The sequence below is a fragment of the Rhinolophus sinicus genome, linkage group LG04, assembly GCF_036562045.2.
Source record: "Rhinolophus sinicus isolate RSC01 linkage group LG04, ASM3656204v1, whole genome shotgun sequence".
Taxonomy (NCBI): Eukaryota; Metazoa; Chordata; class Mammalia; order Chiroptera; family Rhinolophidae; genus Rhinolophus; species Rhinolophus sinicus.
The window spans coordinates 84712972-84857150 of NC_133754.1; the positions used below are offsets into that span (position 1 = coordinate 84712972).

Sequence of the window (144179 nt, forward strand, 5' to 3'; positions counted from 1 at the left end):
TAAACCTGGTGAATTGAGGATAGGGCTGGTTCCCATCCTCTTCCCCTTATGCTCTCTTTTTTGAGTTTACTGTCAAGTTTGGACAATTCGGGCCTTCTCTGCTAGCCGCTAGGGGACCTCAGTAACCCAGATGGTGAGCTCAAAGGAAGGACCTAATGTCGAACTGTTGCTACCCCTCAACCTTTCCAATTACATTATGCAGAGGCAGCCCCCAATCCAGACGGCCGCACCCTACAAATAGGCGGTGCCCTAGTGGATCATTCTTGGCAAAGGAAGCCAGCTGCAAATTTGGCCTTGCCTTCAATTCCGGTTTTTCAGGGCCTCAATGGAGGGAGAGTATTTGATTGAATTTTCTTACATACTTTGCCCAAATCCTTGGAATCTTCTGGGCTATCCTGCCTGATTGTTTCTTTGAATGGCATAGTTTGCTTCATTTTGGTCTTTTTTAAAAATTTGACTTGAAGCAGGCTCAGAATCCTACAGCGCCAATGTCCCTGACACATACTTGTAGGTCAAAAAAATTAAAAATATATGTTAAAAGGTGTTTATAGCTTCCTACCATGCCTTTGTAGGTATCAATTTACTGAACTGTAGAGTACTGGGAAATATTTGTCGTGTTTCCAGTCTTCAATTATCACAAGCTATTCTGTAATGAATAACCTTATATAACCGAGTTTGCATCTGTCCAAGTATATCTATAGGAGGAATTTCTAGAAAAGAGATCACAGCGTCAGCAGTTAAATGCATTTATAATTTTGAGACACACTGCCAAATTTGCCCTCCATGAGTACTGTATCAAGCTACTTGGTGGCCCCTTTAATTTATAGATAAGGAAATTGAGGCACAGATTACCCAACTGATTTGCCCAAGGCCCTATCGCCCAAGACCAGGGCTAGAGCTTCAATTTCTTGCTCTCCTATCAATAATCTTCTCAACGCACAGATGGAAAATTATAAATATTCTGTAATCCCAGCATAGAGATAACCACTATAAAACTTTGTGATGTGCTCCCAGTCAATCCTACAGATTTAGTCATTTTAGTTAGATGAACTCTACTGAAGTTTCGATTTAAAAGATTTAAAAAGCAAACACAAAAAGGTTATGGTGATAGTAAGATAATGAAAAGAAAGATTACAAAAGAAGTGGGGTTTTTTTAAGTAAAAAATGTAAATAAACATTTTCTCTCTCTTTGAAGCATGCCAAAGTATCTAGGTTGGCACTACCATAGTTCTGCTTTAAAGAAAAAGTTTCATTTCTTTTCTCCTTTAGTATTTTTTGTGATGGCTGTTTCCTTTGAAAACTTTTTCTAATGATTATCAATTATTAGTTGGTGCATGTGTCCAGACTGAGAAGAAAAATTTTTCGTGTCAGGTTAGGACAATTAGAATGAAAAAGGAAATTTATTCTCACAGAGCCCCTCTCACCAATATGGTGTTCTTTGCTCTGCCTGGTTTTCAGAGTAATTATTGCATCATCCTTGACAGGAAGACTGAGAGATGGTTACCTTTGATCAATTCCCAGGCAGAAACTTCTACATTTACCCCTCACCATCAACACACCGATTTCTGGTTTAAATTCTTACTCATAAAAATAGGTAATTTAAGGAATTCTTAAATGAGTAAGTGAAAAGCCTGGATGCTTTTTTTTCCGGTCATGACACTGAGCATCATACTTCACATTCCCTTTCCCCAACAACTGTCCATTTCAATATTTTGTCTGAATTATTAACAGGTAGTACTATCAACCTAAAACAGCCTTTCTTCAGTTTGCACATAGAAAATAATAATCTGAAAAAATACAGTTTTGGGTTCTTAAACCAATGTCCTGAAAGCTGGCAGATTAAGTAGTACCATAGTTAATATCTAATATCAGAAGTAGGCATTCATTTTTCTTGAGAGATAATATCCTTTGGATTTTGTTGTTCATTCAACAAATATTTATAAAGTGCCTACTATGTACATGCCAGATGCTGAACATCTTAGAATACATTGCTTTGATAGCAAACTCCTTGAGGTTATAAACGGTTGATTTTATTTTCCTTTATATGATATTTGATGTCAAAGTTAAGACTATGTCGTTCTTAAATAATTGGCAATGAACACTAACAATATTTTTTTGGAGGAATTACACACAAAGTATTTCATGGATACAAGGACTGCTAAAGCAGGAAAAAAACTGAAATATTATTATCAGCAGCGTTTTGAAGAAAAATAATAAGATGAGGTAGAGAAACTAAATAAATGCACCATCCACAGGGAGTATGAACTCTGGCCACCAAACCTTGGAGTTGGGATAATCTTGCCTGAAATGGATAAAAGACCCAGGCTACATCAGATTATTTGTCTATCACATATAAAAATGGTGCTTCCTAATCTGTAACGAAGGAGAAGGATTGGGCAAGTCATGAACCAGATATTCCATATTTTCAACTCTGTTATGAATAGCCGATGTTTCTCAGCTTCGATAACCTCTGTTCCTTCACTTGAAGTGTTAGTGAAAGACTACTTGTGGATTTCTATAGGAATTCTTAAATGTATTTGTAGATAATCTAAATAACCAACAATAGAGAATGGCTAAATAAATAATGGCATATCTGTAAGGTAGAATCTTATGTAGTCATTTAAAATAAAGTGGACAAAACATTTGTAATGACATTACAACAATGCTGGTGATACAGTATTTAAAAAGTTGTAAGGTATTACTGTCCGCTCAAAGCGTTTGCTGTGGTTTTATCTGGGGAATGAATTTATAGGCGATCATTATTGGTCTAACACAAACTTTCATTTTACAGGTAAGAAAACAGAGACACTGAAAAGTTAAGTGACTTGCCCAGGGCTGTACAGTTGGTGAAGTGCTGAGACCAGAATTTGGACCTCCTAGCATTCAGACCAAATCTTTTGCCTTCTGTTGCATTGCTTTTCACATTACCTTTTCTAACGAGGTTTTCAGAATTTTTGATGAAATCCAACCTATCTTAAACACTAGGGCTTTAACTCTCTGAGACAGTAAAATAACTCTTAAACCCCAAACTGTATACACATTACAATTAAAATATTTTTCTAACATTAAGGACTCAGAATTGCCACAAAATTAATGGATGGCACATGAAATCCCAAATTCTTTGAATGTCATGAATCTGAATTTTGCATTCATGCTTGAAACACAATGTGTTTTCACTATTTTATTTCTGTTTCATGTCATATTAAAGTTCTTAACATGCTTCCAAACGGGGGGGTGAGGGGGAGCATATGTATTAAATAAGAAAATGCTGCCATGTAGAACACAGATGGTAGTACATTTTTGGCAGAAAGGAAGTTTAACAAGGCATTTTACTTATTTACTTGGAAAACTAATATGTATGAATGTTCAAGTTAAGCAGTAAGAATTGATTCCTGTTTTACAATAATCAGTTTTTTCAAATCAAATCACCCTATTTCCATAACATTATAGTAGGGAAACAGAGTCAAATGTGATTGTAAACAAATCACTTAGAGAGCCCATGACAGTAATGAAAGAATGAAGGAAGAAGAAACTGCTAGCATTTTATAGTAACCATGTTGCTTGTCATTTGTTGATAAAAATCAATAACAAGATGTAATGAGTGTGTAGTTAGAGTACATGTGTTCTTAATATGATACGGATAGTCACTGGCTGTGTCAGTTATGGTATAAAAACAGGAGGTAAGAGTTTATCAAATTTCAGATTTGGCTGACTCACAGGGCCCACCCATATGCAAAGTCTGCTGTGCCAGAGAGTAAACACAGACAAATGGTGAGTATTTCTCCAATATATCAGGTTTCTATTTTGTGGTAAATACAGCCTTTAAACACACACTGAAATATTCTATATTCTAAGGTTTAACATTTAAAAATGGGATTTCTAATGAGCTGATCTCTGATACCGTGCTGGAGGAAAACCTGATATCTCTCCTATCTTTAACTAACTTTGTGTTTGAACACAAACTGAAAACAGAACATTTGACAGCTGTATATATTGCAAGCCTGCATACTGGAAGATTCCAACCTGGAAAACCTCCTCTTTCCACAATCCAAGACTAAGTTGGTGAGATCTCCTCCTCCATTTTCCAAATTACTATATCATATGTAACAACATGATATATAAATTGATAAATAGAAGTATATCTCTCTTGTTTCAAAATGTCTGCAGTTCTAAACCATAAATCATTTTTATATCCAGAATCAGAATATACACATAAAAATTATTTTCTTTATGCCCAGTGTTAATTAAAATGACTGGGTTTTTTTCAACAGTCAGTATAAACTAAGCACTTATAGCTATTATCTAAATCAGTCCTTAAAACCACCCAAAAATGTAGGAGTTATTATGATTCACATTTAACCGAAATTGAAACTGAGGTACAAAGAACTAAGAAACTTACCTAAGGTCTTATTTTAGAAGTTATCTAAGTATAATCATCATGAACCTACCATTATCAAAATCTAGAGCTCATGTCCTGTTTAATATTATACTTTTGCCTCCATAAAATGTTGGGATTTTTCTAGAGCACTTTTCTAGAAATTAACCAGACATAATTTGATTCAATTTTTTTCCCAGAAAATTGATATTTGGGCTTTTTTGGGGGGATGGGGAGTGGGATCATTGTCAGCCATCAGCTCTGCCTGAAACCTGTTCTGTTTATGTTAATGAAAGAAGCCCAGGGATAGAACATAAATAACAATAATAATGCTGATGTTTGCATTTGTATGATGTGGGGGGTTTCAAGCCATTAGCACTTCTGGCTTATTTGCACAGGCAGCCTCAGATTGTATGTGGTGAGAGCAACCTGCCCTTCCAGAATGGTTGGCTTACCTGGAACTCTTTCCAAAATTCTCCTTATCCTGATTGAAGGCACATCCAATCAAGCCCTACAGCTATATGGAGCTCTATCCCCACCGAAGAAAGTGATTAGCATTGGATTTTTATCCAAAAAAGCCTTTCCTCATCTGAGTTTAAGAAGCTTGGAGTTAGATTAGAACAAATGAGTAGATTTTACAGTTCTCCTGGGGTGGGGAGAGGTCCTTACTTATTTCAATACTTTGACTCCAGCTCTATTGCTGAACCTGCTGGGGATTGGTCGAAGCTATAAGGTTTACTTTCATGAAACAATAAACAAAATTAAAAGCAAAACAAACAAAATCCTTGTGCTCCTGTCCATTTTGAATTCGAAAGTGCCCCCTCCAGCGCCACATGAGCATAAAATATCAGAAATATTTTTAAAGCATCTTTAGGAAAACTTACTCTGGGAATGGGGTGGGATCTTATCTCAATGCCCCCCGTTTTCATAAAAAGCATGAATAAAACATCCTTCAGCTAAGGGTTTAGGCAGTGTTCTCCGTCTTCAGCCTCACATCCCAGAGAAGTATAGGCAGCCTCGCTAAACCACAGACTAGAAGCCAGTATTAGTCAGAAGAGCTTATCTTTGGCTCCTTTCCTTTCAGCCAGGAACAGTTGAAATTGCCAATGAATCACAAAAGGAAAATCACTCTTTGGTGTTTTCCCATATCCAGGAGATGTTCTAGTTTTTGTTTTTTGCATTTTTCTATCTGCAACACTTTATTAGATAATTTTGTCTAATGCAATAACATTTATTTAAACAGAAATGTGGAAAACAAAACCACAGTCTTTCACCAATTGTCTCTGAAGTTATAAAAGAATCTCTTCTGTTTTACCATCTATAAGTTAATATTTATGTAGAGCATATGTAAATGTTATGCCTACATTTATGTGTTATCTGTTATACTTTGAAGATGAAGCTCCTGAGGAGATATCCTAGATTTAACGACCCATTGAATATGAGCCAATGCACCCAATTGAGGTGAGAGGCAGCAGATGTCGAAGGTTAATGCCAACTTTTGTGTGATAACCAAGTAAAATCAATTAATCATCCATATATATTCTCTTCCTTAATAGCTGTAAATTTGATACTTAATTTGATTTTTCACTGTACATTGTAGACAGCCGTATTAGAAGCCTGGCAAGGCCTGGGGAAGGAAAGCGGAGAAAAGAGCAGAATGCCTCCACTTGGATGTGAAAGCACATCCCGTTTTGTCCCTCACTTGTCTTCAGCCAAGACTTGTGTGAATAGAAAGTGGTGGAAATACGGTGGTTCTCTGACGGATCATGGTATCCATTTTAACGAGTATGCCATGATGTGGGTCCTACCTGCAAAATATGATAAAGTGAAATCACCAATGGATCTTGCAAGAAAAGCAGAAAATCAACAAAGCACAATCAACTAGAAGCTCTTTTATTCCCTAAGCAGTGTTCAATTTAGTCTACATTTTGAATTTTCTCTTGCTATGACTTCCCACCTACATCCCTCAAAGAGGTTTTGTAAGGATTAAAATAATGTCTTAAAGTGGTTTGAAACAGGATGAAATGTTTGTTCTTTGACATTGGTACAACTTCGTGGGTAGGTTTTTGTTACAATATGAATTACTTTAACTTAGGTAAATACCTGATTTCTAAATCACTGATATTTGTTCAAAATCCTAATATGGCTCCTTCCTGCTCGAGTATTGTGCACATTAGTTGCTAAAGTCCAACGGATTCTTTGTGAATTCAGAAAGAATGTGTATAACATGCACTGAATGTCATACCAAGAATTTAGGAAAAGTCTCAAATCTCAGGGATTTTTACTACATGCCCTACAGCTGAATTTTAAAAGAAAAACATGGAAATGACTTGAGAATTCTGAACCTTTGACTCACCCTTTTATGTGGTCTGATATACCAAAACTTTGATGTAAAGGATTTTAAAATGCTCTTATAGGGGGTGGCCGGTTAGCTCTGTTGGTTAGAGCACGGTGCTAATAACACCAAGTTTGCTGGTTCCATCTGCATGGGCCAGTGTGAGCTGCGCCCTCCTTAAAAAAAAAAAAAAAAAAAAAAAAAGCTCTTATTCTTGATAGTCTCAGCAGGCAATTAAAAAGCAGTTAAAAATAAAGTTAGGTGACTCATTTTGGGAGTTTAGCTGATGATGGTACTGGCAGCTTCAACTTAACAGATAATGTTATCATAGAAAGCAGCACAACTTTAACAATAGAGCAAATTTCTCTAAAATAGTTGCAAAAGAGAATCGATAGAATGTATTCTTTGGTTTTCTGGCATTCTTCTTTTGGGTGAAATTCTTAAAAACTAAACCCACTTAGACACCCCATGTTTTATAAGCGTTAGATGTTGCCTCTAAGAAACATAAAAACTAGAGACAAGTGACTTTTTCATGAAGAGAAAACAAAAAGTCCTATAAAATTAACTGTCTTATAAAAAAAAAGAAAAAAACATACAGAACAATAATAACAACAATAGTATACTACTTAAGGGGAGTTGGAATATAATGACTTCAAAGTCCCAGATCTTTTTTTCTAGGTTTGATTATTTTATGACTATTTAAATACTTACTTAGGAAGGAGGCAATAGCTTAATTTTAATGTTCACTGTTAAAATTAAAAAGGATTCATGTCTGTTCATGTAGATAAATTATTTCTAACCAGAAATACCACCTGTATTATCAGATTCTACAGTTATTTCTAGATTAGTTATTCTTGGCAATTGTACTATAAAACCACGTGTCAGTTTGTGTGTGTGTGTGGGTTGTGTGTGTGTGTGTGTGTACATACATATGCGCACACGCCCTCATGTTCCTATTTATATACACTAGGATTCTGTTAAAAGATCATAAATTCACTTATTTTCACAGTCCATTTAAAATGTACAACAAATTTAGTCACTAATAAATAAAAATTGATGAGACCATGAAATCCTCTTAAATTAGAAATCAGGAGGACCTGAAATTAAAAAAACAAAAACAAAAACAAAAGAAGTTGTTAAAGTTACACAGTCAAGGTAAGAATTTGTAATGTAAATGTTAGCAAGAAACATTTGAAAGTGTGAACATTTTTCATTCACAAGGACCTTCTTAGCTGCCTTTGCTGATAAATTCTTGAACTGGTCATAACGGAAAAATTATTTTTAAATGGATCATGATGGAGACATTTTTTTAAACTTTTATTTATTTTAAGTGTGTTTTTCCAAGACCCATCAGGTCCAAGTCCAATAGTAGTCCTAGTCTTTTCCCCCAACAGCTCACAGTGGCCCAGGAAGGGATCGAACTGGCAACCCTGGTGTTATGAGCATTGCACTCTAACCAACTGAGCTAACCAGCCACCCCATGGAGAAATTTTTAAAGTGATCATAATGGATAAAGTATTATACTTTCTCTTATTTTCCAGAGAGATTCACAGGTCCTTCTAGAGTTGATCCCAGGGGGACCACATCAGGGTTCCTGAAATGGCTCTCAGCCCACACTTCCCTCCACTGCCTCTTTACCACTTTCCCTCTTCTCTTAGCCATCTGAGAACAACAGCGGGAGAGAGAAACTAGGGGAAAATGATAAACCATAATATCTTGCTCAATTTAAAATCCTGAGTGTACTTTGGTGCCTGTACTTACTCACGGTCGGGTGATGGCACTGCCACTACCACTACCCACCAGTGATAAGACTGCGCCCACGCTCTGAGCTTCTCCCTTTAAATGGCACCTGCTGTGTTCTTTCCCTGATGTTAGTGCATCTAGAGTTTTTTTGTTGTTGTTTGAGGGACCTGACTTTATGGACTGACTTGTGTTCTCCTCACCCCCCACCACATTTATATATTGAAGCCCCTAGAACCTCAGAATGTGACTGTATTTAGAAATAGGGTCTTTAAAGATGCGATTAAGTTAAAATGGGGCTGTTAGGGTGGGCCCTGATCCAATCTGACTGGTGTCCTTATAAGAAATTTATACACAGAGATAACAAGGGTGAGAGCAAGCGCCCAGAAGAAAGATGGTGTGAGGACACAGCGAGAAGGTGGCCATCTGAAAGGAGGCCTCAGAAAAAAAACAATCCTGTCGCCACCTTGATCTTGGACTTCTAGCTTCCACAACTATGAGACCATCAGTTTCTGTTGTTTAAGCCATCTCGACTGCGGTATTTTGTTAGGGCAGCCCTGGCAAACTAATCCACTGACTAAATGATCGGTTATGTTTTTTCAAAGGTTAGGTTAGATTTTTAACATTCCATTGAGGAACTAAATGGCCCTAACCCAGAAAGGCAGTTAAGTAAATAAAGCACTAATTTGAGAGCCAAAGTATCAACCAAATCCATCTGCTCATGCATGGTTGATGAACAAGCAGCATGGTCATGATTAGAGGAAAACATGTATCCAGTACTTACTATGGGTTGACTATAGTTCTAAGCACTGTTACTACACACACTTATTTCATCTTCACAAAACCCTGTGGAGGAGGGTTTTTTTTACAACGGATTCCTTGTGAATTCAGAAAGGAAATGGGGGCACAGGGTGGTTGAGTCACTTAGCTAGCAAATGTAGGAACTGGGATGCCAACACAGGCAGTCTGGTCCAGAGTCTGTGCTCTTAGCCAGTAATACGTGGCTTCTTTAGTTACTAGATCTCACACTTACTACCCCTCCTTCACCAACCCAACACACAGTAGTGCAACTGGTGAGAAGAGCACGTTATTGCCCCAGGCAGTTTCTTATCTGAATAATAGGAATGATAATGCCTACCTGTTGTGTGTGGGTCAACTGGGATAATTACATAATGGAGCTTGCCGGTGGCATTGGCCCCAGGCGATGCAGCATATTTACAGGACCTGGGATTACTTTTTAAGATAGTCAGAGGGGTCTCTGCTGACTGGGAATCCACCATCCACTATGGCCTTAGTTCCATGGAGGCCTTAATCTCCCCTTCCAGTGGGGCTTATATCTGTAGTGCCTGAGGGCTCAACCAGGCCCATCCACAAGGTCCATCACCCCTTGCCCTCAGTAAACCATCCTGTGGACAAGTAAGAATGGGAGGGAAAAAGAGACCCCACTCGCCTTCCCTTGCCCCTTGAGTTCTCTCCCACCTTCCAAAGGCTTTTGGAGAGCCCTTAGAGACATCACATTTAGGAAAAGCAGAATCTATGGATAAAAAAGATTTGTGAAGGGGGCTCATTGAAAGAAGGCAGGCAAGCACAGAACTGATCCTAAGGCGCTCCCCTGTGGGAGCCAGCAGAACCCATGTGGAGCCCTCCCCACACCCAGCAACCCAAAGTGCATTCGAGCTCCCCACCTGTCGTGGTCCACATGGCTATAAAGGATCCAAATGCCAGACCAGCCTTCCCTGGAGCTGGCCTCAGCTATGCCAGTGTTGGATCCAGTCCACCCAGACTGTAGACACTGGTCTTCCCCATAACCTCTGTGGCTTCCTCCCAGGCCTCCTACAGCTTGGGCCTTTTGGAATCACAATTGATAATGTGAGTTGTCATTCAGTGACCTCTATCTCTGAGACTTGGTCTCAGTAGCATTGTCCATGCCTTTTGCCACACACCTGTTTGGGTTGATGGCAGTATTTAATGAATCCCCTTCCTAGTCTTTTCCCCCCATGGTTTTATTGAAAAATAATTGATATACATCACTATAGAAGTTTAAGGCATACAGTATGATGGTTTGATTTACCTATATTATGAAATGATTACCACAATAGGTTCAGCTAAAATCTATCTTCTCAAATAGATACAATAAAAAGAAAAGCAGGAAGAAAAGAACCCTTTTCCTCATCTTGATATTAACACAGGCCTCTGAATGGGGAGAGAAACACTCTTTTGAGAACCTGCTTTTGAAATCGGCACTCCCCACATACACTCGCATTCCATTCAGCTCACATTACTGCAGCTGCTCCCATGTCTGGATCTAAACCTGTCTCATCTCATGTCCGGTGCAGCTGAATTACCTTGCAGAGAGAGCTTTCAGCATCTTGGCAGGGGCAGAGCACCAAGCCACTAGAGACTAGCTGGGCTGGGCTCTGTACTTGATATAAATCGTAACATATTCAGAGCCATAGGAACTTTTTTCCTGTGCTGAGTTTCTTTCCATACTACTAAAATTTGCAAAACAAATGGCAAAAAATGCCACAGGCCAGGCTAAATTCAGTGCATGCTCTCTAGGTGTGCGCCATCACCGAACGGAAATGCATGGGTTTGCTTTTCCCCTCTCTCTCATGGAAATAAACAATCAAAGAAACAGGGCACTCACTTTTTTAGGACCAGATGTTCATTTACCTCACGGTGTTGGTTGTCTCTGCCAGTAGAGAGCAGGGCTGCTGAGAAGTCCAGTCTTCCCAGGTATATGTGGCACTGACAGCCGAGAACGTCATATGCTCCAGCCACACCTCAAGTGGACGGCTCAATGGTCCATGCCCGAACTATCATCATTCTGAAAGCTGTTACAACCTAGGATTTTAAAATGATATATTCTAAACCATCCGAGTGTATAGCAGACCACGTGCAATTGAGTTTTGCCAATGGGATCCCCATTCATAATTATCCACAGTGGTTATGAGGTGTCAGAGAGCTAACATGAAGTTTTATGTCCATGAAACGTTCATTAATACTAAACATCTTAAAACATAGTTGTCACGCTGGTTTTTATACAGAAAATGTTTCTCTCTCTGCAAACTTAGTCATGGTAATTTGTTAGCTTTGATCTTCTAATTGAACTGTGTTTCTTCCCCCTTGCCAGGGTCCTTCATCGTTTTCTGATTAATGTTAAGGGGCAAGAAAAACGTTTTACCAAAAATTCCTTTTTCACCGCTAAGTACTTTTAATAACATTTAAAAGCAATGTTTTAGTGCCCCCTACTGGTATGCGACATTAATAGTCCATTTGTAAAAGAGGTTCACTTTTTAGAGAATAAACTCAGAGAAAAGTAAAAAAAAAACAGCCTTTGATGAACCTTTTAAAAGGTGTTTAATTTTTATAATATCTTAAAAGTAATGAATACTCCACCATTTTCATTATTGTTCATTATATATGCATATTTTAACATTAAACATCTTGACTTCTTGACATCTTTTATTCTATTATTTAGTTTTGGTGGAAGAAAAACTTTATGTTACATTTTGGGAAACTGGATCATTTTTACTTAATAAGTAAATATACTTATAAACACAGAATTTTTTTTAGATCTTTATACCGTCTCTGCAGTGTCTTTTTTATTAGTCTATAAATAGAATCTTTGTTTCACTTGAGAAAAGGGGAGGAAGTAGGCTTTGGGAATAGATGGATCTTTAAAGGAATTTCATGAACAGTGATAATAATTACAGAAGTGGATTGATGAATAGCTGTTATGATGAAACCCAGAATCTCTCTAATAATAGACAAATACTCCATGCCATGTGAGAGACTAGTAGATGAAAGGACCACTAACATGGGCAGGAACAGAAGCAAAGAGTTGAGGTGGGGGGAAAGAGGTGGAACTAGAATGATTATTAATTAAATATAGAGAAAGATTTTTGTTCCTGATGAAGCAAGTGCTACTTTAGACAGTAAAATAATTTTGCAATATTGATTTGCACACGGAAACCATTTTTCTCCATTGTATTTGGGTAGACTATACTGGGTAAAAAAGGACCCCATGTGGCCTAGAACTTCCCTTAGCCAGAACTAAGGGAAGAAAATGTAAGCGAGCGTCCAAGCACACTCCACAGCCAGCTGGAGTCTGATCTGCAATGAGAGTTCCCAGGGCCCCTTGCGGAAGACACACTGAGCTCACCCATTGAGAGGGTTCTGCTTCAGTCAGTGAGGGGTGAGCCTGTTTTTGTACAGCCAGAGGGACACTAGAGATAGATTCATGTCAAAACCAGGCCAAGTGAAATCATTTCACTTAGAATTTTGGGCCAGATTTGAAAGATTAACTCTGACAATGAAAAATACTCTCAAAGTGTTCCTCATGAGGGACAAATCTTCCCAGGAAATTTAAATTGCCTGAAATACTCTTCTATTCGTTCCTCAAATATCTTCTAAGCTGTTTTCAATCTTTTTCTTTGACTCGTGCTTTTTTCCCCCTTATCTTAATTGTACTTTTACGATCTATTGGAGGAGAAGCATTGAAGTTACATTTGTCATATAATTTTTATTTCTGTCACTTATTTCTACCTCTTGCTTTTAAAATCTGAGAATTGAACATTTCATCAAGGCATATACTTAAAATGTTCAAAACTTGGGAATGTCAGTGTGTTCTGCCAAAAATTTTAATTCTAGGTATTTTAGCTTCAATTTTAATAACTGCCATTATTAGTCATAGTGTAGGGAAAAAAGCTGCCTTAACTGACAGTTCTTCTAAAACCAAATGTACCCATTATAATTTTGCAGGAACTAGACAACTTGAAAACCTGTGCCCCAGGGTTTATTTCTCAGAAGGTCAGAAGCACGTGATAAATTTGACTCAACTTTACGTCTTAGCTCATGCTCTAGGGGGAGAGAAGGGACGGGACTTTTTTTTTTAATAAGAAAGCTTTTCTTTTTTTAAAGGAGAGCACCACTCACAGTAGCCCATGTGGGGATCAAACCGGCAACCTTGGTGTTATTAGCACCACACTCTAACCAACCGAGCTAACTGGCTACCCCCTAAGCAAGCTTATTAAAATGTGAGTCATTCTTACAAAGGAGCTCATATTCATCTGCATGCCATAGTTTGACGAAAATACCTACCTGCAAGAAAGAATAAAAATCCATGATCACCTATAAACACATTATGGCTTATGCAGTCATGAATGGGGATGGAAGGACTCCTTGTTTTAAAGCAAGCACAACCTCTACAAGGTAGGAAAAGTTAGAAACCCTGATGTAAGAAGCAGTTGCCCTGATTCTCTTTATGCTGAGTTCTACCACTGACTTAGAGAAAACCCAGGATCTTGTAGTTGTTCAACGAGAAACTCATTGAACCTTGCTTATACGATGTTGACGGCTACAGTAGAGATGTATGAATAGGAGCTAATGTTTAGTTCATGCCTATTATGTGCCAGGCACTGTTCTAAGAACTCGATTTGTATTACACAACACATCAGAACAAGCGTACAGGGTAGCGACAAATTTTACAAATGAGGGAACTACGGCAGAGAGGCAGTAAATAATTTACGCACAGTGACACAGCTTGTCTTGGAGCCAGGCTTCCTGGGTTGGTGACCTAAGTGTAGTGTGCTGACTGACGCTGTGCCACACTGCCCTGTGGGAGCAAGGGGGGAGGCCAAGGCCAGCTCTGCAGGGAGCAGCCAACTGCTTAGTGGTGTCTTTGGGGGATGGAAGGGGAGTTTCCCAATGAAGGAAGCTGGTGGTGCTCCAAACAGGAGGAACAACACATGGAAAGGTACAAAGGTATAAAATTTGACATATAACCAATGCAGGGCTATGGAAGACTTTCGGGGTGGGGGTGGGGGGTTAAAGAGAAGATTATTCACACTTTTAAAAAAAGATCACTGGAGAAATTGTGTGATCTATTTTGGGCTCTTTTAGTTGTACATATAGTATAAGCAAATTTATCCTCATTGTTCTTGGGGAAGACAGGGAAGTGATGCTTCAGGAGGAGATGCAAATTCTCCTGCTAGTCTCTTCTGGTAGGGCTATGCTCCAGTAAATTATGTTTCCATTACGGGAGTCCTTCCTCCCCGAATCCGGATTTAGCCTGCTCTGTGCTGATAGCCTGTAGGATGATCTTACATCCTGAGTGTGCTGAGCAGGTGTTTGCAAGGATGGTGGGGACTGAGAGAGAAATCTGGGGGTTTGATTCTTTCTCCACCAGGGCTGGGTGCAAGACTGGGAAAGGGTGCTGGGCAAGCTGAGTGTATGTGGGGCTGAGCTTCAGTGTCCTCCAAGTGGGGGGACTCAAGAAGACGGAACTGTTTACACAAGGTGATATGTAGGTGATGTATTACAGAATTGTACACTTGAAATCTATGTAACTTTACTAACCATTGTCACCCCAATAAACATTAAAGAAAAAAAAGAATACAAGAAAGCTGACCTGAAATGAGGAAGATCTTTTAGGACAAGAAAGTAGGTGGAGATTTTCATGTATTGTGATAGCTTAAGAAAATCTTATCATTCTGTTATATTTTCATCAAACATTTATTGAATTTTAACTTTGCTACCATGTTTCCCCGAAAATAAGACTGGGTCTTATACCGTACTTCCCTGAAAATAAGACCTGGTCTTATATTGATTTTTGCTCCAAAAGACGCATTAGGGTGTATTTTCAGGGGATGTCTTATGTTTTCATGTACAACAATCTACCTTTATTCAAATACAGTCAGGTCATCTTCTGGAACATCGTCATAACGTACTAAATGTATCCGTCTGGCTGTCGATCTTAACTGGGGCTTATTTGGGGGGTACATCTTATTTTCGGGGAAACACGGTAGCCAGCATACTAGATATTGAAAATGAACAAGACAGATTTTAGGAACTTTGCAGAAAATAAAAATAAAAAAGAAGCAAGTTCTTAGCTCTACTCTTCATGCCACTGATTTGGTAGTTATGGGTGAAGCCAAGAAGCATCTACGTATTGCTTATTGGAAACTCTGCCATAGGTGATGGGTGGAAACACCAAAGAATTTAAGAAGAAAAAACAAAGGATGATGAGAAAAGCATACCACGACTCAATTTCTCTTAAAAATATGTATGCTCAGTGTGTCTTTCAGGTAGACATAGCATTTTCCACCCACTTCTAGATGACACTGACCTGCCCACAGTCCCTGCTCAGGGAAGCTGCCCTGCACTGGTTGAGGTAGGGTTGATCACAAATGGACAAGAAGGATCAGAGAATCTGATCCGAAGGCAGCCCATCCACACAGGACTCTGAAGTGGCCTAAAAGGATGGTTCTGGCCAATAGGGATTAAGATCATTACTGAGGCAGCCAGACTGGCTCCTTCCAAGGTTAAGTATACAAGTTCGAGACCAAGTTGGTTCGTTGGTAGGGAGAGGAGCCAGGGCAGCTGCACTGAGGGCAGGCAGGCCATGATAACCAGAGAGAGAAGATGGATTGGCAGAAAGGCAGAGTTTTGGCAATTCTGCATCTGATTAAATATTTTATTGAGCTCTTTTCAAATTATTAGTCTAATTGATTCACATTAGATACTGTCACTTCTCATTCAGGCTTTCATCTTCTTCAGGCACTTTCTCTTCACTTTGCACTCCAGAGTGGCTGACCTATTCCCTAAGTTTTACGTCTAATGGGTCCTCTATAAATGTTAAATTTAGAAAACACAAAACTCTACTTCTCAAAAGCTTTTTGGCCAACAGGAAATTCAGATTTAATAAACAGTAGCATTCTTGTTTGAAGAGTTAAGATGATTAACTATTGTATCACTTAGCATTATGTTTGGATGTTAATTGTAGTTCTTTATCTATTGACTGCCTGCCATGTAAGATGCTCAATGCTCTGCTCACTCTTTTATCTCATTTACTCCTCACAGCAAACTTGTGTAACAAGTATGATCATACCTATTTTACAGATGAGGGAAGTGAAACTCAACAACAATGAATGATTTGCTTGAAGTCTCTCAGATAGGCTGTGGGGAAGTTAAGGCTGTGAAATCAATATATCCGGTGATTTTTCTGTCAAATCTGACTTCAGTTTAAATTGTTCCATCCACAGCTTTCAAAAAGTCAGCCTAGTATGCTAATTAATGTGCACCCCACCCATCTTCCACAATAGCTAATTAGACCAGGAGAGGGCACCTCACCCAAAGGGACAATTCATAGTGTGACCAGGGGCTTATGACGAGGATTAATACAAAGACTCTGCCCAAACTGAGACAAGATGGGTCAATTCGATTTTATCTTTCTCAATAATGTAAACTAAGAGACAAAGATATTAATGTAAACTAATGGTGGATCTTTGAGCTAAGAGATTGTAATATAGGATTGAGAAGCCACAGTAAATGCAACATGAGCAAAGAGAGAAGCAGCAATGAAAGCAATTAGACTTTCTGCTCTGGTCCCTTTGGGCCAAGGAGCATTTAATTTCCTGGCTCTGAAGTCCAAGAGAAGAATGTTTGTTGTATCCTTAAATTCTCTCTCTTTCTCTCTCACTTTATCTGTACATTGAGTAGATACAGATATAGGTATCTATTGCTTTATATGTAGTGGATGTGAATAGATGATAGATAGATAGATAGATAGATAGATAGATAGATAGATAGATAGATAGATAGACAGACTAATGTAAGAAGACAGTAGAACAGACTAGAAATAGCTCCAAACATCCTCCGAGTGGGGCAGTAACATTCCATAATGAGTTTAAATAAAATTTTAAGAAAATGCCCTGAGATTTCCAAATATCACCAGCAGTAAAATGGAGAGAGAGGAAGAGAGAGCGAGAGAGACAGAGATAGAAAGAGATGGATGATAGATGGTTAAGTAATTTTCCAAAAGCCCAGAACACAGTATCAGAACCAGACATCACGATTCAGATTGCTTTACAAGTAAACCCTCGAAAAATCAACCCATGTCCCCAAAATTCATATATGGATTTGGAGGAGCATCAAGTGTTTAATCTACACAGCACCAAACACAAAACAGTCACTCAATAAGTACATGTGGGACAATTGGAAGGCTACTGTTGAAGATCGTCAAGAAGATGTGACGCTGATTGACCTGCAGGCTGAACCCAGGCAATTGCAGGCTCCTGCCCACCCCCCTCCCCCCACCGTCCTTGGAATATACTTTCTGCCCACTGTTGCCACACTAGGAACTACTTCAAGGACACAACCTAGAGGGAGTTATGTGTTGTTTAGACCATCTGCACTCTATATGAGCGTGAACACCATGAAGACCTCTGTATAAATTCCTAAGGTTCTGGCAGCAGGTACAGAGATTTGTTCATCAGTAGCCGCCCCTGACAAGTCTCATAAGTAAGTAAGTTTCTTTGCTTAGTAAACCTGCCACTGACCAATCTGCAGTGACCTGCCTCTTTCTTTGGTTTCACCTTGCCTTTCATGTATGGGAGCCAGTTTCAGATTTCACCAGGGGAACTCCCTAGGTTTCAAAGCAACAGACACCCTAATCAGGTTGGGTTCAAATTGACTGACCTCTGATTAGCACTGTCTTATAACTAATCGTTGGTATACCTGTCTTTCACGCCAGACTGAAGCTGTTACAACTAGGAATCATAACTTACCCACCTTTCTCTCCCACAGTGGATTTGTAAATAGCAGGGAGTATCCTGAACATAGTAAAGATGAAAATCAGTGGAAAGTGATGACAGACATAAGTAGTTGAATTAACTGGTAGCACTGTCTGCTAACGCACAGGTCCCCTGGCTCCTGGCTGTATTTCAGAATCACCTTGGGGAGGCAGGATTGTTAGAACTTCAGATTCCGAAGACTCACCTCCATCACTGGAAGAGCAGCATTTGTAGTTCTCTCAAACTCCGTAAGTGGCTCCAATATGCCTGCCTGAGGCAGATTTTCAAGACCTGGGTTTACAGAACCAACCCTTATAGCAGTGTTTCTCGTACTTGCCAGGTATGAGAATCACCTGAGTAGATCTGTTAACTACTACCTGAGTAGATTTGTCCCTGCCTTGGAGACTCTAATTGGAAAGTCTGGAGAGGGTCCCAGGGATCTGTTGTTAACAGGCAACCCAGATGATTCTTATAACCAGTCAGGGTTACTAAAAGAAGGCCAATTGAATCCAGTCCCCATGCTGAAGGCTAGATTCCCACTTAAGTTTTGTGGTTGGTTGTTACGCAGCATATTATAGCAAGAGCTAACCAATACTCCCTTTCTCAAAAAGCTGTTGGAGGATGTGCTTCACCAAAAGATGAAGTAAACTAAGAAGGAAGATGTGGGCTACAAGAAAAAAGCATACCTAATGTCTCCTTCCCAAAGAGACAGGTCTCCTTAGGAAGATGAAAAGAGAGGTCCCAGGTGGGTAGCTCCTCGCCCTATGCAGAGGGCAACCAGTCCAGAGCAGGTGAAAAGCTCCCAGGTGAGATTTCGGCAGGAAGGTGGAGTTGATAGCACCGGATACATCTCAATACTTTGAAAGGAGAGATTTAGACATTCATTCAGAAAGTTTTAATTTAATCCCTCTGTTGGCAGTACAGTGTCTCTTACCATTTCCTGGTATCTTCCAGTCCAAATCTTCTGTTTTACCTTTTCTGGAACAAATCCCTAGTCCTTTGCCAGGGTAGGGTAGGTGATATAGGCATCTACCTGCTTCTTAAACAGATTTTCAATCAATCTATTTTACCTACCCTCTTCTACCCTCACTTCCAGATAAATCTGGTGTAGTCAATTACAGGTGATGGTGGGGTGGGGATGCTGTAGTATGAAACAGGTTTGTCCCATTTTTTGGGTCTGTTCACTCCTATCACTCACCCATTGCCTATACAGCCTCCAAAATTTTCATCTTTTCTCAAATTATCTCCAACTTTATGTTCTTATGCCTTTAAAAAAAATACCTTCACTGTCATTTTAGTGAGGTTTCAGGAAGTAAGGTAGGTGACACGTATTCAATATTCAATCTGTTATGTAGACAGCCTCTCTGGTATAGATTGCAATTACGACAATTGACATGACAATTGACAATTATGGCAATTATAAAAAATATGAATTATACTTCAAAATTTTTTACTATGGAAAGTTTCAACTATATAGAAAATATAGAGAATGTTAATTACACCCCCCCCCCATATTACACATCACTCAGTTTCAACAATTCCCACCTCAATGTCAAGCTTGTTTCATCCATATCCCTACCTATTTGCCCCTCCTCCTGGATTATTTTGAAGCAAATCCCAGACATCATATCATTTCTTTGTAAATCAATAATGAATTTGAAATGCTTCTGTAACTACCACTTAGAGGGGACTTCAAATGCTAACTAATCCCGCTCTAGGGTGTGGGTGCCTAATTAGGGTATGCAACTGGAAGAGCCTGTAGGCTGTAGATTAAAGTTAATTTATACACACATACATCGCATTGTTAATCCTAAAGTATTTTAAAGTAAATCATTATACAAACCAACACTGGAATTCAAAGATCTAGGAGAGCTAACAGGTTTTGTCGTCTCACTAGCAGAAGCTAAGAGACAGAGCACTCAAAGTTGCTGGTTGCATTTTGCTCTTGGGAAAACAGAAGAGATATTGAGAAAAGGAGGTAATTTCTGGAGAAAGATGGAAAACTCAAGATAATGTTGGACACACAAGAAGAAACATAGATGATTTTGTTAATACATGATTAAGGCTCAGAGAGAAGTCAGTTTGGGTATTCATATTTAATAATAGTTCTTATGGAAATAAGAATTGAAAACATGAGCACAAGACTGGAAAGAGATCAAAATGGCCTGAATTGGGGGACAGGGAGAGGAAAAAGTGACACCTGTTTGACAGAAAGGGAGTTGGGCTGTGGCGCTTGCAACTACATTACAATCCTTCATCATAGAGTGTGTGGTATAAATATTTGTACGTGCTATGCTCCAGGGGCAGGGTTCTGAACCACTGTGCCAGGAGCTCCTTTGGCCATCCAGAGAAACCTGTGGACTCCCTCTCAGAATAATGTCTTTAAATACATACAGTAAAATGTATAGGATTATAAAGGAAGCCAATTATTTTGATGCAGTTATCAAAATATTTTTAAAACATAATATAAAAAGATTTACTCTTTTATTGACACATTGAATAACAGGATCTAGTAGCAGTTCTAGTAATTACTGTAATTTTGAAGTAGTGATGAGCGTAAATTATATTTTGAGATATTTGTAAGAGTTCTAACATGATATGAAAATAGCTGTGACTTCTATGGGTGACAAAGTCATAGTACTGCTAATATTACTTTTATTGTGATTTTCATAATTGAAGGAAATGCTAATTTTCAGTTAGAGGAGAGTGGAAATAAGGAATTAATTTTTTTCCTATCTATGTTCACAGAAACTTCCCCACCCCCAACTCTATTCACAGACGCATCTCCTCCCGAATGAGGCCCAGGACCCCAGGTTAAGACCCTGTTCCAGAGGTAATCAGTGGAATTATTTCATTTATTCAACAGCTATTGATTGAATGTCCATCTGTGCTAGAGATGGAGATAAAAGAGAAATAAGCTGCAAGGACTTCATCGTGAAGGTGGGGAAACTGACACACAACTAGATGGTGGGTGAAATGACAGAGGAAAGCCCAGTGTTTAAGGAGGGGCAGAGGAGGCCTCTGGAAGCACTTATGCGTGAGATAAGTAAATGACTTGAGGTCAAACTGAACTTGGATCCCAGTCTGTGGTCCACATTGGAGGAACGGAGGGCTGAACTGTGCAGAACCTCATGATAGGCAGTGTCCTCTGCACAAAGCCCAACATGCCTGTCAAGGCTCTGCATGATCCATCCCCACCTCCTGCTCGGGTTCCGTCTTGAGCTACTCTCCCTATCACTCTCTCTTAATCTTTAACACATCTTTCCTGCCTCAAGCTAGAGCTATAGCTTCTTCTTAGATGTCCTCTCCTCACTCCCAACAGGCACACACATACCATGTGTGTATACAAACACACTTCACATGCATTATTCCTATGCATCCTTTAGTGCACAACTTAAACATCACTTCTTCTAGGAAGACTTCCAGGACTCCCCCCAGACGGCATGATATAGTCAAAGTACTTAACTAGCCCTCTCTTGATGGACTTCTAAGTTGTCTGAATTTTTTCATTAGTACCAGAAATGCAGCCTCTCTCTCTCTCTCTCTCTCTCTCTCTCTGTCATACACACACACACACACACACTTTTTATACTTATACGAGCATCTCTGATAGATCCATTTCTAGAAGTAAAATTGCTCAGACAAATGTAAATTTAACATTTCAGTCGATACTAGCAATTGCTCTCAAAAAGGTGCTGTAGACGACCGGCTTTCTCACACTCTTAGCAATATTGGATATTACCAATCTTCTCAATGTTTGTTAACATTCTCATAAGATGGCAGCAATCTTATTTCTAACTTTGCAGATCTTTGATTATCAATGAGACTGAATATTTTATCATTCTATTATTTAAAATATAACATATAATTAGTCTGATATTATAGATAGAAGGATATGAGACTGAAAAGAGAACATTAATATTCCTGATTGCCATGGGGATATGAAAGACATTTTGGGGAATATAATCAATAATGTTGTAAAGATTTTGTAGGGTATTCGATGGACACTTGTCTTATTAGGGCGACCACTTCATGGATGGTGTAGATGCCTGACCACTGCACTGTACACCTGAAGCTGAAGCTGAATAATAATGAATGTGAACTGTAATTTTATCTATATCTATATCTACATCTACTCACAAGAAGTGGAGTACAGCATTAGGAATAGAGACAGTAGAAATGTAACGGCTGTTTGCGATGTAGTAGATTGGGGGAGGGACGTTATCACTTTGTGAGGGATATAAATCATAAATGTCTAACTATTACATTGTTTTGTACACCTGAAACTAATAAAAAATAAATTAAAAAAAGACACTACAGCAAAAAATTTTAATTCCTTTAAATAAAGTTTCATGCAAAGCAAAAAAAAAATAATAATAATAATAAAGGAACATTTTAGGAAGGAAAAGCACTTTTCCAGCTTTGATATAATCTGGCATTCATGCCTAAAGCACATCTTGGAGCAAATCGAACATTTTAAACTATTTAAAGCTAACCCATATATATTTTGTTGTTTTGCTTCAAAATTATTACTGAAAATACTGCATGATCCTATGTTGGTAATTTTTCTGACACATAAGCTTTACAACCACCAAAGAATTCTCTTTCACTTAGTGTGCACGTCTTGGTTCCTATGGGTTATTCTCCAGGAAGAGAAACCAGGGCTCCTTAGAGAAGTGATTGATTACAGGACAGGGACAGGGACAAAATGAGCCTAGAGCATCTTGCGTTACAGGATAACAAGGAAGTCCTCTAAAAAGACCAGGGCATGTCAAAAGGACACAAGAGCCAATCTGAGGAAGCCCCCAAAGGCTAATGCTGGAACAACTTGAACAACAAAATAAATGATAGTATTAGATTATAACCCATAGAACAAATTTAATATCCATAGTCCATACTGATACAAATGAGTAATTGAATAAATAAATGTAGGGGAGAATGAGGTAACTCTGCCTTATAGAAGAATTCTAATTAATAAGTGTAGAGGAATAAGGAAAATACAAAATCCCCATTAGAACATTACAGTAATAATTGCTGTCTGCAAGTCCACCGATGGATGCTACAATCAGTGGGCAAAAGTTTGAGGAGAAAAATGATGTCAGCACAGTCTCAAATTATTTCTTCAAGTTATTTATCATTACAAAGGGAAAACCAATAATTTACCCCTGATATGAAATAATGAGAAGGGCACTTCCTCTCTGTGGTATTCTTCCCCAAACCTGTAACCTCAGCCAAGAATTAGAAAAACATTGGACAAACCCAAACGGAGGGACATTGTACAAAGTAGCTTACCTGTACCCCTCAAAAGAGTCCATGAAAGATGAGGAAAAACTGAGGAACTGGCACCGATTGGAGGAGACTAAGGAGACAGAAACTAAATGCAGTGTGGGATCTTGGGTCATAGCCTGGAACACAGAAAGGACATTAGGGAGGGAAATGGTGAAACGCAAATAAGGTCTCTAGTTTAACTGATAGTATTGTATCAATGTCAATTTTCTGATTTTGATCATTGAACTACAGTTATGTAAGTTGTTAACATTAGCGGAAGCTGGGTGAAGGGTATACGTAAACTTCCACTATATTTGCAACTTTCTGTAAATGTAAAATTATTTCAAAAGTAAGATAAAAAACATTAATTAAAAATAAGAATAAGCTTCATCTGAAGTACAATTTTAATAGTACGTGTTAAAAACCACATCCTCCTCGTCAAAGCTTTGCGGAAGATTTGACTTTTATTCAGAATTTCCCCCTAATACTGGACTGCTTTTCATCTAAACCGTGTGCTTTTACAAAATGCTGAAATGTTTTAAAAAACAATTTACCTTCTATTTCTCTTCTTTCACCTTGTGAGTTTATGGAATTCATTGTTGTTCATTCAGAAAATAATTCTTACCTGCTTAAGCTACTGATGGATGTAAAAGAGAAATGCAATATAGTGGGAAGGGTCCCTGGCCTGAGGTCTGAGGTTCTCGTCTCAACTCTGCCGTTAATGAGCTGTAAAACCACAGGCAACATACTTGGGCTTCAAGTTTCCACACTTGTAAAATGAGAGAGTTAGAAAAAGGTATTTGTCTTTCTCAGTTTGGGAATTCTATGCGTCATGCTTCCTACTTCCTGCCTCCTATTAGCTTGCCCTTCACCTCCAAGTTAGGCTAACAGCTGTGGTAGAGAAGTGACCAAAGACTGTATGTGCCAGTTTATAGCTGAATATGTCAATACCTTAATTAACCACGCTTAATATCTCAGAAAGTTTAATAAAGATCTTAATCTCATTTAACTCTCTTGATTTTACACAGCAATGGATAGCAGTGAGCTATTTCACAAGGTGAAATTCAATCCATCTACATCAGATACTTCATTTTAGGATAACATTTCAAACTCCCTTCCCATGTAAGCATTTTTGAGCAGCCAGAAGTACCTGTGTTTCCCTGAAAATAAGACTGGGTCTTATATTAAGTTTTGCTCCAAAAGATGCATTACGGCTTATGTTCAGGGGATGTCATCCTGAAAAATCATGCTGGCGCTTATTTTCCGGTGAGGTCTTATTTTCAGGGAAACACGGTATGGCACACCCAACTCCTTTTCTTCCTTTTTTCCCCTGGTCCCTCTTGGTGACGGTGTAGGGAATGGAGATACACTCAAAGTCAGATCTCAGCGGCCTACCTAAATCACCAACCCCTGGATTATTACAAGCTGACCTAGAGTCTAGAGGAACAATTTTCCTTATGCCCGTAATGACCCTGGAAAAATGACTTCTCCCTTGCCATCCCATTTGGAAAATTCTTTTTTCATTGTGACATTTGCTCCACTAAGCTTTCTGGTTTTAATTTACCCTCCTCAATCAGTCCCAAATAACCCTACTGAGCCCTCAGAAAGTCTTTGGTTGCATTGTTATTCCACTCTTTAAACTCTTTAATGATTTTTCATCTAAACATTAACTGTCACTCCAAAGTTCCTATGTTTGTGGTCATCCCATGAGTACACCTCACTGAACCCAAATGAAGAAATTCCTATTCCCTTTACTCCCGATTATCCATATAATTGTTCCTAAAATCCATTCCTGAGGGGTACTGGAAATGTATTCAATTCATGTAAATGGGAAGAACTCCTACCTTAAAGGATGTTCCAAAATTCAATGAGATAATATACATGACGCACACAGCACCAGGCCAGCCGCTGAGAAGGACCCTGTCAGTAGTGGCTTTGAGGACGTCAACCATGTTGAAGATGAGGGTAATCACCTGTGGACTAGAATGAACAAAACGATCCCCACGACTGACCTCAGCCACTGAATATCTTTATTATACACGTGGTCTGGACTTTATCGTACTAAAACAATACTGTTGTGGTAAGCTATATAGAACCTAAGATTTCACTATTTTAAGTGTCCAGTTCAGTGGCATTAAGTACATTGACATTGTCGTACAACAATCACCACTATTCATCCCCAGAAGTTTTCATCTTGCCAAATAGAAACTCCGTACCATTAAATAATAACTCCCCCTTCCCTCCTCCCCTCCGCCCTGGCAGCCACCATTCTACTTTCCATCTCTATTAATTTCACTGTTCCAGGTACATCATGTAAGTGAAATCATACAATATGTGTCCTTTCGTGATTGGCTTACCTCACTTAAGCATAATATCCTTAGGTGTCAGAACTTCCTTCTTCTTAAGGCTAAATAATATTTCATTGACGTATGTACCACATTTTGTTTCTGCTTTTATCCACTGATAGATGTTTGGGTTGTTTCCACCTTTTGGCTGTTGTGACTTGATCATATGTTACATTCTGCAGCCATTTATACCTTTATTTTCAGACATACTAACTTTTATCACGCTAATATACTGAATTCCAGGAAGAGAATTAATAAAATAATTTTTATTTTTGGCCATTTACTCATTTTTTGGCAGCCACAGACTGGGATTTCTAATTCTGTGCCATGATAAGTAAGCCATTTGCCTTTTTTTCTGTTTCCTTTTCCTAAAGAGAAAAAAACAGTATTTTCCTAAATTATGATCATGTCAGTTTAATCTATTTTTATAAGTGATAAGGAGAGCAGACAAAAGAATAACATAAGAACTGGGTATTTAGCTTAAAAAGTCTGAGGAAAGGCAATAAATAGTGTGCCTCTTTATCTAATTTTTCATCTAAACATTAACTATCCCCAAGGTCTGAACCATTTAAAAGAGTACGGCATATAGAGACCAGGATATCATTTTTATTATGAACAGAGCTGATTTTGGAGAATGCAGCTTATCTCTCTTTGTGGGCAGAGGATCCTCCTAATTCTGCACCCCAGAATTAGGCAGATCCCCCCAACCCTTCCCAGACAGTGCCGGCTTGGGACAGCTCTCTCGCAGGAAGGTAACGACTCCAGCTGACACATGCTGATTAAATGCTTCTCTTTCATACCCTCAACCCATTTCTCTCCCTTGGCACTCGTCACACTGGATAGCAATGACATCTTTAACTTTCTCTTTTCCCTGAGCATTTGTCCAGTCTTCTACTCACTCACCAGTTTTACTGAGCACCTATTTGGGGCCTTGCAAGGTGCTAGGTCTTGAGCACGAGGCTTCACAGAAGTGACAGAAGCAGACATAACCTCCGCCCTTAAGGAAATCAGGATAGGGAAAAATTGTAGAGGAAACAGAGGAGCTGTGTTAGACAGGAGGAAGGGAGGAACTACTTAGCAAAGCAAGAAGAGAAGGCTTTTCTGGGGAAGTGACATTTCAGGTGACACCCCAAGGCCAGGGTGTACATCACCTGTGCATTTACACTCAGGTGTCTCGTGAGGCCTCGCTCACAGCAGAGCTCAGGACATGCTTGACAAATGTGTGAAGGAGTGATCAGTGTGAAAACGCTTTACATGCTATAAAAGTAGTGCACAAGTGTCAGTCATTATCATTTGTTTTTGCTGTGGGAAGATCTATTTTTACTGAGGTGGACCACAGAGAAAAACATTCGTTAAGGGCAAATGCTCATTTGGACAGAGCTGGGCTCCTTCTCCATAGGAGTGAGCGTAAGCTGTCACGTATAGCATTGAGCCCAGAGCCATCAAAGGGCAAACCCTCCTATCCCAACCTCTGCCTTTCCCCATTTCCGCCTACGAAAGCAAGGGTCCACTACATACTGATGAAAATACTGATGAAATGACTGTCTATGGATATTGGAGGATGAGGAATATATGTCATAAAAATTAAATATTCCATTTCACCGATGGGAGGTAATGGTAACTAGATCTGAAACTGTACAAGGAGCAAGCTGCCATTTCCAAGTAAACGTTGAGTTGTGAAAAAAATGACTCATTCTGTGTCCTTTCTGACACTGGGGGTCTGGGAAGGAGAACAGAGAAAGAAACCTGACGTCATTTTCGAAGCACATATGTAGTATGTGCCAGCCACTGTAGTATTCACCGCCTCTTTCAGTCCTAATGCCTACAAATCCAGTGAGATGGGAATTATAATCATCATTTACAAAGGAGGAAATAGGCTGAGAGGTTGTCATGTTCTCACAATCACAACTCATGGTAACACAGGGATTTGAATCAAAGTTTCTGACTCCAAAGCAGAGAAGACAGGAGGGAAAAATACAGGAAGGGCACTGTAGAGTTGTCAACAGTTCAGGAGCGGGCAAGTGAAAAAATTAAAATAAAAGAAGGTCAGAGCATTTGGCTTCCTGGCCCTCTGAACTGTTCAATAAATAGCACAGCATGCAAAGCTAACGATTTATTTTAGACTGGCTGTTGCGTTTCATTTTAAAAGCAAGACAGGAACGGTCGGTTGGCTCAGTTGGTTAGGGCGTGGTGCTCATAACACCAATGTTGCTGGTTCGATTCCCACACAGGCCAGTGAGCTGTGCCCTCCACAACTAGATTGAAAACAACGACTTGACTTGGAGCTGATGGGTCCAGAAAAAACACACGGTTCCCCAATATTCCTCAATAAAAATTTTTTTAAAAATTTAAATTAAAAAAAAAAGTCAAGACAGAAACATTCCATTTGTCAGAATTAAAATTGGTAAAGGTAAATCACCATCAGATACATGAAATGCTCCCTCTTAGGGGTCCTATTCCTGATACCATCTCTGTTTTCTAAATTCTGTACTACATTCAAGAGGAGCACCCATATTTCATTCTTCATAAAGATGCTGCTGAGATCTTAGAAAATATTAGTCCTTCTTTTCTTTTACAGTTAACAAGATTTTTTAAAAGCAGCTCTAAGTCACAGCATATTCCAGCAGCTGTTTGCTTTTCCTAATATAAGCTATTTCCCTCCTCTGCCACCATCACTAATATTTTAGTTCAAGGAGATATTAAAAGGCACAGTTAATCATGCTGTGTTCAGAAACTGCTTAGTCCTGGAATTAATATGTTTTACAAAGCAGGTTTTCTTCAACCCCTTAAGATTTGGTTACTTAGAATGAAATCTTCCTAATTTAATAGTCAATCTGATTATTATACATAAATGTATGTACCCTTTTTCCATGTAACAATATGTCAATAAAGGTAGACCTACAGCATAAAAAAAAAAAATAGTCAATCTGCATACATGTATAAAAGCATGGGTTTTAAAAGCAACCTTAAGATTAAGAGGGTTTTGTTGTCTTTATTTGCATAATTTAAAGCTGATTACTCAAGCAAGTTTTAGAGCAATTTTAAAAATAGTAACAAGGCAAGAATCTAAGGCTAATACATTCTTTACAATCAAGCGTGTAACTGGCCAAATAAAGAATGTTTTTGACAAGGTCTCAACTGTGGAGGTATCACCATCTTTCAAAACTATGGCTAACTGCATATCTTCTAGTTATATACACATTTCTGTTCATGTTAAAAAATATTATGAAATGTTGTTACATACAAAGGAATATCTGTAATATAATTTTTTAAAGCATAATAAAATGGCCCCTGTGAACCTACCATGCAACTTGAGAAACAGAATGTCAGTAGGGCTGAAGCTCCGTTTCCCTCTCAACCCCATCGCCTCTCTCCCCTGCCTCCCTGAAACGCAGCATTCCCATGCTTTTCTTTATAATCACATTTATTGCTCTATGCAATATATTCAAAATTTGGTTTTTGAACTTTGTATATAAATGGTATAATATTCCATGCATTTTTCTGCAACTTATTTTTCACTGAACATTGTTTCTGAAATTCATCTATGTTGATGTGTATAGTTCTATTTGAATCATTTTCATTTCTGTATAGTGTTCCAATGCATGAATAAACCACAATTTATTTATCAGCTCTCCAAGTGATGGGTACTTTCTCCCATGATTTTTCACTACTTTGAACTTTTTTGTACATGTCTCCCAGCACCTATCTGCAAGGGTTTCTTTCGGTATATGCTCCAAGAGCAGAACTGAATGTTCATAAGGTTATGTGTGTGTGTGTGTGTGTGTGTGTGTGTGTGTGTGTGTGTGTATATATATATATATATATATATATATATATATATATATATATATATATATAGTGCCAAAAATGTATACATATTTTAAGAAAGGAAAACTGTATTAAAATTGTAATACTCAATATATACCAATAACAAAAGATGAATACAAGTCACGTTTGACTTCTGCAATTACAAGAGGTGCTCAAAGTGGTTACCATCAGCATCCAGACACTTCTGATTATGGCAAACTACTTCTTGAGCAACGCTGACCAAAGTGTCCACCTATATACATTTTTTGGCACCCTCGGTATACTTATATAAATATATTATATATACACAATCATATGTTTATATTATATAGTTATATATAAATATTAAAATATGTAATTGTTTCATGTATCTGTATATACATGTCATCTGTATATAATATATATTATAAACATGTAATTATGAAAGTTGTTGCCATTTTATACTCCCACCAACAACGGATAAGTGATATTGCCTAACTTTTAATTTTCTCCTATCTTAAGAGTGTTCAAATGTTATCTCAATATGTTCTTAATTTGCATTTCCCTGCCATTCTTTTATAAAGTCATCAGCCATTTATAATTTTCTTCTATGGGATTCCTGTTTATGTCATTTCTCCCATATTCTTTTTGGTTGTTTGTTTTCTTCTACTTGATTTTTAGGAGTTCTTTATATATTCTATATACTAATCATTTGGCGATTATATGTGGACATTTACCTTTTCTGTGTTTCATGCTTGTATTTTCACTCTTGGTGCTGTCTTTTTTGATTAAAAGTTCTAAATTTTAACATAGTCATACTTATTAATCTTTTCCTTAGTGATTGTGTTTTTGATTTCTTAAATCTTTGCCTACATCAGAGCCATATTCTTATGTATTTTTGTTTTAAGTGTTTTAAATTTTATCTTTCTCATGTAAGTTTTAAATCCAACTGAATTGGATATTTTATACAGTGTGTATTAGAAAACCTAGTTTTTTTTCCTTCATAGAAATAACCAATTATGCCAACATTTATTGAATATCCAGTCTTTTCCCATTGAGCTGCTAAGCCAACTTTGTCTTGTATCAAGTTTCCATATACTAATGTGTTTATTTCTGTGTTCCCTATTCTGTTCCATCAATCTATTTAACTATTTCTATGTGCAATATCCTGCTGTCTACTTATTATAGCTTTAAAATAAATCTTGATATCTTGCAAGTGAAGGCAACTTCCTTACCTCATTTTTTCTTCTTTTTCTACAGTATTTTGACTCTTGTTGGGTTCTTTGTTTTCCTTTACGATTTTACCATAAATTTGTGAAGTTCCATGAAAAATCTGTTGGCACGTTGAATGAAACTGCATTAAACCTATAGATAAATTTTGGAAACAATTAGTATCTTTATGATATTGAGTCTTGTTATCCACGAACTTCTTATTCATTTATTTGAATATTTTTTATTACTTACTATGTTTCATTAATTTTAAAACATTTTCTTCATTAAATTCTTACATATTTTTCATTAAGATTGTATCCACTTATATTTTTTGATGCCACTATAAATGGTATCTTTGAAATTATATTTTATTGGTTTGTTGCTGGTATAGAAATGCAACTGCAAACTTGCTAAATTCTCCTATTAATTCTTGAAATGTATAGATTTTTTTTTTCTACATAGACTCTTTAATAATGAGAGTTCTTTCTATCTGTATTAGTTATCTATTGGTGCCTAACAAACTACCTCAAACTTAGTGGCTTAAAACAACATAACACTTATCATCTCCCAGTTTCTATGGGTCACTAAGGTGGGTACCCTGCTCAGGGTCTCACAAGGCTGAAATCAAGGTGTCAGCTGGGCTGTGGTAATTTTTAGAGCTTATGGTCCTCTTCCAAGATCACATGGTCCTTGGTAGAAATCAGTTAATTGAAGCCATAGAACTGAGGTCCCCATTTTGTTGCTGGCCATCTGCTGGGGGTTGCCCTCAGTTCCTAGCAGCCCCACAGTTCCTTTCCACATGGCCCATTCACAAGACTTCTCACAACATGGCAGTTGAATACTCACCCCATCGGCTACCAAGGAGGCTCTCATAGGGTAATGTAATCACAAGACTAAGTCCATCACTTTTGCCCAAAACATAACCCAACCAAGGGAGTGACTACAACCCACTTTTGCCATATTTTATTTGCTAGAAGCAAGTCTCAGTTTCTACCCACACTCAAAGAGAGGATGTGATTCATTGGAGATTACCTTAGTGTGAATTTTCAATCCCAACAGCTTTTATAATTCTTTTTCTTGAAATATTGCACAGGCTAGGCTCCCAGTGTAATGCTGAAAATAAATTGTCTTATCATCTTAAAGGAAATGACTTAATGATTCACCATAAAGGAACATGTTTGCTATAGGTTTTTGTCAATGTCATTTATTAGGTTAAAGAAATTCTATTCGAAGTTTTCTAGTATTGTATTAATTTAGTTTTTTTATTACTTTCAGGTGTATAAAACATAGTGATTAGACATTTATATATAATACCTCACCAAGTGGTAACCCCAATAAGTCTATTATCTATCTCTGTGGTTATTACAATATTAACTCTATTCCCTATGCAATAATATATATCCCATGACTTTTTTTTTAATTGTAGTTGACATTCAATATTGTTTTATATTAGTTTCAGGTATACAGTTTAGTGGTTAGACATTTATATTATTTATTAAGTGATCCCCCTGATAACTCTAGTACCCATCTGACACTATAATTTTTACAGCATTATTGACTATATACCTCATTCTGTACTTTACATCCCCAACTCTTTCATAAAAACTACCAAATTGTACTTCTTAATCCCCTTACCTTTCTGACCCAGCCCCCCAGCTCCTCTCCTATGTAGTAAAACATGAATTTGTTCTCAGTATCTACGAGTGTTTCTGTTTTGTTCGTTTTGTATTTTTTTAAATTATAAATGACTTGAATTTCATCAAACTTTTTTGTCTGCGTGCTTTGATTTTTCCCCATCGTTTAACCACTCTTGCCTTCCTAAAATAAACTCAACTTGATTATGATATCTTTTCTTTCCTATTCATTGCTGAATTTATTTTACTATTTTGTTTTGGGTTTTTCAAATGTGTGTTCATGATTGAGATTTTACTTTTGTTATTCTAGTCTCTTGAAATTGAGTTGGAGTTTGTTCCCTTTTTTTCTATACTTTGGAATAATTTGTGTAAGATTAAATTTGCTTTCTGAACGTTTAGCACTCTCCTGAGAAATGGTCTGGGCTTGTTGCTTTCTTTCTGGGGAGATTTTAAAAATAGAAATCACTTTCTTTAATGATTATTTTCTTTTCTCCCTTTCACTGATTTTAAAAGCAGTTTTTAGGAATTTGCTCATTTCCTAAGTTTTCAAATTTGTTGCCATGAAGTTGTTCATAATAACCTTTATAAAAATCTTTAATCTTTGCAGCATCTATAGTTATCTCCATTTTTAGTACTAAGGTCTTTTCTCCACTTGAAAAAAATTAAAAAAAATCCTTGACAAGATTTATTAGTCATTTAAGAACCAGTGTTTGACTTTGTGGACCCTCTCTACTGTTTATTAATTTCATCTTTTATCTTAGTTTTCATTTTTTTCTCATTCATTTTCTAATATCTTAACATAGTAAGCTTACCTTATTAAATATCAATTTTTTAAATGTTATTTTCCTCTAATAATCTTCATCCTGTTTTATTCAGTGTGCAGTTTTGAAAAATTGTTTTCTTTGACCCATGATTAAGAAGTTTCTTAATTTCCGAACACATGGGGTCTTTCTACCTAATTTTCAGTTATTAGCCTCTAACTTCATTGTAGTATAATCAGAAACATGTTCTGAGTTCTGCTGAAGTTTGTTCAGATTTGTGCTTTTTGGCTAATTTTGTAATCAATTTTTATAAATGTGTATGTTTGAAAAGAATGTATTTGAAGTTATTCAGATGAAATAAAAATGTCTATTCGGTCAAATTGTTCATTAGGTATAACAAAGTTTCTAATTTGTTTGCTTGACTCATCAATTATGTTAAATATCTCACTACAATGATAGATTTTTTTTTTTTTTGGCATTTCTGTAAATTTTTGCTTTGTATATTTTGAATCCATGTTATTTGGTCCATGCCAGTTTAGAATTGCTATATTTTCCTGACAATTTTTTTTTTTATTTCTAATAATGCCTTTCAGACTTTTTTTCTGATTTCTTTTGATTCACATTTATCTGATATATTTTTTCCCTTTTACTTTCAACCTTTTGCTATTCTCATTTTAGTTGTGCTCTGGAAAATAGCCTATTATTTTCCAGAGCACAACTAATTCTAAATAATAATAATAATAATAATAATAATAATAATGTCTTATAGGATTAAAATACATTTTAATGATTAAATTATTAATGATTAATTGATTAAAATACATTTAATCAATCCTATAAGACATTATTATTATTTATTGTTATTATTATTTAGAATTACTTACATATATATCACCTTCTTTGTTTTTTCTTCTTGTATTTCAGACCTTAAATTTGGGATTTCTTTTTTGACTGAAGTACACCTTTAGGAGTTTAATGATCTACTGGTAGCCAACTACTTTTGTTTATCTGACAAATGTATTTAGCCCTTATTTTTGAAAGATATTTTGTATTCTGTCGCCCTCTCCCACTAGTACGGCATGAGAAAAAATAACCAAATGAAGGCAAGAAAGAATAGAAAGGGTACACAAAAACTGTATTAGAAATAAATCCAAATATATCAGTAACTATAAGTATAAATGAACTAAATACTCAAATTAAAATAGAAAATTTTAAGTGTTCCAATGTACCTCAAAAGAATGCATTTTGCTGTCTTGGGGTGCAATTTTTACACATGACCAAGAGATCATTTTTTAACTGTGAATTGATGTTTCATAAATTGTAAAAAATTCTCATCCATTATTCAAAGATAACCTCTGACGCATTTCTTCTCTCCTTCTGAAAATCTGTACAAATGTTACTTTCTTACACTAATTTTTACCTGTTTCATATTTTTCCTCTTTGCTTCACTCTGCTTGCTTCATGTGGATAATTTCTTTAGATCTATTTTTCAGTGTCTAATCTGTTGTTAAACTCCTTCACTAAAGTTTAATTTTTCTTTAGATATGTTTGGACACTTCTAAAGTGTCTTGCTCTAGTTAGTCTAAGTTACACATATTTTATATTCTGAATATGATAAGCCCAATATTTAAAGACTCTGCAAATCTCAATCTGTTGTGTGAATTCATGGTGCTTTGTTTTCTTGTGTGTCTTGTAACTTGAAGCCTGGATTTATGGTAGGGTTCTGTTTGCTTGTGATGGGCCTGAAATGCTACTAGCCTAGCGCCACTGTAAACTAAATTCATATTTTGAGGTGTTTTTTTTTATAAAATTCTCAATCCTTTGTGTGAATTTGAATCACAATGTCTAGCACCATAGTAGAAAATAAATAGTACTAAGTTTGACATTAAGATCTAAAGTACAAGAAGAAATTAGAATAAGCCCTTTATTTCTACAAGGTTACTGCTCCACAGTGATGCAGACTTAGGCAAGGGTAGTTAACTTAGTGTGAAATATACAAAAATATAAATATGTATATATAAAAAAAATATGTGTGTGTATACATATTCTATGCATCTAAATCTGTCTATAAATCATCTCAACTGTTATAGCCCTCTGATGTCATGATATATGGATGATACTTGTATTTCAAAGAATAGTCACTGAATGAAAAGAAAAAGGTTAGAGGAAGTTGTTTTAAACTTATTACTAATTCTAAGATAGTCATTTTTAAAAGAATTACTAGTTGAATCTATAAATGCTGATAATTTTTTATGCAAAAATATTTTCTCAGTTACCATTATGTATTTTAAATAATCTGACATTTATGCCATTCAAACCAGATGCAATAGTTAACACAATATAGGAAAAACCTCTACTAAAATATTTTATTTAGTTATAATACCAATCTCCAACAACTTGAAATAAAATTTCCATTGTCTTCAGTTGAACTTTATGCCACTTTGTTTCAGAATGTCCTGTTTTTCATTAAAATAATTTCTAAACCACTCAATGTGTTCCACTTTCTGTTTAACACTCAGATATGGGTTTTTGGAAAGGCCACAGGTCACTAGCTCCATGAAGTGGCGAACTGGTCCTTGCTTTGGAAAATCCTCCAGGTATTTATCCAGAAATACATGTTCATGAAATTCTGAACCATCATCATCAAAACCTAGGAAGCGAGACAAAATATGTTACATTATAATTTTGAATGTAAAACCTACATCCTAAAATTAACATTAATGAGGTAATATATTATTACAATTAAAAGCATTAACTTTGAAATCAGACCTAGGTTTGCCTACCAATTTAATAACTGTGTGACTACACAAACTAACTTCTCTGAGCATCAGTTTCCCCAGGCATAAAATGAAGATTAAAACAGCCCCTTATTCATGGAGATTTTGTAAAGATTAAATAAACACAAAGATTTTAAAGCTATTTTACAATGTTTAGCATACTGTAAATGTTGAAAGCATTGCAGCAATTACTGCTAATAAATATTTTAATATCTAAAGCAACCACTAAGTGAACTACATAAGCTATACGAAAAAATTACATAAATAAAGCAAGATGGAATCCTAAAATATTCAACCTATAGGAAGCCAAGAAAAGACAGAGGAATGAGAAACACAGAAAATGAACAGAAAACAAATAATAAAACAGGAGACTTAAGTTCTAATAAATTAATAATTACTTTACATGTAAATGGTCTAAATCCACCAATCAAAAGACAGAGATTGGCAGAATGGCTATAAAACACAATCCAACTATATGCTATCTACAAGAAACTCACTTCAAACACAACATAGGTAGGTTGAATGCAAAAGAATGGAGAAAAATATATTTTGTTAACATTAATTATTTTAAAATAGAAAGTATGACTGGTTGGTTATACGAATGTCAGATAAAGTTGACTCTAGAACAACAAAAATTACTAAGGAGAAAGAGAAACATTATATAATAAAAGGATAAATACACCAAGAAGACTTAGCATCTGAAGTACATATGCACCAGACATTAGTTTCTAAATACATGAAAGCAAAACTAGTAGAAATAAAGAAGAAATAGAAAAATCCACAATTATAGTTGGGTATTTTAATATCCCACTGTCAGCAATTGAAAGAATCACCAGGTAGAAAATTAGCAAAGATGCAGAACTGAACAACCAAGACCAAACTAATGTCTTTAGAACACTCTACCAAACGATGGCAGAATATTCTTTTCAAGCTCCCATGAAACATTCACCTAGCTAAACGATATCTTGGGTCACAAAACAAATTTCAACACATATAAAATAACTGAAATAATACACAATATATTCTTTGATCATAATGGAATCAAACTAGAAATAAGTAACAAGAAGACAACAGGAAAATCTTCAAACAGTTGGAAATTAATATCATATAAGTAATTCATCGGTCATAGAGGAAATCTCAAAGGAAATTTTAAAAAACACAGAATTGAATGAAAATTAAAACACAACAAAACAAAATTTGTGGGACACAGCTAAAACACTGCTGAGCAGGAAATACACAGCACTAAATGCATACATAGAAAGAGGGAAAGTCTCAAATAAATAATCTAAGCTCTCATCTTAAGAACCTAGTAAAAGAAGAGTAAAATAATCCCAAAGCAAGCAAAAGAAAGGAAATAAAGATAATATCAGGAATCAATAAAATTGAAAATAAAGAAATGAAACCAATACCTGGTTTTCCAGAAAAACATCAGTAGAACTGCTAAATCTTTAGCAAGTTTGATAAAGAAAAAAGGACAGAAGGCACCAACTATTGATACCAATATTAGGAATGAAAAAGGGGTTATCATTATAAATCCTGAAATCATTAAAGGAATAGTAAAGGAACACTACAAACAACTGTACACTCACAAATTCAACAAATTGAAAGATATAGACAACTTAAAAAAAAAAAAATCCATTCAACTACCAAAACCCAGCAAAAATAACATAAATAGTCTTACAACTGTTAAAGAAAAAAATGTGTAATTTAAAAGCTCTCAAAAAAGAAATCCCTAAACCCAGATCACTTCACTTGAGAATTTCATTAAACATTTAAAGAAAATTTAACACCAATTTTACACAATCTCTTCAAAACTATCTTTTCCAAAAGTTCCTAACTCGTTTTATGAAGCCTAACTGATTTCACTTAGCATTAAAAAAAAAAAAGAGAGAGAATGGAAGGGAGAGAGAGAATACAAACCAATATCTCTCATTAATTTAGAGGCAAAAACTTAATTATTCAAGGAATGCAAGGCTAGTTCAATATTTGAAAATCAATGTGATCCACCACATCAATAGGTTAAAGAAGAAAATCACATGATCCAATACTCATTTTGATAAAAACTCTCACCTCACTTCATCTCATCACACAGGCATTGTATTATCTCACATCATAAGAAAGGTGAGTCCAGTACGACAAGACATTTTGAGAGAGATAAACCACATTCACATACTTTTTTTTTTTTATTAAAGATTTTATTGGGGAAGGGGAACAGGACTTTATTGGGGGAACAGCGTGTTCTTCAGGACTTTTTTCCAAGTCAAGTTGTTGTCCTTTCAGTCTTAGTTGTGGAGGGCGCAGCTCAGCTCCAGGTCCAGTTGCCGTTTTCTAGTTGCAGGGGGCACAGCCCACCATCCCTTGCGGGAGTCAAACCGGCATCCTTGTGGTTGAGAGGACGCGCTCCAACCAACTGAGCCATCCGGGAGCTCAGCGGCAGCTCAGCTCAAGGTGCAGTGTTCAATCTTAGTTGCAGGGGGCAGAGCCCACCATCCCTTGCGGGACTCGAGGAATTGAACTGGCAACCTTTGTGGTTAAGAGCCCACTGGCCCATTTGGGAATCGAACCGGCAGCCTTTGGAGTTAGGAGCATGGAGCTCCAACCGCCTGAGCCACCGGGCCGGCCCCATACATAACTTTTATTACAGTATATTGTTATGACTGTTCTATTTTATTATTGTTGTTAATCTCTCACTGTGCCTAATTTATAAATTAAATGTTATCATAGTTATGTATAGGAAAAAATGTATACATAGGGGTCAGTACTATTTGTGCCTTTAGGCATCCACTGGGGGTCTTGAAACGTATCTCCCACAGATAAGGGGGGACTACTGTACCACTGAAATTAGGAGTGGAGATGAGGGACAAAAAACAGAGGATTAAGTAAAATTGGTTTAGGGAATAGCTAGCTCTCCCACATCCCATCTTCCACCTGTACCTCTACAGGACTACACCATGCATTTTCAAAGAAGATGGGCAGTTTACTTTTTGGAGAAAGTAAAATGGAAAAAGAACTAAGTCACTGAATTGATAAGGAGGGAATTAAGTGAAAGTCTGCATGATGAATGGTGAAACCACCTCTCCCCCAATCCTTTGCCCCCACATAGTTCTCAGAGCACAGCCAAGACTAAAACCTCAAGTGAGGGGGTTGGAAGATTTCTCACAGGAGAAAGTCAGTTAAAAGAACTATAAATATGGAGCTGTGATGGTCTCCAAATTGGCTCCTTTCAAATTCCTCTGAAATGAAGGCAATCAGCTGACAAGTTCCGCCCATGCACACAAATCCAATAAACAGCTTTTTATGTCTTACTCTAAAGTATGAATAAGCATCCAAAGAAGAACAGATGTTTTAGGAAAGCCTCTAACATAGGTGACAAACACCTTGGCAGAAACGAATACCCACCTATCAAAATCCATTTTCCCTTTATATCATAGTAGAAGAATTGAAAATCTGTATGTATCTGCTCAGCAACATTACATTTTCCTGCCCCCTTTGGGTTAGGCGTGGCCACATGACTAATTTTTCACCAGTGGAATATGAACAGAAATGACGTGTGACATTATCACAGCAGAGCCTTTAAGACAGTGGAATTGCTTACACTACACCCTCTTTCCCACTTCTTGTAGCCTGAGCACAATGTTCCTGTGACTCATCTGTAATCACACACACGAGGAAGACACCCTATGGGAGGGAAGATAAATAAAATGGAATAACTTAGATCCTTGGATAACTAAGTGCAGCATGGCTGCTTACTGATCTCAAAATTGAACTTTATATCAAATTTCTATTCTGTTGAACCAAGGCATATATGGAATCTCAATGAAAGAGCACCTAGTGTTAACCAAATAGAAACTGAAATAAAAAGAAACTTTGAGGAAACGAAAAGAATGTGGGTAGCAGAAAAAAAAAAATACTAAGAATAACAGCAACAATTTTTAAAGAGTTCTACCTTTAGAACTCTAGAAGTTAAAAACATGACAGCAGAAACAAAAAACCCAAGAGAAAGGTTGTAAGATAAAGTTGAGGAATGTTTCCAGACCATAGAACAAAAAGAGAAAGGGAAGAGACATTGGGAGGCCTAAATTATCAAATAAAAAAGAAAATTTCTCCACAACTGAAAAATAAAGTTCCCAGACTAAAGGACCCAATGGTGCCTAGAACCATTATTTTAAACAAATCAAATCCATTACCAAGGATCATTATTCTGAAACTTACAAATATTATAGTCATACTAGCATAAACAATTAATACCAATCTAACAAAAATTGTGATACATCTATATTGAAAGGATGAGGGGAAGACAGACACACACACACACACACACACACACACACACACTAGATAGTATCTAAAATAGATAACAGAATTAAGCATATAATTTAGAAATGTAAATAATAAAATAAAGCCAACATTTTAAAAAAGGTTGGCTTTGAGAATAGGTGACAAAATGAATTGCTTTATAGGGGCGGCTGGATGGCTCAGTTGGTTAGAGCACAAGCTCTGAATAGCAGGGTTGCCAGTTCGATTCCCACATGGGCCAGTGAGCTGTGCCCTCCACAACTAGATTGCAGACAGTGAGCTGCTGCTCAGCTGCCGGATGACTCAATGGTTAGAGAGCAAGCTCTTAACAACAAGGGTGCCAGTTCAATTCCCGCATGGGATGGTGGGCTGCGCCCCCTGCAACTAAGATTGAGAACAGCGACTGGACTTGGAGCTGAGCTGTGACCTCCACAACTAGACTGAATGACAATTACTTGGAGCCGATGGGCCCTGGAGAAACACTGTTCCCCAATATTCCCCAATTTAAAAAAAAGAAATTGCTTTATATTATAAGCTTGATATTAAACTATAAAATTATTATGACTCAAAAAATCAAATTAATTTTGATTAATTTGAGAGAGATTGGGAGACAATATTTCCAATTACATAACAGATGAAGGATTAATTCATAATGTATAAAATTCCTACAAACTGATAAACCCAAAAGAAAAAGTCACAACACAAATACAAAATAGCCAATAAACATACAAAAAGATGCAATCTGGTTAGCAATCAGGGAAACGCAAATAAAAACATCAGTGATGTCACTTTTGGCCCTGAAATTTGAAAGATTAATAAATATTCAGCATTAGGTAAAGTGTGGAGAAGTAAGATTTTCATATAGTTGGTTGGAGGGTCAGTGGGCTATCTTTTTAGAAGAGAATGTATCAATATTTATTGCAATTTAATATATACCTATTGTCTGACCCTTCTGGGAATTAAAAGTACTCAGATATGTACAGAAGGCCATATATAAAAGGATTCATTACAACTCCATCCATCAACAGGAAAATGGTAAAATATTTACAGTGCGTTCATACAATGGCATACTATAGAACTATTAAATAAATATAAAATAGTTGTATTTTATAAAACTATTGATCTCTGTCTACTGACACCTGTAACTGAGAATTACTCTGGGAGAGAGCATTTCTAAAACACCCTTAACTTGGTGACATATATCTCCAAGAAAGTATATACTCATTTTAAGAAAGGAAAGAACTGTATTAAAATTATGCTGATGGTAGCCACTTTGAGCATCTCTTGTAATTGCATAAGTCAAACGTGACTTGTATTCATCTTTTGTTATCAGCATATATTATTACAATTTTAATACAGTTTTTTCCTTTCTTAAAATGTGTACACATTTTTTTGGCACCCTCTGTATACGGCTAATGGATATTCAAGAGCAAGATTCTGTTAACTGGGTAATGGCAAAAATATGGTTAAATTTAAAGTTAAAAATCAAAGCTAAAATAAAAATGACTTTATTATCAAACCAACATATGAAAAAATCTACACACTATGATCCAACGTACTACAAAACCTAAGTGGGAACTATTCTACCTAACAGCTCTTATAAATCTCTGTGCTGGCAAAGCACAGCAGATTTTTTAAAAATCCTTAAAAAAAAAAAAAAGAAAAAGAAAAACCTGAGAAGAAACCTATTTATTGGTAGAGAGAGATGACATTTTATTAATCTAAATTTAAATATAATATAAAAAAATGCTATTGAAATGTTGAGACTCCACGTTTTAATGCCAGTCTCTCCGAATAATCAGAAGGTCCTAAACTGTATTCAAAGGAGAAAGTTTCCCCAGTTCTTTTCCTGTTTTTCAGTCAGATAACAATTGTCTTAAGGAGGTGGAAATGAGATACCACCCTTTCTGACACCGAAGCATCAATAATATGTACAGTGTATATGGATACTTGTCACATTTATCTCCACAACCTGACCAAAAAACATGTTTGTTTGTTTGTTTGTTTTTCTTTTTTAGAAATTAAACTTTCTCAAAAACCAGGTCAAGTTTAAAATAAATTCCTTTGGAGCTTGTGTACTCAAGATTTTGATAAAGTGAAGCATTTTACTGCTGATGATAATGTACAGCCAATTCATGCTTTTCTATTATCCTATTTGGTTGTTCCCAGAAAACATATAATATCCTTGCTGATATTTTAAGATTTTAAAATGTTATAGTATAGAACAGAAAATATTTACAGCAAATCCCCTTGCAATTCTGTTGTTGTAGGAACAGGGATGATGATGGTGATGATGTTTTACTTGTATAATCTTACTTGTTTCTAAGAAGAATCCCAAAAAATAAGTCCTATTATTATTCCCATTTTGCAGATGGGGGAAGCGAGGCTTGGAGAGATTAAGTTCATAACTCACACAGGAACTTGAACTCCTAACCACTACACTTCACTGTCTCTCCTAAATAAAGTCATGTGTTATTGTACCTCAATACTGGGTTTTAAAACCATGTGTTTAAACATGAAGACTTGGAACACCCAAGTTTCATTAAATAATGAAATCTTCCCTTAATATCACATATTGTATTTTGCTAGTTTTTCACTCCATTTAAAATTCTGTGATCATACAGGAGGGGGAAGGAACCAATATTTATTCATATGTATTACATGCCAAGAACTGTGCTGAGCAACCCAATAACTTTATCTTATTTAATTCTTATATTCTTCCAATGAGGTATCTTTAATTTTACAAATGAGAAAACTAAGGATCAAGAGATTAAATAATTTCCTCAAAGGCAAATGGTTTATAATTGACACAGCTGGGATCTATATTCTGGTTGGCATAACTAAAAGTCCCTGGGTTTTAAAAATTTTTTTAACTTTACCCTGATACTTTAGAGTATAGAAATCACAAAACTTTAAGAAATACACATGTTGTATAATAGATGAAATACAGCATGCTATATTACTGCATATACCACATAAATATACAAAATGTTAAGATTTGTTAAAGGATGTGTAAGCCTCTAAAGTTTACAAATATACAAAATAAATAAATAAATATACAAAATGTTAAGATTTGTTAAAGGATGTGTAAGCCTCTAAAGTTTTCCTATATAAAGCAATACTTTATGAAAATATAAGACTACATATAAACTTCCATCCTACTTATTAATCCAAACACATGACAGGTTATCAAAAATTAAGATATTACAGTGACAGAATACTACAAAGGTTAAAATACGGACTATATTTCCCCAAGACTTATTGAGTTATTTGCTACTTCTAGCTCGTCTTACCATAAAAGTACAGGTATCTTTTCTAATTAAAAATATATCAATAAAATTTAATGAAAACGTCTACCTCATGACAAGACGGGTGCCATAAAAATAAACAGCACAGTAATACTCTTTTCCTTTTGATTGAGGAAGAAGTAACAACTCCAGAAAAATCTCCATAAAAGTAGATAATATTTTACTACCAGTTCAAAGAATCTAGGTATGCAGCCAGACTTCCAAAGAATTTCAAAGCCTCCTGACATTTTTGCTTTGAGTGGCTTCGAGTACGAGAAACTTGCAGCTCATTAATGAAATGGTTTTATGAATAACAGATACTAGCATAAGATTTTAAGAGTTGTAATGTTCGCCAAGATTGAAGTATAATCTCATACCCAATATTCAGTGTATTGGACTTACCAGGTAATCTGCTTAGCAACTGTCACAGAAATTCATGAGGCATTTGTGCCATATAATTTTACTTCTTCATTTTCCTACGAAATACCTAGCATTAAGTGAAATTCTAACATTCTTTTAAAAAACACTGTCAGATTTCTTTTAGGACACAACAAAGATGTTTCCACAAAGTTTTAAAATTCATGTCAATATCTAGACTCTATAACTGAACATCTGCCAGATTTAATCTCAATCACTGAATTTCATAAACCACTAAAGTTAGGACCTACCTGCTTCGTTGTTAATTGGGAACTCCCACAGTATCCCCTCTTTCGTCAATTGGATCATCTCTTCAAAACCATTCTGAAAGGGCTGTTCATTCATTGCTGCTAACTGCTTAGCAAATTCCACATCCCAAAGTGAAGGTGCTGTTTCTGTATAATAAAGACATTTCAAATAAGCACAAGCAATGTCAACCATCTTTCTTTTTAAAAATGTTATAATCAATTCTGAATTGGTAATACTTTTCAGACCATGAAGCTCATAATTAAACAGTATACAATGAAAGGTCAGTCTGATAACTAAAACAGAAACAAAAATGATATATAAAGACTACAACCACAGCAATTGCAAGCCTTAACCTTTACTGCAATGCTAGGTAATCAACCCTTAAAGTCTCACTGCCTCTGCTACTGGAAAGGAAAAAAGAAATGTGTATTTTGTTTAAGGATATTTTTATGAATATGAATAATTTTATACAACATGAGACTTTGATCTTTAAAGTCCATCCTGTTTATCTTTATTGTTAGTCTGTCAAGGGAAGTCACAGATGTACTACTAATAAAAACCAAAGAAAAATTAACGTGATGATAATAATAATAATAATAATAATAATATTCATGGATACTGAGCTAAACGCTTTTTGTGCATTAGTTCATTTAATCTTCACAACCAATGTAACGAGTAAAGTAATATGGTGTTAGCTGATAACCACCGTCATATTACGTTTCAATCACTTACTTATTTTAGAAATTTAAGACATCTTTCAAGAATGAGTCATATTCCCACTAGTCACTGCTGGTGAGCATGTAAAATGGTACAACCACTTTGGAAAACAGTTTCTTAAAAAGTTAAGAATACACGTATCATACGACAATTTCACTCCTAGATATTTACCCAGAAGAAAACATATGTCCATACAAAGACTTGCACGCGGAAGTTCACTTATGACACGCCTACCCACACACTGACTGCTGGGTATTAAGCATGCTGGCCTAGGACAGCTGACACAGAGCAAAGATCGCAGCAGTTATGCTTAGTAGCCACATACAGAGGAATCATTATAGTAAAATGACTTAATTATCAGGCGTACAATTTTAAACTTCATTCAGTGAACCACCGAGGTCTTTTCCATGATGATCATCACCAACATCATCGTTATTATTGTTGTTAAAGCTGCACCTATTTATTGACTGTCCATGTTTCAGGCACTGTGCCTGACACTTTAATTAAATTACCTCATTTAATCCTTGAAATGTGCGGATTAGTCCCATTTTATAGGCGGGGAAAGGGAAACTCAGAGAGGTTAGTATGGCAGAATCTGAAGATGAACAATCCAGATACCCACGACCAAACCTCTTCCCATTACGGTATACTGCCTCTCAGTTCTAGATTACTCCAGGATACGCAGTAGGGTCTGTGACCACATCCTTCAGCAGTAGTAAGAACTGAGCAGGGAGCAAAATATGGAAATCTTGGGACAGAAGAACTCATTCAGTCAGTCAATAAATATGTGTTAAGGAAAAAACCTCTATAAGTCTGATAAATACCCTCCCTGAATGCCTTTCTTCCAACCTCCTAAGCAATCACTAAATCACTTCGGTGAGTTACTTCTATAAATGCTATCGCCTCTTCTACATAGGAAGCTGCCTTAGGACAGAAACCAGTTTATCTTTCTGCAACAGTACAAAGGTGCACTGCAAATAGTAGGAGATCATTAATGTTCTACCCCAAATTAGTAGCCAATCTATAGCTCTGGATTCATGCAGCTGGTAGTCAGTCTTTACCTCCTACTGTCTCATAGAATGCAACATTTTAAGAGGAAAATCTTAAACCAAGACTAGCAAGGTGAACAACTACATTCATAAAGCAGGATCCAGGCCAACGACAGAGTGGAGCATTAAAATACCTGATTATTATGCAATCAAACATTAAGGATGTTTTTGAAAGATGGAATGTTTCTACACCTGAGAAATAGTGTTGTTCTTTTCTTAACAAACCTGTTTCAGGTGACTCTTCAGTAACTGCCTTGGGATCAAAAATGTTAAGTCTCTTTCCTTTGAATATATTTTTCCTAAAATTTAAAGGGAAAAAACAATTTATTTAATGAGTAGTTTTATCTCTTTGTCAATAAAAAAAATGTTTATGAGAAGAAAATTTTATGTGAAATATTCAGTGTAGAAATTTAAAATAATTCCACTGACCCACACCAGACATTTTAACTAAATTGCCATGTGTTTAGGACTGATTACTAAAAGCAGGAACAAATGCACTTGAATGTTTACATCATAATACAACAAAGCAGTTAAAGCAGTCGAAGTTCCAAAATACCTAAGTGAAAAGATTAGCTTCATCTGCCATAATTTTTATTTGATCCATCTTAATGTTTAGAAAACTCAATGTTATGGGAATCTAATTTAGCATATCAAAATACGCTAAAGTAGAAGTTGTTAGGAATGAATCCAGGACTGCCAGACAAGACGCAGAAGTAGGTAGATGCTGTGCTCTCCTCCTGAGGCCACATCAAAATGAAAACTACATTACAGAACAACTACCCTTGAGAACCACCTGAAGACTAACAGAGCTCCTATAACTAAGGATATAAAGAAGCAGCCACTTAAAGACTGCTGGGAGGGGCAGATATGTGAAATAGGGTGGCCCCACACCCATCTGTGAAGGTGAAGAATCAGCAGGGATATCTCGGTTGTGGAGGTCCCCCATTAAGAGCAAGGGGTCCCTGCCTCACACCAGGCTCCCCAGCCCAAGACTACCAGAGCTGTGAAGGAGTCCCCACAACATCTGGCTATGAAAATCAGCAGGGATTCTGTCTGGGCAAGACAGAGGACGGTTGGAGTCCCCAGCGTTCCTCTTAAAGGGCCATTGCACAGACTTACTTGTTGATGGGCTCACTGGCTCTGAGTTCCTAGGGGGCGACAGCTTGAAAAACACCAGGGGCATATAGGGAGGAACTGAATTCTCTGGCTTCAGGACGGAGGGACACCTTTGGCTGAGACAAAAGTGCTGGCCAGTGCCATTGTTCCTTTGTTGAGCTCTCTCCCCACCCAGCCTGCAGGCACAGGTGGAGGACAAATCTGAGTCTCCATCAAACTTGCCTACCCTGGTGATTCCCTGAGAACTCACCCCGCCCCCCCAATTCCCACACAGAACCAAACCTTTTTCAGCGGCTGTAACTCACAAAGGCTGGCTGCAGCTCATGCTTCAGACTTTCCTAAAATCTCTCAAAGGTCCATAAACCCCAAACAAGCAGCAACTGGCCTTGGCGTGCCCTGTATCTATTGTTAAGTAGCTCCCAGCCCAGCACAGGTGGCAGCTGGCCCCAGTTTACAGCATAGCCTCTACCAAGTGCCTCCATGCCCAGAACATCAACTACAGATCACTTTGTAGCTCCTACCATGTGACCCCAGGCCAGGCACCGGCAGCAGCTGAGCTGTGCCTGCACTGAAGCCCCTCCCAAGAGGCCCCAGAACCAGCACACTTGGTGGCTGGCTTTGATCACACTAGAGCACCACCCAATTAGCTCCACAAATGACACACCCAAAGGGTGGACTCAGCAGACACCAGAGCCCTGCTAAAGCCAATCCCACTTCATGGGGTCAGCCCCACACTACAGCTCATCTCCTGGAGTCACAGCCAGTCCTCACAGCCAGTTAGCCAGAGGGTCAATCCCACCCACTGAGATGCCAACAGAAATCAAGGCTCAACTACAGCAGGAGTGAATATACAACCCCCACAAGGGACACCCCTGGGAGCACCTGGCTCAGGTGAACAGGGAGACCGTGCCACTGGGCCCCACAGGAAACTACTACAGAAGGCCATTCGGCAAGACTGGGAAACATAGCAGCCCTACCTAGTACATAGAAACTAACACAGGGAGGCAGCCAGAATGAGTAAACAAAGAAACATGTCCCAAATGAAAGAACAGAAGAAAACTCCACAAAAAAAACTAAACCAAATGGAGGCAAACAATCTTCCATATAGAGTTTAAAACACTGGTTATAAGGATGCTCAACGAAGTTAGGGAAAGAACTGATGAACTCAGTGAGAACATATACAAAGTGATAGAAACCATAAAAAAGAACCAGTCAGAAAGAATAGAATAACCAAAAAGAATACATTAGATGGAATCGACAGCAAATTACATGAAGCAGAGGATCAAATCAGTGATATGGAAGAGAATGTAGTGGAAATCACCCAATTGGAGCAGCAAAAAGAAATTTTTTAAAAAGTGAGAATAGTTAAGGGACCTCTGGGACAACATCAAGCATAACAATATTCGCATCATAGGGGTACCAGAAGGAGGAGAAAGGATTGCAAACCTACTTGAACAAATAACAACTGAAAACCTCCTTAATCTGGCAAAGGAAATAGACATACAAGTCCAGGAAGCGCAGAGTCCCAAATAAGATAAACCCAAAGACGCCCACACACATACAAAAAAAACCAAAAAAACATTTCAAGTCAACATTTCCTCTTAGGTTAAGGGCAGAAAACACTGCATGTTTAATTACGAATTATAAAAGATTGCACAGATAAATGAAAACATTCCCACTTGTAAAGCAATCATTCTGTAATTTTAAAATAATGATTAACTTTCTTTACATAACTATTTTTAATGAAATTAATGTCAGAGAGTTAATACCATGTTTCCCCGAAAATAAGATCTAACCGGAAAATAAGCCCTAGCATGGTTTTTCAGGATGACATCCCCTGAACATAAGCTCTAATGCATCTTTTGGAGCAAAACTTAATATAACACCTGGTCTTATTTTCAGGGAAACACGGTAGGAAACTTTTCCCTGTACATTTCAATCAACTGCTTTATACTTCAATTCACATTCATACTTCAGTATATTTATTGGCAGATGGAGGGTTAGTTTGTAAAATAATTTTGAATTGTTTTCTGGATCAAATTACTTTCTCTACTAAATTAAACTAACTGAAAAATACAAATACCACATTAAAATTAGATAAAGTGATCTCACATCACGTTTTCCTCTAGCAGGTTCCCAAATATTTGTAAACAAGGCAGTTATGCTCCAGAACTATCCTCAGTGCCTTGCATTCTTCTCCCCAGCTGGCAGTCCTTCAACTTTGCATCGGATGGACAGGATGATGGATTAAAGTAACCCACAGTAAACAGAGAAGGATTCAACAAAGCATGGGATTCTGAAAGCAGAAAGTACTAAAGAGGAAGGGAAGGGAACAGATTTGCTGTGAATCTACAACACAGTTTACGCATGTTTCTTTCCTATTCTTCAAGAAAGCCATTTAAGCGAGGCTTCACTGTCAGCATTTTATAGACAGGGAAGCAGACTGACGGGGCTCTGAAAGTCCCCAGTCAGAGCATTAGTAGGTGTTTCAGTGCCAAGATTCTGAGGCAGGCCAGTGTGACTCCAAAGCCAGTTCTCTGTGACTCACACCTTTCTGTCTCTAACTGAAGAAACCAGTCCAGGCCTGGATTGTGTCAGGTTGTTCCAAGTCAGCGCAGAGTGAACAGCTTGGTATCTTACTATTGCTTCTCCTAGTTCTAGAGTCCTTTCGTCAGCTTTGTAACACTGTCTTTATATGCACATAAACCCCTTTCCTACTTTTTTAGCTACGATATAATATAGCATTCTGATGTAGTTGTATGGAATCATCTTAAAGAAGTTTGATTCAAAGAAGACTGAATTTAAACATTCTGGAGGAATCTTAAGTAAAACTCTAAACACACATTCTACTTTATTCAATAACATGTCATAGCTATGAAATCACGTAAAATTAGTAATTCAAATAATCTTCCAAAGTCACTGTAACCTCTTAAACTTCCTTTGTTAACTGCTGACCATCTTTTCCAACCTTCCTGTACAAATCAGTAATTTAATACCCGGAAAGTGCTAACTCAAACTGCTGAAATTATACTTAAAATCCATAAAATATACATAAAAAGTACTCCACTTGTGAGCACATCTGCTATAAATTGAGCTGGTTTTTGTCAGACCATGCTATGGTAAGTACCTGGTTCCCCACCCCCAACTATCACTTTATGGACTTGAAAGAGAAAGAACAGAAACTTTATGTAAATACAGACAGATTTCTATTATAAAATAACTATGTAAGGCATGGCTTAGCATTTTTAAGAACTGCAAATTGATAAACTCAAATTGCCACAAATAATCTACCACTTTAAGGTAGTCTAATGGATCTTTCTTTCTTTGATGATGGGTTATTTCTCTAAGGTACATAGAAAATGATTATATAGAGATGTAGAGGGTATACAAATATACATTGTTAGGCACATATCAGAATGAAAAATAATGCTTCTCACAAAATATTCATTCGTTCAGGATTCAGTCAGCTCCACTCACTCGAAATCAGGAGACTTCTATTCACCATGTAAAGGTGAGGCAGCACCCATTTTGATTTATGGTATAGAAAAGTGTAGGAATGCCAAACTTATTTCCCTAAGAAATGGTCCATGGAGCGTAAGGAGACACATATAAATGCATCCATAATGCTCAGATACCTATCAGCAATAGTATGCACAGCAATAAAGTGAATCTACTCATACAGTTAAACAAACATAACAAACAAAACCAAATAGACTGCAAAGCTTTCATACCTTTTTCTAAGATCAACGGTCTTCTCCTGGTCAACGAAATTGTCAGATCCTTCATCAAACTGAATCTGATGAACTGGTCTTGTACTCACTCTAGCTGTGGCAGATCTGGCAACTTTCATATCTGATATTATGTTACTGAAACTGAAATAAGAAAAAGTCAAGTATAGTACACATTTTTGCTATAGAATAGTAATCTTTTCTTAAAAATATAATTCATATCACTTAATTTTTATTTCACTTTAACATAACAACATAAGTTACGTTTAAATAAAAGATTATATGTCACATACTAACTTTCATATTCCACAGACCACTAAGATTTATGTTACCTTCTGTCTTTTAAAGATGTTCTTCAGAAATGTTCATTTAAAACATAAATTAAAAGTGTCACTTATGAAAAATCATCATCATCTAGAGCAGTCGATATATAATGAATATTTGTATACTTATTAGATTAAAAAACTGAAGTTGAAATTCAGCCATATTTATTCGTTGCCCTGCATTTGTTCAAATACAAATAAAATGAGTAATCTGACTGACAGTCCACTCATCTGTATTTTTCTTTTAACTTCCTGAGATAAATCTTACATGCATGCTCATTGAGAGCTACTCATTTAGATCTCTCTCCAAAACAAAGCAGCGCCACCCCTCGCTACATTTCAGCAGCAAGTGACAGAACGTGGCATAAAGTAATGAGAAATGAGGGGAGAAGTGGAAAGATGTCAGCAAAAACTTAAGAATAAAAGGGAAAACAGGAGGAAAAACAGGCTTGAATATTATCATACTATGCATAAAAGCAGAAAATTATTTAACTGAAACAAATTAGTCTTCTCAGAAAACTGTCTTATTCTGTTAATTTACTTGTCTATTGTCAATAACATTACTGAATTTATCACTTCTTTTTCGGGGACAAGAAACCATAACTTCTCAAAAGAAATATTTAACTATTTAATGGATCTTTTAAAAACTGCAATCTTACTTAAGACATGAGTGGTTTTTTTTTAAATCAAAATGCTAATATTTCATTTATGAGGCATATGTTATATATGAGCATATTATGTATATTACTAGCCAGTTACATGAAAACAGCCTATTTTGAGATGTTAGCATTATTGACATACTATTTGATTCACTAACCTAATTTTACGTCTTTCTCCATCTTTCTGTGCCCTTGAGTCTTCCTCGTGCTTCCGGAGTTGCCTGAGCAACTCCGACTTGGTTGTCTGCTTGTCAAAAGGGAGAGAATCTGCAACAGCAGATGCAGCAGCCACCAACTCAGGATTCAGAGACTCACTTCTGAAAAAGAAAATGGAAAAAACAAATGAGAAAGAAAAAAGAGGCATTACTTATCATGCAACTAGTTAGTGGAAAGTAAAATTATTTTTTTGGAAAAAACATTTGCTGTTCAAAAAAGTATTCAATTTCTGACAAAATGAAGAATTCTTAAATATTAGGTATCAGTTTTATATAAACTTAAATATCAAAGGTTAAAGTTAATGGATACTTGCTGAAGCACAATACTCAGAACAATATATTAAGGTAGAGGGGTAAAGGATCAGCCTTAAAAATTATAAATTAGTGGTTTTTAAATTAGATGCCATTTTATTTCAAAAACAATATATATTACAAGCAAATATAAAAGTGGCTAAACCTATTCATAGAAGCTTTATTCATAATAGCCTAAAACTGAAAACAACCCAAGTGTCTATCATTAAGAGAATAAACAAATTGTGATATATCCATACAATAAAATAGTACTCAGTTCACATCACAACATGAAAAACTGAATGAAATAAGTTGGATAAAAAAATTTATATGCTGTATGACTCCATTTATATCAAGTTCTAGAACAGGCAAAATTAATCTATGGTGAAAAAGATCAAAATAGTGGTTGCCTCAGGACAGAAAGCTACTGCCAGGGAAGATGAAAATGGGAAATGCTCTGAATCTTGCTAACTGCCTACGTTACCTGGGAAGATCCATTTGTCAAAATCCTACAACTAAGATTTATACATTTCAGTGTATGTAAATTTTACCTGAAAAAAAGAAAAAAGCACCCATAAATCATCATCATCAAGTCGATGTAAAGCGGGTGAAGGTACTGATGATAAAAGAATGGCAAAATGAGGATGAATATTGAAGCTGGGTAACAGGTATAAAGGGGTTCATTACACGATTTTATTTTGTTTTAAATTTTTCATAAGAAAAAGCTAAAAAACATAAAGCTACTCTTCAGTAAATTATAAGTTAATAGAAAAACATGCCAGACATAAAAACAATTTACATTTTTTAACTCACTGAGAATTGCCATCTCAATAAGTGGGATCCAAATTAATGTTTTACTATACCTGGCCTTCTATATTATGATCTGTTGCCTAATATGCAAATTAAAGTTCCCAAATCCCTGAAGTTGTTGGATAAAGATTTTAAGGACTTTACTTACTAAGATATGGGGGATCTAAAATCGATTGGAATGGAAGAAAAATAGAAAAAAGGAAATATAACAATTAAAAAGAAATGTACTACTTTCAACTGTTACTCGTGAATAAGGCTTAAACTGTATCTCAAATCACTGCATTTCTTTTATAAACTTCTTGTGAAGTTCATTTTCAAATTTTAATATATATATTTGATCAGAGTATGCAAAGAATATAGATAAGTATTCATTTTCTAGAACGATGCATTTTATGACAATGGTGTTTTTTGGGTTTTTTAAAATATTTTTTATTAAGTATGTTTTTCCTGGACCCATCAGCTCCAAGTCAAGTAGTTATGTCCATCTAGGAGGGTGCAGCTCACAGTGGCCCATGTGGGGATCGAACCGGCAACCCCGCTGTTAAGAGCGCTGGGCTCTAACCATCTGAGCTAACGGGCCACTCCGACAGTGGTGCTCTTTATGGTCATAACTCCTGTGTTTATAATTTGAAATGTTCTAATTAATAAAAATGGTCGGGGAGTCTCTGTCATCAAAATAAGATAATTTTTACATACAGGGACCTTTTTACACAGATTTTAACAAGACGATGAGAACTTGTTAAAATATCCTTTAACAATCTATTCTATCCTATAAGTGAGACTATTTCATGAATATATACTTTTCTACATTATACCATTCTGGGCTTCTGAATTTCTTTAAAATGAACTGTGTGACAAACAATTTCAGAAAAGGAACTCTGATGAAGTAAAATATATTAATATTACATGTCTCAGTTTGATTTTTTGTGTGGTTACTATTAGGTTTATATAAAAGCAATTTTCACATATACAGTAGTCCTTTTACTTCTGACTGCACCTTATCTCCATTCACCTATTGCAAGTTCAGTCCATTACCCCCTCCCCTTTATGCTTTTTGTTTATTTATTTTAAAATTTTATTTATTATCTTCAGTTACAGTTGGCATTCAATATTATTTTATATTAGTTTCAGGTGTACAGCATAGTGATTAGACATTTATATAATTTATGCAGTGATTCCAATTAGTCTAGTACCTACCTGGCACTATACATAGTTGTTGCTCTCCTTTCATGTTTTTATTGTCACAAATTATCCCTTTTTATGTGAGTCAAGTTCATATCCAACTTGCAGTAGATTGTCTACTTTTTAAAAATGTTTTTACCTCCTTTAACCTTTATGCTATTTTTAAGTGATTAATCTCCTATTCTGAACAAGGGTTGCAATTTCCTGCTTCTGTCTGTCTGTCATCATACTGTTTCATATCCTTCTGCATTTTGTTCAGGTAGAGCACCCTTCAGTATTTCCTGTAATGCAGGTCTTGTGGTGATAAATTCCCTCAGTTTATGCATATTTAGAAAAACCTTTATTTCTTATTCATATCTAAAGGATAACTTTGCTGGATAAATTATTGTTGATTGGTGATTTCTCTCTGTCAATAATTTGATTGATTCTACTCTTTCGTAGCTTGTAGGGTTTCTGCTGAAAAATCTGATAATCTAATAGGATTTCTTTTGTAGGCTACTGTCTTCTTTTCCCTGGCTGCCTTGTGAATTCTTTGTCATGAATTTTTCAGTTTTAATATAATGTGCCTTGAAGAAAGCCTTTTGGATTGAGATAGGTATTTTGTTAGCTTCTTAGATTGGAGGATCCAGTTCTCTCCATAGGTATGGGAAGTTCTCATCAATTATTTGTTTAAATAGGTTCTCTGTTTCCTTCTCCCTCTCTTCTTCTGGTATACCTATTATTTTTTTATGGAACACTTCACAAATTTACATGTCATCCTTGCACAGGGGCCATTCTAATCTTCTCTGTGTCATTACAACACTAGTATATGTGCTGCCAAAGCAAGCACTACCCATTATTCTTATATTGTTCTTTCTGATGGAGTTAGGTAGTTCTTGTAGCGTTCTTTCATTTTCTTTTACCCTCCAATCTTTTCTCTTGTTTTGAGTCATTTCTAGATTTCTATCTTTGACACCACTAATTCTTTCCTCCGTCTGGTCTACTCTATTTCCTAAGCTAGCTAGTTCATTCTTCATCTCTTTTGTTGAGTTCTTCAGCTCTAGAATTTGTTTGGTTCTTTTTTATAGTTTCAGTTTCTTTGGTAAAGTACTCCTTTTGTTTGTTGATTTTATTTTTAAATTACTTAAACTGCCTTTCTGAGTTTTCTTGTACCCTGTTAAGTTTTTCCAGAAAGGGCAATCTTGAATTCTGTCATTTAAATCACATATTTCCATGCCTTTAAGTTTTCTGGAGACTTTTCATTTTCTTTTTGACCTGTCCTGTTTGTTACCTTTGTTATTCATCATTTTGAGTTATTTCTTTGTCACTATTTTAAAAGGTTGATCGTAGGTCTTTGTTTTTCAGTAGATGGCGTTGAAGCACAAGGTTTTATTTTCTCTTAACTTGCCCTACTGGGGCTTCTGGGGTCTCTGTGGGGCTGTGTCGCCTTGACAGTGGAAAATGCCCCTCATTTCCTGGGGCGATAGGCATCCCCTCTGTGACCAGGTCACCTCTCTCTCAGGGTTTCACCCCCTTGGGAAGTATGGTGGGCAATGGAGCTCTAGGCCTAGGAGATCCCAGTGCTGCCTTCTGCAACTAGATCTGCCAGCAGTGCTATCCTATCTGAGGTGTCCCAGGTACACTGGGCTTTGCTGTGATGGATGAAAGTGGGATGGGCAGAGAGAGGCCGGTTCGAGCGTTTGAGGCCTTGTTTGCTTCCCTGTAATGGCAGCTGCCAGACTTCACCTGCCACACCTTTGTGTTCCGTCTCTGCCCCTGTCACTGGGTTTAGCCACAGTATGTGCTGGCTATTCCAGCAGGAATGCTGATTCTAGCCCACTGCTCCTTAGGGCTACAGAGTATGTGTGCTGTAACCCAATTCCTCCCCTGCTTCTCAGTCCTCAAGAGCTGCAGTAGCCCAGGCTGCATCTGTGGCACCTGTCTCTGTCCTTTTCCCTTCCCTCCTCCTCTGTTCACTTGGATACGCCCACCTACAGATGTTTCAATTCGAGGACCTCTCAGATGTGTTTGTGTGTTGAGCAGGGAATCCTTTGTTGAATTACAGTTGTCCAATTTGTTGTAACTTCAAGGGGAGAGACTTGGAGGACCTTTCATGCTGCCATGCTGCTGACATCACCAAAAGATAGATTTTCAAAAACTCAAAACAAGTGTACCTCATTCACCAATCAGGACCACTTTGAACATAGGACCACTGATAGAAGTTATTCTTTGAATATAGGACCACTGATAAAAGTTCCAAGATAGATAGATAGATAGATAGATAGATAGATAGATATATATATATATATATTATATATATCTCACACATTTTCCATTTTCCAAAATTTCCAATTTTGGTTTAAGTGGCAACATGGAGCAAGAACTTAAAAATGCTTACAAAGCAATCTGAGTGCAGAATTTTCCTAAATTTTTATGCTTGTCTCATTCATACTTAATTGGAAAGCAATTTCAAAAATTACATTTACTGAATCTTTGCATAGCATTCAATTCATTTTAACCTTTCTATAATGGTTAATTAAATTGTATAACTATAATAAAAAGCACAATGGGTTATAAACAGTCTAGGAGCTAAAAAACTCACTCCAGATAAGTATTTATATACGTATGTGTGTTTACTAACTATTCTATACACATATATAATTTTTTTACTTTACTTTTTTTCGAGGAGGAGGAGGAAGAGGGGGAGGTACCTATTATGGGCACTCACTGTTTGAATTAGCTTATTCTCTACCACCCAAGTATGCTTTCCAGAGGTATTTTTGATACAATGTGATGCAATGTAGAAAACAAGAGATTCCTTAAAAATTCAGGAAATAATACACAAATTAAGTCATTCTAGGACATAGGAATCTACCTTCCCTGCATATTCTGCTACGAAATCACTGATGGGGATCTGGAAGCCACATACAAGTACATTATTACTCGAATCAATGACGTCATCAATGTAAGACATTAACTATCTCTAAGACAAAATACTGCCATTTATACTATAACACAAATGCTAAAATTTCACTGATTGCACTTAAAATCAGTGAAATATAATACTCTTGACAAGCACAAGCAATTACAATATTTTGAGGAAACCACCTAAGCTCAGAGCATTGATAACTACTGGTCTCAAAGGAAGTTATATTAAACAGTTACAACCAATATGCTAAAATTCCATGCTTGGTGGAATTTTTAAGACGGAAATTTCATATAAACAAGTCCTTCAGAGACATGAGGCTACCTTCAAATTAGGATGTAAACTATTTGTTAATTAACAGCTTAAAGAGGTAACTAAATGGCAGTTAATAATATTGATGAATATGTAAGAGAACGTATAGAATTTATTAGATTTCTACTCTTTTCCTCTTTCTAGATTATATACAGATATCCCATCTTATTTAAATATATAATAACAGCATTTCTCAAGTAATTACTAGAGTCTGTTTACAAACTGACATTTAGCCCCCATTAATTCAGAATCTCTCATGTATTCTAACGAAAAAAAATTTTTAATTTAAATTTTTAAATTAAACAATTCTGTCAGAGTGTGCAGAGCTGTGATCCAAGTCTAGGTCACACTTATTATCTGACTACCCACCCCACCTCCTGCACTGTCACTCAGAAGTCTCTTAAGAGTCTACAAGTTTGCTACAGGTTTGTCTAGCCTTCAGAAAATTCACCAAAAGTGAACAACAGATAAAATCCACAGAGATAAAACAGACTGAACAGTGATCATTAGATGATGTAAAATTAGTAAATTAGATGTAATCATATATAATAATGATTGTTTTACTTTAAAAAGCTTCACTTTACAAAAGGTTTTAGCATAGGTTTCACATATCCGGCTTCTAAAAGTACTTAAGATGATCTGTTTGCAGATATTTATAGCTTCTCTAGAACACAGTTTTCATGTCTCTGTTTTATAAATAAATGAATATATTATATAAATAAAAATCTATGAATCCATTTGGCTCCTTGACACACTGGTAATAGTAAATCAATAAGTATTATCTACCACCTATTCTGTTAGATACTGTACTAAATCCTGGAAGAGAAACAAGGAGGCACACGGGTCCTCTGAAGAGGTACCTGTCTCTTTAGCAGGGCAGATAAATCAAACAAGCAGAGAATTGTATAAAAGAGTGTTTTTAACGTTAGTGACAATAGCGGAAAAGATAGAGATATAAAGGTTTTACCAGACTAACTTCGCAGTATTCAGATGATACTCGATACATAGAGACACAGGGACAGGAGGGTTAGAGAAAGCTTTGTAGAGCAAGAGTTGTTGCTTGGTTTAGAAGGCAGATAAATGTTGAAAGGCAAGAGAGAATGTATTTATCAGGCTCAAACAAAAGTCTAGAGGAAGATGTATTTAGGGAAGAGTAAGTGGTGTAATTTGAATTTGAAGAAACATTTGCAAATGGACTAAAGATTTAAAAAAACATTTTTTTTCTAAAAGAAAAAGCTTACTAGAGTTTCAAATATTACTTTCAAAGAACCACATTCAAATTGCAATTCAATTTACCTCTTCTTTGGGGCATCTTCTGTAGGTTTTTGAAGACTGCCAGCTGTAGCCTCCAAACTTTTAAGTGGTCTTCTGCTGGGCGGCTTTGTGGTTTGTACACTTACTGTGCTTACTTCAACCTTCATGCCCTTAATGATATTTAACAAGTCTTTTTTCGTATTCTCCTTTTCACTGTCTTGGCTCTCTGGCTCCTTGGAAATCTCATGGGTTGGAACAGACTGCCCATCTTTTTTGCAACAGATCACTCTGTTAGTACCAAAATATCTTTGGATATTACCTTTTGTCCTGGAAAGATGTATTAAAGAAAAAAATGAAAAACATAATGTAAAATAATAAAGCAAGGATTCAAAAAACTGTTTCTATGGGTTTAAAAATTTTTTTTAATTCAAGCCTTTCCCTTTTGCTTTTTAATTGCGGTGTAGTTGACATACAGCATTATATTAGTTTCAGGTATACAACATAATGATCAGATATTTGTATATATTACGAAACGATCACCACAATAGGTCTAGTACTTTTTATTACTAGTGTTAACCATAATGACGGCAATTTAGCATTTATTGAACATATACTATGTGCCCAGTCTTATACAACATATTTTTGGTAAATTTTCTCATACCTACGTCAACTGGACAAGCTAGGTATCATCCTCATTTTGCAGATAAGAAAACTGGATTTCAGGGAAGTGAAATAACTTACCCAAGATCATGAAGCTCACAGCTCACTAAAGCCTAAGACATACTGGTGCGCCACAAAATGGGTTACAGGTATGCTCAGATATTGTCACCTAGTCTGTGGGGTGGCTAGGGGAGGCCTGGAATTGCTGGTGTTCCCATCTGTAGCCTCCCTCCATTCACGTCAGGGTTTGGTATAAATAACATTTTCTGTGTGTTCCATGACATTAAAGAAAAGGTTGCAAACCACTGACATGATGAATAAATTTCAATTTATTATTCTCAAACTCAAATCTGAATGACAGCCAAGTCCTTGCTCTTAATATGATATAATACCTCTTTTAAAAGTCATAATTAAATGACAAAAATGAAAAAAACTTCTATCTAAAAAAGGTTACTTTCTTTTAAAAACAATTCTGGGTGTGTTATTCTAATCTGGTCAACTTTCTCATTGAGCTATGTGCCATTTAACCAATCAGCATTTATAAGCTAAGCTAAAATGGAACAGAAAAAAAAGAATATTTTGATATTTGACATTAAAGAACGTTAAAAACTAATGAATGTGTTAGTTTCAGTAAAACGTTATACTGTATAAAAAGTCATTCATTAAATATAGTGGTATCTACTCTATGTTGGGCACTAGACGAGGCATTAACGATATATTAGTAAATAAGAATTGTACTGTTCCTATCTTTATGAAGCGAACAGTATAGAGCACTGTTTCCCAAACTTTAAAATGCAAAAGAATTACCTAAGCACTTGTTAAAACAGATTCTTTGGTCCCACCAAGAAATTGTGATTCAGTAGCTTTGGGGAGGGATTCAAGAGTTTGCATTTCTAACAAGTTCCCAAGTAATGCTGATGGTGCCTGTCAGAGGACCACATTTGAGTAGCTATGTTATGTACAAGGTGTGATCAAACAATACGGTGAATGTTTAAATAAAAAAAAATTATTACAGTGAAAGACATATTGCCTTTAATCCCCCTCAAAGTACTCCCCCTTGCTTCTAACACAGTTATCCCACCATTCTTGCTACTTTCTGAAGCAGTTCTGAAAGTTCTCTTTCGTGTCTTTAGTTGTGCTGTCATGGCTGCCTCGATGTCCTGAATCGATTCAAAACATTTACCTTTCATGGTCATTTTGACTTTGGGGAAGAGCCAGAAGTCACATGGTGCCAGATCTGGTGAATAAGTTGGATGAGGACACACCGCAATGTTTTTATTTGACAGAAATTGCCAAAAAAAGCAATGTGTGACATGGAGCTTTCCATTTGCGATCACAAAACACCGTGAATGCTGCTGCTGAGCACCATCCCACGGAAAGGCAGGGATCTTCAATATGGGAAGCGGCACATCAAACCTCAGTAATGGTGTGTGACAATTTTCAAATTGTTCAGTGCAGTCAGCGGGGTGTGAACTACAGTCAAGAGAAGGTGTGTTTTAAAGTGTGCCATAAATCATCCTCCATCATGACAACGTTCAGTGTCACACATGGCTTCCGGTATACAGACATTTCTGTCAAATAAAAATATTATGGTGTGTCCTCATCCACCTTATCCACCCCATCTGGCACCGTGCAACTTCTGGCTCTTCCTCAAAGTCAGAATGATCAGGACATTGAGGCAGCCACGACAGCACAACTAAAGATACTCACAGAAGAGGACTTCCAGAACTGCTTCAGAAAGTGACAAGAACGATGGGATAAGTGTGTTCGAAGCAAGGAGGAGTATTTCCAGGGGGATTAATGGCAATGTGTCTTTTACTATAATAATTTTTTTTTATTTAAAAATTCACCATATTGTTTGATCACACCTCGTATGCTATTTAAATCCTTATAGGACAGGTTTTGTTTTTCCTATTTTACTGAAAAAACTGCTGCTCAAAGAGGTGAAGTTAATGGTTCCTAACCTTTAGAGAGCATATGAATCACCTAGGGAACTTATTTAAAAATGTAAAACTTAGATTCCTGAGATTCTTAGTTGATAAGTTTAGAATGGTGTCCAAGGATGCATTTAACTAGGTGATTCTGATGCAGCTGATCTCAAGACCCTGCATCAGATCCTGGGTTAAATACTCTATCTAGTTCTGAAAGCTAGCAAATAGCAGTATACCAGGTTAGGGACTCTTTAACGAAAAAGAAAATGGCTATCTCAAAAAATGCTGAAACAAACTATTTGATCTGCTTATAAAAATGTCAGAGGCTAAAACATCAGGCAGTTAAAAATTAGAATAAAAAACCCATCGCATAACTAGTATCCTCTTAAAGAGTACAAAGGACCCTCATTACTCAACTTACAAAAATGCTCTAATTATTATTTCACATGTGAAAGGTATAACAGAAAGGTGGCAATTAGGAGAATGAATCTCACATATAACCTGTACTTCCATGTTTCCTTTCAAGACTACTATAGTACCACAGAAAGTGTATTTATACCAGGAAAATCATGTATAGGAAGTAACTCCATAACACTATGATAATAAAACGCTAGCCCTGACCTTTGATCGGAGCTTGTTTCCAATGAGAGCACTTCATCATCACTTCAAATGCAACACATGCAAAACCATATTCAAGTGCTCTACTCTCAGACTCACCCTTCAGTATTGAATGGGCCTCTTACCATAAATAGATATTTTTGTATTCTAAAAACTATGACATATTTGAAAAGCTGCTCCTCATTCTTCTGTTAACATTAACAGTACCCTAATCCGTCAAGGCAACCAGCTGGGATCTTTGTTCTGACTATCCTACCCTTATCTCATTATATGTCATATCGTATCAATTCTACCTGTGCAATTTTTCTCCTCCATCCAGCTACTTCTTCCCATCCCCACTGCTACCAACCTGCCTCAGTGCTGTACTTACCACAGTGGCCCCAAATCGTACTGCATGGAATACATGCAGAATTAAGTCTTCATAATCACGAGAGTTCTCAGAGAATAAATACCAACACCAAGTATGCTGCAAGTCCTTTTCTTGCCTGGCTAATTCCAATCCTTGGTCTGCCTTCAGATTTTATCAGACTTCTTTTCGAGAAAGGATACTGCGAAAGTCTCCTTCAATGGTTAAGTGCCCCTATTTGCTCACCCAGCAATTATTTGTTCATAGAGCATTCTGTGCTACCTATACTGTCTCAGCTATTACTCCAGCTGAATTGCTTACTTGGTGTAACTATAAGCTTCGTGAAGGCAGGACTGTCTTATTCGGGGCTTAGGTAACACCACTGCTAGCACTTAACACACTGTAAGCACTTTCAATAATGAGCTAAAGAATAGATGGAGACAGGAATGAGACCATCACAGTCTTGCGAGACAAACAAAACAACAAAAAAGAACAACAACAACAACAACAAAAACAGCTTTGCTTCTGGAGCCTGGATAAAATGAGGGAGAAGCAATAAGAAAGACGAGGCGCGGTATCGCAGAAAGAGCACAGGACAGCAGGCCAGGCACGTAAACTTAGCTCCGTTTCCCACGGACACTATGACCTTGGGCAAGTCATTTTATCTTTCTGGAATTTCCGTTTCCTCAGATTTAAAGCGATGGCTTCTCACATCGACTCCAGGAGGCCGGAGAATGACCACTGCACGTACGGGAGTGGGTACAGGGGTTGCCTGAAGACCTGCGTGGCCAGGAGCGCGGAATGAAATGCGGTACCTGAGCGATCCGTGCGCAGCACCGCGGGGCACAATCGCAGCCGCCGACGCCTCTGGGCCTCCAGAACACAAAGGGAGGCGGGAAAGGGGGCGAAAAGGTAGGATCGCCGAGACTCTTGGGAACATTGCCGGAAAACAAACTAAACGGCGAACCGGCACACCGTGTGGGCTGCCAAACACATTCCCCGCCTCTCTCTTCCGTTCCTCAGCCTGTCGCGTCCCGCGCCCTTCGCGTTCCGGGGGACAACAGGGGCCGGTAACTGTGTTCCGGCCTCGCCCGCGGCTCCACCCTCCCCGCGATTCTGGTCCCAGAGGTGGAGTCGGAGCTGGAGTTCAGAGAGGGTGCGCTGGTTGAGGCAGGAGAGCCGGGAGAATGGAGGGAATGCTCAACTGTGCAAACACGGTAGATGGGGCCAGTAAGACGAGGCAGAGGACCGACCCCACAGGGCGGTGTTTTGGGGAGAAGATCCAAAGCGTTCAGCATATTCTCAAAATGACCCGTGACCGCCAAGGAGGTTAAAAAAAATCCCCATAGGACATCCTGCCCGATAAATTGGTATTTATTTTCAGTCTCTGTTCTTGATGTAAAGACATGAGACATACATGTTTTATTTTCTGAAATGGCTTTAGAGATTAAAAAATAAAAAGATGTAAGAGAAAGATTTGGCTTTTCCCTGTCACTCATGAAGGCAGTGAACGGTGGCCCAGAAGAGACGGGGTTCTCAAACATGGAACGCATGAGCATAAACCCTGCAAGAAATGCCGGCTAATGGGTCACATGCGAACATTTAGCTTAGAATTCCGTACGGGTAGTTGAATGTTGGCATCAACATTTCCCCTGCCGTTTCAAGTCAAAATCAAGATTGGTGGTAAATTTTTTGTGATGCTGAAAACACAGCTTACATTGAGCAGATCTTGCTAAGACCCACTAGTCCATTGTTTGTGACAATGCTAAACACAGTACCCTCAGGGATACTTTCCTTTGTCTTTTTTTTTTCTTCTTCTTAATTGAAGTATAACTTAAATACAGAATAGTGCATGAATAATAAATGTGCTTAATGAATTATCACAGAGTTAATTTGCCCATTTAAACCACCACCCAGATCAAGACATTGGATATTATCAGCAAGGAATACTTAGTTTGATATCATTTGCTATCCAGTGGAAAATCCATTCTCAGTATAATAAATAGTCCATCCAAATCACATTTAATAGTTCCTTCATCATTTTCCAATTTTTAATGTATCCCTCAAATGGATTTTTTTGGAAAAAAAATACTGACAAAGGAGACTGAAGCTTCCATCCCAAATTCAGTTTTTCTGTGGAAAGATCCTGTCCCAATTATCCTGATCCTAGTTAACTCTAAGACAGTGCAGACCCTGTAAATTGCCTGCTGCATGAGGGGGAATAGACTAGATGAGAGTGCTTGGCTGCGGGTCACAGTGGGGATTGAGATTCAGCCTTCCTGTACTCTCTGGTCCCTTCAACTATCTCTTTCTAAAAGAGGCCTTCTTTGACTAGCATGGTTAAAGTAGCCTCCTGGCAGGGATTGCTGTTGTTCACCAATATCCTTTCTCCCCTTCCTCTGGAGTTTTAGCTGAACACATGGCCACAGCAGTAGAGACTACATTTCCCAGCCTTCCTTGCAGATAGGTAGGTCTGCATCTAATGGACAGAATGTGAACAGCATTTAATGGACAGCATGTGAACAGAAGTGATGTACCTTTAAAAACAATGGGCATGCGTTCCCCACAATATTTTTCTCCTTCTACCTAGGAATACAGACAACATGATAGGAGCTGAAGCAGCTAGAGAATGAAGAGATGAAAGATTGCAGAGATGAAGATGACAGAGCCACTGTCCTTACCATCTCCTCTAGATATAATAGTTACAAAGAAAGAAGGGGGAAACACTTCCATCTTTTTAAATGTATTTTTGAGTTTCTTTGTTACAAGCAGCCTATATTGTATCTTAACTAAGGTACTATGTCAAAACCAAAAAGAGGTTTCATTTTCTACAGAGTATCACCATCTAAAATTATCTCATACATTTATGTGCTTAAATACTTGTTATTTGGCTCTGTGTTCTATGAAGGACTGGACTTTGTCTTATTCACTGCTGCAATCCTGGTTCCTAGAACTGTGCCTGTCACATACTAGATGCTAAAAAATATCTGGTGAATAAATTAATTATTTCCAAGTATAAAGGGAAAAACACATGCAAAGAGTTTAAGTAATTTGCCCAACTTCATACAGCCAGTAGATGGTATAGCTAGATTCAGACTCAAAACCATCTAACTCTGATATTCTTGTCCATTCTGGAATACCTGAGTGTTTCTGACTTTAGTCATGTATAAAAGTCACATGAGGGTGCTTGCTAATACATGTTACTGAGTAACTCAGATACTGACCCAGTAGGTATGAATCTGAGAGTCTAACAAGCATCCAGCTGATTCCAATGCAGGTGGTCCTCAGACAAAACTTTGAGAAATGCTGCAGTGATCCTATGGCTTCTTATTCATAGCTCTGCATACCCTTAGAATACATACAAAGGAAAAGTAAGATAATTAGTACAGTGTTAAAAGTATTGATGAGTCTCAAAGGCATTATGTTAAGTGAAAGGAGTCAGACCCAAAAGACCACACATACTGTGTGATTCCACTTATATGACAATGTAAAGAAGACAAAGCTATAGGACAGAAATCAGACCAGTGGTTATCAGTGGGTGGGAATGGCAGGAGATGATTGAGTATGAAGGAGTACGAGGAAACTTTTGGGGGTTATTGAAATACTCTATATCTTGACTCTGGTGGGGGTTATGGCCTTTCATGCTTATCAAAACTCACAGACCTGTACACTCTATATTTTAGTTATCAACTGCTGCGTAACAGACTGCTCCAAAACTTAGTGGCTTAAAACAACAATATATTATCTCTCATGGTTCTGTGGTTGACTGGGCTCAGCTGGATGGTTCCTGCCTAGGGTCTTTAAAATGAGGTTGCAGTCAGATAGCAGCTAGTCTGGACTGGATGTCCAAGATGGTTTTTATACTCACGTAGCTGATGGCTCACCTGGAAAGCCTAAAAGAAACAGTCTCTCTCTGTCTCTCTCTCTCTCTGTCTCTCTGTCTCTGTCTCTCTCTCTCTCTCTCTCCCCCGCCTCTCTCTCCACATGGCCTCTGAAGGGTAGCAGAATATGCTACTTTGGTATAGGGATAATTTTGAGTTACAGGTACATGAGAAGAAGTAAATATGGAAAGAAACGCTCTCTGCATTCTCACTACATGCCTAAAAGTAGGACATAAATTTGTAAAGTTGTTCCCCCTCCCTTTTCTACCAGGAAAAATGGAAGTTAATCACTGGAAACAAACCTAGAGTCTTATCAGCCCTAAATATGACAATGAAGGACTCTACACAATCAACTTTACTAATTAGACTTTATCTTAGTTCCCCCATATGTTTGCCTTCCCACAATTTTGCTTCATTAGAAACTCAAAGTCCTTAACCTTTGTCCTGTCACTTCTCTAAAATTTTATGGTTCTTGTGTTAAGATGCTATATAAACCCAAGTTTTAAGTTTTAATTAGCTCTTTGAGTTACTCATCTCTGACCACCCGTGTGTGTGTGTGTGTGTGTGTGTGTGTGAGAGAGAGAGAGAGAGAGAGAGAGAGAGAGAGAGAGAGAGAGAGACAGAGAGAGAGAGAGAGAGAGAGACAGACAGAGAGAGAGAGAAAGAGAGAGAGAGACAGAGAAACAGAGACAGACAGAGATACTCGAGTTAATAAACTTTTATTTATTTTTCCCTTGTTAACCTGTCTTTCGTCAGTCAAATTTACAGGGTCTCAGTCAATGAACCTAAGATGGGTAGAAGGAAAAGAGACTTTTTTCCCCTCAGCTACATTACTCAACCTGGCTAGCTTGGGCTTCTTCACAGCATGGCATCTTAGGGTATCTGGATGTCTTACATAGAAGCTGGTTTGCCTTAGAGTGAGTGTTCCACAAGGCCCAGACTAAAGCTGCACAGCTTTTTACGATCTAGCATTGAAAGTCATATAGCATCACTTCTGTAACATTATATGGGTGAAAAATGAGTCACCGGGCCAACTCAGATTGTAAGGAAGGAGACTACACTTCCCTTCAAATACCAGGAGGAGTGGCTTATTGGGGACCATCTTTGGAGACTTATTACCACATCCTAATAAAGTTTTAATGGTCTATTCACTTTATCAGTTTACACTGCTGTTGTCATTTTTTTTTAAATTTCCAACCATCTTAATGGTCTTTTAAGAATTTCATATTTCAATTTGTATAAAATTTTGCAAAGAACGATCATATACATGATTTGTTTGTATTATAGTATAATTTGATCATCATGATAACTACTGAGGTAGGACAAGGATTTTAATCCTCAATTTACTAACGGGAAAAATGAGCCTCAGAGAAGTGAGGTGAGTCAACCAAGTTGCATGACCAGTAAGTGCCCGTCCACAAGCCTTCGGACTCCTAACCAGGTTCTCATACACACTCAATGGCATGTTTGTGTTCCGTTGGCATCATTCCAGTCTGAATGTTGAAGTTCAACTGACAACATTCAGGTGCTGGTGTCAGCAAAAACCATGCTTCTGACATTAGTGTGGCAGACAATTTAAGAGAGAACAAAAAAAATTAGGGATAATTGCTAGAAAATTTTTAATTAGATGGTGTTTTAATTTAAGGTTGTATGTGTTGATTGCACTATTTAAAAGAAAGAGCTTCTACTATTATACTATTGAAAACTCTCCTGCCCACAGTACAAATCACCAATAGTAGAAGACTATAAAGTTGTTATGAATCAGTTTACAGCATAAGTGACTTTTTAAACCAGTCACTTGTCTCATCCCCCCTTCCATCTATTTCTCATTAGGATAATAAGTGAGTAACATATGGACTAGTTTGGATTTCACTTACCCTTCTTATCCTTGGCTTCCTTTTTCTCCATTAAAATTAAGTCCTACTAGTTGCTGAAATAGCTTAAAATCAGAGGTGGGAGAGAAAAAGTAGTCAAGGAGACTGTCTAAGGGAGCTGATTGATGCTTTCTAATTGTATTTGTCCACAAATGGCCAATAGACATATGAAAAAATGCTCAACATCACTCATCATCAGAGAAATGCAAATAAAAACTACAATGGGCTATCACCTCACACCAGTTAGAATGACTACCATCAAGACAAATAGTAACAAATGTTGGAGAGGCTGTGGAGAAAAAGGAACCCTCACACACTGTTGGTGGGAATGCAGATTGGTGCAGCTGCTATGGAAGGCAGTGTGGAGGTTCCTCAAAAAACTAAGAATAGAATTGCCATATGACCCAGCAATCCCTCTCCTGGGTATCTACCTCAAAAATCTGAAAACATTTACCTGTAAAGATATATGTGGTCTGATGTTCATTGCAGCTTTATTTATGGTGGCCAAGACATGGAAACAACCAAAGTGTCATTCGATAGATGATTGGATAAAGAACATGTGGTATATATACACAATGGAATACTATTTGGTGGTAAGAAAAGATGAAATAGTGCCATTTGCAACAACATGGATGGATCTTGAGATTATAATGCTAAGCGAAATAAGTCAGACAGAAAAATTCAAGAACCATATGATTTCACTGATATGTGGTACATAAAACTGAAAACAACAATGCAACAAGACAAACAAATGAAGAAACAAAAACTCATAGACACAGACAATAGTTTAGTGGTCACCAGAGGGTAAGCAGGGAGGAGGGTGGTAGATGAGGGTAGAAGGAATCAAATATATGGTGACAGAAGATGGCTAGTGAACACACAATGTGATATGTAGATGATGTATTACAGAACTATACACCCGAAACTTATGTAACTTTACTAACAATTGTCACCCCAATAAAGTTTAATTAAAATAAAAAGAAAGAAAATCTTGTATTGGTAAAATAAACTTATAAGTCACTGTATGGTAGCATCCAGCAGGACACTGATTATTCAGATTCTTTAATCAAATAGTGCTGTGGCAAGAAAAAAAAATGTGTTTCAAAGATCACTCGGGGACGGCCTGGTGGCTCAGGTGGTTAGAGCTCCACGTTCCTAACTCCAAAGGCTGCGGGTTCGATTCCCAGATGGGCCAGTGGAATTTCAACCACAAGGTTGCCAGTTCAATTCCTCAAGTCCCGCAAGGGATGGTGGGCTCCACACCCTGCAACTAAGATTGAACACGGCACCTTGAGCTGAGCTGCCACTGAGCACCCAGATGGCTCCATTGGTAGGAGTGCGTCCTCTCAACCACAAGGTTGCTGGTTCGACTCCCACAAAGGATGGTGGGCTGCACCCCCGGCAGCTAACAACGGCAACTGGACCTGGAGCAGAACTGCGCCCTCCACAACTAAGACTGAAAGGACAGCAACTTGACTTGGAAAAAAGGCCTGGAAGTACACACTGTTCCCCAATAAAGTCCTGTTCCCCTTCCCCAATAAAATCTTAAAAAAAAAAAAAAAAAAGATCACTTAAGCCCTCCAACTCTCAAACTTGATTTTGATTTATGTTAAATGGGAGATAACCTTTTTCGAAAAAGTAGCAATAAATTTACCATCATGCACTAATGTTAGAGCTGATGTCAAGGAAATCTAAAACAGTACATAGACAACTCATGAATGCTCCAAGGATTGTAAAGAACATATTCTGCCTTTTCAGGTTTCAAATATTTATTGGGGACATTGGTTGGTGCTGGTGTTTCACAATGCCAAGCAAATGTCAAAGTCAACAACAACAAAAAGAAGGATATCCTGCTACATGCTAGAGAGTTAATATCCTGGTTCTTCTTACCACATTAATATTTGTACATGAAGACCCATGGACACAGGGCCTCATACTATTATCGTGTTTCCCCAAAAATAAGGCCTAGCGAGACCATCAGCTCTAATGAGTCTTTTGGAGCAAAATTTAATATAAGGTTCTGTCTTATATTATGTTACAGTAAAATATATAGTAAAATATTATAGTAAAATAAGACCAGGTCTTATATAATATAACATAAGACCGGGTCTTATATTAATTTTTGCTCCAAAAGACGCATTAGAGCTGATGGTCCAGCTAGGCCTTATTTTCGGGGAAACACGGTAGCAGATAATAAAGCTATTGGAAGGGTGCCATGTGGCATAGACCACCCACAAAATCCCCATAATTAGAGAAAAATGAACTCTAACCCGTTTTTAAAACTACTTAAATTTTTTTTCCAAGAAAATAAAGGCAAGAGAAAGGAGAATAAAGCTGTCACATTAAAATTCCTTGGCTCCAGTGTCATAGTAGACACAGTAGAACCTGGTTCTTCTGGGGTGGGCAGAGCCAGGGACCAGGCCCCACCCCACTCTGCAGGACTTGGGCAAGTTTTTTTATCCTCTCTGGGCCTCAGGTGCCTTATATATGGAAAAGGGAATGATAGTACATACCTTACAGGATTGCTGTGAGGATTAAGTGGGAAACAACATGTATCCATGCTTATAATAATGCTTAGTATACAGGAAGCACTATATGTTTATTACTGTTATAGTAAAAATTAAAAGGTAGAGTGTTAATATCATTTAAGACTTACTTAAAATTAAAGAAGCTGTGTAAAAGACAACAGTCCTTTTTCTTCTGATTGTATCTTATCTCCATTCACCTGTGCATGTCCTCTTTCCCCTCCCCTTTTATATTTTTCGTGTCACAAATTATCTCCTTTATGCTGTGCATTCATTTCCATATTGCAGAAGTTATGGTCTATTTAAAAAATGCTTTTACCTCCTTTAACCTTTATGCTACAATTACGTGTTTAATACCTTATCTTGAAATAGAGTTGCAATTCCTTGGCTTCTGTCTGTCTATGAGTCATCTTACTCACAGTTCTGTATCCTTTCATCTTTTTCTTTCAGGTAGAAGAGCTTCTTTCGTATTTCTTATAATGCAGGTATTGGTATTGTCGTGGTAAATTCCTCAGCTTTTGTTTGTCTGGAAAAGTCTTTATTTCTCCTTCATATCTAAAGAATCACTTTGCTGGATAAATTACTGTTGGCTGGTGACTTCTTTCTTTTAATAATTTGAATATTTGACTCCACTCTCTCTTAGCTTGTAAGGTTTTTGCTGAAAAATCTGATGATATTCTTAAGAGTTTTCCTTTATAGATTACAGTCTTTTTTCCTCTGGCTGCCTTGATAATATTTTTTAAAAACTTTTTTGTTTTAATTTTATTGGGGAATATTGGGGAACAGTGTGCTTTTCCAGGACCCATCAGCTCCAAGTCATTGTCCTTCAATCTAGTTGTGGAGGGCGCAGCTCAGCTCCAAGTCCAATAGCCATTTTCAATCTGAGTTGCAGGGGGCACAACCCACCATCCCACGCAGGAATTGAACTGGCAACCTTGTTGTTGGGAGCTCATGCTTTAACTAACTGAGCCATTGGGCCACCTCTCCAGCAGCTCAGCAGCAGCTTGTTTTCTTCAATCTAGTCGTGGAGGGCGCAGCTCACTGGCCCATGTGGGAATTGAACTGGTAACCCTGTTGTTCAGAGCTCTCTCTCTAACCAACCGAGCCATCCGACCTCTCCCCTTCACCCCCGCATTATTCTTATATTGCTCTTTCTAATGGAGGCAGTACGGGTCTTTCATTTTTTAAAACTTTCAATTTTCTTTCTTCTGAATCATTTCTATCTCCAAGATCACGAATTCTTTCTTCCATCTGATCTGCTCTATGTCCTAAGCTCTCTTATTCATTCTCCATCACATTTATTGAATTCTTCAGTTCCAGAATTTCTGTTTGGCTCTTTTTTATAGTTTCAGTCTCCTTGGTAAAGTACTTCTTTTATTTGTTGATTTTATTCCTGAACTCATTGAACTGCCTTTCTGAGTTTTCTTGTATTTCATTGACTTTTTTCAGAATTGCAATCTTGAATTCTGTCATTGAAATCACAGTCTTTCTTTCTTTGAGTTTGTTTTCGGAGACTTTTCACTGTCTTTGTGAGCTACCTTGTTACCTTTGTTTTTCAAAACACCTGATGGATTATTTCTCTGCCTGGGCATTTGAGGTATTGAAATCTTTATTTAAAGTTCTGTTTTGCTTTTAACAGCTTAGCGGGTTGATAAATAAAGGTCTTTCTTTTGTTTTCCAGTAGATGGTGGTAAAGCTCAAGTTTTTGTTTTCTATTACCTGCACTACTGGAACTTTTGTGTTGCCTGGGCCATGGAAAATGCCTTTCATTCTCGGAGGTGGGTGTTCCCTCTGTGACCAGGTCGTCTCCATCCAGGGTACCCCACACACACACACCTGTGGTGAGGCATGGCAGGTGAAAGGGCTCTGAGCCTGTGAGTCCCCAGTGCTGCCTCCTTATAACCAAAGGCTGCCAGCCACACTATACACTGTCTGAGGTGTCCCAACTGCCTCTACGTCATTGCACTGTGAAGGGTGAAGGATGGGTGGGGGAAAGAGTCAGGATTGGTGTTTGCAGCTTTGTTTTTACCTTTGCACCATATCTCCATCCCTGTCACTGGGCTCAGCCTCAATGTGTACCTGCCATTCAGGCTGAAATGTGCCTCTGCCCCTTTGACCCTTTCTGGGCTGCCAATTGAGGGATGAAACCTGAACCTCCATTACTAACCCATCAGCTGGGGACCAAAGCCAGCACTGAACTGCGTCTGCGACTCCCATCTCTGTCCTTCCCCATCTTACCTCCCCTGCTCATTCCCATACACCCACCTTCACATGTCTCAATGCACTGATCTCCCAGACATGCTTGTGTGTTGAGCAGCAACTCTTTTTATCACTTATAATTGTCTGAATTGTAACTTTAAGGGGCAATATCAACAGGTCATCTCACTGACCATGATGCTGACATCATCAAACACTGTCCTCTATAAGGATGTCTTCTGATTTCAAATATAGTACTTTTGGAGAATACCAAAACCAAAATTTTCAACAATTACTACTTCTGGATGTAACAGTAAACTTTCATCAGCCAACCCCTATCAGATGGTCCATAGAGGACATATTGTTATTTTTAAGAAATTTAATATACAAGGTCGGACAATTAATTTCGAGAACTCATCCTAGAAAAAGTGCTACATACCTTATTGCTGAATATCACTACAGTCACCTTCGAAGTACTCCCCTTGGGAAGCTATGCACCGAAGCCAGCGCCTAGTCCACCATTTAAAGCAATTTTGGAACTCTTTTTCTGGAATGGCCATCAGAACTGTCGTCATATTACCCTTGATGTCCTGAATGTCATCAAAATGTCTTCCTGTCAATATTTCCTTTATCTTCGGGTAAAGAAAGAAGTCATTGGGGGCCAGACCAGGCAGGTAGGGAGGGTGTTCCAATACAGTTATTTGTTTCCTGGCTAAAAACTCCCTCACGGACAGTGCCGTGTGAGCTGGTGCATTGTCGTGATGCAAGAGCCATGAATTGCTGGCAAAAAGTTCAGGTCGTGTAACTTTTCAGCACAGCCTTTTCAGAACTTCCAAATAGTAAACTTGGTTAACTGTTTGTCCAGTTGGTACAAATTCATAACGAATAATCCTTCTGATATCAAAAAAGGTTCGTGACGTTGTTGCAACAAGTTCGCGAACTTAATTGTCACAACTTGTTTTTCTACATGCAGGTGCTGGAGAAAATAAAATGAATTTTAAGAAAAATAAGGAGAATATTGTTTCCAGCCAATTCAGGGTGCTGCAGATCTCTTGGATCTATGATTCAAAGGTAGAACTCTAAGTAAAAATAATACTAATATTGCATTCAATTGTATTTTAAAACAATAAGTACACTTAACATTGGACATTAAGAAGTTTTTCAGATATTCTGAATTACAGCGCATCCCTTGACGAGGCCAAACTGAGCGTTTAGAAAGGGTAATATCCTGAGACACAGATGGGCATTTCTTGGTTCTCTGCAGCAGGATGGGCAGACAGGAAGTATCAAAGTAGAGAATTAGACCAACCCTCGAGGGCCACTGTGGTACAGACAGAAAAGGGTTGGTCCAGCTGCCAGAATGCTGTATTAGAAGCCTACGCTGACAGATATTTGGGTCTGGTATAATAATGTTTATTACCATATAACACACACACATATACACACACAGAGGAATGGATTCAAAACTCACCTTTTATGATCATTTTGACTTTGGGAAAGAGCCAGAAATTGCTCGGTGCAAGATCTGGTGAATAAGGTGGATGAGGACACATTGTAATATTTTTATTTGACAGAAATTGCTGTACCAGAAGTGATATGTGACACAGAGCCTTTCCATTGTGATCACAAAAATACTGTGAATGTTGTTGCCGAGTACCATCCAACGGAAAGGCAGGGATCTTCAATACAGGAAGCAGCACCTTGAACCTTAGTAACAGTGTGTGATAAGTTTTAATTTGTTTGGTGCAGTCAGTCAGGTTGAGAGAAGGTGTGTTTTAAAGTGTGCCATAAATCATCCTCCATCATGACAATGCTCTGTGTCACACATCACTTCTGTATACAGCAATTTCTGTCAAATAAAAACATTACATTGTGTCCTTATCCACCTTATTCATGGTATCTGGCACCATGTGACTTTTGGCTCTTCCCCAAAGTCAAAATGATTCAGGACATCGAGGCAGCCATGACAGCACAACTAAAGATACTCACAAAAGAGGACTTCCAGAACTGCTTCAGAAAGTGGCAAGAACAGTGGGATAAGTGTGTTCAAAGCAAGCGGGAGTATCTTGAGGGGGATTAACGGCAATGTGTCTTTTACTGCAATAAATTTTTTTTATTAAACATTCACCGCATTGTTTGATCACATCTCATATATTATATCTATATAATCATATGTATACACTACTCTGATTCCAAAGAACTCTACAAATAAATGATCATTTGAAATGTGTTGGCTAATAAGTGAGAAGTAGAATTCAATGACTACAGTCACTAAGCTGAAAAACTATGTTTATTCATAGTATTAATAATTATATAGAAATATTGAAAACTGGCTAAATTATACAAAATAGCAGCAAAGATATTAAAATAGGTTAGCATAAGGATACACAAAATTTCACTTTATCTTAATATATTTCCTTTCCAAAATATCTAATTTACCCCAGATTCATTTCTTAAATTATTTAAATATTATGCTAATTTTAAGAAACACCTTAGATCTAGTAAATAATACACCTTGGAAAGATCTAAATGAATAATGTACCTAGAAAGATTCAGGAAAATTTAGAAATATTCTGCCAATCTGCCATTTGCTGTTAATCTGTTCATGCTAGTGGACCACAATAGGACAAATAGAGAAGCCACTTCTCCCTGGCGGCAGGATGATGGAACATAAATGTCACGGCACAGGTGAGTTTTATTGGTACTATAGCTATTTGCTTATGCATTCATCAAAATGTTTGCTGCTTACTTTATTCCACTTTCTATCATATTTGCTCTGTCTGCATAGACTTCATATGCAATCAAACTTAATTTATATTATGAATTGCTTTACAGTCACTACCATTGTCTGTATATGTAACTTTATTTTCCAGTAAATTTGTGTTGCTTTGTTGTCTATAATATACCAGTATTCACTGACAGTAATATATTTATTTTTAGCCAGATGATTTTATATTTTATTTACAGAGTTGGTAGATATTATTGAATATTTAGAATTTATGATTTCATAGTTTCATTCCATATGTATGAAATCAGTGTACTTTACTTTATGTGAGAAATACTTTTCCCTAAAATCAACTCTAAATTAATTTTAAATGCTTCGGGGCAGATGGGTGGCTCAGTTGGTTAGAGCACGAGCTCTGGGCAAAAGGGCTGCTGGTTCGATTCCCACCTGGGCCAGCGAGCTGCACCCTCTGCAACTGGAATGAAGTCAATGAGCTGCCACTCAGCTCCTGGGTGTCCAGATGGCTCAGTTGGTGGGAGTGCAGGCTCTCAACCACAAAGTTGCCAGATTGACTTTCACCAAGGGATAGTGGGCTGCGGTCCCTGCAACTAACAATGGCAAATGGACCTGGAGCTGAGCTGTTCTCTCCACAACTAAGATGGAAAGGACAACAACTTGACTTGGAAAAGTCCCGGAAGTACACACTGTTCCCCAATAAAGTCCTGTTCCCCTTCCCCAATAAAATCTTTAAAAAAAATTTTTTTTAATAGTTCTACATAAAAAGGTACAGAAAACTTTTCCCAACAAAATTGGGAGGTACCATATAATCTGCAATACGGTAACTAATGATAATAACAGCATCAACTGCCAGGATTGAGTACTAAACAATTTACATCCATTACCTCATTTGATTTCCTGAATGACATCAGGATTATCCAATGCAGGGTAATTGTGTCAGAGCAGACGGCTGATACTCCATGTAACAGAGTCCAGGAACAGTCAATATTTGGAACCCCAACTACTCGGGCCGGCGGTGGCATTGGTACACTGAAGATGTTGTTTGTAAAATAAACCTGCAGAACAAACCCACATATCCAGTAATTTTAGCTAGCCATTTCAATTTACTTGTGATCTCACTAGGAAAAGTATTAAATGATTATGAACATCTTTCCAAAGGCAATGTCCTTGCTGAAGGCACAGGAAGGAGAGAAGGAGGCTTGATGTGCTCACTTGAGGAACAGCTTGTCATGAGGTTTCCTAATGTGGGTGGGAATGTGTATGTGTGTGGCAGAATGTCTGCTGTAATATCACCCTTCTTTTTTCATAGGTGGACTGAGAGCTGTTTTGTCAGCACACCTTCCACAATGGTAAATCCCTGTGTATACATATATCAATATTTTCAGCGAATCTAGTTTATAAACCTATCAACTATATAGATCAAACTATAGCATGAAACAGACTAAAATAGATGTGTTTATATAAAATAAATATAGGTGTATGGTATTTGTGTAAATATGTAACACTTAGTCTGTGAAATAAAGTTTAGTCCCCTTGCAATACAGAGATAAGTAAAACTTTATCCCTTTTTTAAGGGGCTGGTAATCGGGTCAGAGTCAGAGTCCAACGTGAGATGTACCAAGATGAGCAAGGCACTAGGGGCAGAGTGACACACTCTCAGGCTCCTAAGGGATTCCTGATGGAGGAGTGTCCAACGCATTAGCCTTTTCACAAGGTCTTCAGAGCCCAAAGCAGGAGGACAGGGGAGGGGAGGCAGCCCTGAGAGACCTGCCGAGGCAGCGCTTTCAGGAGATGGGACTAAAGAGGAAGTGGTTTTGTGCCCTTCAAATTAGACTGTCTGGGTGCTTGCTTTTCTCCCTCTGTGTAAAATGACTCAGTCTCAGTACCTTTATATGTAAAATTGCTTTGGATTTTAAGTTTATCAAAGACCAGCGTCCTGTTATTCTAATGCATTATTGCACAGCATAAGACGTAGAACTGCTGAAACAGTGCTGAGCAAATGATTTCTGGAGACGACAGAGATGTTTCCCAGCAGGAATGTCCTCAGGCCAAGTCCTGAAGTGCCTGAAAGTTCCCTGGTCCTCCACCTTTACCCCCCTGCCTCTATGTACTCATTCTCCCTGCTCCCTGCTTCTCAGAGGCTCCCTGCTTTGGGTCTCACCCAGGCCTGGCACCCTGGCCAAATCCTCTCCAAATTAGCCTTCTCCCTTCTCTTGCCTGTCAAACTCCCTCTCTCTCATCTACCCAACAGGAGGACAGATATATATGTAATTAAACTGACTTACACTAATATATGAAAGCCCAAATTGCTAGTTTATTATACTAGCTATTGCAAGAAATTTTGATTTTTAGAAGAAGAGCTTTATAAATTCCAGTAAGCAAGAGTCGTTGCTTCAGCTGAGATTGTTTTCCATTTGCTCTCCTGCCCTCTCAAATTATGCCCTCAGGAAACTGCTTCTCTACCTGAGTTATTTGCGCTGACCCTTGGATGCATTTGTAACATTCAAGAGTCCCTGAAGGCAAAAATAGTCTCATTTTACATAAAAAAATTTCTACTGTGTGTATGCAAGGGCCCACCAAAGGCTACAAATGATTGGAATCTGAGCTGCGGGGTTTCATCCTTCCTCGCCTCTGCATTCCACACCCGTCCTAGCCACCAGTATCTCAGGCATTGACCCTTTTCAATAGTCACCTAACTCTCTCCTTTCCCCCATTCTCACTTTCCTACAATTTCTTCTCTACCTAGCTGCCAAAGTGATTGTTATAATTTAATTCAGACATATTTTCAATTGCTTAAAATTCTGAACTGGCTTCCCATTGCACATAGAATTTTTTCCCCCCAGAGGGTAAGATTTCACAATCTCACAAATGAACCCAATCCAACCAGAAACACTGAGCAGATAAAGTGCCTGTGCAGAGGCCTGGTGACAAAAGGATGAAGGAATCCAGGTAGTCTCCTCCGGGTCCCCAGACTGGAAAGATATTTCTGTTACACAGAGTAAGGGCAGCTGACATACTCAGGAATCTATTCTGTGGACACTTTGCGCTAAGGAATAGAAACTCTTACCAGGTGGGGTTGTGCAGGGCAAGGAACTAGGCCTAAACTTCGCCTTGAAGGACCAGCGCTTGCCTGCTGCTCTGCCCTGCTTCCCTACCTCTTCCCTCACCTTGCTCACTGCATTCCAGTAACTTGTTCTTTCCGTTCTCTGTACAGGTACAACACAGACTTGCTTTAGGACCCTTAGCTTTGGCCTGGAATATTCTTTTGCCTGGAATACTCTTCTCAAAGAGTGTTCCATGACTGGTTCCTTCACAGCATTCTAGTGTAGCTCAGCAATCACTTTCTCAGCAGTGCTACAGCTAGTGAAGCAACCCTCCCCCTCCATGTTACCTTGTTTCCTTGCCTTCCCAGCACGTATCACTATCTGACATGATCTCCTATCATTTTCACTCACTCAGCAGACTCATTGAGTACCTGCAGGAGGCACCATCTTATGCACTGGGTTATATCAGAGTACAGACAATCTCTCTGCCTATAATAGGGGAGGTAGATAGACAGAAATGTGCAGGAGAAATTTAGCCCTTTAGAAAGCCACTTGCTGCAGCTCCTACTTGGATCAAGGTGCCTGGCAGCTGCCCAGCAGGCCTCCAGGCTTACACATACTTCTAAATTGAAGATATGTGTTGTTAGAAGTCAGAGAAGGGGGGAACCCATCCTGTTTGTCACCAATACCTTACTAGCTCAACCGGATTCCAGATTTTCACACAATCCTAAGGGATGTGTTTACTCATCTCCCCAAATCAAAGAAATGCATTGCTAAGTGCCAGAGGACTAGGCACCGCAGGGGGAGAAAGAGAGGTAAGAGAAGGGAGACGGGAAACAATTCTATTCATAGAAATAAAAGCCTCACACAGTGTAAGGTGAGGCTGCTTCCCTCTCTTGGGTCAGCTCGCTCCCTGTCTCAGAGTGTACTCACTTTTACCAAAAACCTTCTCCTGTCCATGCTGCACACATTTCTGTTTCATGATTGAAGTGTCCTGCAAGAAGACAAGAACCGAATTGTTCAACGTCATTTTCCTGGTGACACCTAGAACAGTGCCTTGCACATTGCTCATGGCCAATCAATATTTGTTGAATAAATAAACAAAGGTTTATATTTTTATTAGGGTACATAAAACCACATTTTAATTTCCCTTGGTTGTGAAAAAGTTAATTCATTCAGTTACTACTGAACAATAAAAAATGAGGCAAACAAGAAACCTAATTATTAACTGTTCAAGTGATTGATAATAACAATAGTTAGCATTTATTGGCCACTTACAATGTACCATTCACTGTAATAACTGCTTTATATGTAGTATCTCATGTCATCTTCATAAATTCCATGACACAGGTAAGACTATTTTCTCTTTTTAACATGAGAAATTTGGGGCTTACAAAAGTTGTCTACCCAAAAACAAACCCATTGATACAGACAACAGAATGATGGTTGCCAGAGAAGAAGGGGGTGGGGGAGGAGGGCAAATTAGATAAAGGGGGTCAAATATATGGTAATGGAAGGAAACTAGACTTTTGGTGGTGAGCACAGAATAGAGTCCACAGCTATCAAATTACAATGCTGCACATTTGAACTTTATATAATGTTATTAACCATTGTTACCTCAATAAATTAAAAAAAAACACAAAAACGTTGCCCACCATCACAAAGCCATCACATGGGAGAGCCAGGATTCAAGGACAGGACAGTCCAACTCCAGAGGCCATGCTTTCAACCTTCTCTCCGTGCAGAGCCTCCACACACCCACATTCACATCATAAAGAATGCCTGTCTACTTTACTCAATGGCTCCCCTCACCACCCTCTGAATGAACACTTAGCAGGGCATGTGGGACCCTCGGAGACCAGCCCTGCGTCTTTGCTAGCCTCCTCTAATACTCTCACCTCCAGCTCTGCACAGAACCATTGCGGCGCCCGACTTTGCCTCGCTTCTTTCCCCTCCTTGCAATTTGTATGTTTTTTTCCCTCCTTTCAAACTCCTGCTCGTGACTCCTACTTCAAGACTCAGCCACCATGTCCTCCAGACGCCCTACTGGGTTTTCTGGGCTGGGTTCTATGTCCTTTCCCTGTTGCTCCCCAGAACCCCGAACACGCCTCTGTAATTCTCAGGGGACTGCCTTCCTCACTGCAGTATAAGCTACTGGGAGAGGAGGCTGTGCTTTTCATCTCCAAATTTCCAGTGCTTAGCACAAAGCTTGGAATAGAGATGCTGACTGATGGATCTTCCTTTGGGATTCGGCTGAATGCCTTGTTTTAGTATTTCACACGCGGTGGGGAAGAATCCTATTATGAAGAGAAGGTTAGAAAGGTGCACGTAGGTGTCTCCATTGCCAAGATCACAGAGAGCATAAAAATGGTGGTTGTGAAGCAGAGATATTGGGGATAGTGGGGTGGCAGTAGGGGTGGTACTTAGAGCATCAGTTGGTAGAACCACACCTTTCCCTTCATTCTCATTCCCCAAGACTGATTCTACTTATCAAGCTGGAAGAACAGATGCTGAGATTGTCCCCTCGGGCATCTGACTCCAGAGCCTGTGCTAATCTCTAGGCTATGTTGCCTCAAACATATTGGGCCTTCCAAAGAATGGATGCATCCTTTTCTTTGTGTATTTCTTTCCGTGGTTTTCCCAGAATAATCAATTTTCTAAAAGCACTTTTTAAATGTCTATAAATGGCTAAGTGTAGTGACACTTAGAGAAAGATTAAGCAATTTACTCAAGTTTACGTAACTACTAATAATAGAGCAATTTGCCTCTAGACCCTGTCTATTAACCACTATCTTGTCTTAAAAACAACGCAGCTGTTCAAATATTTATTCTGCAATTATTTATTGAGCGCCACAATGCAGCAGCAATTATTCCAGACCAGCGATGATCAAAAGAACTTTGGGTGATTCATGCCCATCCTGCCCGATATGGTAACCACTAGCCACATGTCGCTATTGAGCACTTGAAATATGGCCAGTGCAGGAAGCACTGAACTTTTAATTTTATTTCATTGTAATTAAGTTCAACTTAAGTAGCCACATGTAACTATGGGCTACCAAAGAGGACAGTATAATTCTAGATGCTAGAGAAACATAAGTTAGACACAAAGATCCTTGTTCTTGTGGAGTTTACATTTGTGGGTGAAGGAAGAGGTGAGAGAGGAAGGGGCAGAGAGTAATGAGAGACATAATAAACAAGTAAATTATGTAGGCTGCGAGGTGCTATAGAAAATGAAAAAGTACAGCAGAGTAAGGAGGGGCTGTGTTGTACTTTAACATAGGGTGGTCAGACAAACTTTAGAACTTTCAGATCCTTTGGTTATAATTCAGTCCAATCCAATTTCAACTCCAATTTCTCTCCTTCTCCCCTTCTTCTTCAGAGTTCAGCTCCTTGAGGTCAGGGTAGGAAGAGGATAGGAAAGAAAGACTTGCCTTTTGAACTGGCCTTGCTTTGGGTCCATCTGATGGTGGTGGTCTCTGCCAGGCTGAGGGCTCCTCGGAGATGGTGGTGTGTAGTTTTCTAGGGGGTGGTATGCAGGTTTGCCTCCACCCCCTCCATGGAGGAGCACCCCCTCAGATAAGGTCAGCCATGCTTCTTTTTTGCTGTCATTAACCCAACCCTAACTCCCTCTTTTGGGGGTATCACCTCCTTGACTCCCTGAGCAGCCCCAGTTCTCCTCCCCTTCCTGTGATGGATATTCGCCTTTATGTGGAGCCATGGGAACCGCTGAGAGGCCTGCTGCCATTCTCCAGGTCACTGTCCCTTGAAACCAGCTGGCCAAGCCTCCCCACCTTCAGAAATCTCTCTGTGAGAAATAGGCCCCAGTCCTTATGTCCATGAGACTCCTGTACTCCAGCTGTCCCAAGACACACACCATGCTTTTCCAAGACCCTCTCATGCTCAGCTCTGCCTGGACAGTAACCCCACCATGGAAGGAGGGGTAGTGGAAGCTAAACTTACTAATTTGGTAAGTGTGAAAGATGTTCAAGTTTGGTAATGTTTTTCATTTGTTTTACTATGAGGCAGGTTATTGTTCATTCTATTTCTCAACCCACATTTTATTCCCAATTTCTAAAACAGTTTTGATCTTACATCTAAATGAAAGCATCATCAATGAATATGGACGTGGCTCTGTGAGTTAGTAACTGAATATTTCCTATATTTAAAGCAAATTAGCCTTTAGAAAAATATCCATTTTAGATAGGCTCAGTTGTGGGAAAAGACACACACACACACACACACACACACACACACACACACACACACCTGCAACTTTCATACTGGTAAATTCTACAACACTTATGCAATCCAACAGACTTATCCAACTACTCATTTCAACAGATAGTGCTAAAACCCACCACAGGCAAGCCTCCAGGCCAGGCAAGGAGTAAGTCACAGCTCTGCACCTCAGCAGGGGACACTGAGTAGATGGAGGTACAGGCCCTGAGAGCTCAGCCGGTGGCTCCTCCCCCACTCAAGTCTCCTCTCTCAGCAGCCCCTGCCTTATGTTTCAGCCAGCAAGACTGCCGTATTTCCCAAATGTGCTGCCCTGCTTCATACTTCCATGCCTCTGCACCTACCATTTCCTTGGACAGAAATGCTTGGTCTGTCTGGAGTGAGCAAATGTCATGTTTTTTGGCTGTTGAGCATTGTTTAAAAACCCTGCCTGTGTTCTGGGGAATTTCCTAACAAGCGAGTCCTGCCTCTCTAAGACAGAAGCCAGAAATTCCAGCCCCCTTTGCAGATCAAGGTACACGCATGTGACCAGGGCTTCATCCATCAGCTGCACTGGCATGAAATATCAGTTTGAAAATGAGCAATACAAGGGAGTGGGCATGGCATGGAAGTGACGTATCAGACTAAGCTGGTAAGGTAGTACCCAGCTTTGGAAGAGCAGTAGCTACAAGGCCGAGTCCCTAGCACAAAAGGGACAGTGGTGAGGTCTATACCATCCAGAGCTCCGCAGGAGCTGCAGCCAAGATTTCTGTGGTTGACTTTTCTGCAGTGGGCTCGGGGACTTGTTTCAAGAAGTCCTTCAGGGAGCCCAGTTTCCTCATGCAGCAATCATGAGCATCACCCAATGTCCTTTTAATCCACCCCTTTTGTGCTCCATCAGCCAGAGTCATACCATGTTTCCCTGAAAATAAGCCCGGGTCTTCTATTAATTTGTGCTCCAAAAGACGCATTAGGACTTATGTTCAGGGTATGTCATCCTGAAAAATCCATGCTAGGGCTTATTTTCCAGTTGGGTCTCATTTTCGGGGAAACACGGTATGCCAACAGACTAAGAGCCCTGACTTTCATCCTCTGAAAAAAGGGCCATGTGCTTTTTCAAGATCCACCCTGATACGGGGGTCTCTTGGGGGCCTCCCTTGAAAACCTCTTTTCAGTCCTTTCCTCACACCCTTCTCCGGGGTGCTACACTACCACACCCCTCTTGCCACATGCCCTCCCCAAATCGCAATTGTTTGTTTCTTCCTCTTCTACTTGGACTGAGGTTTCTTTGAAGCTACGCATTGATTCTTTCATTTCTGTATTTCCAGCACTTACTTTGAGCCGACAGAGCCTAGTACTTGATCAGTGCTACGTGCAAGTTTGTTATTGAAAGGAAGCAGTGACCTGATTTGCTTAGGGGAACCAGAGATCAGGAAAAGGCATCTGAGGTGGCTGTGTCTCATGTGTGTCTTGGTCTATAGCAGGGATTTAAACAGGCCGAATTGGTTGGGATCATTCAGTCCATATTGTCTTTAGTTGCGCTGTCGTGGCTGCCTTGATGTCCTGAATCGATTCAAAAGGTTTACCTTTCATGGTCATTTTGACTTTGGGGAAGAGCCAGAAGTTGCATGGTGCCAGATCCGGTGAATAAGGTGGATGAGGACACACCGTAATGTTTTTATTTGACAGAAATTGCCGCACCAGAAGCGATGTGTGACATGGAGTGTTGTCATGATGGAGGATGAAGTAAAGACACTCACAAAAGAGGACTTCCAGAACTGCTTCAAAAAGGGGCAAGAACGATGGGATAAGTGTGTTCAAAGCGAGGGGGGGTGGTATTTTGTGGGGGATTAATGGCAATGTGTCTTTTACCATAATAAAATTTTTAAAATTTAAACATTCACTGTCTTTTTCGATCACACCTTATAATCCATTTAAAAGTGATTATGAGATAGGTTAGGTAACATGTTGTTAGGTAGACAGGAAGGTCCCTGGTAGAACAAACAAAAGATAGGCATATCCTAAAACTCCAGGTTCTGAAATGGCTCATTTACCTCAGGAAAGAATGTAACGGCGCCTTAAGGTTAATAAATTATCTCATAAATCCTTTTTGGCTGGACAAATGGAATAGATCTGATAGATAGGAATGGGTTATTTTGTTAATCCCTTCAGCATGGGCAAACAGAGCAAACCTGATAGATGAATTCCATTAGAAGGCACAAGCTCCCTTCTCCAAGCAGGCAAGGGAAGGTATAAAAATAAGAGCTTTTGCCTCAGTCACTGGGCATCTCATTCAGGACCCCCCTCCACCACCACCCCGCTCGAGAGCTGTGACCCTTTGCTTTTAATAAACTATCCTTTTTTACAACTTCTCGCCTCTCCTTGGTCTGTGCTTCCATTCTTCGGTTTCGCGAGACACGATCCCGGCATTCACAGAAATTTCCTTCATCAATTATATCCCTAAGCATTTCCCCATATCCTTTATATGCTGTAGGAGACATTCTTGATTATGTAACAGAACCCTGCTTCCTTTCCCTCCACCCTACCAGATCTGCAGTGATGATGTCTCAGGGAAGGTGGGCCTCTCCCACAGTCCCAAGGGGATATGTTATCATTGGTCTAAACCAGGGTTGACAAACCACTGCCTGCTAGCCAAATCTAGCCTGCCACCTCTTTCTGTATGGCTGTGAGCCATACAGAACATTATTTTTACAGTTTTAAATGACGAAAAAGATTTTTTAAAGACTTTTGTTACAGGTAAAAATTATATGAAATTCAAATTTCAGTGTTCATTAAGTTTTATTGCAATATAACCAGACTTACCTGTTACAGTGTCTATGGCTGCTTTTGCTTGCAATAGCAGAAATGAATAGATGTGAGTGACTGAGATTCCATGCTCTGCAAAGCCTGAACTATTTACTAGCTGGTCCTCTTCAGAAGAAGTTTGCTGACCCCTGTTCTAAACCAATTATGGTAACTCCGTTCTCTTCTCAATGTTTATGTTTTGGGGGAGCATGAGACTCAGTTCTGGGCCAATGAAATTCAAGGGGCAGTTTGACAGAAAGAATCCTGGAAAGACTTTTTTCTCTGATAAAAAGGAAGTGTAGGATAATGATTCCTTCCTGCTTTTGGATGATGCATGTGAGAATGTGATAGAGCCGCAGCAGCCACTTTGTGATCATGAGGGAAAAGCGAAGAGAATCACAGAGAAGCTGACCCAGTACTTTTGAACTGTTAAATTAACCAATCCTAGAACTTTATACCTCCAGATTTCTTTTTGTGTTCAAAATAAACATACTGATATCTGGGCATTCTGTTACTTACAGCCAAGTATATCCTAAAGCATATGATTTAAGAAAACAATTTTTTAAATTATGGCACAGTATTTACTCTTATTGAAGATCCATTAAATTTTAACAATTTATGGGCATTTCCCCTAATTCTTTGCTATTATAAATGATATAATATTATAAAATATTAAAATTAATATAAAATATTAAAATTACATAAATATTGTAAATTATATAATTACTTAAAAAAACATATATTTTACAAATTCAAACCTAAGGCTCATGAAATACACACCTCAGCTATTAAAAAGCTGCCAAGGACAAGACAAATAAAAAAAAGGTGGGTTAGAGATACAAATTTCTAGCTATAAGAAATAAATACTAGGGATGTAATGTACAACATGATGGTCATAGCTAACACTGCTACATAATATATAGGAAAACTGTTAAGAGAGTAAATCCAAAGAATTCTCATCACAAGGAGAATTTCTTTTCCTTTTAATTCTTTCTATTGTATCTATGTGAAAAGATGGATGTTAGCTGAACCTACTGTGGTAATCATTTCACAATATATGTAAATCAAACCATCATGCTGTCTGCCTTAAACTTCTACAGTGATGTATGTCAATTATTTCTCAATAAAACTGGAAAACAAACAGAAATTGCCTCCCTTTAAAATACTGTCCTACTAACTCTTTCATGGGGTACAAATTACTCCCATATTCCCTGTAAACAGAAATCCAAATCTGTGTTTATTTCCAGTTAAAACTCTACCTGATTCTAAAAAACGATTTGAGGGAGTTTTCAATGAAAATTATATCAGCAGCCAAGAATATTCAATAGTTGAAATTGTGTAATGAAAGAATATAACTTTCTTTCCTTCTTTCACATTAATGAAAAGTACCCTTGAATTGGAGATAATTTATGTTTTTGAATTATTTGCGACTCCAATTAACACTTTGTTACAACACACCCACATGGTATCAGGGCCAAAATCCTTTAAGTGGTGAAATTATTTCTCCTTTTAGTATCATTAACCAGTGTATTGTGAAATTCTGTTGACATAGAAAGGCTCCCTTTTCCATGTAGCCATTCTGCCTGTCCTCTCACCTCTGACCTACGTCATACCTGCCACTTCATCACAGGGCCAGCTGTACTAATGTCCCTGGATTTTGCAATCCCGAGTGCAACAAACAGCTACCTGGAGCAAAGAAGTCAGTGCATTGACTTGTCTGGTTTTTTGAACCCAGGTCTGAAATGCTATTGGGTTGATCTATCTACATTGAGAGCCATGATTAATCTAAAATTCTGTTCTCAAGAGGCCATCAGATTCCTGGGGAATTACCCTTAGAACAAACTTTGCATGGACACTTTCATGATTCAATGCCAACCAATCAGTTCTCTGAGCTCCTGTGAGATGTTAAGATTTTTGACATCTGTATATTTGTTTCTCTACTCCTAAAACAGAGATAGCAGAAAGAGCCACTGCTGTGAAGAATTTTAGAGGGAGATTTATTCCAGGAGAAAGAACGTCTAGTTCCTGCAAACTTTTTGCTTTTAAGAGGAAGCATTCTGGAAGGTATTACTATATAGCGTAGTGGTTAAGAATATGAACTTTGTTGAACAACTAGAATTGAACAAGAACTAGAATTGGACAGAACTTTGATGCGTCCCAACTCTTCCCTTAGTACCTGTACAACATTGGGCAAGTGACTTGACCCCTCTAACTAAGCCTGTTTCTTCCCCAGCATCATTCATGCCAGCCATGGGGATATACAGCAAGCAACACAGCAAGTGGAGGAAAAACAAATGAGAGTTTGTGCAAAAAAGGCAACCCCTGTAGATTAGGGGTTAAAAATTTACATGAAAGTTTCCTGCTTACTTCTTAGTTTACAGAATAAATTGAGGCTGAGGGTTGTTAAGGAGAGGCGAGGGAGAGAAGAAATGTATAATGCTTGGCTAGAGTGATGAGAGTTTGGAACAGCCCTTGTGAGGGTCAGAGAGGAAGGCGCTAAACGGAGACAAGACAAAGTAGGGGGGGGGGGTTAATCTGCAGTGGCACATGGTGGATCGCGCCTGGAGGGGGGGGGGCTCAAAGGAGCTGCAGTATGGTGATAGCTGGGGTTTCAAAAGGTTAAAAGACTCACTAAAGGTCACAGGTTTTTATGTAGGCGAGTCTTGGCTCCAGATCCAGACCTCCTTCTAATCTTTAACAGGAGATCTGGGTCTGTCCTTAGTTTACTTTCCTTTGGTCCTCATTTTTTGAGTTTTCAAAAGCTACCAGACCAGGTGATGTTATTGCCGATGTCCCTCAGTTCTCTAGGATTTGTAACTGGCGGTTCTGCTCCTGGATCTGCTTCCCACGAATTATGTTACATGTTACTCTGGGCAAGTCATTGAAATGCCCTGGCTTGTTTCTGTAATTAAATTATGCTCCAGAAGCTTGAGTTCTCAAGTGCTGATCCTGTAAAAACAGCCTTTGTGCTGTTTTGATGCGTGCCCCAATTCATCAGTAGCTCTGGGGCCTTCAAGCACCTCCCTCAGGGAAGTCTATTCAGTTGTGTGTTCACCTAAAATACTCGCACAAGTCACGTCAAATATTTAAGTCACTGACTTGCACCAAGAATCACTTAACTACATTGGCAATAGTTTAATACCATATCCAAACAGGGCAGAAAGTTATAAAAGAAAATGATACCATGTTTTAAGGAAGAAAACATGGTGTAGAAAAGAAGCATAAACCAAAGTAGCCCCAAGGCCATGACGGAATGTTACACTGAGTAGCTGCCAGGGACAGACCAAGACCCTTGACTCTGAGTAGGTGTTAGCTCTGTGTCTTAGGGCCCTAGAGAAAATTCCTTGACTCCTGGTATACAACAGATTCCTTGAGTAGTGCTCTTTAAAAAAAAAAAAAAAATTCAATGTACTTTTATTTTTTTTATTTTTTTAACTACGTTTGACAGTCAATATTATTTTGTATTAGTTTCCGTTGTACAGTATAGTGGTTAGATATTTACATAATTTATGCAGTGATTCCCCGCAATTAGTCCACTACTCACCTGGCATTATACATAGTAGTGTTTTTTAATAAACTGCCAAAGAGCCACAGACATAGCCTAAAACATGAGAGAGGCGGACTAAGTTACATTTTTCATCAGTGGGGATAGATTTCCTTGGGGGAGGTAGAATCGGAAATGTTTTGGGGATGTTTTAATCGGCAATAAGCATATCTATTTTTCATCACTTCCTTTCCAGTACTTTTGTACTCAATTATAATTGAAAACTAAGCCTTCGATCAAATATATGGTGATGGAAGAACTGACTCTGGGTGGTGAACACACAATGGGATTTATAGATGATATAATACAGAATTGTACACCTGAAACCTATGTAATTTTACTAACAATTGTCACCCCAATAAATTAAAAAAGAAAATTAAGGCCTTGATCCCAGTTCTAGCAAGGTTAACCAGCCTAAAGACTTTTGTCAGCCCTCCTAACATCCTACACCCCCAGCCCCCGCCCTGAGGTCTGACTAGAGTCAGCCTCACGGGGGCCTGGGGGAACCCAGGGGAATGAAAGCATCTCAGAGGCCGGGGCCCTTCGCGCCGCAGCCCCGGCAGCCCAGGCAGGGCCTGCGGCTCCGGGCGCCCCGCAGTCCCGCGGCCTGTGCGAGCTGAGCTCTCCGCCGCACCACGCCGACTTCCGTTTGCGGGCCGTAGCCCGCCCCAGCCGCGGGGGCGCTCTCGAGCCCGGCGGGGCTACCGGGGGCGGGGCGGAGGGCCAACCTGCGGCCCGCGGCCCCTGGCCCACGTGGGGGTTAAGCGGCCGTCCCCCGCCACGGAGGTAGAGACAAGCACAGGCAGCGGAGCCGGAGCTGGACGCAGCCTGCTGGCGCGGCGGTGAGAGCAGCCCCAGCCCGGCGCTCGCGGGTTGCAGGGGATCGGCCGGGAGGGAGAAGCGGGCGGCCCTGTGTGTCCGGGCGGCGTGACCTTCCCGGGCAGCTGGGGAAGCGGCCAGCGCGCGGCACACGTGCCCGGGGACCCGCGGGCGCGCGTCGCCCGAGCGCTGCCCTGGGGATCGGCGGAGACTCGAGCTGCGCGGCCTCTTTTCCGCAGTGACCACTTGCTGGGAAATGTTGCCATCCCTTGCCCTCTTCTCGTGTCATCTAGTCTCCGGGCCGTCTGTGCCCGAGCCCTGGGGAGGACGGAGGCGCTAATGAATGGAAGGCTCATGCAGGTTGCTGGGCAGTCAGGGAGCGTGCAGAGCCGGGAAGAGAAAGTTGGAACTCGTCTCCTTAAACTGCCCCTGGTGCGGACGAGGATCCCGAGGTCCCGGGGGAGTGGCAAGGCTGGTTTTCGTCCCTACGCCCTTATGCCCTAGCTCTTGTAATGCCCTAGCTCTAGTAACTGCTGGCGGGCAGCCTCCTACCGCGCCACCTTTAGCCTGAAGCTAGAATCTTCCCGTAGCAGCCTGTTACCTGGTGGACAATGCAGCCTCAGGATTCTCCTATAAGAAAAATTAATTTCCCCAGAGAACAATTAAGATGTATGGTTAGCTCAGTTGTCTCTCTCCTGAAGTCGGACCCTGGTGTCGTTTTAAAGGGGGGTAAAGAGACATGAAAGGATTTTGTTTTTATATCCAGGTGGCTCTGAAGGTCGTGAATCAGTTTTAACTCACTGTGCTCAGTCTTGCTTCTCCCAAACCATGTCTCTTTCAAACGAAAGCTATGCATAATTTGAATCAATTGCCCACGCTTTGAGTTAATTTGTTAATTCCCATCACTGTTTACTACAAGTAGTTATTTGTAGGATTTGATGTGTTTAAGTTTGGCTTACCTGAAGGGGTTGGAGTCACGGTGATGACACAGAAGAAAGGCGCAGCAGATCTTACTAAGAAAACGTCCATACGAAAAAGAGGGAACACAGAGAGGCCATACTGGTCGTGCCCTGTGTGACTCCTTGATGCACAACCACCGTTCATCTTCCTCTGGCCTCAAATTTCCATCTGCAAAAGGAGGCGATTAGATTAGGCCCTCGATATCCTTCAACAGATATCACCAACTTATGAACCTCAGTAATAGGTAGTGGCTCTCCAGGCCTAGCAGTAACATTAAATTGTTGTCTTGTGCTTCAAAGTTAGTTGCTTTATATAGTGTGCTTTTGTTGTTGCTGGTTTTAAATGTTTTTGTAAAGAATGTAAGATTCTTCGTGTGCGGTCATTGGCAACATGATTCAATTGGTTAAAAAACTTCTTGGTGGCTAAAATTCTCCACTAGTTTAGGATGACGGTGGTGTTCATCAACGATCCAGCCTGCCCCTCCTGTCCTCTGCGAGGTAGCCTGACTAGGGTCACACAGGTCTTCATTGGAACGTGGAATAAAAACTGTTCCTTGTGGTTCACAGAAAAGTCACTTACATAGTTTGAAAATCATACAGACTCGGTTGCTGAGTTGGTTACTTTAATCTTCTACGTTAATCTTCCTTTTTCTAAGTCCCTGCCTCAGCAAGAGTTGGTTTTTGTCCAAAGGTAGAGGAGTAGGCACTAGTTTTTACAAACTTCTTAGGCTCCAGCCCACACCTACTGAATCAAGATTTACAGGAGTGAAGCCTAGTTCTTTGAATAGTTAACAGGTGCCCCAGGTGGTTCTTATCAAGCAGATCTGGAACACAAAGGACCGGGTGTTGCTTCTCTAGGTGTGCTTGGTGGTCAGGCATTATTGGCAAGTGGGGACTGGCAGCGTTTCTGGTCCCACCTGAGGCCTATTCGAATCTGCATTTCAACAAGATCCCCAGGTGATTTGTGTGCATATTACCGTTGAGAAAGTCTGGAGGGGACTAAGGACGACAGTGATGTTTGGTGTTGTGCTTGGTAGCTGTTCTAAGGACTCTCGATGCATGGTCACAGTTCATCGTCACATCCGTCCCACATAGCTATTTATGATTGTCTTTGTATTATAATGAGAATACCTTTATTATTTACCTTGTATAGATGGGGACCTCCAGCTTTAGGGGGCCACCCTGTTGGTGGCAGAATAGGCATTTCAACCCAGGCAGAGCTCTTGTTTCTTTCCAGGCCAGCTGTTTTGTGACCTCTTCTTAGGGACTCAGCACAGGCTGCTGTCCGAGTTTAGAACTGAGCCTGGTGGACTGATGAGTTCAACTTAGGCCTCTGAAAAACTAGTCTGAGGTGGCTTGGGACATCTGTGGCTGGCTCCCTTATGTGGCATTTGTTTCTAAGGGCTTCAGAAAGGTTGGTTCGAGTGCCCCCCACCAGTGGCTGTAGCACTGATAAGGAAGATTTTTGATCTGTGAGCTTTTTGTGCGGAGGTGGTGAGCAGGGACAAAGACAGGCCAATCCCTAAGTTGCACTGACACCTTGAGTCCACTCCCTATGGTGTAACGTAGAGCTAATTTCCTGGCTCCTAGAAATTCAGGTCCATTAATCAGTCAGCAGGCCTAGAAAAAGGGAGGCAGCAGAAGCCCAGCTGATGGTGAATTCTTGTCTCCACCCAGGGGTATGAGGTGCTCGTCATAAGCTCCAAGGAATTGCCTTTCACAGAGCCCAGCAGAAGAGTGGGCGAACATGAAGTCCAATCCTGCCATACAAGCTGCCATTGACCTTACGGCAGGGGCCGCAGGTAATCCCTGAGAAAACCCATCTTCTCCTCCTCAAGTACTTTCTACAAGTGAGAGTGAGGGAAAGCGTGGTGAAAATAATACCTTTGTCGCCCCATAAGCAAGCAATATGCTTTAACTTGAAATGAATCCATATAATAGAAGTGTAATATTGGGTTCCGAGTACAGGAGAAGATAGTTCCCAAGGTTCCCAGTTTATAGCTGGAAAACATCACAGCTCCACGCTGAAGGCCCTTGTCCATTGTCACACAGCTGGGATTTGCAGGTAACTTGGGATTCCACTCCAAGCCTGGCAGTCTCCACAGCCCCTGCAGTACCAAAACAACAGTGCCATCTCTCTAAGGAATTCCAGTGACTGTCCTCACCACTGCTGGGGAAAGAAAGGAGGGCATCCTTTAGCATTGTCTTTGGTAAACGAGACTGACGTTCACTGTGTCTTAAAGCCCTGGAAGGAAACGTGAGGCCCTAGGATTTGCTGGGGAATGGTGGGCTGGGCTTAGGGCTGAGCCCCTGGGCACACTGTGGCCCCACGGGGCACCGGTAAGTACTCCCAGGCAGTGCTTGCAACACACAGGCCACGCTTTTTCTAAAGATCACCTTTGCTCAGCCTGACACAAAGGACAGAATGGGAAGTGCATGGCTGGCAACTGGTTCTCCAGATTCCTGTGTTATGTTAGGGCTGGAGAAAGCACTCAAATGCTCAGACTTTCCAGATGAAAACCCTGTTTTACCCTTGCCTCTCACACCAATTCTTATAAAGGGTTGCAGCTCCCAGGAGTGGGAACTGAGGGGTAGGTTGTCCCCTGTCCTCTTATCCAGTAGGACCTCGTAGGTCAACAGATCAAGTGCAATCAGACAGCTGCCTCCTCTCATCCTGTCTTTCGCTTCATTGTAAGAAAGAAATTGCTGTTCAGAGAATAGAGTATTTTCCCATGAACCGAAAGTCGGCCAAGGTAGGCTAATGAGGAAGGCTAGAGACATGGCTTTGCAGACACTGATAAGTATAGGGCAAAGGCTCTGGCTCCCAGGTTAGCCGCCAAGGAGTGTCCTGCCTGAGGAGAAGGGGAAGCTAAGGGCTACCTCGGTTCCACCCCAGTGGCCTCTTGCCTGCTGTGTGCTTTGGGTCAGCCCCTCACCCTGCTGTGGAAGTGAGCTGTACCCCACCCTCCACACATCCATGCTACGTTCCGACATTAACATGGAAACAATGGAACCATTTGGTATCAGGAGTAGGCGGATATTTAGCCACATGAGAAATTTCCAGCTTTTGGAATTAAATATCCGCCTTCAGTCAGTCTATCAAAGATGTCAGATCTGTTGTGATAGAATTGAAAATCTTACCTTTTCCTAGAAAGCCATTTGTGTGGACAGGTATGTGGGTGCCACATTTATAATTTACAGTACATTTTAAATCTATAAATTACAGCAGTATTGTTGTAAGGCATTTGCTGGTGACTGCCTTTTTATAATAGTATGAACACGTATGGGGCTCTTATAACTGCTAGCATTTACTTTTCCTGATAATATCGGTAGGCATTTCTTCCTGCGTATGTTTGACCCCCTTTGCCCTCTTCATCCTCCCCACCCCCTTCCCCTCTGGTAACCTTCATTCTGTTGTCTTTGTGAGTTTGTTTCTTAAATATTTTATGTAAGCCTTCTTTTCAGTGTTGATGAGGCTTAAATAACTTCATCGAGTGGTTATGTTTCCTGACTCAAGCAGAGGACATCCGAGATACGTATGGTGTCCTCGCGGGTCCAAGGGAAGGTGGAAACACTAGCCAGTGGCAGTTCCAAAAATTCTGACCCAGTCCAGGTTCTGGGGATGTTACAGAGTGGTTTTAGGTCTTTTACTCACGTTCAGAATTTTTCTTGAAGTAATCTAATGCTATTTAGATTTGCTGTATTTCTCTTACAGTATAAAAGCAAATAAATAGATGATTTTTGCTAAGCAAAGGTATGTTTCAGTCCATTCACTATCTCAATACAAATCATTCATTGGTAGTATCCAAATAAGAGGCTTTTCTCGAGGGTCAAATATTTAACTCTTCAGGGATTAATTAGCCACTCAGTTTTCTTTATCTATTGCTTTGTTATTTTTCTGCTAGTCATCAGGCAAAGAGGAGTGATTAAAGAGGAGTGATTAACTCTTCCCAGACTTTCCCTCCCTTTTTATATGGACACACACACACACACACACACACACACACACACACTAACTGCTATTAACCACTTGTTTGTGGAGGATACAGCAGAGCCAAGCGTTAAGCCCAGGTTTCTCTCACCCCATTGCCAATGCTGCTAAACACATGCCACACCTTTGCATCTGGTGGCTTTGAATGTGGAGCACACGTCTATCCCTCTACTGTGTGAGCTTCAGGGCTGGAGCTGGGTGCTGGGCACATACGTTGTTTATTGGACTGGGCTAGAAGATTTGGGGGGGCAGGAGGTCAAAATGAGCTGAAGCAGAGCTCAGCACTGGGGTGGCTGCCTGTCCCTCATTTCCATGGGTTATCAAGGCTGCATTCTAAAACACAGCCATAGACTTGTGCTGGAGAAGACTTCTGTCCTGGTTGCAGGGGGCACAGCATGTGTTCTGACTGGGCAGCCCTTCGACACGATGAAAGTGAAGATGCAGACATTCCCCGACCTGTACAGGGGCCTCACCGACTGCTGCCTGAAAACGTACTCCCAGGTGGGCTTCCGGGGATTCTACAAGGGGACCAGCCCAGCGCTCATCGCCAACATCGCCGAGAACTCTGTCCTCTTCATGTGCTACGGCTTCTGCCAACAGGTGGTGCGGAAAGTGGTGGGATTGGACCGGCAGGCAAAGCTGAGGTGAGCTGAGGATACTGACACTTTCTTGGTTTGTTAAAAAATAGCAACAACCCTGTGATATAGTCAAGATTTTTATGATACTTTACAGGGAAGAATGTTTCCTTTTTAAAAAATAATTTCTTCCTGATGATGACTATGTTGTCATTGTATTGAAATACACAGTTGCATTACACAAAGGGCGAATTGCCGACGCACCAGGAAAAGGAGGCACCCTCACCGTCGGCATTCTTCAGGAGAGTGCTTCTCAGATGTTGACGGTGGTGCCACTTTTCTGGTGGGCAAAAGTGCTGGACAGAAACTACAGAGCAACTTGTGACCCAAGGTTTAAGTTCTACTCAGCACAATACAGAGTCCTGGAAGAGGTCGCCTGAACCCAGTAGGTTTGAGGAGAAACTTGGAAGTTTAGGAGGGGTGTGAAGCATCTGAGAAAATACAGGTGAATGTACTGTTTTCTTTGGCCGAGTCTGGCCTGAACATCAGTCAGACTTTGGCCTGTCATCCTTGGGTATTTATTATACGGAGACTAAAAGGAATTAACCGGGATGTTTAGCCGTGCCTTTTTTGAACACTGACTTATTTTTTAAATCATTTAAAACGATTCCATCAGCTTTGTAGTTGCAAAGGACAGTCTTTTTGGTTGTTTTAGTAGGAATCTGAAATCCTATTGCAACTACAGGTCTTACATAACTAAAGTAGGTTCCCTTTGTACAGAAATGTGCCTAGAGGTCTAAAGATATGCCCTTGTGTACGGAAGAATTCTGTCTTGATGGGGAGAAGCTGTTTAAAGGCTTGGGACTGGATGAGCTCCCTCAGAGAGACAGTGTCTATGGCGGGCTGAGCACTGATCCTAGGATCCTCCAGGACAGAGGGGTCAATAAAAAGAGGAAGGAAAGAAATAAGCAGGAGACGACCAGGAGAGTGAGGTTTCTCTCTCTCCTCCCAGAGAGAGAGACTGACAGGAACAGTCTGTTGTGACTGTAGCTCGGCCCACCCAAGGGAGAGACTGTTCTGAGGGCACCTGGTGTGTGAGTTTCCAGTGTCCTTAGAGAAGGACCCACTGGGGAGAAGACGGGAAATGGTGAGCAACCACGTGAGATTTTGGAGGAGTCCTGCAGGAAAGAAACCCTCCTATTCCCCTTGGCTGCACCCCGCACTCTCCTCTTTTTTGAACTCGCTTTCTTCTTCTTTTTCATCCTGTAGAACAGTGTTTGCTTGTCACCTGTTGGGGAAATGCCGCCTTGGAGTTTACAAAGCTCTGCCGTGTATGTTACATGTCTGGTTGCTCCAGCTTGGATTTTGGGCAAGTAGGGATGGCCTCAGAATCCTTTTTATTTAAAGCATGGTGGCAAATATACCAAAGTATTAATAGTGCCTGTTTTGGAGAGGTGGGACTATGAGAAATTATTTCCCTCCTCTCCATGTTTTGTATGTTACTGGGTGTCTTAATTCTGGCTGCTATAACAAAATACCATTGACTGCCTGGCTTAAACAACAAACAATTGTTTCTCACAGTTCTGGAGGATGGAAAATCTAAGATCAAGGTGGCAACTGATTCAGGGTCTGGTGGGGGCCCTCTCTCTGGTTCTGTGAAAGGAGCAAAGCAGGTGTACTCTGTCTTATAGACGGGGAAATGAAGTGCAGATACTACATGCTCAAGATCACAGGTTAATGACAGAGAGCCAGGACTCAAGCCTGTGTCTTCTGAGCCCCCATCCAGCAGTCTTTCCATGAACACAGCTGGGGCTCTGGAATATTGTGTAGGGGTCGGATCTAGAGAAAAGATTAATAAGCAGAAGCAGTGAAAGGAGAGAACTGCTTGTGAGAACCTGTTGTGAATTTCTGCAGTAATACTGTAAATATTTGTCTGTTCTCGATTTGAACACTGCCCCGAATGGTGTCCTCCTTTGACCTTTGGCTGGATGGGGTCTTACATGCCAGGAATGTTCAGGTACATGTTTGTCGAACGGGTGATAGTTGATTCTTACCAAATCCCATCCTACGCCTGTTGTCATTTCAATTCCAGCTCTAAACGCTTATACTTTAGGCACAAACTGGGGCCCATGGACCTCATTTAGTGCACTGGTAGGTGAAAGTATTTATTAGAAAGCCAAAGTCCACTGCAGATATGATCTGGCCTTGTTGTTGCACCATAACAACATGCTTGGTGTTTGTTCAGGCATGTGAGCCATTACTGCACCTGAGATTGAGTGGTCGGCTACATTTACTGATGCTACCTTTGTTCCAGCCATCTTGGCAAATTGGTTCATGACCCTAATTGCCTGTAGCCTGTCAGCAGGTTGACAGAGAGTCCCCGAAGGAGGCCAACTATGGATCTGCAAGCTGGCTGAAAGATAGCAGAAACCATTTCAAGCTTTGGTTTTGACAACCAAGCTAAGCAGGAATGGAGTGGGAAGGAATGAGGTGAGCGGCGGACAGTTTTCACATGAGTGCCCGCACAGTTGTTTATCTCACTCTCCTCTGGAAAGGGTCCAATGTCTTATCCTCTAAAATCAAAAGGAACTCCGTATTGCAAGCAGTGTCTTCCTCCAGAGTGAAAGCCAACTCCAAGCCAGCCTTCTGAGACCTGACACCTATCACACATCCATCCGCGGCACCAAGGCCAGGCCACCAGGGGATATTGGGGCCAGGATTGGAGGCAGCCCTTGATTATACACTAATGTTTGACATCTGTTTATGTAACTATTAGTTTATTGGAACTTTAGGACAACTGATTGTGGTAGGTCTATTAAGCTTTTGCTCAGAATTTGGAGAACAATTGTGAGGGGATCTCTCTGCCTGGGGTTGTCAGCGGAGGGGATTTCCCTGAGGGGCCTTTGGGAATCTGGGAGTAGTGCTAGTAGTTTAGTGACAGCAGGATGCTGGCATTTAGTGGGTGAGCCTCAGGGAGCCAATTGTCCTGCTGTGAGTGGCGCAGTCCTTCTGCCCAGTGAGGGGTTGTTTCGCTCCATATGTGAGCTGTGCTCCCAAGATGAAATGCTGTCTTGGGATTTGGAGAGGGTCTTCTTTTATGACCCCCATGAACTCTCAGGGAGGTCTTCCTGGTAATTTGTTTCTTAGACTTCCCTCCATATTCTTGAACTTGTATTGGATTCCAGTTTCACAGCCCTGCTGGTGACTGTGGCTGGTGGCACTGAATGTCTGTGAGACCAGGGCAGTACTTCTGGTTTTGTGTTTGTGTGCATTCATTCCTCCACTTACATTTCCAGCTTAACCATTTTACCTACAGCTGCCAGGCTGGCTGACCCACATGGGCTTCTCCCTCTCCTCCAGCACCGTCACACTGTCCTTGTGCCCTCTGCGTCGTTGCGGAGGTCAGAAGGTCATCAGCTGAACTGGGAAATCTTTTTGGAATGAGCAATTTTTTGATTAACAGTTTATCCTGGATTTTCATCTGTGGCAGTTACATTACATGCCTGGTTGCTCCAGGTTGGATTTTGGGCAAGTAGGGATGGCCTCAGAACCCTTTTTATTTAAAGCATAGTGTCAAATGTGCCAAAGTATTAATAGTGCCTGTTTTGGAGAGGTGGGACTATGAGTGATTTTTTTCCTCCTCTCCATGTTTTGTATGTTACTGGGTGTCTTAATTCTGGCTGCTATAACAAAATACCATTGACTGCCTGGCTTAAACAACAAACATTTGTTTCTCACAGTTCTGGAGGCTGGAAAGTCCAAGATCAAGGTGGCAACTGATTCAGGGTCTGGTGGGGGCCCTCTCTCTGGTTTGCAGACGGACACCTTGCTGTGTTCTGCATGGGAAAGGGAGGGCAGGAGGCAGGGAGGGAGAGACAGAGAGAATGAGAATGAATGAGCACGCAAACTGGTTCTCGGTCTGGTCTCTTATAAGGGAACTAATCCCACATACAAGCTCCACCCTCAAGACTACATCTAAACCTGGTCACCTCCCAAAAGTCCCCCCCTTCAAATACCATCACAGTGGGGTTAAGCCTTCAACATAGGAATTTGGGGATGGGAGACACAAATATTTGGTCCGCAGCACTGTGACCAATAAAAAGAGCCATGGATTTTGCAGTCAGGCAGACCTGAGTTTGAATCCTGGCATTGCCACTTAGTAGCTGCGTGACTTTGAGCACATTATGTATCACCTTTAAGCATCATTTTCCCCCATGGAAATTGGGGTGTTGCTGTCAGTTTCCCAGGGCTATGGCATCCATAGATGCAAGATCTTGGTGGGCACCCAGGAAGTGTTTCTCTCCGTTCATATTCGCTGTCCTCTAACGCTGAAGTGTTTCAGCATGGTGAGTGCTGAGTGAATGAGTAACAGGACAGGTAATTGGCCTCTTGTGCTGTGTCCTTTCAGTGATCTGCAGAACGCAGCTGCCGGTTCCTTCGCCTCTGCGTTTGCTGCACTGGTGCTCTGCCCCACTGAGCTTGTGAAGTGCCGGCTACAGACCATGTACGAAATGGAGACGTCAGGAAAGATAGCCCAAAGCCACAAGTAAGCACCCCGGGCGCTAACAGTAGGTCTCTGTTGCCTTCATGTATTGAGTATTTTGTAATTTTATATTGTGCTAAAATTAAGTGGCAGAGAAAAAAACAGATTTATGTACTTTAAAATGTGTTTCTGGAATATTTTCCCCTACCAGTCAGGATAATTTTCTGAACGGACTGCCTGTGATGGTTGGATCCATCACCCCACCTGACAGATATTTAATACCCCACAGACCTCCAAAAGTATAAATCTTTAAAACTTTTTATTGAAGTATGGATGCACAGAAACTGTCAGTGTGGGTTTCTATAAGTAGTCACAAAGCGAACATGCCTTTGTAACCAGTGGCCAGATTAAGAAATAAAACATTAACAGCTCCTAGAAAGTTGCCCTCACGTCCCTGTGAAGTAGTTTAAGGTATTTTTAAAGAAAGTTATTGTTAGCTCCAAAGGACTTAGGCAAATGGACACTTTGCACAAAAGTAAGTGTTGGTTGACTGTATTTTAGGTATAGCAGTGCCCACGCAAGGGTATGTGGTAGTTTGGGGTTAAGACTTGGCTTGGAAGGCTGGCTGATTGTGTCGAGTTGGATTCCTTTGTCACATTCTCGTTAGAATGAGAGTGGTGTTGCTGGAAGGACCTGGCTAATGGGTAATGCCTGAGAAGCCTTCTGAAGTCCTCAGATGGAGATAATCATTAAAAGCAGGTGGCCTTTACCACCTCAGGGCTTACCTGCATTGGTCCAAGCCTGGTCACCTGCTGAGAACAAAGGGAGAAGCTAGGGGTTCACCAAGCTGCGCCCAAGTGTGTGGTTTTCTGGCGTCTGGTGCTCTTGTTCCAGGGACTAGGTCTTCCATGGCTCACAGCATCAGGAAGAGGAGCCGAGAGGGCAAGTGTCCTGCATTTGGCTGCTGCAGGACTCTGATCTGCTTGAAATAAAAATTCTGGCATACCTGCCTCTCCAAGAACTACAGTCTTAGTGTTTGCCTCTCAGGAATTGAAACTCAGTTCCTAGAATTTCTTTGGTCTTGCTTTCAAGTAACATTTACTCCCTTGCTCATTTCCCTGCACTCACACAAAACAAAACGACTCTTAAAACCCCTGAACAAATTTCCTCAAAACACACATCTAAAGAAAGGTTGAGGAAATAGGAATTGAGGGAAGTAAGGGACTGGGCAAATACAATACCATTTTATTCGTGCTGAGTTTAGACTCTCCTTATTGTAACTTCACTTATTCACTGTTGAAAAAATGGGCATTAGCTCCTGTACGTCATGGATAATATGACTTCTAGAAATGTATGCATCCATGTAAGTAAAATGTCTTTACCATACAATAAATAGTTAAGGTGATGAAACTTGTTATAATTTTATCTATACTTCTCCGAGAGATTTCCTTCCCCCACACGCCTTTTATTCTCAGAATTCTGGTTCTTCGCTTTCTAAAATGAGCTGCTTCCTTTCTAGAGTTTAATCAGTTCTGTGATTGGGTGCGATTGCGATTGTTGTCCTTTCTCCCCTACCTGCCTTAACACTCTAGCTCTTTCTCCTCCCAGTACAGTTTGGTCTGTCGTGAAGAGTATCCTCGGAAAGGATGGCCCATTGGGCTTTTACCATGGACTCTCAAGCACTTTACTTCGAGAAGTACCAGGCTATTTCTTCTTCTTCGGCGGCTATGAACTGAGCCGATCGTTTTTTGCATCAGGGGGATCAAAAGATGAACTAGGTAAATGGGTTTTCATTAGGTTTGATGGTGTCAGCTTTCCAATGGTGTGGTTGCTGCAGATTTCATGCACTCTGCGCCCCCTTGTGGCCAGTTCGCCTGGCACTGGGGTTTCCGGATGCTGGAAAGCAACGTGGCGCTGGCGATTACTGGCACCTTCCTCTGGGGGGCGCTGGTGACTGCTGGCACCTTCCGCTGGGCTTGGTAATTTCCTCAGGACTGGCTGAAGCAGTACATCCCAAACTTCTTTACTGCAATAACATTTGTTAATTTGTTCTGGCTCCATTTTAGGGGTGAGGAAATACAGAAATTACTTTCCCTATGGGAAATCAGCAATATGTGGGCAAATCACCTATAAATCATCTTGCAATAAGCTTAAAGCTTGGTAATAAATCTTGATAATATTTTGAAAACAGTGAAAAGTGTAGTTCTTTCTAACTTACCCTATTTAGCTGCTTGACACAACATATCAGTGTTTGGCTCTCATGAGTGTGATTACTGTTTTCTTAAGTACCTCCCGTCCGTGTTTTGGACCTCTTCTGGGCATAGTCCAGCTCCCAGGCTAAACTGTTGCATTTAGTAAGACAACTTTGGTTTTTCATGGTAAAGGAAGAATCAGGGCCGTTGGGCATTAAAATATTAAAGTACTTCAGAGTGAGAAAGTTGAAGATACGACCTATGTTTCAATGTTCTAAAGTCTCATTCATCCTGGTAGGGCACTGCCATGCTCCCAGGGGCCTGCTGGTTGTGTGTGGACCAGCCCTCAAGGATGGAGCAGGAGGGCCACAGTACCACAATGACCAGCCTAAATGTGACCCTTACTAGGGCTTCCGGTCCTGGCGAGATGAGGGGTAGACCCAGACTACCAAACGGAACCTGTGCTCTTAGAGCTTTGGCAGTTGCCTCAGGGAACTGTGTTCCACAGCATTAGCATTTGTATTTGCATCTACCTGCAGCCACTATTACCTTGACCTCTAGAAATGTCACATCAGCCGTTCTTGAGACAAAACACTGTTTGCTGATGTTCTTCTCTAGGACCCGTCCCTTTGATGTTAAGTGGTGGAGTTGGTGGAATCTGCCTCTGGCTTGCTGTTTACCCAGTGGATTGTATCAAGTCCAGAATTCAAGTTCTTTCCATGTCTGGAAAACAGGCAGGATTTATTGGAACCTTTATAAGTGTTGTGAAAAATGAAGGTGAGTGCTAATTGCAGAAACACAGTAGGTATGTATAGAGTGATTGGTCATTTCACTGCTAGTCTTGTCAAAGTTATGTATCATGGCTCTCGTCCCCCTGCCTCATATCCCTTTCTAGCACTGTATATTAATCCATGTTTGTGGATTTGTTTCCAACCCCCGTTCTTTAGCTTACTTTCATTATTCTCAAGGATGTTTCAAGTTCTTATTCCTAACCGCTGTGCCAGTTACCTGTCAGGATTCTTTGTACTAAATAGCGTGGCGGGAATTATTAAAATATGGACTTTAAGGGGACAGATGTTTTAAAGTTAGCACCACTTGTTTTACATAGTATAGATATTATCAGAAGATGACCCTAAGAGAACCACTAAGGGATTTAAAAGAATGTACAACATCCTTAATGCTAGGACTTCTAGAATTAGAAATACATTAAGCAACTTCTAAAGGTGATATTCTATCATTGTTTAGAGTTATGCAGAAGGATGAAGAGTTCCTACTCAAGTTTGTGTAAAGCCAATTTTATGCTACTAGTGAGTAAAGATCTGCCCTTCTAAGAAGCATGTACTATACCTCTTAAAGCTTGGGATGTCAACCCCTCTGTCTTGATTTTAAAACAGAGCACAGTATCAGTATGCACAAACTGTTTATATAGTATCCCAAATAGAGTACAGACACCTTGTATGTTACTAAATGTAACCCCTTTAAATTTACATAACAATTTATAGTTTTACAAAGTACTTATGAAGTACTTACCTTTATATAATTCCATCTTCGTAACCACCCTGGGCAGCACTAAAAGTAGAAACGGGTCTCTGACTTCCGACTTCCATACCAGCACTGTTTCCTCTGGCCCGATGGTGTATGGCTCCTGCCCCCTGGAGAAACTGCAAAGCTACTACGGCCTGTGGCTGCCTTCTGTTTGCCCACATGAGGCTTAACTCTGCCTGATCCATTTACTAGGAGTTAAACAGGCATGAGATCGCTGTATGCTTCCTGAGCATCACCCAACTTTGCTGGAAGACCTGATGTCCTGTTTCCATTAGTCTATTTAGTTCTATTAGTCAAGGGAAACCTGGAAATAAATCCTTTTGTCATTTGTTCGGTTTTAGTGCTATTGTCTGGATTTGCAAGTATAAAAATATCTATGCTATGCAGCTTTGTGGGATCTCTCTAAGGAAGGGAATCTCAGTCTTTGATCATTCTTTTGTCTTCTAGGAATAACGGCCTTATATTCTGGACTGAAACCTACTATGATTCGAGCGTTCCCTGCTAATGGGGCACTATTTTTGGCCTATGAGTACAGCAGGAAGCTGATGATGAACCAGTTCGAAGCATACTGAAGAGTCCTGGCAAACCTGGATCCAAGTACAAGCATAACTACAATTCATCTCAGGGTTTGATGGAGTACAAGACCAATGTGGAATTATTTTGATTTCGTGAGAATTTTGTTTTTGTCTTCTGTTCTTCTATGCTAAATCTTAAACTTTATGGAGGGACCTCTAGTCTACATCATATAATTTCTGCCCATAATTGTATTGAAATACAAAAGTTGCAGCTCTTGTCATTGGTGGGACATCCAGGATAAGCCTCTGGCCCTCTGTACCTAATCTGAAAAGCTAAATATAGTTATATCAGGGATTTTGCATTAACCGGCGTATTTGGTTTGGAAGGTGATGTGTTGTGAGTGAAGCACAGTTTTGTTCCATGTTTAATCTCAGATCTCACCAGAAGCACCTACAGGTAACTTTGTATCATGAAGATGGTTATAAATGATAACTCATTCTAGATGTAGGGTCTCTTTTAAAATCTGCTTAGCCCATGCACTATACCAAGTGGTTAAAGTTTTTAAAAAGGTTTCCTGTGGTGCTTGAAAACTAAAACACCATCTAGATTTTAAAAAGGAGGATATACCTGCATACGGTATGGCTTCCATGTTCCTGATTTAAATTTCAGAGTATGCATCCTGGATTTTCCCAAGATGCTCTAATGTTAAAATAGTGCCATTAATTTTCTGGGTGGGATCATATTATACTGACATATTGTTGGGTGTGGCCTAGAATATCAGGCCCTTGGGAACAGCGTGGCCTTCACCTGTGCCAACTTCCATTCTTCTCCTCTCCCAAAGAGCTTCTCCTCTGCTGGGCTCTAGGTAGAGGAAGGGGTTGAGGGGAGGGGGGTGTGCTGCTATGCTTTGTGAAGACCTTATGGCTGATGACAGCCCTTAGCTTCTGTCTCTGGACGGGATTCCAGAGTATTCTGTCGGACCACTCACTCATTGCCTCCACCAATTGGAAACCCACCCAGGGAGCAGAGTGCCAAAGCCAAGAGAAGCCCTTGTTCCCTGTCTGGTGACTGAGTGACAGTATTCATGGGTAGAATCCTCTCCTTAGAACTAGACAAAAATGTAGTGTTTGCATGACACAGTGAGGAATGTCAAGGCTGACCCACTCTCATATTTATCTTGGGAGTCCATAACTCCTCCCCATGCGTTTACAGTGTTGGAGCCTCTTATATTTGGTACTGGCAATCAGTGAATTTTAATGATGACTTTATGTGGAGTGTGACTTTATAAAGCAATGAAACAAAAAATGTAATTTTTATTTAGCTATGTTGTACGTATGCACAAACCCCAGTTCCTCTGATTCCCACAGACTTGGGGATGGGCAGCTGTTCTTTAGCCATTTGGTGTAAGAGAGTCCCTCTTGTCACCGCTAAAGGAAGCCTCCTCATTCCATGCCGCCCCAAAACTAGCAAGGGCTCTCTCCATGAAAAGTGTTCCTAAGCAGCCGACAGTGTTAATAACAGGCCACACCGTGTGTAGCCCTTCAGCAGAATATAAATCTTGTGTGAAACCTCCAGTCTCCTTAAGCTTTTTGTTCTCCGTGAAGCCTCTCTGGTAACTCCAGCCATATGCCAGAAGCAAGAGGGTCAGGAAAGTGAGGTGCTGACAAACGGGGGCGGCTGCAGACATTGGGGGAGGGGACGCCTGGTGTCGTGCTTGATGGGCTCCAGAGCTATTTACTTTAAAAGAAATCCACGTTTCTACCTTACTTTTCTCTCCATACTTAAATGGTCCGTAGCTACTGAGTGGTACTTCGTCTGAACAGGCCTGGAGTGAAGCAAAATAGAAAATGGCCCTCACTTCCAGCAGGAAGTGAACTGCTGCAGAGTCCACGGCCCCCCTGCCTGGCGCCCCCGCCTGGCGCCCGTCTGCATGTCTCAGCCTTGTTGGCAGTGGGCCTTTTCACATGTCATCCTTTAAAGATTTAACTAAACATCTTCAATATAAACAGTCTGAGGCAACTATGAGTGAGTGGGAGTAAGGAATGGAAACCTAAGTCGGGAATTTATTGTTCATTCTCTTTGTTTAATTCATGGTTCAGTATTTGGGTATAATTTGTCCCATTTCAGACCTGTACTCCAGACAAAAAATATAGTAACTTGAAATACTGTGTTTAAAGAAATTCTAGTATTCTGTATCATTAAATTATTTGCCTAATATTTGAGCATATGAATTTTTGTTTTGTTTTTTTTTAAGTGTTTTACATCCATGCTAGGAACCAACTGTCAGGAATGTTAAGAGTTATGTATAGTAATATTTCAAGGTGAGGGTTTTATTGAAATGAGCACTGTTTTTTTGTTAAGGGGTTTCTGATGTAAAATAACTTCACTGTAGGTAAACAGACAACAATACACGTTCTTTTTATACACTAGTTATTAGAATTTCTATCTCCCTCCACCAGGCTGTGGACGCGGTATGACTGATTTGACAGGATGTTGTTCTATTTTTAAAATAAACTTCTTGCTATTAAGTTTTGAATAATTCTATTCTAGGTTAGTAACTTTTGTTTAAGAAAACCAGTATCATTCTGATACGTAAGTTTCTCAAGTTGTTCAAGGAATTATTCCCATTGGATTCTAACAAAGCAACCTCCAAGGAGGCCCTAAGAAGTTTATATGAGAAACTCATAATTGCCAGAAATTCTGTTGCATTTTGGAGGATTAGGGAAAAGAAACCCCAACTGTAATCTTGTTTCAAAAAGCAAGATTCTCATAAATTGGGGTTTCCTCCCCTTCTTATTGCCAGTAGTGAAAAAGATAGATCTTAACTCCTCAGTGAGCCAGCTAAGCATTTTTTTTCCCATTCAAGTCTGTTACCTGATCTAACCTCTATGGATTATTGTGGTATGAATTTTAAAGGAAAAACTGTATAAACTTCTGCAACCACACACGTGTCTGTAACACGAATTATAGGGAATAACATAGTCATAACATGGAAGGAACTTGAGAGCACGTCCTCCAACAAGATCTTTTCCTCCAGGAGAGCCAGATTTGGGAGAGTAGAACGATAACTGTTGTCAGAAAAGCAAATAAAACCTTCAGCGAGGCTGCTGCACTGGCAGCCGGGAGCCTTTGTGGGCTATTTGGAAGGAAAAGAAGAAAGCACCTGCACCCAGGCCACCCGCCGGGGTTGCACAGCTTTCTTAGTGACCGTGATGGCAGCTCCAGTGGCTCAGAGCTCTACTCCCACTTGGGCACCTCCTAGCCCTTCTCCAGTTATAGTACTGCTCTAATTCCCCTTTAAAAGATACCCTGTAGTAACCTCCAGACATTCTCAGCTACAATCTGCGTGGTTAATGGTTTGTGTGCTGGTTACAACATTGCTTGATTGGAGTGGTCTGCCCCAAACCCCTAAACACGATTTCCCCTCACAAACCTTTTCCTTAGTGTGTGCTTTTTGCAGAGCAAGTTTTTTCAGGAGTGAATATAGTGTGTTTTAGCAGAAGCACTGCTTCTCATTTGTTACTACCTTTATTTCCTGAAGAATTGGTCGAGATTGTTGAGAGCCTTGCCAGTTAAAGGAAAAATCAAATAAGGATAATTTCAATAAAGGCAAAATAGAACTGTTTTCAAGGACAATTTTATGGCCTTAAGATACAGTAGCAGTGAAGGTACTTAGAATAAAATAGCACCTGGTACCAAAGAGAAAATGATTCCCTGTGGACACAGGACTAACCAGTGTTTATAATGAAAAGATGACTTTCAGAGTTCCCCAAGCTTAGGTGAAGTTGGTTGTTAGTGGGGTTGGTGGATTTTAAAGTAATAAATCTAGATTTCTCTAGGCAAGGATTTCCTTTGATTTCATTTGTGATGTTACACAAAAGCAGAGGTTACTAAAGATTCTTTATCCTTCATGTTTACCAAGATTCTCTTACCCTCCCCAATGTCGGTGTGTAACTGAGAAAAGCTTGTCACGCTTTTTGCAGTGCTTGGATTGCAAGAGAAAAGCGTGTGCTGGGGGATGGGCACTGCTGTGTGAACATTTCTCTGGGTTTAACAGTCTTTGCTGCCAATCTGATCTTTGTTAACAGTTTGTAAATCAAATGGAGGAAGAAAATAGAAATTACCTTTCTAATCTGAAATTATAAATATGAGACAAAGCAGGGAATAAATACTTGTCCAAAAATATGTAAGTCATGAAATAAACCCAGAGCACTGGGGGTAAATCACAATATTTAAATATCTCAATTATTTTGATATGAAACTATTATTTCAAGGTTCCTAAAAATGATAACTAATGCTTTTGTGGTCTGTGTTTCCCTTGGACACAAGAACATATATACAAGAACATATGTACATATATAAAAATATAAGTATACCAGCAAGAAAATAGGTTTTGAATTTATAAATATGTGGCAGGGATTGGGAAGAACATGACTATCCTAGAAGGGGAGCTATACTTACTATAGGTACTAGCTACAACATAATGTCATCAAAATAGATTTCCACCGCAAACTCTGGACGGTAAATGTTCCATGTTTTTGCTTTATGGGGATTATCCAACTCATTTCTTGAAAGATAAAGCCTAGAATAGAAAAAAAAATCATTACATTTTAAGGATCAGAAAAGCCATGCACTTAAAAAAAAACAACAACCCCGAAACTAATATTGTATGTTAGCTATATTTTTAATAAAAATCTTAGAAAAAAAGAAAAGCCATGCGGTAGGGTATCCTTGTTAGAGCTTTAAAAAAGATTTGTGTTGCGGACTGTGGTTAGTCTGTGCCCCTTTTCTGTACCTAGTTAGCTTTCTATGAGCCACTTACTCCAGTGAGATGCAAAAAATCTTCATTAACAAAAACACACAGTAACAACATGTCACTGATTCTTTTAACATTGCCTTTTTATGGAATTAATGACATCTGGGTTTAATAAAATAAATTTCTATGTGTGACAGAAATCAGCCAGAGAAACTAGATGTGTATTTAAAAAAACCCAGTAGTAAAATACTGAGTGTCTTCTAAACGATGAAGTTGGCATTTTAGGCTGATTAACCATCTCATAACTAATAAAAACAGCTTTCCCAAGAAGCATAGGAATTTAAATGTTGGAGAAATCTTTAGAAACGTCAAAAAAAAAAAGTGAGAAAAGTGATCTAACGTGTTGCCTCACCAATAGGAATATGGGGTTTTAAAGGAAAACTTTGCGTCCTTTAGTAAGAACCAGTTCTGAGGGGCACCACCAACTGAAAGTTCCACTCAGCTGTGTATTTGAAGAACTTTACTTGTTTAGTGAGTCAACGTTTATTGTTTGTATACATCCAGGGAAAAAAACTGGTAAAAATTTTCCATCCAATCCAACGTCCACTCTATCAAAATCCGTTAACTCTGCGTGCATTTTGGGTGTAGGTCAGAAGTTCTTACTGGACTTGAGGTATGATGAGATGCAGTTCAGATTTGAAAAATAGCTTAGGGTTTATGTAACGAGAGCTAGCAATTCTTGCCACATAAAATCACAACCACTTCTTCAAACCTCACCTGCATGAGGTTTTGAATATTACTTTTCCTTTTGTATAGGATGGTATGATGCCAATAACCTCACGTTTCTAGCACCACAGAACAAGTACTTAAAAATGGACAGCTTCTAGACTCAGGAATGAGTTTCCAGATATGGTAGAAGAGTCTTTGGAATAATAATCTTCAAATCGATTACTTTTTAAAAAATGGTTCCCAATTTAGTTACTAGAAACCATTTTTAAATGGGAGACTGCTAATAATTTTTTTGAGCTGTCTTACTGTGCCTTATAACTTCTGCCCTAGATATGTGTGTCAATCAGTCAGCTTTTACACCAGCTGAAGCCCCCTCGATGATGTCTTACTCTGGCACGGAATTTGGTGGTGTTTGGTCATCAGTAAATCAACACATACCGAGGACCTGCAGTATTCACGGTACTGAGCAGACTCATGTTAACCTTCCATGGAAGGGATTCATTTGCGCACCTGAGATCTGATTATGTTTTAACTTACAACAGTCCTATGGCATGGACCTAGAGGGTAATGCAACAGTCAGTCTCAAGAATAGCCATATTTTTTAAATAACCAGATTAAGATGAGTATGAATGAAGAATGGTAACTTGAGGGTTTTTTGGTTTCTGTGAATTGAGCTTATTGGCAATCAGCAAAACACTTGCCATTACACGTTACACAGACATTGAAGATAAGGCTGTTTCTACTGGATTATATCATGAGCCATACCTGTTATTTTGTATAAAAGATGTATTGAACCAAAAGAAAAATGGGCAGTTGTCATAGTATCTAGGAAGATCCTAAAAAGACATGGTTTTAAAAAAAGGTTATTCTTTGTATTAAAATTGATACCAAGAACTAATCATTCTAAAGGGATGACAATGAAAGAATTATTTTTCATAAAGTAAATATTGGGAACACTCATTTTATATAAAGTAAATATTAGATTAAAATACTATTTATAATGTGTTATGTAACAATTCAGAGGAAAGAAAAATCTTCACTTTAAAATATTTTATAAATAATGGGGAGCGATGTGTTTCAAGGATACAAAACAAAACTGTGATCACGGCTATGCAGTAAAACATAACCTTTGTTTTCTTCAACATCTTCATTTTGATATCACTTACTTGAAAAAGCAATACATGCAAATTGTATAGAATTTAGAAAAAAACAATGAGCAAAAAATTTTAATTGCATATGCCCTTTAAACAAACTGTTATGGACCTGACTTGTTTCTGTCTTCCCCCCTGGCTAGGAGTTGACATCTCCCTCGTTGGGATATGTAGCAAATGAATTCCCAAACAAGGATCAGTCACTGAACCAGATAAGAATAACAGCACAGGCTGTTTCTTGATTACTCACTGAAGAAGAGAAAAACTGCACTTTCACGTCGTCATACAGAAGTGGGCAGTTGAGTAGATGAATTATTACTTGATCTGTTTCAGCATCATGAGCTATCTGTGAATGAACACATGGAATTCAGAGCTATAAACTGAGCTGATGAGATAATAAGTATAATAATAAGTAGAACAGTGAAGTTCATGTTCACTTATTGAGGTTTCCTGTATTTATCAAATACTCTTGGTCTCATCGCTGCATGTATAAATAAATGTTGATCACTATTTCTGTAAAGTTGCGATAACTTTTTACATTTTTAAAAGGCCAGTATGTTTGAGGGTTATGATGGGGCACAGTTGAAAAGCATAGTCTTCAATTTTCTATTAGTTTAATCAAGTAAACATTACTGTTGAATGTGTGTCACCTGATTTTCATATGTTGGGAATACACTAAGAAGCTCAATTTTAAAATTGTTATTTTTGATACAACATGACCAGTGATGCATTGCTTTTCTCCAGTTTAAAATTGAGCTTCTTCGCGGATTCCCAACATATGGCACCATAGTCTTTGTTGATAGCAGACTTCTAGATGGAGTGACCCAAGACAGGCCAAGTTTCTGGAATGAACGACTGAAGCTATGCTAACTATTTTTGGTTATTGATTCCCCCTTGTATAATGATGCCACGTACAATGAGAAAGGCCTCTGCTGGGCCCTGTGAAAAATACAAAAGAAGGTGCAGACAGGGAGCTACACACATCGATAGTAGGATAGATAGTAGGATGGCATATAATTATGTGTCAGGCTGCATGATGAAGACTGAGTGTGCTGTTGTGTGCTTTGGAAAGGTTGACAGGAGGTATCGAATAAGAAAGCTGCGCTGAGGAGGCAGAAATTGAGTCGGGCGTGGAAGGATTTGTATAAATGAAGAGGAGCACTGAAAAGAAAATTCAGTTCAGACAGGAGGCTGGTGGGGGTGGGGAGGGGAGAGGAGGAAAGACCAGCAAAACCATGAAGCAGAAATTAGAGTGTTGTGCTTCAAGGGCCAGCGGATCCAAGTCTTGGAATGGAGTGTGCAGGTCAAGTTACTGATGGAAATGAGCTCAAGTGTCATAGGGCTATGTCTTGAAAGCTCCAGAGCCAAAGAAATAAGAATGAAGTTGTTGAAGAGTACTGTGGGGGCGTTTCCGATGTGACAAAGTGGCCTCATAATTACTACAGATAACATTTATTTAGCAGTTTATAGCTCACAAAGCAACATCACATATATTACCTAATTTAATCCTCATAATACTTGAGATGTAGTCTGAGACTGAGACAAAGGTATTAACTGGCTTTGACCATGGGCACACAGTGTGTCGTCTGTTCTACCTACAGCTTTTCCCAATGAGAGCAGTATTTCAGGATGCATATTGTAGGACTCTAGGAACTGCATTGTATAAGGAGAAAAAGAAATAAGGAGACCATTGTAGAAATCTAGGCATGAGCAAATGAGGTCCTGGCCTGGGCAGTGGCAAATAGGAACAGAAAGGAAGGGAGTGAAGAGATTTCAAAGGTGGAATCAGCAGGATTTAGGGGCCAAGACAAAGAGAATCAAAGACAATACCAAATTTGAAGGCCTGAGTGAGAGAATGCAGGCGCCACTTGCAGAAGCAGCAGAAAAGCTCATTTGATAGATCTGGATGGACCAATGTGCTTGAATTGTAGGAGCAGGGACTGTCCATGTTGTAGCTTCCTGCATCTGCCACACAGTGGGTGCTCATAAATACTTGTTGAGTAAGTGAAAGAAACAAAGTACAGTTGAAAGCACAGGAATGGATGAGCGGAACCAAGACATCATGTATCGAGGTAAGAACAGAAAGCCAAGGATCAGACCTGGGGGTGAGCCCTCAGTTGGGGCAGGGTCAAGAAGGGAAAGGAGTGGTGTTGGGGACGTAATAGGAGAACAAGAGGCATGAGCCTGAGAATGTTTTGAAAGTTTACAGTTCTTAGACCCTGGAAGGAAGCTTTCATATTGCTTCCGAAAAGGTCTGTAGTCTTAGGTGTTTCTTCAACATTGAAGAAAACATTGACTCCCAGGTGCCATTGCTTTGGGTAAAGCAATTCCTCCCCAAATCCATTGACTCTTGCATTGCCATGTTTCTCATGCAGTCCCACAGGACATCTGAGTTAGAATCAGCTGGGACATTAAGTTTAGAGATTCCTGGGCCCCATTCCAGATTTCCTGAATCATACATTTGGGGGACAGCCTAGCAATCTGCATTTTTACAAGCTCCTAGGTGATTTTCATGCACACTAAAATTTCAGAATCAGTGCCATATAATAAAATGACCAAGAAGAAAAGACATGGCTAAAAGTGACCAAACACATGAATTTAAAACTCCGATAGATTCCTGGGAACATGCTTGGCATTTGTGGAAAAGTGAACACCAAAGTAGCACTCTGAACTGAAAATATTTCTGGAAAATGCCCTGAAAAAAATATTTTGAAGTTTAGTTTAATTCTGACTTGCATCTAGATCCAGGGGCACCGAGTTGGACCATTACCAGAAAGCAACATGGCTTCTCCGTGTGGTGAGTGAGGGTTTTGGGAGGTCAACATGCTGATTTGACATTGGGTTTACAAATCAAACACCAGAATTTTCAGTTCACATGCTTTTTCTTACCGTACAATTTTGGGAAGCAGAACAGAAAAAGATAATCTTTTTCAGCATTATTATTTGTACTTTTAGATCTTTTCCATTGCCTTTTCCAACCCCTGAATAAAAATAAAAAGTTAGGCTAGTTAGATGTCTCACCAATTAACATGATGGATTAAAGAAAGAAAAAATTATCTCAGCTAACAGTATATGAATCTTGAACCATTTGGGTCTTGCATGGATTTTGTCTTTGAACAATAAAGCTTCAAGCCTAATCCTGTCTCCTAAAGTGAATTTATAAGGCTGGAGGAGAAAAAAAAAAGACTTATAGTTCAGTGTCTAAGCTTTACCTCTCTAGAAAAAAAGAAATTAGGGAAGGTGACTGGCAACCTTTCTAGCTAATGTGTTGCTTTCTTCAGACTTCAACTCATGTTTCTTAATAACAATCTATATTCCTCTTGCCCTAGTGTAAGTCTAGATCCTAGAGCAGTCTCTGAAAATATAGGATATCCAAACAGTCCTGTGGTTTTCAGTATATGTTTACAGACAAATGGTTTCTTGCCTCTTTTTTCAATTCACTTCCTTTAGCATTTCCTCAAAGGGCTAGCATCTCAGGCCTCCAATTCATTTTTATTGCTTTCCTTTCAACCTTTCCTGTTTCATTTAAATATGTACAGAACTAAAGGTACAGAACTAAAACAAATATTCTAATAAATTCTTAATCATTCCTGATTGTTCACCTCATGTTTGTTTTGTTTTCACTAACACCATGTTATTAATTTGTCATTAGGAATCATGATTCCTTTGCCTCAGTTCCCATAGTATCATTCCAGTTGCAGAACTTCTTTCTATTGATGTCTTCCAGAAATTAGTGAAATATACAACTAAACTAAGTCAAATACTTATCACATGACAAGAAAAGGGCATCGATTTATAAGCTTAAGTTAATTCCCACATGTTAAAAAAATTTTTAATGTGTTTACATGATTTAAAAATTAAATGTGAAAAAGGCATGAAGTGAAAAGTCGTTGTCTCACCCATCCCACACCTCTTTAATTCTCCAGCCCTAAATAGATAACCACTATTATTATTTCTTTTTTCATGCATATATAATCAAATACAAATCTATATTCTCCCATAAGTTTTTACATGTATATATATATATATATATATTTATATATATATATACATACATACATAAATATAAAAACATTATTTCCCCCTTTTGTTTTACAAAAATTGTTGCATACCATTGCACCTTTCTGTACCTTGCATTTTTTAACACATCAAAAATTTTGTTCATTAATATGGAACCAGTAAAATATAGCTAGTTCAAAGTACTGCACGTTTATAGGCAGATAAGGAATGACCGAATGAATTTACAAACAGCAATTGCATTCCTCAGATACAACTAATTTGTATTTCTATGTACAAAAATTATTTGCATTATCAATTTTCTGCAACTTACAGTGTTGTAAAATAGCTTAACAACTATGAGAGGCAGAGACAACCCTGGAAGGTACTCTAGACAAGATATTGCCGGTGTCAAAGTCTTGCCCGTTTCAAACACTTTTCTGGCAGTCTCCCCATCCCCATTCTGTTGTGATCATAACGATCTCAAAGGAAGATTATTTTTATGCCAAAAGAAGGCCGGTGTCATTAGGTTTGGCCTGATTATTTACATGGGTGCAGTGAGAATTTTAACTTAATGTAGGTCTTCTTAAGTTTGCTCTGCAAGCCTGGACCCACACTGTACTGAACAGCTACTAAGGTCACAACTTCGATCTGAAAGTTTTCATGAACAATCTCAAACTGGACTTATTAAAATCCCCTATTTTATGTTGGCCTGAGACTAGGAAACCAAACCCATGAAGCTCTCCACCAGGTTTCACCTGTAATACTTATAAAGTTGGGTGAGCTCTGCTGTTGTCCAGATCTGTGCCTTCCCTTTAAACTCCACAGAGTTTAAATAAAATTTAAAATATTAAGAGAGAAGTCAGAGTCTTAAGATATAATATCAGACTGAGACAACACATGAAATTCTATAACTTTTAAAAAACATTATGAAGCTTAGAATGTTGAGAAACTATTTCTATTCCTATCCTCATTGTTCATATTAGAGAAATGCATTAAAACTCCATGAGACCAAATGCCTCATAGTTTAATACTATGAATAGTTTAATACTCACAGAGCTTTGTATAGATACTGTTATTCCCATGGTTAATAAAGAGGAAATGGAGGCAGAGGATAAAGTCAGGTACAATACAGGCTCTCACACCACTGAGTTGGTTTTGTAGTTGGGTTTAACTTTCTGAGGGGAAGAACCTCCTCCAACAGCCGACTACGTTGCCTCCATCACTACAGAATAAAGTGGTCCAGCCCTGGCCCCACTGAGTGTGGAAAAGAAGGGGAGCAAAGCTCTGCTGTCCCCTACCTGTTCCACCTGTTGGATGAGCCTGGCTCTACCCTGGGAGGTCTGACAAGAGCTGGAGTCCCATTAGGCTCCCCTATAACCCTGTCCCTCTAATTCCCACACATCCCATGACACAGTCATGGTGGCCTTTGTAGAGGACTCTGCCATCTCCAAAGCCTTTTCACAAACAGTTGCTCATTTATATACACAGGCAGCCTCTTGCCGCAACAGGCTGTGTTTCAAGGGTCTGCCTGAACAATGTTTGTTTGGAAATCCAGACCAAAATTTCCCACAGAGGCAATGCTACTGGGTTGAAGTTGTTTTCTGAACGCAGAAATCTATATAATTTGTTTGTGGTAATCCATTAAAATTCCTCAACACCAACAAAAGGTGGTGACAATATGGTTGTGTGTGTGTATGGGGGTGGGGGGCTATGTAAATAAACTGAAAAGAGCAATTTTATATTTTAACAAACAATTTTAATTTATTTTCTGACTATGCAAATTTTAGATATATACATTAAATGACTCTTTTCTTTCTGAGTAATTGGAAGAATTGTTTAAAAAATGCATGTTTAGATCTTATTTTGTGTGACTCCTCAGAAGGCCAAACACATTTGGCACCCTGGCACCATGCCCACCCTGTGAGAGGCCCAGCATTCCACACCGTCTCATGGTCAACAATCTGGCTACTGCTTTAAGGAACCAGAAGCCTGTTCCCTGGTTCACCTCTACAAGGGACAATGAGGCCCAACTCCCTCCACGCTGACACGTCCCTGCTTTCCCACCGCCCCTAAGGGAGAGCTGTGCGGGAAGTGAGGTGGGTGATAGAGAAATAGAAACATGGGACTTTAGGCTAGCTCCTCTCCCTGCCACTTCTTTTTTTCTCTCAATCCCACAGATTGATGACCTGACGAGTTTTCCTGCCTCCTTGGTTGATGGTGGACCCCAGTCTCTCCCCTTACATTCCCAAAGCAGGCAAACAGTCAGCTCTTTTAAAGTTTATAAGGGTTTGTATTCACGGTTATAATTGGTAATAGCTAGGGGGTTGAAACACACAGCACAGAGCCCAGGTTTTTTCCCAACTCTTTCCGTGTTCATGTAGATTTAGGTAAGGAAGACCTAAGTGCTGTCCCCCTGACCCAGCCTCTGTGTGCCCCCAACTCCATGATCAGCTCTTTATGTACTCATTCCTCTCCTCTGCTTACCAGCCAGGGCCTCCCTAGGGCAGAGAAACACTAGCATGGGGCCTGGCAAGTACTCGGAAGTTATTTATAAAAAAATTGTGGCAAGAAAACTCATCTGCAGTTCGGGTGTAAGACATCCTGATGGAGTTGCTGAGGGTGAGGGAGCTACAGATGGAGGGAAGGGAAAGGGAGAGACTAGAGTGATGAGAAAGAAAGGGTTTCTGAAAGGTGTTGGTGAAAAAATGATACAGGGATGCCTCTTCCAAGACGAACCCCGCACTAGAGGTAGGTATGAGAAAGAAGTGGTCTCCAGGAAGTCCACCTGACTGAGGCCAGCACATCAGTGAGAATAGGAGAAAAGGGGAGGGAATAGAGCCCCCAAATTGGTGATGTGAAAGGAAAAGAGAAGACGTATAAGGGTTGGCAATACAGCCACAGCACCACTGGGCTGATGGCGATTCCAGGGGCAGGGGTTCCTATGTGAGGAGGCACGACAAGACAGGCGTGAGTTGGCATTGTCTGTATATATAACTATGAGCAAAACTCTCCCAAACAGTCAGAACATGGGCCCTCCTGCCCAATTCTCCAATAACACATAAAGCACTTACCATGAATTGAATGAATAACAATTTTATTTATCGTCAGTCTTTTTCTTGGAGGGAGACTCAAGTTGTAGATATTTTTCACATCTGCAAAATATCCAACATATCTATTCTGGAAAACAAAAGAAAACTCAATTTAAGCGGAGATGAAGTCTACAGTCAGAATTTCTGAATTTTTTTTTTTTTTTTACATAGAATGTAAGGAGAGTAATTAATTAAGGAAACATTTATTGAGTGCCATTATATAACTAGGCATTTTTATGGATGTTGCCTCACGACTGAATATCTACCTTAGGAAAAAACGCTGTGGGGAAGTAACCAGAAAGGAGCCAGGTGTTGGTAACAGGCTGCTATGATGGACACAGCAGCGAACCAGAACCAACAAAACAGCTACAACGTCACAGCAAGATGCAGCTAACTGCAACTAGGAACAAATCTGAGGGTGGAAGCTTGGTTGCGACTGAGTTAGAGGAAGGTTCGTGGTGTGGTGGCCAGAAGCCTCCTAGGCATGAGAGTATGGCAGATGTAAAAACTAAAGACAGAGACCTCCATAGGCCAATGGCAAACACATATTCTTCTCCTGTCTCTGCCAAGTAGAGTTTCTTCACTTTCCATTTCCCCAGTTCTATTTTTGCAAGGAGGCCCTGGGAATTCTCTTAGCCTAGCCCTTCTCCTATGGCAAGCTGCTCGTTCTTCTTGAAGAGTTCTGGTACTGAATCAACTGGACTTAAACGTTCACAGACTCTTCCCCACCCTTCAGGAAGTGTTAATAAAATTAACTGCCATATCTTCCACTGGACAGGGCCAGTAAAGAGAAAGGCTCGTGCAAGTTCTTAACTCAGAGGTGGATGAAATGTAATCCATAGAGAATGGCTAGCAGTGCAGGGTCATCATGGGATGATATCTGAGAACTGCCGCCCCACTCAAAAGGAACTCTGTCCTGGGGCCTTGCCAACACAGCTCTCAAACTTGGGGCCGAGTCCCTGCTCTGCTATCTCAGAGAATCAGAAGAGATTCTGTTGTAGCCTGAGGGATGCCAGTTCTGGACTAAAGTTAGAGAAACTGCGCACGACTGCAGAAGAAATGGGGAAGGGAAGCTGTACAAGGAGTGTCTGAAGGCGTCACATCTAACACCCCCTTGGCTCCCACCACCGGATTCTCTACCTTCCACTTAGGGCTTGTAACCCACCATGGCCGTCAAGTGGCTTGGCTTTCACTCTCCCTTCTCCTACTGCCTACAACAACAGGGGCCTGTAGCAGCAGTTAACAGAAACAACTTATACAGCGGGTGCCAAAAAAAAAATTAAAAAATACACTTTTTAAGGAAGGAAAAAACTGGATTAAAATTGTAATACTCAATATATACCGATAACAAAAGATGACTACAAGTCATGTGTATACATATTTTTGGCACCCCCGGTTTTCAGTAAGCACTTGCTACAAAGAGACACATGGGCCTTGCCTGCAACAGGGGTAGAGAAGCCACCACTGTGTATAGCTAGAGAATAATGTAAAGTAACCTAGTCCCTAAAGGAAACACAAAGGCTAGAAGAACTGTAGGAAAGGCTACTGCAGGCTGGGAAAGGAAAGGGATCCCAGGGAAAGAGGCCCATGGAAGCAATGGCAGGTAAGTGTAAAGTGCTGACAGGCTGGGAAACAGTAAACAGTCCAAATCGGTTAGAGTGTGGGATATGTGAATGCACATAGTGGAAGAAATGGAAAAATCAAACCAGAGATCTTGAGTGCCAGGTTAAAACATTTATACCTGTTGCCACTGGGAATCAGAAGCCATTATGGATTCTGAGCATGGAAATGGCATGATTAAAGCTGAGCTGGGCTTCCGTAAGTTCATGTGTGATTTTTAACCTATGGCTTATGGCTATCTTTTTTATCATTTTTGTTTTTTTGGGTTTTTTTTGTTTTTGTTTTTGCATGGGTATGGCAGAAAAGTTTCAGGGGAGAAGGCTGAGTTCCTTTTTTCCCCAAACTAAATGTCTGGAGCCAGCAGTTACAGTGTTCTGCTAACAAGGCCAAAGGTGTCAATTCAGCTCACATCACTTCACCCAAAGGAAACTTTCATTCACAGCCACATCCATTCTACTTAAGAATTCCCAAGTTGTTCTCTCTTCAGTTTGAAGGGTAATATAGACGAGAAGCTGTGCACAGCATGGCAAATAACAGGCTTCATAGTCTGACAAATCTGGATTTGAGCTCTTGGTTTAAAAAGTTCATTTCCCGGAACCTCCATTTCCCAATCTGTAAAATGGGAATCAAAATGGTATCCACTCATAGAGTTATTGAAAATATTAAATGAGATAATGAATGCAAAACCCTTAACATGGTTTAACAAAGTCTAGAATGTTGTAAGCTCTATAGGATGAATGTCCTGGTTTCTGCTATAAACAAATTATAAGAAATAAAAATGCCTCTCGGTGGGAAACCTATAAACTACAAGAAACTTAAGAGACACAGCAACCAAATGAAACATGTGGCCCTTGTTTGGATCTTGATTAAAACACTAAATTTTAAAAAGATTTTAAGATAATTATGGAAATTGAAACATGGACTAAACATTTGATAGTATTAAGATATTATCATCATATTTTTAGATATGATAAATGGTTTTAAGGTGTTTTTAAGAGTCTCTATGTTAGATGTCAATACTAAAATACTTGTGGGGTAGAATGATCTGATGGCTGGGATTTTCTTCAAAATAATCCAGGTTTAGAGAAAGAAAGGCGAGAGAGAGAGAGAGAGAAAGAGAGAGAAGAATGGGGAAGGAATGGGTGAAACAGGGTCGACCACATGATGAAGTGATTGTTGAAGCGGTGTGATGAGTATGTGGGGATTTACTGTATTATTGTCTCAACTTTTATGTTTGAAATATTCCATAATAAAACATTTTTAAAGGAAAAAATAGGGCAATAGCATATATTTCACATGGGTTATGTAAGTATTAAATGAGATAATATATGTACAAGTGCAATATAATAGTGCATAATAGTGTCTGGTATTGAACAGGTTTTTGAAATATGTTAATTTCCCCTTTTCTTTCTCTTTCAAAATACAGTCCCCACCTCACATCTCTGTCTGTTTGTCTGTCTGTCTCTCAATCTCTCTCTCTCTCTCTCTCTCTCTCTCTCTCTCTCTCTCTCTCTCCACACACACACACAAACACACACACACACGCCATTCTGTGAGGGCTGCTGAACTGCCCTAGTCAGGGGTTGTGAAGGACTCAGTTCCTCTCTACGGGAAATACATGGCTGGTGACTTCAGATAGTCTTCAGGTGTCTGAAGTCTTAGGAACTGGATCTTCCTGCTTTGGGAAGGGAATCTACTCCTGAACTCTGTAAACAATAACCAATACAAAATGGAAGGCAGGATGCTCTGGGGAGAACCCAATGCTTGCGATGCTCAGGCAGCCCCTGAGGTGTGGCTCTCAGCCTCTGGGAAGGATCAAGGTCCCAAGTGCTGCCGACTGATCACCAAAGGAGAAAAGTCTAAAATGAAACCAAATAATAGGTATCGATCTTAACCCAACTCCCCAGAGGACCCCCTTTCTTAAAAAGAACACGTACCTGAGAAGGAGTTTCTACTCCCTGGAATTTATTACTGGTGGTTTTATCTGTTCGTTGTTCTCCAAAATAACGAAGGCTGTCCTATAGAAATGGGGACAATCCAATCATGGTCCACCTGCACTTTCCTCTCCTGGAAAGTATTCTTAACGTTTCTAAGGGCACATTCGCTTCCTAAGTCGGTGATCTTTGGGCAGACACTACCCAAAATAACAAAATTAACAAAGCCACATCAAAAATCCATAAAGACGTGGAATTTTAGGGCTGGAAAGATCTCAGAGATCACCTGGTCTTTCTTCCTACCTTTCCATTTTACAAGTGGAGAAGACTGAGACCCAAGGAAAACCAAGTGCCCTGTCACGGAAACGTATGCAGCCAGTGAGAGACAGCACAGGCCTGGGGCGCAGGCCTCTGGCTCTCGGACTAAGGCCCCAGATCAATGGCTCTCAAACTTTTTATTTTTATAGCTACAATCCACATGAATACACCTAGGAGATACACACACACACACACACACACACACAACGGAAACACAGTTTCACAAAACGATACTTACCTCTTGATATTTTCTAATCTATTCCATTTTATGAGGAAAAAAAATGCTAGTCACCACCCAATAAGCTGATTTTACACCTCTCTGATAGATTGTGATCCAGAGTTTGAAAAACACTGTCCTAGAATGTCCATTTTCATAACTTGCGTGTCTCAAATTAGAAAAAGAGAAGATGGTGGAATTAGTGTGTTGGGCACTGGGCTCAACCTCCAGTTTCTCTTAACTGTAGGCCAAGTGAGGAGCAGAGCTGCTGGGAGTGTGTCCTCTCAGAGGTAACTTCTCAGCAAGATCATGGCAAAATAAAAGACTGAGACCCCTGCTTGAAGAAATAGAAACAGCCCACCCTGTCTTCTCAGAAGTTTCCAGAGGGCTCAGACCCCACAAATATTGACTATGCTAAGATAGTAACATTTAGGAGAGACTTTGTTCTGAGTTGGAAAATGCTACCTTTTATCTCCCTAGCACCGCTACGGATGTTCAAGGTCTTTTAGAGAACTTACTTAATCAATTTTTTTTTTAATTGGGGAAGGGGAACAGGACTTTATTAGGGAACAGTGTGTACTTCCAAGATTTTTTTTTTTTTTCCAAGTCAAGTTGTTGTCCTTTCAATCTTAGTTGTGGAGGGCGCAGCTCAGCTCCAGGTCCAGTTGTCGTTGCTAGTCGCAGGGGGCGCAGCCCACCATCCATTGTGGGAGTCGAACGGGCAACCTTGTGGTTGAGAGGCCACACTCCAACCAACTGAGCCATCCGGGAGCTCAGTGGCAGCTCCGCTCAAGGTGCCGTGTTCAATCCCTTGTGGGACTTGAGGAATCGAATTGGCAGCCTTGTGGTTGAGAGCCCACTGGCACATGTGGGAATCGAACCAACAGCCTTTGGAGTTAGGAGCACGGAGCTCTAACCACCTGAGCCACTGGGCCAGCCCTACTTAATCAATTTTGATATTATTCTTGTGAGAAAGGAGGAAGTCCCATAATTGGTGGGAGTATGAGCAGGGCTGGACTAGGTAAGACGGACGAAGCATCTTAATCACTGAGTGTTTTTGCACTTGTATAACTTGGTCTTATTCAGCTCACCTTAATCTTGCCCCTATTGGGTACTGTCTTTATTTAAAATGTTGATATTGTATATGTCATGGATTGTTTGCATTAATTTTGTTTTTAAAAAAATATTGCATTAGAATATTATTTATCTTATATTAATTACAAAATTTTTGGCATTTTCTTAAATGTATGCCCAAGGTGAGGGTCTCACTGACCTCGTCCTAGTTCTGCCCCAGAGTAAGAGGTACTGAGGTCACCCACTAACTAACACACTTAAATAAGGAAGTATTAAAACCAGAATTTCGAATAACATCCTCTCCAATTGTAATTTCATTAAGTACCATGACTCAAAGAATCATCTTATCCTACCAGTGACGTTTCAAAACAAATTCAATCAATCGAAGACAAAGTTTTTAGGAACTTTCATACCTCTGCAGTTAAAAATATTTCATTGGCAATAAGGCAGGCACAAACCATAGTTCCAGTTCTTCCTAGAAAAGGAAAGAAGTTAGTTCAGAACCGTTGTTTGTGGTAGTACTTGGCATAAAAATACTCTCAGAAATATTCACAGTTCTTTTTGGATTGATTTTCTTTCACCTCTAAAGTGCTTGTTCAGAAAATTTCAATTCAGAAACAGTCACAGCTGTTTCACTCCTCCCAGGGACACCCGGAATTCTTTATCACCACGGGCATGAATGTGCGCGCACTCCTGTACACTGTTCTTGAATCACTTCTGCTGGGGCTTGCAGTTGTGGGCAGAGGCAATCACCTTTGCTCTAGGGCTCTAACGCTAAAGAGCTACTCACCAGCTAAGAACTGATTACACACCCTGGTTTTCTAACTAACATCAATGAAAGGACATGGCTAGAACCCAAAACACCATCTAGTGTTTGCAATACCCATTATTCGTTACATTTTAGTTTTTAAGTGTATTACACAATGTATATAAAAGTAGAGAACAGTATAAGAAATCCCCATGTACCTGTTCCCCAGATTCTATAATTATCATATTATATTGTTGTATAATACTTGTTTAACTTCTCTCTCTTCTTCCCTCCTTTTTTCCCTCTCTCTGTCCTACTTTCTTCCTCCCTCCCTCTCTTTCTTCTACAGCATTGTAAAGCAAACCGTTGATTTCATGTCATTTTATCCTCAAAGTCTCTTATGTTTTATTCCAATTTATATTTTTGCTCTGCCATACAAAATTTGCGTTAAAAATATGTTGCTTTTTTAAAATCTCTACAATGATCTGTAGCTTTTGTCTTACCAGCATATGCTGAACTTATTTTATGTAATTCCAAACATATCCTTTAAACTTGAGATGAACTCTATTTTCTATTCTATCATTTTTTTATATCTACTAAACTTACTTTACAACCATAGTTTGAAAACCACTATTCTAAGCCAAGTACTTCCAAAGAGGACTTTGTACCATCCCGTGCTATGATAAATAAGTTTCTTGCTAAAGGAGGCTACTGACCATTAACAAACTGGCTCTCAGTTGTATAGACTATTGATGTTTCAGTTTTGGAGGACATCTCTGCATCTCTATAATTCTGATATTTTCCCATTTGAAAACACTTTTGCAGACTCATATCCTGTGGTTGTGGATACGTACAACTGCAGACATAGTAGATGTCCATCAAGCAGATGTCTCATCCAGTCAAGTCAGGTATGGCAGGAAATTATAAAAATTATATTGCCTTTAACATTTTATTTTAACTTGAAACATAAGTGTATATTTGTTCACTAAATTTCTGATGTTGGACAAAGGTTTTAACTTTTTAAGTATGAGCCTCCCTTCCCTCTACCCCCGAGTTGGAGTTCTTTCTTGGAAAGCGCAGGCCCATGGTATAAACTATTGCATCATCTATAATTTCTAGTTTCAGATTCTTTAAAGCAACCTAGGTACAGAATCCTTCTAGATTTACTACTGGTATTTTTCTCCCACTGTTTTACATTAGTCTTACTTGCATTTAAATCACCTGCAGTTTTGGTTGTAGCCACTCAACTTCATTGAATTTTCTTGAAACATTCAACTTAGGTTTCATAAAACTATAACTCTTTCTGTTCGCTCTGACATTTTACAGATCTACATAATACTTGATTATTTGACATAAGTATAATAACAAATGGAACTGGCAGACACTGGTGGAAGCAGAAACATATAGGCATACTAAAGAGAAGCTTATTAGCTGCAATTTTTCAACATGCCAATGGCTACCAATAGGTGAGTTTATAGAGGGAATATTCACAGATAAAAAGATAGTTTGCAATCATCTCAATAAATACAGGAAAAGGCATTCACTAAAATTCAGTATATATTCATAATTTTAAAAATTAAAGAGAACTAGGAAACTTCCTTAACTTGAGGAAGGGACTTTACTAAAATAACTACCAGGTACATCATATTAATGATGAAATGTTGATAGTATTTCCTCTAAAGCCAAGAACTAAACAAAGATGCCCACTACTCACTGCTTCTATTTAACACTATTACAGGGCTTAAACACAATAGTAAGAAAAAAAGAAACAAAATATTTAGAGATAAGAACAGAAGAAACAAACTTTAATTATTTGTAGAATAGGAAAATTCAAATAAATCTATAGACCAACTACTAAAACCAACTGTAAGAGTTCAGGAAACTCTTAACATAAAAAACAAAATAACATTAAAAAAAAATCAATAGCTAAATCAAGGATGCAGGTTGAACTCTCTAGAGTAATTACAAAAGGTATATAAAACAAGTATATGACTTCCAAGTTCATGGTAGTAGGTGGGAGGAAGGAATTATATTGTAAAAAATTCAATCAAACCAAAAGAAAAGATCAGTAAGGACATAGAAGATTTCAATAAAACAATTAACTAATTACCTAATGGACACAATTAGAACATTTTTCACAACAATGCATAGTACATTTTCTTTTCAAGCACACAGAAAACATTTGATAAAATTGACCAAATTCTGGGCCATAAAACAAGTCTAAACAAATTTCAAAGAACTGAAAAAAACATACGTAATATGTTCTCTGACTACAATGTAATACAACCAGAAATCAATAACTAAAAGATAATTACAAAATCCTCATATGTTTGAAAATAAGAAAGTATACTCCTACATAACCCATGTGTCAAAGAAACAAGAACAATGAAAATTAGAAAATATTTTGAACTAAATAAAAATGAAAACACTACATATAAAAACTTGTGGGATGAAGTTTTTGTAATTCTTAGAGGGAAATTTATAGCTTTAAATGCCAAATAGAAAAGAAAAAGGTTAAAAATATATGAGTTAGTCATCTATCTCAAGAAATTAGGAAAAGAACAACAAATTAAACCAAAGAAAGTGGAAGAAAGGAAACACTAAAGATAATAGTAATTCATGAAATAGGAAACAAATAAACAATAGAGATGATCAGTAAAGCCAAAAAAAGAGGTACTTTGAAAGGACTAATAAAATTGATAAATCCCTGGTGAGACTAACGAGAGAGAGAGAGAGAGAGAGAGAGAGAGAGAGAGAGAGAGAGAAAGAGAGAGAGAGAGAACCACAAAAGTAATGTAAGGAATAAAAAAGAAAATACTACTGTAGATATTAAAATAAGATAATATTTTGAACAATTTGATACCAAGACATCTGAAAATTTAGAGAAAATGGGTGAATGCTTGGAAAAATACACCCTACCAAAATAGGCAGAAGAAATAAAATTATAAATAATCCTACATCTAATAAAACTGAACCATAATTTAAAAACTTCTCTACAGAGAAACTGAGGCCAATTCCCACACTGAGGCCAGTGTGGCTTCATTAGTGAATTCCACCTGACATTTAAGGGGGAAAAACGTCAACTTACATGAATTCATCCAGAGAATTAAAAAAAGAGGAAATATAACCTATTTTGATTTATGAAGCAAAATTTGAAAGGAATATTATGAGAAAAGAAAATAATAGCTAACCTTACTCATGACATGGATAAAAAAAATCCTTAAGGAAATATAAAGAAACAGAATCCAGCAATTTATTAAAAAACACGCACAACAAAATTTGTTTATTACAGGAATACAAGGTTGGTTTACTACTTGATAATCAATCACTGTAATCGATCAGATGAATAGTATAAAGGAGAAAATCATATTATCATCTTAAAGACTCAGAAAATGCTTCTGATAAAATTCAACATCCATTCATGATAAAAAAAACCTCTTAGCTAATTAAAGGAATTTCTTAATCTGATAAAGAAAACCTAAAACACACACACACACACACACACACACACACACGCACAATCCTTAAAGTAATTGGTGAGACGTTGAAAGCTTTTCCTTTGAGAGCAGGAACAGAACAAGAATGACTGCTTAACCACTTCTAATTCAACACTGTACCGAAGGGTCTAACCAGTGCTAGGGAAAAAAAGAACTGAAAAGGAAAAAATACAATTCATTATTTTTACATGATATAATTGTTTACCATAAAAGTCAAAAGAATTTACAGATAAATTAGTAAAATTAATAAGAGTTTAGTGAAGTTGCTAATAGCAAGGTTAATTGCATTTAGAGCAACAACAAAAATATTCAGAAAATAAAAAATTTTAAGGGACATAATTTATAATGGTATCAAAAATATCTAGGAATAAATCTAACCAAAAATATATGTTTCCATGCAGAAAATGAAACAAACACTATAAAGAGAGACTGAAGACCTAACAAAATGAGGCAATATCTCCATTCATGGATAGAAGATTCAGTATTGTAAAGATTTCAGATTTCCTCAATCTACAGATTCAATGTAATTCCAAACAAACGTGTGTGTGTGTGTGTGTGTGTGTGTGTGTATATAATTTGACTAGCTGATTCCCAAATTTATATAGAAATGCAGATTACTTAAAAAAAAACCAAACAATTATGAAGAGGAACAAGATGGGTAGATTCCTTTGACTGGAAATAGGAATACTAGAGTTATGGTAAGTAAAATAGGTGTGTAAACAGCATACTGATAGATGAAAGAGCAATGAGCAGAACAGAAAGTTCAGAAACAGACCTATGTCGCAGAGTAGTAAAGAAATGAAAGTCTTTTCAATCAGTGTACTGAAACAATTGCGTAGCCATACGGAAAAAGGTAAAATTGACCCCTTCCTCACATCACACACAAAAATGAATTCTAAGTGGAATGAATCTGCATAATATAATATAGGAGGATATCTTTTTAAACTCATCAGAACACAAAAGCACTGACATTACAAAGAGAAAGAATGATATAGTACATTGACTATGTTAGAACTAAGAATTTCTGTTAACAAAATGATACTCATTACAGAGAAAAAGAAAATCATAGAGAAGACAGGTTTCTTGTAATACAGATAACAAATAACAGAGTTGAAATCCAGAATAGATAAAGAACTCCTACAAATCAACTGGAAAAAAGATAATCCAGTAGAAAAATGGACAAGGAAATTAAACAGATACTTCACAAAAAAGAATATACAAGTGGCTAATAAACCCATGAAAACTTTCTCAATCTTATTAGTAACCATAGAAATGCATAATAAATGAAAGCCATCATGAGATACAAGTACATACCCACCTAATGGCTGAAAATAAAGACTGAGAATCCAAGTGTTGGTACAGACGTGGAATATGGCACTTTCATACATTGCCAGTGAAGAGTAAACTGGTACAACAGTTTTGGAAAACAGAGGACATCATCTATTAAAGTTTGAGATTCATTACCCTAAAACATAACAATTTTAGTCCAAGGCATATACTCAAGAGAAATGTGGGCACATGTGCAACAAGAAACATGTATTTCATAGCAGCATTATTTATAATAGTAGAAACTGGAAACAATCCAAATATAACAGAAAAATGTTTCCATTTGCAGTAGCAATATGCCTAGGAATAAACTTAACAAAAGATATGTAAGAGCATCATGAAGAAAAGTATAAAATACTATTGAAAGAGACAAGGTGATTCAAATAAGTAGAAAAATATTCAGGATAACACAATATGGCAAAGCTGTCAGTTCTTTCAAATTAATCTATAAATTCAACACAGTTCATTAAAAATCCTAAACATATTTTATTGTAGAACTTGACAAAATGATTCTAAAATTAAATGTAATAAGAGTCAAGATAATGCTGTCTTTATCAAGATATATTATAAAGCTATAAAAATTATAATAGTGTTGTTGTATAGAGAACTCAGAAACAGTTCCCAACATTTAGGAAAACTTGGTATGTGACGGAGGAGGGATTACAAGTCAATGAAGAATAAATGAGCATGCAACGTATGGTGTTAGGACAGTTATCTATCCATGTGGAAAAAAACACCTCCCTCCCAAATTCCAATTAGGTTAAAGAGCAAAATGTAAAAAATGAAACTTTAATATTTTATAAGTAGAAAGTCTTCACTACTTCAGTGACAGATCGATTTCTTAAACGTGACGGAAAAGCATGAATGACGCACAAAAAGACTGATAAATTTCACAATGTATATTACACTTCTATATGAAAAAATAAATCATAATCAAATTTAAAAGACAACAGTGGGAGAAGATATTTGCAATATAAACTACTAACAAAAAAATTAGCACCCAGATTATTTAACTAAATTCTATAAATCAATAATAAAATATTTTGACTATCATATTACTGGTAACATGAAGGCACCAAACAATGAGAGCAAAACCAAAATGAATGAAAACCTGAAAAAAAGATGCTGCTCTGGTGTATACCAGTTGAATATCAGCCCTCCAAACAATCCTAAAGGAAAATCAATGAAAAATATGTGAACACAGAATAATATAAGTACTCCCTCAGCAAAAAAAAAGAATTTGAAATGAATGATTTCCTTCAAGCAGTGAATTAGTTTTAACTAAAAGGAAACTGAAGCCAATTATTTACGCTATATAGTATCATAGGTTGAGTCATGTGAAATAGCCATTTTTGTAAGTAAAAAAATGCTCAAAATCTGACAGTTCCATATGGTTCAACCTCTGTAGTCTCCATTTATCCATGGTATTGTAATTTGCCAATATATACAGAATATTTCAACCTGTGGAACTAACAATAGAATTTGCCTACTATTAATGGGCTTGAAACTAATTTTCATGTAAGAAGAAACCTTGATTCTACTCAGTTATATAAGGCAGTTTTAAAGTGTTTTCCTGAAATTAAATATAAAAAAACTGTTTTACAGCCTACCAAAAATGTAATACTTTGTCAAAAATTGTGAATTTTGCTTAGATGATTATTAAAAACCTAAACATGAATGAGAAAATCGAACTCAACTTAAATTTCACCCCCACCAAAACCAACTTCTTTGTGTCAATACACAATAAAAATTTTAGTATAATTTTTGGTTTGTGAAGTAGCATCACTGTTGGCTCACTTAACCTTAATATTTCTTACAAAGTTCAAGAAAAATCTTAAATAAAATTAAAATGCCCTGACAATTTCTAAAGTTAAACATAGTTTGTATTTTGACAGATATTTTGACAAATCAAAAACGAAAAAAAACCCAAATAATCAATAAAGAAGGGAAACTATGCTTAGTTCTTTTATGCCTATTTTCTTTCCTTCCCTCATCTCTCCCTCCTTCTCTCCCTCTTCCCTCTTTCTTGCTTTCCTTCAGTCTTGAAGTTAATATTTAAAAATGTTAACTATTAATATGGATTAATAACAGTATACGTACTGCTTGTTCTTGTACTTTAATATATTTTTCAAATTTCTTTAGAAAAAGAGAACTAAAAGGAAAAAAAAAATTACCTTTGCCTCCTTTACAGTGAATCACTACGATGTTTTCATCATCTTGCGTCATCCACTTACATACTTCCTTGGAAAATTCCACCATCTCGCTGATTTCAAACATAAGATTTTTGATTGAGTTAAAATACTTCCCCCCAAAATCAAGCCCAATGTATTTAGCCCTCTGCTGACAACGAAATTGGCATAAAACTTACCTCAGAGAGGGGACATTGTGATCATCAATCTTGATTTGATGGACCCTATTATGGAAGTACTTAGGATCATAAGCTCTTTCACCTAAAATAAGTGATACATAGGTCATATCTCTATACCTAATAAATACAGTAAGTGATCAAGTTACAGTAAGTTATACTTTACTATTAGAAATTCCTTACTCACCTATAAAGGTGATGGGCTCCTCCTACACTAAACGAAATTTAAGGCTCTCAAAAACATAAGGATAGTAGTGGTTTGTCCATCTTGGGTAACCTAAGTCCAGCTTATTTTGATTTATTTAATAGGTCTTACTTTAATTTTCTAGCAGGCTACTCATTACATTATGGTAGGGTAGTTAGAAACCACAGAGCAGAACTAAATGTGGCCAACAAAAATGCTTGCCTTCTGAAAATATTTATTTGATATATAGGAAGAGGAAAAATCAAGAGAGACAGAGTAGTAAGCTGGAACATAATCTGTTCTGCAGGGTTTCGTTTTATTCCCATGCCTCCGGGGTGTGAGGAGGGCCCTGCTCTCCTCACACCCCATTCCTCGTGGGTTAGAGAATGCATTTGTTGAATTATCTTCAAAACACAAGCTGGCAAGAAAAAATTTTTTTTTTACTAAACCTAATACCACTAGAGTAGACTCTTCCTAAAATGGCTCCACCTCCATGCTAGCCTCCTGCCTCCCTCACAGAGCACTTTGTGCTGGTGAGGTATCTTTTCCTACCAAATAGGGCCAGTGCAAGATGGAGATTTTTTAACTCCCTTCCCAGCACCGGCACCTCCAAATCCTTATGAGTAAATGAAATACAAAAACTGAATCATCTTCTTAAGTGTGATGATCTGTTTTCTATCTAGAGTAGCAAAATATCTAGTCATGTACATACTGCATAGATTGTAGACTTGATAGTGGTTTCCATGCTTGGTATCCAGGAACCGCACAACTTCCTAAGAAAGACGGACACACATGCCTTACATATACACATGGTGCCAATACAACCTATTTTCTAGGAGTAACTTAAACTGGTTGTTACCTTTTATTCACTTGGCCCTCACTTAGCACCTTTTAGGGGAGATTCAAGGAGTATGAGGTTATGTACATTCCAAGTCATAGTTAATCCATTGATGATTTTCAAGTAACCCACAAAGTTATGCTTGACTACTCTGATTCACCTCTCCTATAAATACACAGGGCTTAAGGAAATTAAGTGGTTAACTAGTTTAAGTAAATTTGTTCCGAATTATTAATTCACACTCATATATGGTTCTTATCTATATCTAATTCTGATTAGATATGCCTTTTAGATAATGATCTGGATATTACAATCTACCTAAGCACTATTTAAATAAACAAATGCAAAAAAATATATGGAACGGTTGTGTGTGTGTACTCATGATAGAAAAAGATAAACACATTATATCAAATTTTACATAAGTGGTGGCAATATGGAGACTTTTTTTAGCTCATCTGTGTTTTCTTATTTTCTAAAATGAATGTGTATGTATGTGTATATATGTATATATATGAAATGTGTATACACGTATAACTTGTAAAATAAGCAATAGTGATTATTATTTAAAATACAGTTAATATCACCACATTAATACACTCCAGCAAACTTATCCATTTGAAACATACACTCACACACACACACACATGCATGTGTCTGTGCAACAACAAAAATAGCTATAAAAAAGTTCAAAAATTGATTAGTATAGTATCCTCAGAGCAATGTTTACTGGCTTAATAGTGAGAAAAACCAAGGTATCAAAGTGATCAATTTGTTAAGTTGGTTATCCTTATCAACAGGAAATACTAAGTCAAAAAGATAAACGTTCTGAGTCTGCATAGTACTAGCATAGAGAGGATAAACAGTCTTATATACATCAAAAATTCATGGGATCCCTTACACCAAAATAAAATCCAGATGGACTGAGGAATCAAACATAAAAAGCCACAAATACCTCTAAGAAATTTAAGTGAACCTTAGTAATAAGAACTAAGTGTTAAACCAATGGAAGATCAACAGATTTAGGTTTGACTTCATAAAAATTTTATATTTCTATTTTTAAAAATGCCACAGTATAACAAACAAATAAGAGGAAAGAAGATTTTGAATGAATGAGGATTATGCCTGTTACAATGTATAAACTAGTTATACTAATATAAACTAATAACTCATTAACAATGATGTAAATTATACTCCATCATCCTATAGATAACTAGGCCAAAGACATAAATAAATTCACAAAAGAGAAAATCCAACTGATTTAAAACCTCCATAGAGATAGTCACCCTTACCAATAAAGAAGTCAAAACAACACTGAAATGCCATTTTCACTCATTAAATTAGCTCTTTCCTTTTTAATGAGAAAATCCAATGCTGGCAAACATGGCATGAAAATAAGACCTTTGATTTATTGCTGGTACAATCCCTTGGATTAGTCAATGTACAGTAAGGATCCTAAAAAATATTCATACTCTTTAACCAGAAAATTTAACTCTTAGGAATCTGTCTAGAAAAAGCTTTATGCCTTTGTGTCTTTATTGTTATTGATAATCACGATACCTAAATATCCAACATTAGAGGTTAATTACAGCTCTAATGAAATATCATGAAACCATTAGACTACTGTCCGTAAACCTTCATTCTCTCACAAAGTAAATATTTCACTGTGGTTAATTTATGTGCAGCCTCTGTAGTATACCCACATATAAGGATAGTCAGTATTTGCTTTTTTATGGGAAAATTAATGTACCTGGATGGTTCAACTTCAGGGACTTCTAAAATCACCTTCAGCCAACAGACATATGAAAAAATACTCAACCTCACTAATCATGAGAGACATGCAAATAAAAACCACAATAAGATAACTCCTCACTCCAGTCAGAATGGCCATCATCAATAAATCAACAAACAGCAAGTGCTGGCGATATTGTGGAGAAAAGGGAACCCTTGTGCACTGTTGGTGGGATTGCAGATTGGTGCAGCCACTATGGAAATCAGTATGGAGGTATCTCAAAAAACTGGAAATGGAACTACCTTATGACCCAGCAATTCCACTCCTAGGTATCTATCCAGAGAAATCCAAAACGCTAATTCGAAAAAATATATGCACCCCTATTTTTACTGCAGCACTATTCGCAATAGCCAAGACATGGAAACAACTGAAATGCCCAAATGGATTAAGAAACTGTGGTAAATTTATACAATGGAATATTACTTGGCCATAAAGAAGAATGAAAGCTTACCATTTGCAATGATATGGATGGACCTAGGGAACACTATGCTAAGTAAAATAAGTCAGACAGAGAAAGACAAATACCATATGATCTCACTTATATGTGAAATCTAAAGATCAAAATAAATGAGCAAACTAATCACGAAAGTTTCAGAGATATAGAGACAAACCTGAGGGTTGCTAGATGGGGGCGTTGGGGATGAAGGAGAAGGGGAGGGGATTAGAAAACACAAATTGGTAACCACAGTATTGCCACAAGGATATGAAAGACAGTTTGGGGAATATAATCAACAATGTTGTAAAGATTTTGTAGGGTGTCTTATTAGGGAGACCACTTCATGGACGGTGTAGATGCCTGACTACTGCAGTGTACATCTGAAGCTGAAGCTAAATAACAATGAATGTCAACTATAATGGTCACTGGATGTGGAGTGCAGCATAGGGAATAGAGTCAATGGAAATGTAACAGCTCTATACCATTTCAGAGGGGTAGTAGATTGGGGGAGGGGAATTATCACTTTGTGAGGGGTATAAATGTCTATTACATTGTTTTGTACACCTGAAACTAATAAAAAAATTTTTTTTAATCACCTTGACATTTTTCTAAATGTCTGAAAAATAATCTCAAGGATTGCATTTTCTCCATGAGTCCATCTTTGAATTGATACTGTGTTTCCCCAAAAATAAGACCTAGCCGGACCATCAGCTCTAATGCATCTTTTGGAGCAAAAATTAATATAAGACCTGATCTTATTTTAATATAAGACTGGGTCTAATATAATATAATACAATATAATATAGTATAATATAATATATATAATATAATATCAGGTCTTATAGTAATTTTTCCTCCAAAAGATGCATTAAAGCTGATGGTCCGGCTAGGTCTTATTTTGGGGAAACACGGTATGTAGACAATTTACTACTGTTTTCTGATCTAAGCAGTTTACCTGAACACTTCAATTACCTTTTATCCAAATGAGCTGAACAGAGACATAAAGTACCTAGAGAAAACTTCAACTTTGCTAAGAAACTACAGTTTTTGGGGTCACGATCTGTTACCAGATGGACAGTTTCTCTCCTTAACCAGAATAAAGCATATTCAATTATACCAAGGTCAATAACTAGAAGATAACTAAGACTATTTTTAGGACTACAGGTAATATATCTAATTTTTCTCAGTAGCTAAGCCTTTACATGGGCTTACTAAGTTTATAATTCCTGAAACTCTTCCTAGGGATGCAAAAGTGGAAAATGCTTTCTACTCTTTGGAAGCTCTTTTGCAACAAACTCCACCTTTGAGTTTCCTGCATATGCCTAATCCATCTCTCTGTTTGTTCACAAAATATTGACTCAAATATTAACTAAACAGAATAGTTCACACCAGAAACCTATTGTCAATCTTAGCACATTCCTTGATTTGGAGATGAAGGAATACCCTCCTCGCTTGCACGTGGTGGCAGCACTGGCCAAACTTGACACTTGCAACATAGTGCTTGCTTCTCCACTCCCACAACTGTATAATTCTTGCTACTTCTAGTAATACTTGACAATTCTCTGTTAGCAAATTTACCACTTGTGAAGTTCTACCTATTCCTCTGCATATTACTACTCAATGTTGTTGGAAAGATGAACCCTGCAACGTTATTCCCTCTTAAGAGTGAAGGGGAACCACATGACTGTTTAGCATTCTCTCAGGAGTTAAATATGCTCAGACCTGAATCTTGCACCCTTTAGTCCACCTTGATTTAAAATAGTTTGTAGATAGCTCTTATCTTGAAAACGATAAAGGCACACTCTGTGCAGGACATGCTGTTATCATTGAACATGCAACCACTGAAGCAACTCTATTGCCTAATTCTTAGTCTGCCCAGGTAGCTCAAATCTGAGCCTGCACTCTAGCAAAAGATGAGAGTAAATATTACTGTGAACGGTAGATATGTTTGTGGGGTGGTTTATGATTTGTGGGTTTTATGAAAACAGGTGATTTATAACCTCTTCTTCAGATATGCTGATTAAAAATGATAAAGGGATCAATGACTTATTAGAACATCATCAATATCCTAAGGAGATAACAGTGTAATAACTGATAGAAACCAATAGTTTAGAGACCATTCTAGAAGCCAAGAGTAATGTCTTTGCTTTGATTTACATGCTAAATGAAGTTTTTGGCTTTTTAAAAACACCCCTGCTCATATTAAGTGTTACTAAATTGATACTTATCATCACCAAAATGACAAAAGAAAAATGGCACAATTTAGGCAAGTTATAATTAACTCGCAGATATCAGCTCAACCTACTGAAAAGCAATATTGACAATGAGGGGATGCTTTATCCATAAACATGGCTTCCAGCAACTTGAGGATGGCTGTCCTGAAGTGCCATAATTCATCCAATGGACCCTGGTCAAATTAGTCCGTAACCATTCTCATTACGAAAGAGATAAAGTAGTTTCCACATTAAACAGTAGTATGGAAAATTTTTCAAAATTGGTGAAGAGCATGGTAGAATCATGTCTTACTTATAAACAGCACAACCTGAGTAACATATGGTGCAGACCCTCCTCCTCAAGGCCTTTTAGGACATTTACAAATGGATTTTATAGGACTGCCCAAGTCTCAAGTCTCTGAATATGTATTAGTTATTGCTTGTAAATGTTGTTGTATGTATAGAAATGTTTTCCTGCCTTAGAATAAGGTAGAATGTGTCCATTAATGGCCCCAATTCTTCATCCTTCCCTGTATTCACTGGGTAGTGCCCTCTGACTCTAATATTGGGCTTCATGATATGAGTTGATTTGGTCAATATGGTGACACAAAACAGAGGCTTGCAAAAGCCCTTGTAAGATTCCACTTTAGCTCTTCCTTTTGCCATCATCATGAAAACTCAGAGTCAAAACACATCCTAATGGAGGATATAGACAAGTGGAACAGATATGAGTTACCCCAGACGCTCCAGCTAAGATCATTGTAGACCAGCTGGTAAGGACATTTCAAGAAAGAAAAATTGAATGTCAATATCTCTCAGTAACATATATAAAAGTTCTAAGTAAAATATTAGCAAATAGAATCCAGTGATATATAAAAAGGATGATACATTAAGAACAAAGGGGGGTTATACCAGGAAAAGGTTGATTTAACATTTAAAAATCTCAACAGAAAAATAGAGAAAAACATTTTGTTTATCTCAATAGATGCAAAAAACTATCTGATATATTTAGCACCAATTCATGATTAAAAATTCTTAGCAAATTAGAAATAAAATGAAACTTTCTTAATCTAGTAAAAGATAGCTACGAAAAGTTTCTACAGAGGGTAAGGGGGGCGTGGGGGTAGATGAGGGTAAAGGGGATCAAATATATGGTGATGGAAGGAGAACTGACTCTGGGTGGTGAACACACAATGTGATTTATAGATGATGTAATTGCAGAATTGCACACCTGAAATCCATGTATCTTTACTAACAATTGTCACCCCAATAAACTTTAATTTAAAAAAAAAGAAAAAGAAAGTTTCTAGAAAGCATCATTTTAACAGTAAAATATCAAATTCTTTCCACCTAAGTTTGAGAACAAGGCAAGGCTGTCCACTCTTACCACTTCTATTCAACATTACAGTGGAGGTCCTAGACAATTCAATAAAGAAAGAAAAAGAAATAAAAGGTATAAAAAGTAGAAAGAAAGTAGTAACTTCACACGAAAAATCCCAAGGAACCTACAAATTAATTATTAAAATGAATGTGTGAATTTATGAAGGATGCTTGAAATATATACAAAAATCAGTTATATTCATATATATCAGCTGTAAATAATTAGAAAGTGAAAATTTAAAAATATCATTTAAAATAGCTTTGAAACCCATCAAATAGGAATAAAATTAATAAAAGACATGCAAAGCTTATACAGTGAAAACATTGCTAAAATAAATTAAAGAAGACTTAAATAGGTTGAAAATATATTATGTTTACAGGTTGGAAGACTCAATATTTATAGATGTTGATTCTCCCCAAATTAAGCTATTTAGTCAATATCACCCAAGTTAAAACGCCAGCAAAAATGTGTGTATGTGTGTGGAAATTGGCAGTCTGATTCTAAAATTTATATGGAAATTCAAAGGGCCTAGGAAAGGCAAGATAGTTTTAAAGAAGAAGTACAGGAGGTTCTGGGTTGGTGAGCAAGTGGAGGCACTAGGAGAGGTCATGACCATCCATACCCCTTTCCCCATACCTTTCCCTGTGGGTCTCTTCCATCTGGCTAGTCCTGAGTTATATCATTTTATAAAAAACTGGTAAACTAAGCATCATGTAGAGAAGTCAACAAATGAAGTCTGAAGCTGAGAATGAATCCCAAAGAGAGAAAATCAGAGAAATTAAGCAAAAGAGATAATCAAAAGAAAGAAAAGAGAAAGAGAGAAACAGAACATGACTACTGATTACAAAGTGGGTACATGATAGCACAATTCACTGAGCAGAAAAATGATTCACAGTGGGTCTCTATGGTGCTTTAGTCTTAAGAGGAAAACATTACAAACATGGCAATGTGCATCAATAGGAGCAATAATAAACAAGCTGGGGTATTACATACAATGAAATGTAAGTCAGCAATAAAAGAACTACTGATATATGCAAACATATGGGTTAAAACTAACTCATATCAATTCATTATAATTTTTTACTTGAAAGAGTAAGTTTTTAGGAGAATACTTCCATCTCTGGGCTAATGTTAAACTTATGACTCCATAATCTATGTTTATTGAGAAATATGAGCATTTGCTAAATAAATACCCTTACCTTTATGGGATTTCTATAGAAGGACTGCTGTCCAGAAGATGGGAATGACATGGCAATAATACGTTCTGGAAGTCAAAAGAGTCACTGTTATGAATGTCATTATAGATATCAAACAGTATATGAAAACTTAATTTACATATAATCAGACTCCTTTTTCATTAAAACTTTCAGAATATATTAAGAATAAATAATAAAAGGTAACTAACTTTATATTATTTAATAAAAGGTAACCAACGTTTTATTATTTAATAAAAACCTCAGGAAAATCAAGATAACATATTAAATTATCCAATATAATGATCATTAAACTCGCATGGTGTTCCTGACTCAATTGGTTCCAGCCACATGTGACAGACTGGTGCTGACGTCAGTCTGGAGCTCCCCCTGTGGTGAGAATTTATCTTATTTAAACACCAAAGGAAAATGAGAGATCTGGGCTCCAGTGATGGTGGGAACTCCCAGGATGATTTCCCATGCTCCTGACTCAGAAACCTGAGATCTACCATTCTTCCCTGAAAATAAGACCTACCCGGACAATCAATTCTAATGCGTCTTTTGGAGCAAAAAATAATATAAAACCCAGTCTTACAGTAAAATAAGACTGGGTCTATAATATAGTATAGTATAGTATAGTATAGTATAGTATAGTATAGTATAGTATAGTATAGTATAGTATAATATAATATAATATAATATAATAATACCCAGTCTAATTTTACTATAAGACCGGGTCTAATATAATATAAAACCGGGTCATATTAATTTTTGCTCCAAAAGATGCATTAGAACTGATTGTCCGGCTAGGTCTTATTTTCAGGGAAACACGGTACAAAGCAATGACCTTATTCTCTGAGATTCTAGGAAGAGAACAGTCTCTCTGGGGTCCTTGGGACCCAGGATAACTACTAGAACTCAATAAATTCTAAACCAAACAAATGGAGTCAGCTGAAAATCCATTCAACTTCTTGTACTATAACCAAGTAGCCCTGATTTGAGATGACAATGGGAAAAATGTCAGGGTTGAACAACAAATAAGTCACACTACTATAGTGGCACACGTCTGCATGGATAAAGAATGTTTTGAGAGAACGTGGCTTAGACAAGGCAAGAACAAAATAAACACATAGTTACACACAAGAAGTAATATATTAATGAAGTTAATATAAGTAAATCAACAATTAAACTTCACAAACCAGTAATGTAAGTGAGGTCTAAGTCAAATCCATCTTTGTGATAGCGCCGTTTGTTTCCCGAAACCTGAGTGTTTAAAACAGTCATTAATTTGTAAAACATAAATCAACATAAAAATAACATTATACAGATATCCACAACCCTTGCCAGTATTTCCCAAAATACAACATTTTAAAAAAATCATAAATGTGTTTTGCCCACTTACCATCCTTCTGGTCAGAATTTCAAGATGTCTTTTTTGATGAGCCAGATGAAAAATTCTTACCAGAATGATAAGTCGTAGAGGTCGCAATATAAAGGTCAAGCTAATAATAAATTTGAAATATTCAGTTTTGCTTCAGAAACAGGATTTTGTCAATAAGAACTAAGTCCAGAGCAGTGGTTCTTAACCAGGGCAATTTTGCACCCCTGACCCCCACCCAAGCCTGCCACCCACACACCCACCCACCTAGGCGGCATTTGGCAAAGTCTGCAGGCATTTTTGGTTGTCACAACTGTGTGTGAGGGGGTGCCACTTGCATCTAGTGGGTAGAAGCCAGGAATCCTGCTAAACACCAATGCACAGGACAGCCCCCATAACAAAGAAATACCTGATCTGAAATATCAATAATGCTTAGGTTGAGAAACTGGTTTAGAGAAATAGTTGTATGATAGACTTTTACAATTTATGGATTTAACTATGCGGTTTACAATGAGTATTTTTCAATCTTCTCCCCACCAATACACACTGAGGTTCTCGTTCAGCTTTGTTACTCCCACCTATAATACAGGTTCACTATATCTGCTAACACACATCAGGCAGGCAGTAGATTGAGATACTTCCCAAGTATGCTAGCTGTTGTCTCACCTACTATCAGAAAGAAACACAACGGCAGAGAACTGATGGTTTGAACTGGTGCTGCTCTAACTTGAGGGTGCATACTGATTCAGCAGGGTGAGAATGGGGCCTGAGGTGTTTTTCTTCTTGCATTTTTAATGAGCTCTTAGGTGATGCTGAGCTTGCTGGTCAGGGGACCATACAGGCTCCAGTTGTTTTCAAACAACTCCAAAAGCCTATCAAATAATGTCAAGTTTCATGAGAACTTGAATTGAAGTCCTGGGGAGCTGGAGTGCAGAAAGAAGCAAGCTATTTGATTAATGAATAAGCCTAGTGAGCCACGGAACGTCTACATTCCAGCACACAGTTGCTTTTCTTTTCTTCATTGCCAGAATAAGATGAGGAAGGGGAAAAAAGTCATCAGTGTCTGAGATACATTCTAGTTTCCTGATCCCTAATAATTTTAACATTGCTTCAGTTTTCTTCATTGCAGATACACTACACTGTAAATTATACTTCTGTGCTGTTATCCATATCACTTAGTTTTCTGTTCCATTGTGTGTTGTTTTAGCAAATCATCATTGGAGTCGCACAAATTGTGCATATGCTTAAACCAATATTCTCTCGGTGATAGGAAAAACCTCAGATTTTCATGTGTAAGGAAATTACTGTTGAAGCTCAAATTGCAATTTAGTGGGAATTTAAAAATGGAGGGAAATTCAAGTTAGTACAAGAGGCAAACTCCCCAGTTTCTTTTTTGGGTGTTCCATCTTCCTCATTCAACTGAAGGTACTTAGGGTGTTCACCCTTCACTGGTCCCACCAATCCTTTAGTTTCCACGTATGTGGAAATTTATCTAAACATTTCATTTCCAAGCTGCTTATCTGGCACAGAATCAGCATATTCAGAGTTAAAACCATTACACAGAATGAAAGCCACAGAAAATGAAGAATTAGAAAAAAGAAAAGAAAATCCTTAAGAGAGGTAATCATGTTTCTTACCTGGGGATATCAATAAGAAACTTAAGGTCATAAAAAATATAAATGAAATCAATCACTAGAGTCACCACAATAATGACGGCATCTAAGGAGTTAAGCATCTCAGAAAAATACTGTTGTATCCTGTAATATAAAACAAAACATACAAATTTATGCCTCCCAAAGAAGAGAAAGAGATGTTTTAAGAGCACAACTTATTTGACTCCTTCTCATTAAGAATTCTACCTCAATGAGTTATTTAAAATTCATTTACTAAACTAGACTAAAGGGAAAACATTCATATTCATTATTTTATACATATATGTGACAAAAGCATCACTATGGCAATTTCCGTATGAAATATAACCAAACCACTGAAAAAGAGGCAAGTACTGCCTTCACATTTGTGTGAGAGGAAGGTGGCATGTTGGGCAGTATTATTGGGCCATGGAAGCTGAGCATGACAGACACAGCCTTAGAGCAACTGGGGTTGTGAAGAGTGTCCAAGAGGAGCTTGTGACAGTGAGAGGGGTCCATTACTTTGGCCTGTAAACTTATCATCTAGTGTTGCACTCACAGGGAAATCCCAATGGGCTGGGGTGGCCTCCCTTGAGCAAAGCTGAACTTCTGTCCACTGCACCTTCTTTCCCAGCACTGGCTCCTTCAGCCATGGGCACTGGTGCACCAAGGAAAGCTTCTTCCAATTCTGAAGTAGCCCCTTTCAGGCTCTGAGTAACCTGGGAGTTGGCAACTATTTTTAACTCAAAGGCATGAGGACAGAAGTTCAGCAGGAGAGGAGACAACCTGCCTTCGGAAATGTTCTGGATGAAGCAAGACTGGGAGCCCCTGGCTCCCACAGCAATCCAGCTTCAAGGTTAGCTCACTCCATGTACCTACTCAGAGAGACAACAGGCAGAGAAAATCATCTGCTGCCTCACTACTAAGCCTCACCGATTGAATGTGCATGCCTTAGAGCTCCTATGGACCTTAACAAAAATTTTTATTTTCACTGAGGTAGGGGGCTTTTCATGATCTATTATCTAGTATTTAATGTACTGTCAGCTTTTATTTAGATTCAATTCTTAATGAAAGTATTAATATTTATACAAGTACGTCACATACATGTTCCCCTTAATAATGTGCATGCTGACACATTAGCTGTCTGGCCCCATTTTGCAAACTACTCAAGCTTCAGTGTTGAAGAAATCATCTAGAATACATTGTCAGAGACTAGAGCGCCACTCGCAAAAATAATATTAAAGCCTAATCTACTCGAAAGTGGAACCTGGATTGTTGTTTCTCTTGTAGACCACGCTTTCTAGGAGAATTATTTTGATAAAGAGGGCCACATTTGGTTGGGTTGACCTAGTAATTATTTTGGGATGCTTGTCATAGAGTACAAAATAGCTTTATGTGAGTGTAAAAAGTTAATTAAACTTACCCTTCTACAAACACTCGAAGAAGAATATCCATGAAAAAAAATAAAGCAATAGATAAAGAAATGGAATCATATTCCAAAGGAACATAATTTATGTTACTGAATTGGTCTGTAATGATGAAGAAGACGTCCACAAAGACCAGCAAAATTCCAAATATTCTACAAGTAAAAAATAGAATAAAGTGGTTTTCACCTCTATAGTTAGTCTACATTTAAACCAGTGATTTAATAACAAATTGTTATTATTTATGATTAAACTGTTCAGTGGTAGGGAAATTGGCGTTGCCTTAGAATCTGAAAAGAAAAGTTATTTAGTTTTCACCCAATAGAAGCAGTTGTTAGGGAAACAAAATTCCCACCAAACCACTTCATGTTATCATGTCCTTTTATCACAGACACATCAGCCTAGAACGGGCAAACTGAATTAAAATTACATGTCTTTGCTTATAAACTCTTCTTAAAATTTGAGAATTTTATAAGGGGCTTCTCATAATAAAACAATTTCTCATAATAAATTAAACTTCATTAATCTTGATAATTTTTAAGAATTTAGTAATAAAAACCAAGTGAAAGCATGACTAATATAAACCCTTAAAAGATCACTTTAGCTGATAAGAGTTTTTTATCAGTGAGATTTTACATATTAATAGATGCTTCTAGAACAGTGCTGGGCACATGAGAAGAAATTCAATTTCATAAACACATACATGATTGAATAAAGTATCTTCTCAGACTTTTTCTTATATATTTTAAACATATTCTCCATAAATTCATTATATTACTTGTATAATCTATGAAGATAAATTAATCTCC

The 144179-nt window shown here is 38.6% G+C and overlaps 3 protein-coding genes, 1 long non-coding RNA gene and 1 other non-coding gene across 9 annotated transcripts; 1 reads left to right on the top strand and 4 right to left on the bottom strand.

Annotated features, from left to right (window-relative positions):
* Nucleotides 1-3166: 3166 nt before the first annotated feature.
* LOC109456928 (uncharacterized) lies at nucleotides 3167-35229 on the bottom strand. Of its 2 annotated transcripts, XR_012495557.1 has the most exons (8): nucleotides 31669-35229; nucleotides 30660-30789; nucleotides 25138-25273; nucleotides 23318-23430; nucleotides 18712-18882; nucleotides 11098-11294; nucleotides 6732-6886; nucleotides 3167-6183 (listed from the first exon to the last, which is right to left on the bottom strand). It is a non-coding gene; the product is annotated as an uncharacterized LOC109456928 (long non-coding RNA). The 2 variants fall into 2 exon arrangements; XR_012495558.1 differs by lacking the exons at nucleotides 30660-30789; nucleotides 31669-35229 and adding an exon at nucleotides 26542-29410 and having other exon boundaries at nucleotides 23318-26006.
* A 154-nt stretch (nucleotides 35230-35383) lies between these two features.
* On the bottom strand, nucleotides 35384-63197 carry MRPS31 (mitochondrial ribosomal protein S31). The gene is made up of 7 exons (XM_019749476.2): nucleotides 62989-63197; nucleotides 58661-58945; nucleotides 51808-51966; nucleotides 50671-50811; nucleotides 46049-46122; nucleotides 44060-44203; nucleotides 35384-35681 (listed from the first exon to the last, which is right to left on the bottom strand). The coding sequence occupies exons 1-7, from the start codon at nucleotides 63111-63113 to the stop codon at nucleotides 35452-35454; spliced, it is 1158 nt and encodes a 385-aa protein (XP_019605035.2). The 5' UTR covers nucleotides 63114-63197; the 3' UTR covers nucleotides 35384-35451.
* On the bottom strand, nucleotides 54870-54976 carry LOC141571483 (U6 spliceosomal RNA). Its single transcript, XR_012496211.1, has one exon. It is a non-coding gene; the product is annotated as a U6 spliceosomal RNA (small nuclear RNA).
* A 26580-nt stretch (nucleotides 63198-89777) lies between the features above and the next one.
* SLC25A15 (solute carrier family 25 member 15) lies at nucleotides 89778-106302 on the top strand. 3 transcript variants are annotated; one of them, XM_019749448.2, is made up of 7 exons: nucleotides 89778-89842; nucleotides 92456-92580; nucleotides 95155-95413; nucleotides 99753-99890; nucleotides 101436-101605; nucleotides 102638-102796; nucleotides 104012-106302. In XM_019749448.2, exons 2-7 carry the CDS (start codon nucleotides 92526-92528, stop codon nucleotides 104134-104136), a joined length of 906 nt encoding a protein of 301 aa, XP_019605007.1. In that variant the 5' UTR covers nucleotides 89778-89842; nucleotides 92456-92525; the 3' UTR covers nucleotides 104137-106302. The 3 variants fall into 3 exon arrangements, with proteins under 3 accessions (XP_019605007.1, XP_074186000.1, XP_019605008.1); XM_019749449.2 differs by lacking the exon at nucleotides 89778-89842 and adding an exon at nucleotides 90228-90251; XM_074329899.1 differs by lacking the exon at nucleotides 99753-99890.
* A 2078-nt stretch (nucleotides 106303-108380) lies between these two features.
* Nucleotides 108381-143416, bottom strand: LOC109456913 (phosphatidylinositol 3,4,5-trisphosphate 3-phosphatase TPTE2). 2 transcript variants are annotated; one of them, XM_019749452.2, is made up of 15 exons: nucleotides 143370-143416; nucleotides 141953-142072; nucleotides 140340-140439; nucleotides 140137-140200; nucleotides 138944-139008; nucleotides 131800-131860; nucleotides 130907-130988; nucleotides 130713-130801; nucleotides 123381-123442; nucleotides 121362-121442; nucleotides 117787-117892; nucleotides 113606-113685; nucleotides 110967-111062; nucleotides 110331-110401; nucleotides 108381-108662 (listed from the first exon to the last, which is right to left on the bottom strand). In XM_019749452.2, the coding sequence occupies exons 1-15, from the start codon at nucleotides 143399-143401 to the stop codon at nucleotides 108554-108556; spliced, it is 1218 nt and encodes a 405-aa protein (XP_019605011.1). In that variant the 5' UTR covers nucleotides 143402-143416; the 3' UTR covers nucleotides 108381-108553. The 2 variants fall into 2 exon arrangements, with proteins under 2 accessions (XP_019605011.1, XP_019605013.1); XM_019749454.2 differs by lacking the exon at nucleotides 141953-142072.
* Nucleotides 143417-144179: the final 763 nt, after the last annotated feature.

What these genes read in the sequence shown, in the direction of transcription:
- MRPS31 (XM_019749476.2), bottom strand. Translation starts at nt 63,113, where the DNA reads ATGTTCCCAAGAGTCTCGGCGATCCTACCTTTTCGCCCCCTTTCCCGC. An exon ending in GAAGATGCCCCAAAGAAGAG is followed by an intron (nt 51,967 to 58,660) that starts GTAAATTGAATT and finishes TTTCTTTTTCAG; the next exon opens with AAGTGAGTCTCTGAATCCTG. An exon ending in CCCAATTAACAACGAAGCAG is followed by an intron (nt 35,682 to 44,059) that starts GTAGGTCCTAAC and finishes CTCGCTTCCTAG; the next exon opens with GTTTTGATGATGATGGTTCA.
- SLC25A15 (XM_019749448.2), top strand. Translation starts at nt 92,526, where the DNA reads ATGAAGTCCAATCCTGCCATACAAGCTGCCATTGACCTTACGGCAGGG. An exon ending in CCTTACGGCAGGGGCCGCAG is followed by an intron (nt 92,581 to 95,154) that starts GTAATCCCTGAG and finishes TCCTGGTTGCAG; the next exon opens with GGGGCACAGCATGTGTTCTG. An exon ending in AAGATAGCCCAAAGCCACAA is followed by an intron (nt 99,891 to 101,435) that starts GTAAGCACCCCG and finishes TTCTCCTCCCAG; the next exon opens with TACAGTTTGGTCTGTCGTGA.
- LOC109456913 (XM_019749452.2), bottom strand. Translation starts at nt 143,401, where the DNA reads ATGGATATTCTTCTTCGAGTGTTTGTAGAAGG. An exon ending in TGTTATTCATTCAATTCATG is followed by an intron (nt 113,686 to 117,786) that starts GTAAGTGCTTTA and finishes GGGTTGGAAAAG; the next exon opens with GCAATGGAAAAGATCTAAAA. An exon ending in TGCAGTTTTTCTCTTCTTCA is followed by an intron (nt 110,402 to 110,966) that starts GTGAGTAATCAA and finishes ATGTCTTTTTAG; the next exon opens with GATCTTCCTAGATACTATGA.